This window comes from Myotis yumanensis, unplaced genomic scaffold (genome assembly GCF_028538775.1).
Source record: "Myotis yumanensis isolate MYYU_CA2020_CCGP unplaced genomic scaffold, mMyoYum1.0.hap1 SCAF_2, whole genome shotgun sequence".
Taxonomy (NCBI): domain Eukaryota; kingdom Metazoa; phylum Chordata; class Mammalia; order Chiroptera; family Vespertilionidae; genus Myotis; species Myotis yumanensis.
The window spans coordinates 2,908,987-3,028,147 of record NW_027223753.1 but is presented as its reverse complement, the minus strand read 5'-3'; the positions used below and the strand labels follow the sequence as shown (position 1 = coordinate 3,028,147).

Below are 119,161 nucleotides of genomic sequence, written 5' to 3'. Positions count from 1 at the left end.
ATAGATGCGGCTCAGTGAGGTGTCAGCCACAGCTCATCTTGGTAACAGTCCCTCCATAACGGGTGCAGTGACCTAACCACTGTCCCTTCTCTGCACTTTCCTACTGCCTTAGACAGCTGCCATCTCCCGCCGTTTTTGCTTCTGTAGAGACTTGTGAGGGTGGGCACACTCAGCATTGCAGCGCGGTGGGACCTGCTCCCCGGCCCCCCTCTGAGAGCTTGCCGGCCTGGGGCACTGGCCATCCCCGGCCCGGCCACTGGCAGCCGCACTGGGGAACCGGCAAAGTGAGGATAACTTAATGGAGTCATTATTCTACTCTTCTTTCTACAGGCAGAAATGTTTGTTTAAGTATTTTAAATTGGGTTTTCGTTCACAGATACTGATATTCTTTCCAAATCTGAAATAAAACTGTACTCGGTTTCACTACCAGGAGCGGTGTGATGGTGAGGGATGCGGCAGCTCCCAGGTCACCGCTCCGGCTGAGGAACGAGAGGACCTGCAGCGTCAGGCAGGTGTATTCGTGACTCAGTTCTGAACTCCCGCCTCTAAGCCGTTTGTGATGCCAGGCGCTCCCTCCCTGCAGGCTCCCGAGGTCTTGCCGCTCTGGCACGGACGTCAGGCCCTGAAACGGCGGGTCCAGGGGGGTTGGCAGTTCCCGTGTGACACCAACGTATTGATGTGCAAGCCCAGCTGGTGCAGAAAAGCCGCTGGCGGTTTGAACCCTTGACACAAGATGGACGTTTGCTTAAAATGTGACTCTCAGGGCATCATTTTGCCTCAAAACTTTAAATTTTAGGTCGTGTAGGTTAATGGTCCTTTTTTATGTATGTTAGTCCTCACACGAGGGTATTTTTCCCATTGGTTTTTTTTTTTTTTTTTTAGAGAATGGGAGGGTGAGAAAGAAACATCGATATAAAAGAGACACATTGATTGGTTGCTTCCCACACACACCCCGACCCCGGCTGGGGATCGAACCTGCAATTCAGGTATGTGCCCTTGACCAGGAATTGAACCCTGGACTCCGGTGCACAAGCCGATTCTCTAACCACTGAGCAGCACCAGCCAGGGCAATTTTCCGATTTAAAAACCATTAAGTTCCTCTTGCAGAAAGGGGGGCGCTGTGTAGGAATGGGAAGCTACCAGAGACAAGTTGCTGCCGAATCTGCTTTAATAATCAACAGAAGGCGAGCACAGGTGCAGGCAGCAGCCTGGGAGGGAGCCGAGGAGCTGTGGTGGGCCATCCTGCTCTGGAGCTCAGCCCTCGCCTGGGAGGGAGGAAGCTGGGCACAGGGTTTCCCTCTGCTGAGCAGCGCTCAGATTGCCGGGTGGAGCCTCCCACTGGCACCCGGTTAACAGTGGAGCTGTGACTCCGGAGAAACTGGCTTCCTGTGAGCATGGAGTCTCCTTATCTAAATTCAGAGCGGCACGCCCCTCCCGGCACGCAGGTAATCCTGGCACAGGGTAGCACAGGCACTGGGGAGGGGCTGGGCCAGGGAGTGGCTTGAGGCTGGGTGTTCCTTTATTTATTTAAAATATTGATTCAGAGAGGAAGGGAGAGAGAGAAACAGCAATGACGAGAGAGAATCATTGATCAGCTGCCTCCTGCACTCCCCCCACTGGGGATGGAGCCCACAACCTGGCCATGTGCCCTTGACCGGAATCAAACTGTGACCTGGTTCATAGGTTGACGCTCAACCACTGAGCCACACCAGCTGGGCTGGATGGTCCCTCACTGAACAACCATGTGGCCTAGGACTCGTCCCCTGTCGCCGTGATGACAACCCAGACTTTGTGCCACGTGAACGCAGGGAAAGCAAAGCTAAGCCCCAGCCAGAGCCTGAAATGAGGACCCGTGAGTGTGTCTGGGTTTTACTGCTGATAAGAAATCCCCCTTGCCCCTGTGCAACATCATGGTGGGAGCGCGCTTTTCTTATGGGCCTGGGCTTGCTCGTGACAGGCCCACACTCCTGGGCCAGCCCCATCTGCTAGGTGGGGCGCTCCCTCCGTGGGGGGACGTCACCCCCGCTTCTCGCTTTGGGTCCATGAGGATCTTTGCTCTGCAGGGGAGGCTCTTCCGTGAGGCTGTGCGGGGTCCGGCTGTTTCCTCTCGGCTCCGAGGTCTCCCTCTTGTCCGCCCCACACACTGGGTCGCTCCTACAGGATCATGAACATGAGCTCTAGCCTGTGGCGCCACCCGCCGCCCCGCTTCACCGGGCCCAGCACTGGCGTCCACCGGCCCAGGCTTTTGGAACAGGAGGCCTTTCTGAAAGGCACAGTGACCGCGTCATCAGAGCCAGAGCGGTGGCCTCCTTCAGGGCTATTTCGTTTCTGATGAGAGGCAGTAGCCCAGACATCAGCAGCTCGGCTCTCTCAGCAGGAGCTCGGTTCACTCGCCTGAAGCATCGGAGCTAAACGTGGAGCCTGGTGTGTGTGTGTGTGTGTATGTGAGTGTGAGTGTGTGTGTGTGTGAGTGTGTGTGTGTGTGAGTGTGTGTGTATGTGAGTGTGAGTGTGTGTGTATGTGAGTGTGTGTGTGTGAGTGTGTGTGTGTGTGTGTGTGAGTGTGTGTGTGTGTGAGTGTGTGTGTGTGTGTGTATGTGAGTGTGAGTGTGTGTGTATGTGAGTGTGTGTGTGAGTGTGTGTGTGTGTGTGTGTGAGTGTGTGTGTGTGTGTGTGAGTGTGTGTGTGTGAGTGTGTGTGTGTGTGTGTGTGTGTGTGTGTGTGTGTGCGCTTGTCTCCAGCCATAGCAGCAGACCTGCCAGGGCTTTGGGCTCTCACAGCTCTGACCCTGCACCTCCACTCTCCGCCCCGTCTCCCCGACTAGCTGGTCTCACCCAGAGGGAAGTGCGGAGAGCCCGCTGTGACAGTGGCTGTCTTACTGCGCTCTCTTCTCCCTCCGCCGTGTTTTACAAACACCGTGGCTCCAATGACAGCAGTGCTCCCACAGAGGGTCCTCACTCACTGCTCCTCGCCGAGTGGGCGTGAGCTGCGTGGCGTGAGTGCCCAGGAGCCAGTCCAAAGGGCTGGTGGCTCTCGGTGGTGTCAGGACCTGGCAGCCACCATGGTTAGAAAACGTGGGTCACGTCTCTCAAGGTCACATCTGTCATCCCCGAGTCCCTGTCAGATTACAAACCTCTCTGACCTGTATTTTACAAATTGAGGCCCCATTAAGGCTGTAGAGGGGACCGGAGGGGAAAGGAATCCGGGGTCTGTCTCCCCGTCACACTGTCTCTGGAATGAACTGTTCGCCCGCCCAGGACGGGAAGACGAGCTGTACCTGGCCTGGGCCTCGTCGTTCGTGCTGTCGTCACCCAGGTCTTGGAGCTGCTCTGACTCCTCGTCCATGGGCGCCTGGAACCTGCAGAGGAAGAGCCCGCCCACTGCGTGTCCTGAAGCTCACGCTGCACAAAAACCAAACTCAAGCAAACACTCAAGGGCCTGCCTAGGGCTTGGTCCTCAGCAGTTCCCGAGGGCAGGGCTGCTCTCAGGGAAGCTGCCTTCTGGTCAGGGAGACAGGCCTAGGTTGGTCAGGGCACAGCCGAGCCAGCGGCGGGAGGGACAGTGAGTGGAGACCGGCTTTCAGTCGGGGGGTCTGGGAAGGCCTCTGCTGACATTCAAACTGAGACCCGAGGATGAGGACGAGGCTCCCACCATCTGAAGCAACGACATTCCAGGCAGAGGGGGGAGCGGAGCTGGTCTAGGTGCTTCCGGAAACTGAAAGGCCACTGCAGCTGGGCGTGGTGGGGGCCGACGCGGTCAGAGGCCTCACTTAAACCTCATGGCGTGGCCCTCATGAAAGGGGCTCTTCCCAGTATGTGGCACCTTCCCCACACATTCTGAAGAGTCTGGGCTCCCCTGAGGACACCCGCCCACCGGTCTCACCTGGGCTCCAGTCGCTCCTTCACCTTGGCAATCGAGCGGACATAGGGCGTGATCTGCTTGGTGATGGTGGTCAGGCAGGCATTCTCCTGCTTCAGCTGGAGGAGGTCATGGAGCTGGGCTGAGGGGCCAAGGCCAGAGTGTTGGGTCTTATTGGCTTTAGCTTCTTACCCCCCAGCTTCACGCCATCGCCATATCCCAACTACTCCCCCCGTCACTTCTTTCTCTAAAGAGTGGAGTGAGACTCGAGAGGGCCTTCTACTCACTGAGTTCTGGCCCCAGATGCGTCGTGTTGGGGCCGGTTAGCGGCTGTGAGGCAAAGTCAAGGGCTAAGGGGCGAGCATGGGGCTTGGATCTGGTTAGTGGGTGACTGCCTTCCTGCCTCACTGGCACACGGGTTAGCTCCAGGACAGGGGTGCGCCCAGCAGGGCTGCCTGGGACCTTCATAGATCTCCTGCTCGTCAGCCACCCGCTGGTAGGACTCCTCCCACATCTGAAAGAGAAAGTAGGGTGGACACGCGTGTGGTGTGAGTTGGGATGTCCATTGGTGGCATTTCTGTCCTCTAGCTACTCAGAGCCGCAGGCACCGCCAGCCAGTCCATGTGGTTCCAGGCAGCAAAGACCCAGGTTCCAGAGCCTGCCACACCAGGCCTCCCGGGGCACCAGCCAATGCCCTCTTTCTCCCCCTTCCTGTCTGGGGGTGGCCCCTGTGCATGCTGAGGGCTGAGCTGCCGGGGAGCTAGGTCCTCCAAAGGGGGTACCTCCTGGAAGGCTGCTCTCATCCCCTCCACGGAGGCGTACTCCGAGCCGATCTGCGCGTCCACCTGCAGGGCCTTGCGGAGAATGTCTGCCATGATCTCCGCCTTGATGAGCGAGTGGTGCTTGGTGAGGTCCCGGTGCAACTCCTGGACCTGGTCCTTCAAGCTCTGCATCTCTGCCTGCAGGTGCTGCCGGGAGATCCCATGAGCGCCTGGGGCTCTGCAGGCTTGTCTCCTCGGGGTCTCAGAGGAGAGCTGGCTTCCAGGGTGGCTGGGCCTCGATGTGGGCCCTGCGCCTCCTCGAGGAAGGGGTGGGCCTTTCCCGCCCACAGGTCCCCCAGGCCCGCTCACCCGGTAGGAGTCCTCGTAGTGGCGGCAGTGCTCCGCGAAGGGCGTGTCCTCGCCCTCCGCCAGCAGCACCTTGGTGCCGATGGACCGGTGCAGCGTGGGCTTCTGGACCGGTGACCCCAACATCTTCCCCACCGGGGAAGGGCAGCTGGGCCCCAGCACCTTGGGGCCTGAGACTCCTGCCAACCTGGGAGAGAACCAGTGCGGATGCAGATGGGGGGTGGGAGAGTGGGAGGGTGGGAAGGCAGGCCCTCCCCTCCCTTCCCCTCCCTTCCCCCAGCCTCCCAGTGCTTCCCAGCCCCCTCACCCCAGACTGCACCCCAGAACCACCGTGGGAGCTCCAGAAAAGCCTAATGCAAGTCCTCACCCGAGACCAATGACATCTGCAGGGCGTTTTAAAACCCTCCGGGTGACTCAATGTGGAGGAGCGTCCATACGAGGAGTCAGGCTGGTCCCCAATAAACGCTGTGAGCCCTCACCCGCTGGCCCCGGGGCCGGGGCACATGCATTTCCCTTAATTCCTTCCAGGTCTCCCGCCCTGGGGGCTCAGGCCCCACCCAAGCTGCCCCTCCCTTCAGCGCCTGGGCACCCAGCCCCGGGAGCCAGGCTGCAGGAGCCAGGCTGCGGATGGGGAGAGCCCGCGTCCTCCCGGTCGGGCCCTGACCGGGCTCCACGTTGGATAAAAGCGCTCAGCCAGTCCTGGCCTCTGGGGTGCTCCTCCCTGCCCTGGGGGGGCCTTGTCACTCACGTGCTGGGGCCGCCCCCGGTACCCGCAGCGCGGCGCGGCCCGGGTGGCAGCAGCAGCGGCTCCAGGCAGCGAGCGAACTCACCGCGGTGGTCGCTGACGATCTGGGCGGAGACACCGGGTCGTGAGCCCCAGGACCCACGGGCGGGGGCCGGCTCACCCGCTCACCCGGCGCCGCGCACCTTGCTGCTCTGCGCGGGCCGGAGGCGATGCGGCCGCGTGGCGATGCCCTGCAGCCTCTCCATCAGCTCCTGCGAGGTGGGGGGAGGGGAGGCGCTCAGGCTGTGTGTGTGTGTGTGTGTGTGTGCGCGCGTGCGCGCGGCGGGGTGAGGAAGGCCCCAACAGCACTTTACCTGGGTGTCTGTTGGAGGCTCCCACTCTTCCCTGGGACTGTCTGGGAACCCCCACACCACCCCGCCCGAAATCCACAGGAAAGGTTGGGTGGCTGGACTCCCCTAGACGCTGCACTTTGGGGGAGTAGAGGCTTATGCTGCCTTCCAGGCTGTGCTGTCCTTTTATTTATTTTTTATTTTAAATACTAGAGGCCCGGTGCACAAAATTCGTGCACTGGAGGGAGGGAGGTCCCTCAGCCTGGCCTGCACCCTCTCACAGCCCGGGACCCCTCGGGGGATGTCCACCTGCCAGCTTATGCCCGATTTCCCCTGGTCTTAAGCCAGCAGTCAGACATCCCTCTCACAGTCCGGGGCTCTCACAGTCCGGGACCCCTCGCTCCTTACTGCCTGCCTGCAGGGGAAGCAGGAGAGGCTCCTGCCACGGCAGCTGCACTCGCCTGCCCTGAGCCTGGCTTCTGGCTGAGCAGTGCTTCCCTTGAGGGAGCGCACTGACCATCAGGGGGCAGCTCCTGTGCTGCGCGCCTGCCCCCTGGTGGTCAGTGTGCATTATAGCGACCTGTTATTCCACAGGTAGTTCCCTTGGTTGTCGATTTGCATATTAGGATTTTATTATATAGGATATACTTTTTAGTTTAATTTTTGTTGTTAATCCTCACTGAGGATATTTTTCCATTGATTTTTTTTTTTTTTTTTTTAGAGAGAGAGTGGAAGAGAGGGAAAGACAGAGAGAAACATCCACGTGAGAGAAACACATCAATTGATTGCCTCCCACATGAACCTCCTACCAGGACCCAGGCTGGGGATAAGCCTGCAACCAAGGTCCATGCCCTTGACCAGAATTGAACCCGGGACCCTTTGGTCAGCAGGCCGACACTCTATCTACTGTGCCAAACCGGCTAGGGCTTATTTTAAATATATATTTTTATTGATTTCAGAGAGGAAGGGAGAAGAAGAGAGAGATAGAAACATCAATGGTGAGAGAGAATCATTGATTAGCTGCCTCCTGCATGCCCCCTACTGGGGATCAAGCCTGCAAAACAGACATGTGCCCTTGACTGGAATCGAACCCAAGACGCTTCAGTCCGCAGGCAGATGCTCTATCCACTGAACCAAACCAGAGCTGGTGGGGGTGATGGAACCACTAGATCCGGTCCCCTGGGGGGGGGGGAGCCCTTCCCCTAGAAATGGGCTCAGCTGTTCGCTAAACAGTTTGTAGATGATGGTGTGGAAGAGGGGAAGGTAAGCCCAGAGACCCCTGGTCCCGCCTCCAGGTGACAGGCTGCCAACCCTCGGTGGTGGACTGGGAGACCCCGTGTTGGAGGGGAAGACCCCGCAGGAGCTGGGGACTCACATAGCCCAGGTCCAGGAACTCGGCCTTGCTGGCCAGGCTGAGGAAGGAGGAGCAGATGACTAGGTGAACCTGTGGGAGGGACACTGCTTGGTGCCCGGCCTGTGAGGGGCCCTCTGTGCCAGAGTGCCCAGCCCCGCACCCCGGCTCCCTTACCTGCAGGGTGGGCAGCAGAGTGGCCAGGTGGGAGAGCTGCTCCTTGAAGGCCTTGTCCTTCTCCTCATACTGGCTGGGGGAGGGGCAGCAGCCTCAGCTTCTAGGGGGAGGGTTTCCCACCCCCAGGGGGCCGGACCCAGTGGTTCCAGCACCCACCAGCTGTGTGCATCCTTCCCTGCCACCCTCCCCTCCCTGTGCCCCGAATGCCCCTGCCCTCTTCACGGGTGGGCACCTGCTGTTTTGCTCCCTGGGATGGGCCCAGGCTGTGAGCCAGGGGTGTGGAGCCGAGGGGCAGGGGCGGAGGCCTGGGCACTCACCTCTGCACAGCCTGCAGCAGCAGCGCCTTCCTCTCCGCCAGTCTGTCCTGGAGGGACAGGCTGCTGCTGACCCCAGCCCCAGCCCCGCCCCTCCCTCCCATCGCTCCCACTCCCTGGGCCAGCCTCACCGGCCAGGCTGGTGCTCTCTCCAACGGCCCCGCTCCACCACCTGGGCCCTCCCGCAGCGTCCCCTGCCGGAGAGCCCGGCGCCCTCCCCATAATTGTCACTTCCTGGGGAAAGTCTCCCCTACCACTCCCCCCACCCCGCGCCGCAGCTGGGCAGGCCCTGGCTTCCCTCTGAACTCTCGTGCAACTGTGGCTAACGCCTGGCAGTTCAAGGCCGGCTGCCCTGCTGGTGCCAGAAACTCCGCAAGGGCTCTGGGGGGCGCCCTCTGTCATGGCACCGGGGTCACGGCTGAGGAGGATGCCCAGCCTGTGGCTGGCCGGTCCCGCTACCTCACCTGCAAGCTGCCGAACAGGGAGTGAATGGAGGCCTCCTCCTCCGCCGCGCTGCGCCGCACCTCCTCCAGCATGGCCTGCAGCAGCGCGATGGCCTCCCGCGTGGCCGTCTGCAGGGCCTTCACGGCCTGGGGACAAGGCGGCCTCAGCCTCGCGGGCGCGCGCACGCGTCCCCAACCCTGTTCCGGGGGGCGCGCAGGGCACCCCGCGCTCACCAGCACCGCCTGCTCCAGCCGCTCGCAGCCCTGCACGTAGGCCGACTCGAGGTCCACGCAGTGGGCTCGGCTCTCCCTGCGGGGACCCCCGGGTGAGCCCGGCTCAGAGCCTCGCTCCTCCGGTCCCCTCGCCTCCCGCGCCCTCTACCCACCCCTGCATGTCCCGGAAGCAGCGGATACACAGCAGCGACTTCTTGTCGGTGGAGAACATGATGTAGGGCTCCGCGTGCAGCGCTGCGGAGGGGGCGGCGGTGAGGGCTGGGGCGGTGCCCGACCCCTGCCCCGCCCCTCGCTCGCCCCCGCCCGGCAGCCCCACTCACTGCACTTCTGGAGCACGTCGCGGCGGCGCTGGCCCAGGGCCACGATGTCGTGGCGCGCGAACATGCGGGCCCGGTGCGTCTCGTCGCGGCAGCGCGCACACAGCGGCTGCCCGCACGTGTTGCAGAAGTACGTGGTCTCCGCGTCCTGCGGGCCCAGCGCAGGCTCAGCCCGCCCCCCGCCCCTGAGGACCGCAGTCCCCGCGGGTCCCGGAGCCGCCGGCCCCAGCCTGGGGCGGCGCGCAGCTCAGCTCGGGGCTTACATGTAATCGGACGCTCTAATATCCCCACTTTACAGAGGAGAACCCCGAGGCTCAGAGGGTCAGTACGAGGCTCCGTATGGGACAGGCGACAGGCACCCGGGATGGGCTAGGGGAGGCGCTTACATGGAGTTCGAGAGAGAGGGCAGAAATTGCATTTGCAAAACATTTCACCTACAACAAAAGTGTGTGTGTCTGTGTGTGCGCGCGCGTGCGCGGAGACCTCACAAGCCCCCCTTGTCACCCTCAATAGTAGCCAAATGGCGGTGCCCCCTGGCCAAGTGGAGGCGGATGTGGCTGGAGGGGAAAGGGAGTGAGGGCTCGCTGGTTCCCTTTCCCAGCCAGACCCAGGGCTGAGAGTCTGGGACACAGACAGCAGCCATGGCGTTCACCAAAACAGTGGCTGTAGCAGCACAAGTTCTTACTTTAGCATCAAGGGCGTTCCCCACCCCCGCTCTCCGTAACCCAGCTGGCCGTCATACTGTCCTAGCGCTGGCCCTGCACCCCCTCCCAGCTGTAGGGGGTCCTCCCGGAATTGGGGATACCCGTCCCCCCCACAGGCCAGAGTCCCGTGCCCTCAGCTCCTTGTGTGTTTTTTTCTTAGACTCAGGGGCAGGGTCACCCCTCCCCACAGCACAGTCCTCACCTCCCTGAGGGCTGTGGGTGGCTGCCCACAGCTGCCCAGGTAGCAGTGAGCTGGGGGGCTGGTCCAGCCCTCCCCCTGCCGGTTCTCAACTCCACTCTGACCAGTAAGCTCTCCCCAAAGTGAATGGCCTTAACCTCCGCCACTGTCTGCCCATCAGCTCAAGTCACTCGTTCTGCACCTTCAGTCTGCCCACCTGTAAAGTGGGGCCTACATTTGGGATCCAGGGTGACTTAAGGAGGTGTTGGAGGACCCCCTGATGGGTAATCCTCTGAGTACACTCAGCCAGCATCAGGACCCTGTGACCTGGCGCCCTTGCCCCTCATAGGGGCCCCTGCCTCCCCCCAGGCGCCCTGCCTCCCCCCCCCTCCCCACAGGAGTCCTGCCTTCCCTGCCTCCCCATCCCCCTGCTTCCCCCCAGACTCCCCAGCCCTTCCAGAGGCCCTGCCTCCCCTGAGGCCCTGCCTGCTTGCTGCACTCCAGGTCGCAGTTGGCACAGCGCACCACCTCCAGGCAGTCCCCGGAGCTGTCCACGAGGAACTGCAGCAGCCGGTCCACCGGGGGGAGCCCGCTGGGGCCTTTCACCACCGTCTGGTGTCTGCAGAGAAGTTGCAGCCAAAATCAGAGGCCCCTTCCCGGGGGCTCCCTACCCGCTCCCACCCCACCTTCCAGTCTGGAACTAAAAATAGGGTGGGAGGTGGGGTGCCCCGCAGCCTGGCATCTGCTATAAATATCTCGGTCACTGCCCACTCTGACCCAGTCCTGGGCGCATCCTGGGAGGTCAGGGGCTGGGACCTGGGATGACAAGGCAGCGCCTGCCCTCGGCCCCTCTCAGGGCCACTCCCATAACCTGAGCGGGCAGCACCTGCTGACACTGACCTAAGGTTTCAGGGACCCCTGAGTGATTCTGGGAGTGTCCTGACGCGGTGCTCAGTTGGGGTGCTCCAGTAGCACTAAGTCCGGAGGTGACGCGTGCCCTAGCTCCCCTTGCCCCTGACTTTCTGGGGGAGCCCTGGGCCAGGAACCCCAGGCCTCAGTGAGTCTGACTGCAAAGCGGGCGGCAGCCCGTGCATCCTCCCGCGGAGAGGTTGGGCTGGGAGCGGCCTTTCCCAGGGTCTCTGCGGGGAGTCAGAGCCTGGCCCTCCCGGCACCTGGGTCCCGCCCAGGCGGAGCCAGCCCCACCCCCGCCCCCCGGGAGTCTTTGGGGCTCCGGGCACTCACTGGCACAGCGGACAGGCCAGGCGGCCGTCGGCGGCGCGGCCGCGCAGGCAGCCGGCGCAGAAGTGGTGGAAGCAGTCCAGCAGGCACGGGCGCTCGTACTGCGCGTGGCACAGCGGGCACACAAGCGGGTGTCCGCCCGGACCCTCCAGGGGCGCGAAGAGAGCTCCCGACATCTGCCGGCCGGGGTCGTGCCGGGCCGCGGCGGTCACGGGGCGTCGGCGGTCACCGAGCGGGGAGCGGCGGGGCCGCGGCTCGGTCTCGGAGCGCAGGGCGCAGGGCGCAGGGCGCAGGGGTTGGGCAGGGAGGCGAGCGGAGGGTCCGTCCGGGGCCCGCGCTCCCGCCTCGCCCGCACCCCCGCGGTGGCCCTGGAAGGTCAGACCGCGGGACCCGCACCGCTTCCGACCCGACGCCCGCTTCCCCGGCCTCCGCCGCTCCCACCCTCACTCCCACCCCAGGAATGCCCCTCCCCGTCCTCTGAGCGACCTGCGGGCGACGCCCCTTCCCGGCGGTGCCCCGCCCACGTCCCCAGGCCGCCCGCGGGGTCCGGCCACGGCCAGGGCTGCGGCCACGCCCTCCCCAGTCTCGGTGGAGGAGAGGCGGGGACCCCGCGGCGTCGAAGGACGCACCCCGCGCGGGTCCGAGGCTCCCACTGGGGAGACAGGACCCTGAGGACGCCGCCGCGCGAGCACAGGGGTCCGTACCCACCGGACTGGAGCCGGGACCGGAGTGGGTCCGCGTGGCCCCATTTCCAACGCGGCCAATTGGGGTCGACAGCGAGCAGCGACGCCCCTGCACAGACATCGCAGCACCCGCGAGGGGGCGGAGCGGGCGGGGCCTCCTGGCCAAGGTACTGACCTCTCAGAACCTCGGAGTTTGGGTAAAACGGGGCGGGCCTCCCAGAGATGGGGTGAGATTTTCAGGAAGGGAAATTCAAATACTAGGCTTCCAAGTCAGCAGGCCCACCTTTCTGCCAGGTCCCCTCTGCCCCTCTAGGCCTGGGGAGCGCGTGTCCACCCCAGTGTGATTTTCTCCAGAATGCCCTCCATCCCTAGGTCATCACCTGCTTTCTCGGCACACTGAGCTCTGGGAAAACAGCCCCTGTCCTTCTTGAAACCAGAGTGAAGCCCAGAGCTTGTCCCACATAAGGTGCTCAATAAACTCTTACTAATCAGAAAAAACTAGGAGATAATATTCGAGCTGGGTTTTGAAGGATGTGTAGGAGTTTGCCGGGGGGAGGGGGGGAAGAAAGGAAGTGAATTCTAGGCAGAAACTACCTGCTCTTTTAAGGGTCATCCCTAGCTCTGGTTTCATTTGTGCCCCAAGTCATGATGATGATGATGATGATGATGATAATGGCTAGCCCAGCCGGTGTGGCTCAGTGGTTGAACATGACCTATGAACCAGGAGTTCATGGTTTGATTCCTGATCAGGGCACATGCCCAGGTTTGGGACTCAATCTTTCTAGTGGTGACGTGCAGGAGGCAGCCTATCCATGATTCTCTCTCATCACTGAAGTTCCTATCTCTCTCTCCCTCCCCCTTCCTCTCTGAAATCAATAAAAAATATATTTAAAAAATAATAACAATGGCTAATGCTTATGGGACAATGTACTAGTCAAAGTTCTTTTACTTGTTAATCCTGACAACAACCCCAGGGAGGTAGAAAATGTAACCCCCGTAAGTGGGAGAGCTGCTGTACAAAACCAGGCGAGTCCTTTCTCAATGAACGTGCGCTGGCTTCCCTCTGGAGGGGCAGCAGGAGGGGTGTCTGTCCCAACACAGGCTTGTTTAATCTGTCCATTCCTGTCTTCATCTGTTTGGACAGGATTTACTCAGCATCTGTCATGGGTCAGACACACAGGAGGGAACACACCAGCAAGGTCACCCAAGTACACAAATACAAGTACGTCAATGGCAGACTGTGTTACATGCTCCGAAGAAAATAATCAGGATGGTTTGATGGAGGGCGGCTGGGAGGGGGTGGGGCTGAGGCTACACTAGACATCCGTGAGCAGAGCGGGCGAGACCCTGGAGGATGAAGGGAAATCAGACACCAGACACGACAGGAAGAGTTCAAAGCAGAGGGAGCAGCAAGTCCAAGCTCCCAGGAGCTGGAATAAATTTACAGGAAAGAAGTGGGGCCAGTTCTGCAGAGCCCGCAAGGAAGGAGTGTCGGCTCCTGTGGGCAGCAGGTGGGAAAGTTCATGTGTAAATAAGCAGAGGATCCTAACGGTCTATAACCCCAGAAATAGCCACCTGGAAATTAGCCCTAAATTCTATCAGACAGAAGGGAATGTGAGCAGTCCGTTCTTTGTCAGAGCTGGCCCACAGCTGTTAGCAGGGTAACTGTTCTCGCTGTCACTTCCCAGCCGCTGTGATTTTAATTTAGAACATCCTGAATTGTTTTTCTTCCTGTCACAGTCAATCGACTGTAGGCCTGGGGAAGAAGACCCTTGCTATTCAACTTGTGGTCCATGAACCACCAGCAGCAGCAGCAGCAGCAGCAGCAGCAGCAGCAGCAGCTCTTGGGAGTTTGTGAGAAATGCACGGTCTCAGCACATGGGCCAATGACTAGGACTCTGCATTTTATTTTATTTTAAAAAGGTTTTTATACAGACACCTTATAACTAAGGCTATATGAAAAGATGGTCCCCCAAACATAAAGCTGGGAACTCTTTAAGGCAACTTTATTTAAAAAAATATTTTTATTGATTTCAGAGAGGAAGGGAGAAGGGGAGAGAGACAGAAACATCAATAACGAGAGAGAATCATTGGTTGGCTGCCTCCTGCACGCCCCCTACTGGGGATGGAGCCTGCAACCCCAGCATGTGCCCTGACCCGGACCGGGTTCGTGGTTGGAGGCTCAACCACTGAACCACACCGGCTGGGCTAGGACTCTGCACTTTAGCTGAGCCCCAGGAGATTCCTGGCGCCAGGCCAGTTTGAGAAGCACTGGCAGAGCTGGAAACCAGGAGGAGATCAGTGGGCGGGCGGCTGGCATTTGAGATTGTGAAGGGGTCGCACAGGAGAGTGTACCTGACCATGGCCAGCGCTGGGGGATACAGCCCCAGCTTCCAACTGAGTGCCAGGCAGCAAGAAGCCAAAGGGTCCTCGCTATTGGGACTCCAGGGCCACAGGGCCTGGCCTCTGCGCCCCAAGTTGATGGGGTCCACTCCCATCCTATTAGCTGGTAATTCATGCTCTAGTGAATTTCTTTTTCGTTCCACGCCTCTGAAACGTAGAGCGTACCCCTTTATTTCTCTGTGGACTCGATCCGCTCGGGCTCCCCCACTCCAACCCTTCGCAGTGAGACAGCCCACCCAGCCCGTGCCCATCCTCCAGGCCTTCCAATGGACCGGCTTTGCAAACAGGCGAAAGCAATCGAGCCCCGATGGTACAGAACAGGGTGCAGCGATGACTCGGGGGCGGGGCGGAGCGATTGGTACGGCCTGGGCCCTACGTGCTCTGCGCGCTGCGGCTCTTCGCGTCTGCGCAGTGCGCTCCGCTCCCTTTCTGGCTCCGCCGCCGCCATGGCGCCCGCTGTGAGTATGGCTCCGCGTGAGGCCTCGGCTCCGGGACTGGCACGTGGGCCTCGCGGGCCCGGCTCCCTCGCGGCTCGAGTGGGACGGCGTTCGGCAGTGTCGGCCCGGGGCTGGGCTGGCAGGCGGGCGGGCTGGGGTCAGGGTCGCCGCCCGGCTCCGCACGCTGTGGGCGGAGGAGGCTGCGGCCTGGGGCCCGGGAGGCAGGTCCGCGGCGCCCGGAGGCCGCGGCTCGGGCCCTCGTTGGCGGCCAGCGGGGAGCTGGGGTGCTGAGCCCGCGGCCTGGGCCGGCCAGCGGCGCCTGGAGCCCGGCCGGCGTTCGGCAGCCGGGGTCTGGGCCTCGTTCCCTGGGCGGAGGGCGGGAAGGAGAAGGGGACCCGCCGTCCCTGGGAGCCGCGCATCCGGGAAGCCGATGGCCCGGGCTCAGGGGCGGGTGGCAATGTTCGCGGAAGGTGGTCTGGTTTCGGGGAGAAGCCCGGGTTGGAGGGCCGGGAGCGTCCCCAGAGGAAGTTGGTTCAGGGCGCAGCCGGCCAGACCCGTCGGTCGGGGCTGGGCTCCCGGAGCCGGGCAGGGGCCTGGGCCGGGCGGCGTGCACGTGTCGCCGCCCGCGGGTCGCCCGCTAGGCCGGTCGCTGGGAGAGAGTTGGCTTCCTCCCTCCCCTTACACTGGGGCGCCCCTGCCAACATTTTCGGTCCATTTATTCTTCTCGGGGGGGGGGGGGGCTTTGGGTGCGTCTGTGCATTGGCGTGTTTTTGGTTTAAAACTGATGGCAGGGTTTGTTTTTTGTGGGTTTTTTTTTTTTTTTTTTTTTTACTTGCTGGTTGTATATTTCTGGGGTAGATATGAAAGCAGCCCACTGGATTGTAACTAGGAGGAGAGGCCTTAAAAAAAAAAAAAAAAGGCAGTGACTTTTGCAGCAGCTGAATGTTGGAAAAGTTGGCCCAGTGATTGCAAGTTTTAGATGAAGTTCTTCGAAGCGTAAAGGGGGCTTTAGGGTGTGTTCTGGCCAAGGTATTTTTAGGTTCTGCAGGAGCTTTGTAGAGTGGTTACTTACAGGTGAGTAGATTGTACAGGTGCTTTTTTAATGGTGGCGTTTGTACAGGGAGGAGGCTGATGGGAGGGAAAAGGAGCTAGAACCTGTCGGATACATGCCGGCGGGTGGTTGGAAAGGCCCAGAAGTTGCTGACGGTGGAGTTGGAGCTAGAAGCCACGTTCGCCCTACCCTCTGCTCGCTGGGTGTGTGGGGTTCTAGGATGTACAGCTCCCTGCTGCTGCCGGGCGAGGGGAGGCAGGCTTAGGGAGAACCGGCTGAGCTGGGCCAGGACCCTGGTCTGGAGCCTCAGGACAAGTATTGATTTTGGATGAGCGTTGTTTTGGGAATGCAGAGCGTTTGTACGCCTGTGCCTGGGTCCCGGAATGAAGTAAGTCCTTATGGAAATTCCATGACACAGGCGGGGGGGGGGGGGGGGGGGGTACTTTATTGTGGTTCATGAGCCAACAGACCTTCAGGCCCTTGGAGGCGGGGGAGGCTGGAAGGTGTGGACGGGTCCAGAGTTGAAAGATTTCCCGTGGAAAAGGCCTGAGCTGGCATGGTGTCCCTCCTCCATTCTTGGGCAGAGGGTGGCTCCTGGCGCCCTTGGAAGGGAACGGGACTCTGTGGGTTTTGCATTTGAATGGGCTTTTACACCTTTGGTGTTTTTGGTTCTTTTAATTTTTTGTGTGTGTGGATCGAAGCTTGTGCCATCATCTCTGTTTGTGTACTTTTCTTAGAAAAAGCTCCTGGCGAAGGGGGGCAAAAAAAAGAAGCAGGTTCTGAAGTTTACGCTCGACTGCACCCACCCCGTAGAAGATGGAATCATGGACGCTGCCAACTTTGTAAGTTGTGCCCTTGATGCCAAGTCATGGACTTTGGAGATGGTACTGAGAAGACCCCCCAGAGCCGCTCCAGGCTCTGGCTCTGCTTGAACTGGAGCTGGTCTGGGTGTTTCTCAGCCTGGACGGCGTGTGTGTAACAGTTGTGATGAATAGACAGGTGGGACCTTAGCACATCTGTGCTGGAGAACTGCCTCCTTTTCTTGTTTTCCTCCTTTAGTGTCCAACATGATTTTACTTAAAAGTTACCAGGAAGCAGGCAGACTTCCTCATGTCCACATCCCCCTTGCCCTCTGGTGTGACTGAGCTTAAAGTGATAGGCCCTGATCCTCAGGGACAGGGGCTGCCTGGGTCCTGGCCTGGCCCTGCCTGCTGGGCTGTGGGGCGTGGGCTGGGGGCAGCATCTCCTCAGGCTGCCCTGTCATCCAGCGTCAGCTTCGTGCCTGTGGGGAAATGTCCTGTGTGCTGACTTGTAGTAGGAGCTTGGGTGTTTTAGACCTGCCTCTGTATTTGTCCTATTCCCCAGTAGTCCTCTATTTTTAAATACAGAAAAGTCAACCTTGCCCTGCCAGTGTTGCTCAGTGGTTGAGTGTTGACCCAGGAATCAAGAGGTCACAGGATGATTCAGTCAGGGCATATGCCCAAGTTTGGGACTTGATCCCCAGTAGGGGGCATGCAGGAGGCAGCAGATTCACGATGTTTCTCCCTTCTCTAAAAATCAATAAAAACATTTAAAAAACAAACATTACTTTAAAACTAGATAAGTGTGCATAGGAAATGAGTTCTAATTCAGATTTCCTATAAGGAACCAGATAGCAAAATGGAAGAAAGTGAAGGCATATCTCGAAAACGAGGAGACTGTTGAAACCCATGTGTATGAGTTTTCTTGAGTGGAGACTATAAGAAGGAAAATGAAGAAATCAACCTTGCTGCACCGACTCCGCAGCGCGGGGTTGGCATTTTACTCTTCTTCTCCGGTAACTGTGCTTGAGGATCAGGCTTCTTATTTTCTCCCTTCCCTACACTCACCTGTGTCTGGTTGTCTTTCCTTCTAGAAGTCTCCCCAGGATAGAAAACTTGAGTCACCTATGAGTCTAAGGTGCAGAAGTCAAGCGTCTGACCTAATCACTTTCCTCATCAGTTTCTTGTGTACTGGAGGTTTACATAGAAGGTTGTAGGAATTGCAGCTGAAAGGGACTTCATGTCATTGCAATAGAGAGAAAACCAAAAAACAAGCAAGGGGGGGAAAAGAGAACCAGAAAGAATCCTTTTTGGACAAAGACCCCTGAAGCCCACAGAGGTCCACGGGGCTTGCTGAGAGCCCGTCTCCGGGCTCCTGGGCCGCTGCCCCTCCTGTACCAGGCATGGGGCCCCGGAGCAGATCTGGGATTGTTCTGGTCACTATTTTTTGGGTTAATCCTCATGATATTTTTTCTGTTGATTTTAGAGAGAGTGGAAGGGGGAGAGGAGAAAGAAATATCCATGGGAGAGAGCCACATCAATTGGTTGCCTCCCCAGTAGGTCTCACCTGGGCAGGGAACCTGCAACCAAGTAGTGTGCCCTTGACCGGAATCGAACCTGGACCCTTTGGTTTTGGGCAGACGCTCTAACCACTGAGCACACTGGCCACGGTGTCACTCTGTGTTTGCTCCTTGTACTCGGTTGCTGAGGACAGTGCTTCTTGCTCCTTAGGTTCAGAAGTTGCGTGTAGCTTTGGTTGCCTACACCAACCTTGCAGCAGTTTGGCCCTGGCTTTCCTGTCTACTCAATCTTTGACCCATGAGTCAATGTCTTCCATGTAGACACATTTGATCTTGTGTGGAACCAGTCAAGTATGTTCATGCTAGGGTTTTGATTTCATATTAGACTTGTAAATAAAGTTGAATAGTGCTATTTTAAAAAAGATTTGAGAGAGAGAGAGAGAGAGAGAGAGAGAGAAACATCATTTGGTTGCCTCCACACACGCCCTGTCAGGTAATGGAATCCACCACCTTTTAGTGTACAGGACAGTGCTTCAGCCAAGTGGGCCCCACTGACCAGGGCCACAGTGCTGTTTTCTCGTTGCCGTTAGATTTGAGGTCCTGTGTTAACAGCTGAAGATGTGCTGCCATTTTTACAGAAGCGTGAGCATTGACAAACTACCCAGTGTAAGTGCAGCAGCCTGGTGAGAGGGTGACGTTGCCACTTTGCTAACCGGTCATTGGGATGATTTTACAGGAGCAGTTTCTTCAGGAGAGAATCAAAGTGAACGGAAAAGCTGGGAATCTCGGCGGAGGGGTTGTGACCATTGAAAGAAGCAAGAGTAAGATCACTGTCACGTCTGAGGTGCCTTTTTCCAAAAGGTAGGGGGGCTGAGTGCTACTTGCCTGCGCCCAGCAGGAAGACTCCTGCCCCGGGACTGGAGGGGGTGGTCTCATTATTCTGTGAACTGGAGCAGTGCCAGTGCAGGGAGCAGTGAATGAATGAATGCTGCTATGATAGGTAAAAGTATTCAACTTTTTGGTAGCATTTCAGGCACTAAAGAGAGGCAGACTTGCGTAGATTGCATTCTCCAAGATGGTATTGCTCCGCTGCCTCTAGGCCTCAGTGAAGAGCTTTCCATTTTAATTCCATGTTTTTCTACCTGTAAATGTTATAATTGTACGAGGAATCTGAAATTTCAGGGTTTTTTTAGACAGGAAGTGAGAGAGAGACAGACAAACATCATTGTGCGAAACATCGATCTGTTGCCTTCTGTAGGCATCCTGGCTGGGCATGGCACCCCCAACCTGGGCCTGTCCCCTGACCAGGAAACAAACCCTCGACTTTTTGGTGCGCACGGCAATGCTCCAACAGCCATCCGGCCAGGGCTATCTGGTTATTGCTTTGAGGATGAAGTTAAAACACTACAAGTTGCTAAAATTGAACATGTTTATACGCAGCTCCTAGCCCAGAGCTGGGCATATTCTTAGGAGTTTTTTATCAAACTGTCAATTAGTGGGAAATTCAAAGGTGTGTTAGGACAAATTGGTTATAGTGAAGCCTTTTATTTTTAACGAGATCAGTTGAGAGAGGACTTAAAAGTGTAAGTGAAGGACTCATATTCCGCCTGGCTGACGGGTTGGATGAAGGGATCGCTGCAGCTTAGGGAGGGACTCCAGGGTGTACACAACCAACTCGCTGGCTTTCCGGAGCCTGAGGAAGACGCTCTGATCTTCCTGTGGCCTGTTTCATTCACCCACCTAGTGAGAAGGTCTCCCAGCACAGCTTCCTGAGTCCTCACACGTTTCCTGTTCTTCATCCAGTGGTGAGAGAACGGAGCCTCACTCTCCTATGGACGCCTCCCTTCTGTGAAAGGTTTCTTTGCTTTGGCCGTCCAAGGTGCTCCCACCCTGAACTTTCTCCTGCTTGTCTCCCAGCCTCTGCCGCACTCCACTCAGCTCCTCCGCGTCGCTCTGGCCTGGAACATTTCCAACACCTGGGTACACGCGGTAGAAATAATAAAGGAACAGAGTACTTGTTAGATGGCACAACCAGAGTGGTTTATTTTTATGTAGGAAACGTGGGTAGAATTCAGCTGAGGTCTTCACATCCTTGTGAAGATGACTTTGTTGGCGTAACACTGCTGAACCGGATTCATTTCCTGGAGATGACTGTTTCCGTTCACATGTGGGTCCTTGTTAACACGCCAGTTTGCCTGTGCGTCTCGTTCAGTCCTCTGGACAGTCTGAGCTGTCAGATATCATGGCTCCTGTTTTATGGGGAGAAACTGGGGTGAGAGGTTACTTTGCTCAGCAGTGGGTTTGCTTGGTGTCTAGCCCCCCTTCTCTCTGGTTCTGGGAAGGTCTGGAGTAGATAGAACCCAGGGTCTCCTAAGCAGACAAGTGAGTGAGGGGGATGCTCTCCCTGCAGCGCTGGGGCCAGGGTGGCGGGTGGCAGCCTGTCCCGGCGTTGGGTAGCGAGTGTCACAGAGCAGAAGAGAGCGTCTAGTACAGCCCTAAGAAGCAGTCCCCATAGCCTGAGCCACTCCCAGGGAGGTCTGACTCCAGGAGGTGTGATGAGCTCATGGGACCTCGTGCTTTCTCAGAAACGGGCACCAAGGTTATGTGTCAACCATGAAATCTTCTCCAGTGGTCACGCAAAATCATTTTATAGGCGCTTGCTGTTGTTTCATGCACAACTCTTACATCTTATCTGTTCTCATTTTTATTGCCAGTTTAGGTGAAATGTGGCTCTTTATTCTTGTTAGAACATTGGCCTGGTATGTTTGCCTTATCTTTGCCATTTGTTTAAAGGTGGGAAACACCTTGAATTGTAATGACTTTGAATGCAAGCGTTTCATAAAAGTTACAGTGTTTGAGAGTAAAGAAGGCCTAGTGTTTAGAGGAGTTCTCAAATGTTCTCTCTCTGCAGGTATTTGAAATATCTCACCAAAAAATATTTGAAGAAGAATAACCTACGTGACTGGTTGCGCGTAGTTGCTAACAGCAAAGAGAGTTACGAATTACGTTACTTCCAGATAAACCAGGATGAAGAAGAGGAGGAAGATGAGGATTAAAGCTCATTTATCTGGAATATTTTGTATGAGTTCTTGAATAAAACTTGGGAACCAAATCGGTGGTATTCCTTGTATCTCTACAGTATGGATTGAACAGAAAATTGAGATCATAGTAAAAGGGCTTCACTTGGGACGCCACTCACTTTGTAATTAGACTTTTTTCTGCTTGAAAATGTCAGTTCTCGTGGTAGTCATACCACATAGAAGAGTAAGGCTCCCAAGGGAACTGACAGGATTTGACATCGATCGGGTAGAAGGGTGTGGAGATGTGAGCTCTTAGTCACTGTTTTGCTTTAAGAAGTGACAGCTTCGTCTGGCGCTCTCCTGGGATTCAGGAGAACAGCAGACGGGCTCCTTACTCAGTGAAAGCAAACCAGTGACTTCCGTCTGAGCTCCTCCTGGTGGGAACACGGCAGTGTCTATAGACGCAGGGGGTTGGGGCATTTGTCTTTTTAGTTTTTAACTACAGTTACTATGTATGTTAATCTGTTTTCTTCCTCTAGAAATAAACTGGTCCTTTGGTGATGCTGCGCGCTCCACTGCCCCCAGGAAAGGGTTTGGGGACGACTCTAAAAGTCCCAGGTTTTAAATTGAAAGTGCACAAAGTGAATTTGTGAATAGTCCTGGCTTCTCCAAGTCTTTGCAACACACTGTCACTTTGGCCTCCAGCAGGGGGAGCTGCAGATGAGGAAGAATAGAGCTTCCAGATGTCAGCATCTGTGCAGGTCCTGGGGGGGAATTCCCTGCTGCTCAGACCCGAGTCTCTTCACAGGTGGAGGGGGGTAGCGGGATGGTGGTGGGGGCGAATGGGCACGAGGAACAAGTGATTGGGAGACAGACAGTTGAGGCTAAAGAAATGTTGAGATGCCAGGGCATGGTCATTCCCAGCATGTAGGCCATGGCTGGGTGTCATGCAGAAGCCATTCTGCAAACTGGCACTAAGCAGGACCACAGTCTGCTCCTGCATGACATGGGGTAGCAAAGGAACACGGTGGGTGTCTCATCTCGTGATCTTGTTGCCGTTGCAGAGGCCAAGGTCTGCAGGGGACGACCTCCGGCTGCACAGATGTGATTGTTGCTGACAAAACCAGGTTTTTCAAGTGACTTTGGAAAGAGACCCGGATGCCTTACGGTGCCCTTCTAAAACCTAAACAATTCTGCAGAAATGTCTGGTGTATAAAATTCATGTTTTACAGAGCTTGCCTACAGCTAATTTCCACACCTGAGATTCTTGTGCTCTGTAGCTGCGCAGCCGGAAATTAGATGTTGGAGTCCTACCTGGGCTCCAATTTAGCATTTGCTGCTCCTTGGATTGCCTTGAACATGTTGAGGCTTTGCAATTTCATTTGCCGTGAAGGCTCTAGCATTTTCTATTTCTATGCAAATTTCCCAAAGCAGAATTGTGTGCATGTTCCCTTCACAGAAGGAAGGCGGGGTTTCTTCCACACGTAACTGAGGCTTCGTGCTCTGGCGCTCCCCTGTCAGGATGAGATCTGTGTAGTAAGGTTATGACTTGGGTTTGCACGTTTTACTTGTTTGTTGCATTGATGTTGCCCTGTAGTAATTCTTTGGTTGTAAAATATTACCACTGGGCTGAAATTAGCAAATACTTAAAAAACTGCTCCCAGATTTTAAAACTTGTAATTAAATTGAAACATTGGTTTTTCTATGCCTTTTGGAACTCTTGTAATTGAGTTTTGATCACATTTTATATTAAAGTGGCTAATGTGGCTACTGTTACTGTGCAAGGTTTTTTTTTCTTTTAAGGGATTGTCATGTTGATCTATTTAGAAGCAAAAATTTTGTTTGTCCTCACTGATTAATTGCTGTTGATAGTGATCTTGGTCTTCATTAGTGTGAGAAGGAAATGTTCCTTAGCCCGTTTTCTTCACTTTCGTTGTGCCACTGCCTCAGTGAGGCCTGCAGTGACCAGGGCTGAGCTCTCCAGTGGGGCGTTTCTCCGTCTCGGAGGGGGGCGGTGCAGTGTGAATCTGGGTTATAACCACCATTCACCAGCTGTGCCGGGAACACTTGAGCCCCGTTTCCTTTGTATCTTGCCTCCTGAGTCACCTGCCTGATCTGAAATACTCAAGGCGCAGGAGCAGATTGGGTCATGGGAAGCTTCAAGCTGAGATTTAAGATCATAAAAGCAGGGAAATAGGAAGTTGGAACAGCCTTGTTCTCAGCTGACTGGTCACCACCAGCACGTCTACCTTGGCACGTCTCTCGCTTGGAGGTTTAATATTTGTTGTTTTCCTTTCAAGAGCCTCCTTGACCCCCTCCCTGCTTTTCCCTGAGTGGTGTCCTCGGCCCAGAGACCCAGGGCCTGAGCTTCCCCTGTGTCAGAAGCCTGGGGGCAGGCAGAGGGGTGGATCCTATCAAACACATTTAGAGACGGTTGGTCAGAGTCGCAGAGTGTGCTGGGGTATTTGGAGCTTAGCCTTTTTAGGGGCCACTGATTTCTCGGAAGGTGAGCAGGACCCCTGTGAGGCTGGAGAGCCTGAAGTTGGCTTTGGGGGCCACTTCCATTCCTTCTCGCTGCTGTGGTCCTTCCTGTGACCCCCCCTCCCCCCAAGCTTATCAAGTGGGAGGAGCAGACACACCTAGGATGTGGGTCCCTGATGGGCCAGCTACAGACTTGGCAGTGCCAAGGGACCCTGGACAGCAAGGCTGGCTGGGCCAGAAGCTACCCTCGGGGGAGCCTGGCTGGGTTCCCACTCGGGGTGCAGCTGAGTTGTGAGCAGCCTCTGCTTTGGCGCCTCTTTCTGGAAGGTAAGAGGCCTGTCCTGGGGCTTTGCCATCCCAGCCAGGAGGCCTTGGGGAGGGCGCGGGAGGGCTGCCTAAATGATGCCCAGCGGGGGCTCATCTCGGAAAGTGCCCTAAGGCTTTGTCATCTCGACCTTTTTCTACCGTTGGGATTTGCGGATCCACTCTCTCTTTTCTAGGCTACTCAGGCCAAGCGGAAGCAGGTAGGGCTGTGTCCAGGGGCTGCTTTAAGGTTTATACAAGCACTTCCTCAGGTTCATGGCCACGGGCTCGGAGCCTGCCTTTCTGAGAGGCCCCCCCCACCCCCCCGCCCGCCCCCAAGTGATCGGATTCTGGCGGGAGGAGGCTCCCCCAGAGAAGGGGCTTCAAGTGCAAATGAAAGGCCTTGTACACGGGGGCGCTCACCCCTCATTTCAAGGGAGACTGTCATCCTGCCAGTGTCGGTGCACCTGCTCTTGAGGCCCAGTCAGAGCTGGGATCTGCTGACGGGCGGGGGATATGGGAAATTGCACTTCACTGCCCTAAAGCGGCCCATAGTCACGTGGGGCCATCAGATGGCCATGAGGGGACATGCTGCTAAGGGAACTGTCCTCACAGGATGAGGGGTACCTGCCTTTAGGAGGAGCTCGGAGACAGGAGGGCATGTGCCCGAGTTATCAGCTGGCAGCTCCGGCCTCGGGGACCATCTTTTCCTTGGAGCTTATGTATATGTTTAATCCTCACCTGAGGCTACTTTCTCCATTGATTTCCAGAGAGAGTGGAAGGGAGAGAAACACGGACGTGAGAGAGAGACGTGGATTAGCTGCCTCCCACCCACGCCCCTGCCAGAGCGGAGGGATTTGCCACTGAGGTGCATGCCCTTGACCAGATTTGCACCTGAAACCCTTCACCCGAGGGCCGACACTAACCACTGAGCCAGTCTGGCCAGGGCTAACCACTACATTAAAATTTATTTCGATTTTTCGCTGAAGTGTAATTACAAGCTCTGAGCAGCAAACAGGAGAATCTTGTCTCCTGAAACTGTAACCCTTAATGGCTAATTCCTTGTTCTCAGAATTGGTTGAATTTTCACTTTTGGGGGCAAGGACAGGATGGAGAGAGGCTCATGAGTGACGAGCATAAACTCCAGTTTTGCCCAGTGAAGCAGCTGGAACGGTTCTCCCCGTCTTCCCTTTCTTAGCTGGTCTTGGGAATCAGCCAAGGCTGTGTGTGTGTGTGTGTGTGTGTGTGCGCGCGCGTGCGTGCGTGCGTGCGTGCAGGGGGTGGCTGTGGTGATGGGAACTATGGTCAGTTTCTCTGACGTGGGACAAGGCACCTGTGGAAGTGTCCTGACCTCATCCTGCAAGCTGGGAGGGTGGGGGGCTGGTAAAGGGGGTGGCATGTTTGGTGGCGCTTAGGGTATTTTCCTGGGTGCTTAGCAGGCCTGGGAAGAGCAAGGTAGCTTTGTCAGGGAAAAGGCAGGCCTGCCGGAGGGCGGGTGGTTCCGGGCCCTCTGCGAGATGCCCGGTGATGGGAAATACAGCCTTAGGCCACCAGCAGCCCTAAGCTCTCAGCCGCCTCCCTGCCACCTGTGCCTTTGCCCTGCCGCTGCCTGCTTGGGCTCCTCCTTCTCTAGTGGGTTTAATAGTGATCCTGGGGAAGGGCTTCCCAGCACCTTGCCCTCATGCTGGCTACCAATTTGGATGGGAAGGGGAGGGAGAAGTGGCTGCACGTCTTTCCAGGCCGTCCATTGCCCCTGGTCACAGCTTGGACACAGCTTAGACTGTGGCTTGCTTTGTGGCCACCTCTCCGAAAGGCCTTGCCCAGGACAGGCACACTCTCCTGGCTCCCCAAAGGCCCCAGCAAAGGCGAGCCCTCCTGGTGATGCCAGTGTGGCATGGGAGGGGCCAGGTGTCAGCCAGGACCGGAGGGGCTGGTGCTCCAGAGAAGAGCCCCTCCCCTCTGCTGTTGTCTACCAAGTCAGGCAGGTCCCTGGCAGCCACATGGGCTCCAGTGGGTTCCCCCAAACGTTTCTGGCCCCAGGAGTGAGCTGAGGGTGCCCTCCCTTTACCGCCCCTCTAGGTGAGAGAGCTGGCCATCCTGCGGGCCACGGAGACTGGCCCCTTAGAGCAGCTCGAAGACAGGCAGCGGGACTGGCCTGGCTGTGCTCAGTTAAAATTCCGGCCCCATCTTCACCTTTAACAACCGGGGGGCTGAGGGCTTCTTTCCCGCTCGGAGCCCCGTCGCCTCTGAGGGAGTTTCAGGCACAGAGAAGGCTGATCCGCACCCCCTCACCCCCCGCCTCCCCCCGTCCCAGGTCTGGGTCCAGCTGGAGGGCTTTTGGGAAGAGGGCATGTGGGCGGCGGGAGCGGGGTGCGATGGGGGAGGGAGGAGCTAGCCTGCACGGATCCCCAGCCAACCGAGCGCCCCGTCCCCACGTGCGGGACACATTTTCCTTCTAATCCTCTTTCGAAAGGGGGTTAGAACGGGGTTAGAACCGAGTCGGGGCCGCGCCGGGCGCCGAGAGGCGACAGTCCCCGTGCTTGTGAGCGGAATGCGTGCCGCCCCAGGGACCCTGCCCCCCACCCTTCGGAACCCGGGGCCCAGCGCATCCCCGGCGGGCGGGGCGGCGGCGGCCGGTGCGCGGGCAGCGTTTCCCAGCCTCCCACCCGGCCGCTCGCCCTAGGCCAGCTGCCTGCTCGGCCGGCCGTCGGGTCCCCTGGCGCGCGGGGACCTCGACGGCTCCTCCTTCCGGGGCGCTCGGCCCCCTCCTGCACTAGAGGCTCCGGACTAGTCCCCAACTTGTTCTCTGCTGTTAACTAGTCGTGCTGCCGGAACGATGGGATGGGGTTGCCACAGCAACCAGACTGGACGTCACAATCCGGGCATGTGTGCGCCCCCCCGCCGTGCCGCCGTGCCGCCCGCGCTGCCACCGCCACCCTCGCCGGCTGCGGACTCGGCTGCGGGGCGCGGTGGGCGGAGCGGCCCGGGCTTTGCGGGCGCAGAGCGAAGGCGGCCTAGAGGAGGGGGGTCGAGACGGGAGGGTGGAGGTTTGGGGGGGTGGGGGGGCTGGCGGCCGCCATCTTCTCGCCGAGGCCGCCTCGCCCGCCGCGCTCACTAGTCCGGCAGCGTACGGGTTAAGGCTGGCACCGCGCCCGGCGGGAGGGGGGGCGCCCACCTCCCCTCCCCCCCGCGCCGGGCATGCGGGGCCCGCTGGGCACCGAGGAGGCGCTGCCGCGGCTGTTCGCGGACCAGATGGAGAACGAGGACGAGATGTCAGGTGAGCGGGGCGCCGGCTGGGGCGGGGGCCGTGGGGCTCGAGGGCCGCCGGGCGGCGCGGGCGGCGCGGGTGGGGGTGCCCGGCTCCAGGCTGCGCTCCCGCCCCGCTGGCTCCGCACACGGCCAAGGGCGCGGGGCTGGGTGAGCGCAGGGGCGCGGCGCCGGCGGTGGCCGAGGGCGGATGCAATCGGGGCCACTGGCCGCCACTCGGGCCGGGCGCAGGCGGAGGACGCGCGGGGGGCGGGGGCTGCGCGGGGCGCCCGGGTGGGGAGGGGCGCGGTGCCCCGGGGTCAGCCCGCGTGCCCTTGAAGGGGCGGAATCTCGCTCGGCTCCTGGAGCTGCTCACCCCTCGCGCTAGCCCTGCCCGCCTCTGGCCTCCCGGGGGCTGGGCCATCGCGGCTCCAGGGCGGGCTGGGTGGGGCCGCGCCTGGGGACCCTGTGAGAGCTCTGGCTGGAACCGCTTCCTTCAGGGCCCACGAGGGTCACGGCCAGGCTGTGGGCTCCAACTCCTCCTCCCGGTGCCCAGCCGCTGGTGCTGTGAGCGCCGCTCCCAAGCACTTCGCCGGGCGCCAGCCTCGGTGACCAGCGGCCTCCCAGCCCACCTGCCTGGCTGTGGGCCTGCCGCCCAGGCCTCCGCCCAGGCCTCCGCCCTGCCCTCGCCATCCCTCTCAGATCAGCGTAAACATGGTAACCTGGCGTGGGGAGTCTTTAGTTGACCACTCACCATTTCTTTGGGACAGTTCCCTCCTGGCACAGCTGGGCAGGGCCTCCCTCCCTCCCTGCCGGGGCCTCCGCCCCAAGTCTCTGGTCTCCTTTGCCCGGAGAGACCTGTGGGCGGCCTAGTGTGTGCCTCCCCCAGGGGAAAGGACAGGCCACAAGTTGATACCCCAACTCCTGTGCAGGAGGTGAGGAGAGGGGCCCAGCAGGCAGCAGCTGCCCGGGCTGCACTGTCACCCAGTGAGGGGGTCCCTTGGGGGGCCATGTCCACAGGGCCCCCCCCTCCCTGCGTGTGTGCTGGCTTTGACAGTAACTGGGCCCCTGCTGGAGCCCAGCCTCACCCCACCTTTCAGACAGTCTGGCCAACTTTGCAAAGCGCCTGCTGGGGCCAGAAGAATGGGGGTGAGGTGGCCCACACGGGTGGGGCCTGGAGCCAGGGAATTGGCCGCATTTCCTGGGAGGAACACAGAGGCCCGGGGGCTGGCTCCTCGGTGAGCCGCTCTCCGTGGTGCTCCGTGGCGCTCTGGGCGTGGCCCCATGTGGCACTTAGGGGGACAGTGGACAACTGAACATGCATTAACAGCCTTATTCCAGGGACTTCACCGACCCCCAAGTGGGGTCCCCTGTCCCCTTCTCCTGAAGACTCTGCCTCTCCCTGGTCATGTCATGGTGCCCACTGTGGGCAGGGGCGGGGCCCAGAAGTGCCCTCAGGCTGCTGGACACCCAACTCACTGTCCCTGGGCCAGAGCCCCTGGGGCTCGGTCAGCGTCACCTGCCCACCACCTGGTCTCCCTCTCCCGCTGCTTGTGCCCACGGCTCCAGGGTGGGGGCGGCTGGCCCCGAGGCCCTAGGAACCCCCAGGCCCTGCAGAGGAGAGGCCCTGCTTCCACCCCTGTGGCCTGAGGGCTGCAGTCCCTCCACCAGCAAGACCTCAGAGCTTGTCCCGAGCCTCCCAAGCCCCCGCTTCTCTCCATGTCCTTGGTTCCAGCCACCGTCCCCTCCTGCTGGCCCACTCCGGAGCCTCCTAACAAGTCCTCACCGACCACCCTCCTCCCAGCAGCCGGGTCACCTGTGTCCTACAATCAGGCCCCTGGCCCCGCGGCTTGGCTTCTCCCCTGCCCTGTGCACTCTGCAGGCACATGGCCTCCTGGCTGCTGCTGGCCCCCAATCCCATCTGCCCTTGAGCACCGGGTGACCTCCACCTGCTCGCCTCGGCCTCCTCCAGGTCATCAGGCCCAGCTCAAGGTCACCACCTGGAGGCTTGACCTCCAGCTCAAGTGCAGCCCACCCCGTTGCCCCTGACCCTTTCTCCTGCGTTCTTTACTTGGCTGCACCGCCTCCTCCCTGGACTACTGCTTGAGGTGGGCTCCCTTGGAGGGTGACTCCCTCGGCCACCAGCTGCATCCGGCACCTGGCACCGCGGATGCTCAAGAGATGGCTGTGGGCCGAGAGTCCCTAGGTCACCCCTGGCCCCTGGACACTGTGACACTGTGACAGCCCCAGCCCAGGCCCCGTCTTTCCTGAGGTGCCACCAGCTGCCCCCTCGCCCTGCGTTACAGCGGCTCCGCAGCCCTGGCCGTGCCCGTGTGGACCTGGAGCCGTGGGTTCCAGCGCGTTTGCAGCAGGAGGAGCTGGCGAGTTGGAGCTGTCACGCCAAGTCTGAATCGGCAACAGTTGGACTTGTTACTTGTCAAATCCACTTTCTTTTCGCTTGCCCGTCTCCCACCTCCCCCTCGTTTCCCACGCAGTGCTCTGCCCCAGCACCCCTGGCAGAGGGGCAGGTGGGCGAGCCTGCTCAGGGCGTGCCCGGGTGGGTGCCGGCCTCTCCGGCTCCGGACCAGATTCTCGTGGTGGTGTGGGTGGTGGTGGTGGTGGTGGTGGTGGTGGTGTGGGTGGTGGTGGTGGTGGTGGTGGTGGTGGTGTGGGGGTGGGTGGTGGTGATGGAAGCAGGCAAAGCCAGCGCCCCAGAGGCAGCTGGGTCCTGGCTCTGCTTGTCAGCTGCCTGACTTGGGGCGAGTTCCCCAGCCCCTCTGCCTCAGTGTCCCCACTTGTGGAATGGGGATCCGGACCGGCTACCTCACAGAGGGTGATTGTGAGGCCGGTGAGCCGGAGCCGGTGGAACATTTAGGTCAGTGCCCGGCCCGTCATAGGTGCCCAATCAACTGGCCGCTAAGTGAGCACCATCCAGGGGGCAGCCGACCTGCCTCCCCCAGGAGATGCTTCCGAGACTTGCACCCTCACCCAGTGAGCTGGGGGGGGAGGGCGGTGGGAGACCCACGGCAGGGCTGGCGGGAGGGAGGCACTGAATGGCCTCTGTGCCCGGTGCCCGCAGGACTGGCCCCAGTCACCTGGGCGCCTTAGGCTTCCTTGAGCCAAGGGGCCAGGAGGGAGTGATGACAGCAGCTCCCAGGGCCCTGCCGGCCCAGCTTGCCCGCCCCCTGCTGGGGAGGTGGGGGGGTCCCGGGGAGCCCCATAGTATCTAACGCTCCTTACTGGGAGGGGAGGGCAGAGTGGCTGCACAGAGTGCACAGGGGCTTGGCCTGTGGGGTATGTGCCTCCCTCTATTACTCAGGCTAAGAGCCACCTGTCCCTTCATCAGTTCACTCACCCACCCATGTATCCACCCTCCCAGCCAAACATCTATCCATCTAACCACAAGCCCCACCACCTAACCATCCACTCACCAGCCATCTCCCACGGCACCTACTGTCTAGCCATCCCCCATCCATCCACCCCTGCACCCTCCCCTCTCTCCATCCATCCACCCCTGCACCCTCCCCATCCATCCATCCATCCATCCACCCCTGCACCCTCCCCACTCCATCCATCCACCCCTGCATCCTCCCCTCTCTCCATCCATCCACCCCTGCACCCTCCCACTCTCCATCCATCCATCCATCCACCCCTGCACCCTCCCCACTCCATCCATCCACCCCTGCATCCTCCCCACTCTCCATCCATCCATCCATCCATCCACCCCTGCACCCTCCCACTCTCCATCCATCCATCGACCCAGCATACATTTATTTCCCGACTGTCTTCTCTGGTGAGGTCCTGGATACAGTGTGGAGTGTCTAATGCTCTGGGGCTTTAGCAGGTAAAACTTTGAGACTTTCCACCTTATCTCTTTGGCTCTGTTCTCATTTCTCTCTCTCTCTCTCCCCCCTCCCCCCCCCCTTCTTCCCATCACATCTAGCCCTGTCTGTCTCGGGATCTGCTGGTCTCTCTCCCTGAGTCAGGGCTGTCCCTCTCGCTGCCCCCCCTTTCCTTTCCCTGCTGCCATGTTACCCCCTCTCCTCCCTCCTCCTCCCACCAGTGCTCTGGGTTTGCATGGGGGCCTCTCTGCCCGCTCTGGGCCGCCAGCCTCCCCCACCTCGTCCCCTCTCCCCAGTCCCTTCGGGTAAAAGCCTCACCTACTCCCCCTCCCCACCCCCACCTGCCTGCCCTGCGTGCTCAGGTCTGATGCTTTCTTTGATGAGACACCAGTGAGGTGATGCCTGCGTTTTGTTAAATGTCATCAATAAATTATTAATCCTCTCTTGGGCGGGAGACCCCCCCCATCAGCAGAGGGCCTGTGAAGCGGAGGGGGCGCCCCAAGGACTGATGGGAGCCTGGTCTAGGCCAGCCCTCGGGTAGCCCTGAGAACCCCCGGCCCAGCAGTGCCTGAACCGGAGGCACTCCCTGCCCCCCTCTTTACTGCCCCCCCCCCCCCATGCTGGGGCCTCCCTGGACACTGTCTGCCACTGCCGCCGCCGCCGGGCACCCGCTGGGCATTGCACTGGTACCTTCATTCCAGTTTCAAATGTTCATCACCTGCGGGGTCGGCAGTAACAAGCTCATTTCAGGATGAAAAGATGGGCGCAGTGGGTGACCCCAGGGAAGGGCTGGGGTGGAAGCCTGTGCTCCCCTGTCCCTCCCTCCTGGTTGCCAGGTGGTCGTGTGCCCGGCTTGGTGCCAGGTCGGGGTGGGGAATGGAAGGAGCCCTCTGCCCGGGCCCGGAGAGGTGGGCGCTGAGCTGGGGCTCCAGCGCCGGCAGGTTTGCTGGCCTTTCTGGCTCCCGGTGATGGAGCCCTTGTCCGGGCTCCCGGCTTGGGAAGCCCAGTCCTTTGAGCGCCTCAGACCAGACCTGCCTTCTCCAGTCATGTTTGTCTTTTGCTCTGACCTGTGTTTGCGAAGCTCCCTGGGGCTGGGCGCTTGTCTCTGGGCCGGGCTGCTGGGCCGGGGCCTGTGGACGAGCCCTGCTGCCCCGAGGGACCCCCCCCCCCCCCATGAACCTCAGAGTCCCCAGGGCGCGGCCTCAAGCTTGGCGCAGACCATGCTGGTTAAGCTTAAATGCTGCTTAGTAAGGTCCGAGCCTGGGAGGGCCCTGTGCCTGGAGGGAGGGGCAGGGGCGGGACCACGCTGGCTCCATCACCTGCCAGCTGGGAAACAGATGCGGGCAAGTGCGCAGACCCTGTGAGACTCGGTTTCCCCATGGCGCACGGGTGACAGTGCCTCTCCCAGGCCGCCGTCGGAGGAACATAAGCTCACGTGTGCCGCCGGTGGGCCTGGCACCGGTGGGTGTGGGAGCCTTCACTGTTCGCGTGTTGCCCTGAGGAGGGTGGCCCAGCTCACTGGCCGCGGCCCACAGGGCGTCGGGGCCTCGGGCTGGGCCTGAGCCTGTGCAGGGTGTTGGCGAGGGGCTGGGGCGACCTTAAGAGAAAGCAGGACCTTCTTTTGCGCTGGTGTCTCTGTCCCCACTGGGCCCCCAGCCCCTCCCCTGGCCGCTCCGACCTGGGAGCCAGGCAGGTGGGAGAGAGAACAGGCTAATGGGTCCTAATTATAGTCTCTCTTGGATCGATGGAGCCTTGGCTGGAGGGCAGGCTGGTGCCAAGGGCACTGCCAGGCTGCCGAGGGCTGTGAGCTGCCGGGAACTGGCAGGACAGGGAGTCCCGAGGCCTCTTCTCCCCGGACCCTCACCCCTCACCCTGGGTGAGCGGGTCTCACCTTCCCACGGCTGTGCTCCCGGAGGAGGGCCAGGGCCAGGGCGGGGAGGGGTGATGGCGGGGAGGCGCTGCTGGGATGACTTCCAGGTCTGGTCTGAGAAAGCTGGGGCCCCTGAAGGAGAGGAGGCGGGGCTGGAGCTGAATGGTGAGGTGGGGGCAGGGTCACAGGTCAGCCTGGTGTCCTCAGGGCCACAGAGGCGGTGAGGGAGAAGAAGCGTCCGTCAGAAAGAGGGGGGGGGTGGGGGGGTCCCCTCCCCATGCCAGCCTGGAACGTTCGGAGGAGGGGTTCCGTCAGCAGGTGGTCCTGGGCCCTGGGCTTCAGGAACGGAGAAGGGCTGCCCTGGGCAGAGGGTGCGGCCTTACCCTCGGAGGCGTGTTCTGGGCGAGGGTGAGGGCTGGGATGTGCCCCCTCCGCCCCAGGCTTCCTTCTAGAACCCCCTGCAGCCACCTGTGCGTCTCCTTGTCTGTGCGGCTGGTCACTCAGTGGCCTTTCCCGTCTGGGGACTGCCCTGCGGAGGGGACAGGGACGCGGGAGGTGGCAGGAGGCGGAGGGAGAGGCCCCCTCCCGATGACATCAGCCAAGCCTGTTACATAAGGCGCGGGGCATTGTCTGGGCGCGGGCGGCTCTGCCCGGGGGGCTCTGCCCAGGCGGCTCCCTGCGGCGTGGACAGGCCTCCGATCCCCAGCCTGGCTCCCAGCCAGCCCGTCACTGCCCCCTGGGGTGACTCTGGGGGGCCCCATGCACCTTTTCAACTGGCCCAAACAAGTCTGCCCCTCCCCCATCAGGGCTCAGGGACAGATCCCTGGTCCAGCCTCAGCCTGCCCGTCCTGGAGTAAGGCCTGCCCACATCAACCCAAGTGGTCCCTGCCGTGCCCGGCCCTGTGCCCGCAGCCCAGGCCTAGGCCACAGCAGCTGTGCCTTCCACGTGGTCCTGTGCTCAGCAGTGCCCCTCGCTGCTGGTCAGGCCCACTGAGCTGGCCCCTGGGGGTGGCTGGCACTTGGGCCACGCTCAGGCCCCCTCCTCTGCCCTGCAGGATTGGGGGGGCGTACAAGGCAGGGGGGGCCCTTGTGCCCTGGGTGAGGAGGTCCCAGGTCCCTGGCCACCTGGAGGAGGGCCCCAGAGCAGAGGGGTGCCCAGGCTGGGGCAGTCCCACCTCTCCCGGGTCGGGGTGGGATGTGTGGGAACCAGGCCGTGGGCCGTGGGTGTGGAAGGGCCACCCACTGGGCCCCCAGAGTCCCCAGCGCCTCTAGCTGCTCCCAGAGGGTGGCAACGGGAGCCATGAGACCAGGGTGGGGGCCTTTCCCCTCCGCCCTGGGGACGGGCGGGGCGGGCAGGGGCGTCCCAGGCGGGCGTGGGGTGCCCCATGTGGAGGACGGGGGCCTGGGTGCTGGCGTGTCCTGGGTGTGCACTGTGTCTGTGGTGTGCAGGTCTGACTTGGCCACAGTCACCAGCATTGAAGGTTCCTGGGGGGGTCTTGTCCCTTTGACTTGTTCCCCTAACGCTCGCCCCTTTCCCAGCGAAAGTCTCTGGTGGACCTGGGACTCCCCCCCTCAGGGTCCCCCGGGGAGCAGTCCTCAGGCACAGACCACCGGGCTGGCTCTCGCCCCCCCAACCGGCGCCTGTGGGGCAGCACGGGGCAAGCTGGCTTTGGCACATGGGGCCCCCGGCTGGCATGGAGCTCTCACTCTATCATGGGCCTCTTTTCTGGACCCTTGGGGGGTTCTTTCTGGAAGCTCCCTTGGTCTGGGTGGGCAGATGTGTCTCTGGTTTGGGTGGTTTGTTGTTGCAGTGTCTTCTTGCTGCGTTCGCCCCAAGAGGACCCTCCCCTGCCCTCCCCTCCGTGACCCAGGTTTGGTTCCCAGAAGCTCAGGGCTCCCTGCCTGTGTGGGCGTGACGGGTGTGTACTGTGTGGGTGTGTGTACCTGTGTGGGTGTGACAGGGGTGTGTACTGTGTGGGTGTGTGTACCTGTGTGGGTGTGACAGGGGTGTGTACTGTGTGGGTGTGTGTACCTGTGTGGGTGTGACAGGGGTGTGCACCTGTGTGGGTGTGTGCACCTGTGTGGGTGTGTGTACCTGTGTGGGTGTGTGCACCTGTGTGGGTGTGTGCACCTGTGTGGATATGTGCACCTGTGTGGGTGTGTGTACCTGTGTGGGTGTGTGTACCTGTGTGGGTGTGACAGGGGTGTGTACCTGTGTGGGTGTGTGCACCCATGTGGGTGTGTGTACTTTGTAGGTGTGTTGGGGATGTGCCTGAATGGGTGTGTGCACCTGTGTGGGTGTGTTGGGGATGTGCCTGAATGGGTGTGTGCACCTGTGTGGGTGTGTTGGGGATGTCCCTGTGTGGGTGTGTGCACCTGTGTGGATATGTGCACCTGTGTGGGTGTGTGTACCTGTGTGGGTGTGTGTACCTGTGTGGGTGTGTGTCCCTGTGTGGATATGTGCACCTGTGTGGGTGTGTGCACCTGTGTGGGTGTGTGTACCTGTGTGGGTGTGTGCACCTGTGTGGGTGTGTGCACCTGTGTGGGTGTGTGCACCTGTGTGGGTGTGTTGGGGATGTCCCTGTGTGGGTGTGTGCACCTGTGTGGGTGTGTGCACCTGTGTGGATGGGTGGACCTGTGTGGTTGCATGTGAGGGGAAGGCAGTGTGGTTGATTCCCCATTAAGGGGGTCCCAGTACCCTCCTCCAAACCCCAGATACTTGCTGTTCAGCTCCCTGGTCCTGGTGATGCGCCCCCTCTCCCCAGCCTTCTCCCAGCCACACCTGGGCCTTGAGGGCGGAGACGGCCTGGCCCCGGGAGCTGGCTTGGTGGTGGTGGGGCTGCGTTCTCCCCGGGAGCCATGTCACCGAGGCCTCTCATAGTTGCTCACGGGCTCTGCACGTGTTTCCCGAGCGCCGTCCTACAGGGCGGGGCAGGTGGGGAGCGTGTTAGTAACACCCCGGGTTCCTGTGCGGAGCGGAGGGCCCAGGCGAAGTGAGACGGCCCACAGAGCTGGGCTCCTCACCGGGTCTGGGCGGGACTGTGGGGCAGGAGGGTGTGGGTGCGGCTGGGGGGCCGGAGGCTGTGGGAGGAGCTGCTGTCCCAGTGGGGTCTCCCAGAGGGGCATGCGGGGTAACCCCTCCTGTTCCCCCAGAAGACGACGACGGCGGCCTGGAAGGCTTCGACGACTTCTTCCCTGAGGAGCCTCTGAGCCTCCCCAAGAAGAAGAAAGCCAAGAAGCTCAAGGAGAACAGGTCCAAAGGGAAGCGGAAGAAGAAGGAGGTGCGTGCGGCTGGGGCCGGTGTGGCGGCTTTGGGGGGCCCCTGGGCCTGCAGGGGGAGACTGGGCTGGGCCTGCAGGGGGAGACCTGGGCTGGGCTGGGCCTGCAGGGGGAGACCTGGGCTGGGCTGGGCCCTGCAGGGGAGACTGGGCTAGGCCTGCAGGGGGAGACTGGGCTGGGCTGGGCCTGCAGGGGAGACTGGGCTGGACCTGCAGGGGGAGACTGGGCTGGACCTGCAGGGGGAGACTGGGCTGGGCCTGCAGGGGGAGACTGGGCTGGGCCTGCAGGTTGAGACTGGGCTGGGCCTGCAGGTTGAGACTGGGCTGGGCCTGCAGGGGGAGACTGGGCTGGGCCTGCAGGGGAGACTGGGCTGGGCCAGGCTCTGCAGGGGGGCTGTGAGATTTGACTGAGCCATAAGCACAGCACTGAGCTGTGTGGACAGACACATTTCCGGGACGCACCGGCGATGTCCTGTCCTGAGCAGGATGTTCAGGGGGCACCCTATCCTCCCCAGGGCCGTCCTGGGGAGCCCCGGGCCGGGGCCAGGGCCAGGGGGACCGTGCTGACAGCCCCCAGGCCGGATCTCAGCTGTGTCACTGTGTGGTCTGGGCAGTTCATCTCCGAGCCTCCACACTCCACTTCCTCGTTTGTAGAACGGGGTGCATACCGCCACCTCTCCTCAGGGCCACCTGGAGGACCAGGGAGGATGCTCCAGAGGCGGCCGCAGGTGGTGGGATGGGAGCGTCCCGCTGTCCTGTCGTCCCACCCGCCCAGCTCCTCCTGAGCGTTCCCTCCCGGCGGCTGCTTATGGGCCTGGGCAGAGGCTGGGTCCGCACAGAGGCCGCCTGCTGCTCCTCAGGCTCAGGCCTTCAGGCAGCGTCCCCCCCAATTCCCAAACGCAAACGAGGGGCCACGAGGGCTGCCACGGGCCTGTGGGCACCCCCTTCCTCCTCTCCCCGCCCCAGGCAGGGCCCAGGGTACGGCAGGAGGAGGGTGGAGGTGGGCAGTGTCTGGACACGAGGACTGGTGGCTGGGGTGAGGGATGCAGCGGGGGGAGTGGGGCTGGTGCTTGCCTCCCATGTCCAGCACCCCATCACGCAGGCCTCCCTCCCTTCTTCTGGACCCATATAAGCACGTGTCTGTCTCTCTGGCTCTGGTTTGTCTGTCTGTCTGTGTCTTCAGTCCGTCTCTGCTGGGCCTCTGCTATATCCATCTCTTGCTATCTCCTGTCTCCCTTGCTGTCTTCTCTCTACTTTCCACCCCTCCCCCATTTCCCTCCCCTCCCCCTTCCTGTCCCTTTCTTCTGCTCTCTCCTCCTCTTTCCTTCCCTCCCTCTCTCCTCCTCTCTCCCTCAGTCCCTCCCTCTCTTCTCCTCTCCCTCCCTCCCTCTCTCCTCCTCTCTCCCTCCATCCCTCTCTCCTCCTCTCTCCCTCAGTCCCTCCCTCTCTCCTCCTCTCTCCCTCCCTCTCTCCCTCCTCCTCTCTCCCTCCATCCCTCTCTCCTCCTCTCTCCACTGAGATGCAGCTCAGGTTCTCAGAAGGGGTGCAGCAGGGGGGCTGGAGGTCTGCAGATGACCGGGCAGTGCCCGACAGGCCCCCACAGCGACCCCTGGGCCGATGCTGCCCCCTCCCCTGCATTCCTGAGCACCTGGCTTGACCAGCTGGCCCCTCGTAGGGGGTCTGGAGCATGCTGTGTTCAGAGGACAGGATCCCCGTGGCCATGTGCCCCCCTCCCCACCCCCCCTCCCCCCTCCCACCCACCCACAGACCTGGGTCCTCAGGGCATGGGGAAGGGAATTGCAACCTTTGCTCCCCTCCACCTCCAACCAGGTGGCCCCATGACCGGCAGGCGGTGGTGGCAGGAGGGGTGGTGGGTGGGGGCGGCAGTCTTGTTTTCCTGTGAGTGGGGGGGAGGAGGCGGGCAGCCAGTCCGGGACTCTGATTTACATAAAGGAACCGGACTGGGGCCAGGGCCTGAGCACATGGAGATGAAGCTCCTTGTCAGACCCAGCGCAGGAGGGAGAGATGATTTCCACCTGTACTGCGGCGTTGCCATAGCAACCAATTATTCAGCGCTAAATTATAACTGTTTATAACAGTCGTGAATGGGAAGGCTCATATCTGATTCTTTTTCCCTCTCGATCTTGAAGGACCCTGAATTGAGAATGACCAACTCTCCGGTCCTTCCTTTTGGGTTTAAACGCCTCGTTTTTCGGGGTGTGCTGTGTGCTGAGCACTGGGCAGGGAGGGAAGGGAGAGGGAGGAGACGGGAGGCCTGGATCCAGAAACATCTGCAGAGCTGGGAGGAGGAAGGGACTGCTCACTCGGGGTCCCCAGGCCTGCTCTGGGGGGCACGCCCTGTCCGCTGTGGGCCTGGGCTCAGGGCAGAGACCCCTCCTGCCCGCCCCCCGCTGCTGGCACCCACACCCTGGGCGCGGTGGCCAAGGCAGCTTTGCAGATGGATTCTGTGGGGGCGCCTAGTCCACTGAGGTTCTACGCCAAGCGCACTCCCATCGTCACGCCCACGGCTGCCACAGCCAAAGGGTAGCCTCAAGGTCAAAGCCCCTGCTGACGCTGACTTTGAGAGCCTGTGGCTCAGGCTGAGGTTGTCAGGGCTTCAGTGCTCTGCGCTGCTGCTTCTCCCCTGACCTTGCTTGACCTGCAGCTCCGCCTTCGTCAGTTTCAAGATTCAGAGCCCATTCGGGTTCTCCATCCTCCCTTCCCCTCTGGCCAACAGAGTGGCCTCAGAGCGCTGACCCCTGCTAGCCTGGGAACCGGCATGTCGATGCAGCACCTGACCTCAGCTTCCTCACGGTGGATGGGATACCACCGGGTGGCGAGGGGAGCAAAGACGCCATCCTCCCTTCCCCGGCTGAGGCACCCCCCTCCAGGTCCCGCCGATGGGACGCTGCCCTCCCCCTCCCCCTTCTCTGCCAGGACAGGGGTTGGGAAGAGAAAGGAGGCTCAGCTCTAGGAGTGTCCACACCGCTGGGCGCAGCGATGTGTGTGGCAAACCAGGCTCCAAGGCCCTCTCCTGCCCCTCACCCTCCACCAGCCGGGGGTGGGCCCGGGAGGTGCAGCTTCGTTAGTCGAGGGAGCAGGCAGGGCACAGAGAGGGCGAGGGCACAGGCAGGGGTGCGGGCGACGCAGAGGGAGCTGTCTTCCCCTCCCTGAGATGAGGTCCTGCCAGAGCCCCAGCTCCTTCCCCAGGGGGTCTGCCCTCCTCTCCCAGGGAGCCCTAGGGTAGACGCTGGGCCAGCCCTCCTGGCAGTGCCTGGCTTGGGGCCTTCTGCCAGGCCTGCTGCCCTTCCCCCTCCCTTCCTCTCCCATCCATCCCTTCTGCCCTCCCTCCCTCCCTCCCTCCCTCTCCCTCTCCCTCTGGGCTCTGCATTCGGAGCTGTGCTGGCCACTCCTTGCCTCTCCTGCGCTTGGGCTATGGCAGTGCCTGCTTCCCACCGATGCTCAGGGCCACGCCCCTCAGGTGTGGCCACCGCAGCCCCTGTCGGCACCACACCTCGTGTACGGTAGTTGTTGTCATCCTGATTTGCAGAAACCAGTACCCGAGGCTGGGGAGTCCTCCAGTATGCCACCCCCTCCCCAATTATTGCCTTACAATGAGTGGTCCTCCAGTGAGCCATCCTGGCTGCATCTTTGGCTTCCAAGCAGAGTGGGGGTTGTCGTTGGGACACTGCCATTTCAGAATGTTCCAGGCCTTCTCTCACATGGCGTCTTTGCTCCCCTCGCCACCTGGTGGCATCCCATCCACCGTGAGGAAGCTGAGGTCAGGTGCTGCAGTGACAGGCCGGTTCCCAGGCTAGCAGGGGTCAGCGCTCTGAGGCCATTCTGTTGTATGGCCTCCCCAGGGAGCCCCAGGACCCACCACGAGTCCTCCCGTTCCATCCCTGGTCTGTATTGTGGGGTCTGTCCCCTGGCAGCCGAGGGCCAGCCTCAGCCCCAACCTCTGCGGGCCCACAGCCGCTGTCCGTGGTGCTGAAGTGTGTGGCATCCTCCTCCCGCCCTTACCTTTGCTGGGCGAGGGCTGGGGTAGAGCCTGTCTCTCAGGTCTCTCCAAGGGTGAGCTCTCTAAGCTGGCCGAGCGCTGCACCCTAGGGATAAATGGGTGCCCCTGTCTGATCCCCCCACCTCCCCAGAGGACTGAGGCCCAGCTGGCAATTGTGGCCACCAGGCCTGGGCGGCTGTCCTGCCAGGCGGGCTCCAGTGCAGGACCTGCACTGGACCTGCACTGTCCCAGGGCCCAGCGTGGCCAGGCAGTATTCCGGAAGCACCAGGACACGGGAGAGGCGTGGAGGTCACCAGCCCGCACACTGACTCTGTTCTGAACGGGCACTGAAGGTTTGGGAGCGGGAGCAGGGAGCAGGGAGACTGAGCTGAGCGCCCAGGAGAGCGGGAAGTGTGGGAGCCTGTGGGCGGCCCCTTTCCCAGCCGAATCTCAGGGAGAGCTCCCTCCTGGGAAAAGACTCTCAACTCCTTACAGTGTGGCCCAAATGGGCAGAGACCGCGCTGGGGGCCTCCCAGGATTCCCCAGATGACCCCACTCTCCTTGGCACCCTCCTCTCCTCCCTTCTCTTCCCCCTCCCTCCTCCCGCCCCTCCCTCCTCCCTCTCTCCCCCTTCCCTCCTCACCTTCTCTTAGGCCTCTCTCCCCATCTCATTTCCCGCCTGGTTCTTCTCTGTCCCTCCCACGCCTCTTGCTCACCCTGACCACAGTAAACAGCCAGCAGGAGGGTGTCAGGTCCGAGCTGGTCCCAGAGCAGCAGCCCAGCCTCTCTCCTTGCAGGCCCGGCCGGGAGGGGCTGGGAGGGCTTTGCCGTCCACTTGCATCTGCCTGGGAAGGCTGAGAGTGAGCAGCTCGCTCAGAGGGCAGTGCCTTCCTGGGGGGGGGGGGGGGGGAGGGGTGCTCTGGCTGTAAACACCGCATCTCCATAGAAATGGGCCATTTTAGGCCTGAGAGGGGGAAACTAAATCAAAGAAGCCAAGCTAAGAGCTGCCTCAATTACCTTGTCTCATATTGGACGCAGTGGCCAGGGAGCAGGTGTGGGTGCGGGAAGCTGGGCTCCTGCACAGCAGCTTCTGGGGCCACAGGAGGCAAAGCATGTGTTCAACGTCAGTCACGGCTGCACCCGCCACACGCAGATCCACGGGCTGCACCCGCCACATGCTGTTCCACGGGCTGAACCCGCCACACGCAGGTCCACGGGCTGCACCCGCCACACGCAGGTCCACGGGCTGCACCCGCCACACGCTGTTCCACGGGCTGCACCCGCCACACACAGTTCTACGGCTGCACTCACCACCGCTGTTCCACGGGCTGCACCCACCACCGCTGTTCCACAGGCTGCACCCACCACCGCTGTTCCACGGGCTGTACCCACCACCGCTGTTCCACGGGCTGCACTCATCACACGCAGTTCCACGGGCTGCACCCGCCACACGCAGTTCCACGGCTACATCTGCCACACGCAGTTCCACGGCTACATCTGCCACACGCAGTTCCACGGGCTGCACCCGCCACACGCAGGTCCACGGGCTGCACCCGCCACATGCTGTTCCACGGGCTGAACCCGCCACACGCTGTTCCACGGGCTGCACCCGCCACACACAGTTCTACGGCTGCACTCACCACCGCTGTTCCACGGGCTGCACCCACCACCGCTGTTCCACGGGCTGCACCCACCACCGCTGTTCCACGGGCTGCACTCATCACACGCAGTTCCACGGGCTGCACTCACCACACGCAGTTCCACGGGCTGCACCCGCCACACGCAGTTCCACGGGCTGCACCCGCCACACGCAGTTCCACGGCTACATCTGCCACACGCAGTTCCACGGCTACATCTGCCACACGCAGTTCCACGGGCTGCACCCGCCACCGCAGGTCCACGGGCTCCTGCGGCTTTCCTGCTGCACTTTGCTCTTTGGCTCCCACATCAGCCTCTGCTTTGAGTTCTTGGGTCCCGGCACCGTCACACAAGACTCGTTAAAATCCCAAAGTCCTTAGACGCCCGTTCTGATTGGAGCTGAGCCCAAGCCTCAGCCCAGGCGGCCGGCAGAGCCGGCCCAGTGGGGAAGCCTGACCCGGCGCATCCTCCATGGCTCCACCCCAGGGTGAGAGCCTGACTGCCAGCTCGGCAGCCCCTCCGGCTGGGCTCCGGGCTGAGCTGTGAGCAGCAGATGCCGAGCGATCCAGAAAGCGGGGCTGACTGTGCCAGGAGGCTGCTCTCGGGGCGGGCCTGCCGCCCAGGCTCCAGGCCTCCTCTGGGCCCCCGTGGCCTCACGGTCCCCCTTGCCTTGCAGGGGAGCCAGGATGAGCTGTCGGATAATGAAGAGGACCTGGAAGAGAAGTCGGAGAGTGAGGGGAGCGACTACTCCCCTAACAAAAAGAAGAAGAAGAAACTCAAGGACAAGAAGGAGAAAAAAGCCAAACGAAAAAGGAAGGGTGACGATGAGGATGCCAACGACGAGGGATGCCTAAAGGTAACCCCTGAGGCCGGCGGGCGGACCCCGGCTTCCGCAGGCAGGCCCGCTCAGAGGGCGGGAGGAGCCTCCTGCTCTCACCTCTGGGCCTCCCTGCCGGGGAGCCCCCGGGGGGGAGGGGGGGGTCTGGCTGACGGGTCTGTGTGCGCATGTGCACAAATGTGGAGGTTGGATTCCTGCCTGTGAGGAATGCTGCAGCCACAGGTCAGACACACATTTGAAGTAACGACCGGTGAGGTTTAGGGGTCGGAAGGCCATTCAGCCTCCAGGTCTTGTAGTGATCCTGCCTGATGCAGCGCGGAGCGCTCTCTGGAGAGAGGGATGGTTTGAGCTCAAGTGTCCTGTCAGGAGCCTCTTGCTTGGAGCAGTTTGGGAAAATAAATCCGCAAATAGAGTCTTTGCCAGCAAGAAGCGGCTGGACAGCTCCGCTTAGAGTAGAAGGGGAACTTGTTAGGGAGCCCAGGTCTGGGATCCTGCCCCGGGCCCTGCAGGACTGAGCCAGTCCCGGAGCTGGAGGAGGGGCCTAGAGCCCCCCTGGGCCAAGCTCTGAGAAGTGTGGGAGCCTCCGAGGCCACATCCTGGGGTTCCTCCGGCGGGGAGGGGCTGAGCGTGAGGCCAGAGGACCTCAAGTCACCCAGAACCCCCAGGACCACCAGGACCAGGCTCCCGGGCTCCGTTTGGGCTTAAAGAGAAGTGCTCTGTAAATATTAGTGCAGTGGCTGCTGGGTGAGGCGGAAATGGTGTCTGTCATTGCCTGACGTCAGGAAGCCCGGCCCCCAGGGAACGGCACGCGTGGGCAGGTGGGCGGGTGTGCGGGGAGTCGTCTGTGACAGATAATAGCTGAGGGGCTGACGGCTGCAGACGGGGAACTCATGGGAGCAACTCGGGTTATCCTGTAACAGAGTCGTTGGCTCGCTCTGTGTCCTGGTGGGAACCAAGGGCTGTGTGCCTCCAGGAAGGGCTGAGTGGGTGGGTGGGGTGGGGTGGGGTGGGGTGGGGGGTCAGGTTGGGCATGGGAGGGGGTTCCACTGTGAAGTGTCACAGAGAACAGGGGGCCGGAAGCTCTGGGCACAGAGGAGAATGGAAGCAGTGACAGCTCAGGGCTTCTTGGCCACTGGCTGGTTGGGGAGGCCGAGGGTGGCCTGACTGCCTTGGCACCTGGGGTGGCAGTCCCATGAGCTTGCTGTGTGCCCTTGGGAGGCCACACCCCTGCCTGGGCCTCAGTGCCACCTGGAAAGTGAGCAGTACCAGAGGGTCCCTCTGGAGCTGTCCTGGCACGCCACCCCCCCCCCCCCCCCCGGCCCGGGCACACCTTGCTGGCTCTGGAACCGGCAGCAGCCTGTCCTTTTGTGGGGTCCATGCATGACTGTAGGGGGGCATCCTGGGGTGGCCTCATTTCTCCCAACGTGCCTTAGGCAGCCCCAAGCCGGCTGCCTCCCCAGGCCATCTGCCTCCCCACACCCATCCTCAGGCCCAGACGCCCGCATAGATTTCTCCAGAGAGTGGGCCCCATCACTCCTGCCCTGGGCACACACACGGTCTCACCCCAAGCCCCACGTCAACCCCCAGGCACTTCGCCCTGCACCCCCTCATGAACTGCTGTCTGAACCGGACCCGATCCAGGGCTTGGGGCTAGAAGTTCTAGGGTGTTCAGTGCTGACCGAGAACTGCTCCTGTTGGTGCGGGCACGGCCCTCCCCTCCCGCCTGCCCCAGGCCTCCTGGGTGGGGCCCTGGGATGGGGGTGCGGGTTAGAAGGACCGGCCTCTGATTCCATCTCCGGCCCCGTGTCCGCAGGAGCCCAAGTCCTCGGGGCAGCTCATGGCCGAGTGGGGCCTGGACGACGTGGACTATCTGTTCTCGGAGGCCGACTACCACACGCTGACCAACTACAAGGCCTTCAGCCAGTTCCTCAGGTGTGGTGGGGGGGGGGGGAGGGTGTGTGGCAGGGGGGGCGGGGGCGGCAGTCACGGTGGCAGAGCCCGGCTCCTGGGGGGTGGCTGTCAGGCCGACACTGACCTGGGCAGAGCTGGCGGGCCCCTTCCATTTTGGCAGGTGGCCCTGCCTCCGTCGCTTGCCCTGCACCTGGGGTGGGGGCCCCCGTCAGTCCCAGCCGCAGGCCTCGCGGGTTCTAGAAACCCAATTCACGAGGAGATTGCCAATCGCATAAACAGGGACGCGAGCATTTTGGGGAGCACTGCTGCCTCAAGCTTTGTCTTCTTCCTGCCCCGCTTTCTGCCCCGTTTCCCAACCGGGAGCCTGGGGCTGGGGCTGCCTGTCCCAGGTGTGGGATGTGGGGGCCCTGCCCTCACCTTCCTGCCTCCGCCCTCACACAGGCCTCTCATTGCCAAGAAGAACCCAAAGATCCCCATGTCCAAAATGATGACCGTCCTGGGCGCCAAGTGGCGGGAGTTCAGTGCCAACAACCCCTTCAAGGGCAGCTCGGCGGCGGCGGCCGCGGCGGCCGTGGCTGCGGCCGTGGAGACGGTCACCATCGCCCCTCCACTGGCCGTCAGCCCCCAGCAGGCGCCCCAGCCTGTGCCCATCCGCAAGGCCAAGACCAAAGAGGGCAAGGGTAAGGCTGCGGGGGGTGGGCACCCAGCCTGTCTGTCAAGGACACACATGGCCCTTCTCGGCTGTACTGCAGGGGCACTGGCGCTCCCTTAGGGGCTGGGGAGAAGCGGGAGGCAGTGCTCAAAGCTTGGGGAGTTTTGCCCTGGCCCTTCCGACTTGGGCGTCAGGAAGGGCTGGGGAGGCCCAGGCTGCTGAGAGTCAGGGGGTCTCACGCGTGAGGCGGTGCCATTCCCAGGGAGAAGGGGCCAAGGTGAGCCCGTGACCCTCTTGCCCGAGCACCGGTGTGGTCAGGGCCAGCTTCCGGGGAACCCTGGCAGGAGGTCCAGATACAAGTTGGCCTCAGTGGGGTGTCCGGTGGGGTTAGCAGGGACGGCAGAGGCTCTCTGCGACTTGCCTTCCCCAGGGGCCTGCCTGGCTGGGGGTGTCTGGCCCGTGGCAGGTGGACGTGCTGATCTCCCAGGGCTCCCAGCGGTGGGGGTCACGGCAGCTCAGCCTGTGGGTGCCCTGACTGGGCTCTGAGGGGGGACTCGGGGGGCTTTGCCTTCTGGTACGATGTGCCCCATGGCCAGGTCCCTGCAGGGCCCGGTGGGCAGTGACATGGGTCCGAGCCGGCTCCTGCTTGCCCCTTGCTGGCCTCTGGCCTGCACACGGCCCGCTTCCTCATTTCCTCTCGGGCCCCCGCGCTGAGCTATCGATTCCCTGGGCCGTGTATTCAGAGCCTGAGAAATTGAAATAGATTTTCCACGGCGGCGCTGAGGTTGCGCCAGGCCCCCAGCCCCATCTCCCTGCACGTGATGCGGCGGGAGGTCGCTGTGCCCCGACCCATCTCCCCTGGTCAGCCCCGGGAGAGGGACGCTCGGGTCCTCACTCCCCAGGCGGCTGATGGCTCTGTGGCCAACCCCACAAAACCGCCTCCACGCTGCTGGCCCCCAGGGGGGATGGCAGAGGTCAGGGTGGTCTTGAGGTGCCAGCGTCGCCCAGGCGTGGGGATAACCGAGGCTGGCAGCTTCCTGCCCCAGAACAGCCCTCCAGGCCCAGGGGTGGCCCAGAGGTGGGGGCCTCAGGGGTCCTGCTGGCCGTGGCTCCACTGGGGACAGCTCCTTTCTGCAGGGAGGGGACAGGACAGGGCTCTTCCTGAGATGGCGGGGTTTCTGCTGTCCGAGAAGAGGGGCGTCTTGGTTCCCGGGGCAGAGCCTGGGCCGGGTTATTCTCTGCCTCCCCCCCCCCCCCCCCCCCCCCCCGCCATGCTGTGCAACTGCAGGCAGGGCATGACCTCTCTGAGCCCCAGGCTGCTCACGTGGAAAGGCCCACAACAAACACGACCCTCCCCTGTCGCGTCGCTGTGAGGGCGGAGTGAACCGCGCTTCCTCCTCGTGACTCCGCAGGGCCTGGCGTGCGGAAGAAGGTCAAAGGCTCCAAGGACGCCAAGAGGAAGGGCAAGGGCAAGAAGGCGGCGGGGCTCAAGTTCCGCTTCGGAGGGCTGGGCGGCAAGAGGAAAAAAGGCTCCTCGGTGAGCGTGGCCGTGTGTGAGGGTGTGAGCGAGCATGCGTGTATGAGGGTGTGAGTGTGTGTGTGAGCGAACGTGTGTGAGCGTGTGTGTGAATGAGCATGCGTGTATGAGGGTGTGTGTGAGGGTGTGAGCGAGCATGTGTGTGAGCGTGTGTGTGAGGGTGTGAACGAGCCTGCGTGTGAGCATGTGTGTGAGCGTGTGTGTGAGGGTGTGAGCGAGCGTGTGTGTGAGCGCGAGTGAGCATGTGTGTGAGCACGTGTGTGATGTGTGAGAGTGAGCATGAGCGTGTGTGTGACCGTGTGAGAGTGAGTGTGTGTGTGTGTGTGTGAGAGAGAACACGTGTGTGTGATTCTGAGAGAGTGTGAGCAAGCATGTATTTGAGGATGTGAGTGACCATGCGTGTGTGAGCGTGTGTGTGCGAGTGAGCATGCATGTGTGTGTGTGAGCACGTGTGTGTGACCGTGTGAGAGAGTGTGAGCAAGCATGCGTGTGTGAGGGTGTGTGAGAGACCCGGTGGACGGGAAGGTGTCCGTGTGGGTGAGACAGCAAGCCCATGTGCACTCGGGTGTCTGTGGTGTGTGCATGTGAGCAGCCCTGAGGTGCGTTGGCGTGTGCGTGCCAAGGTTGGGTGCTGTGGAGAGCAGGGCTGGGCGGTGGGCTCATTTTCCCGAAGCAGCCTGGGGGCAGGTCCTCCTCTCTCCCACTCCCCTCCCCTTCTACCCACAGGCCTGCTGGGCCTCAGTTCCCAACCTGCTGGTCAGGGGCTCAGACTAGCTCCTTCCCCAGGCCTGCAGCTTGGACTGGGTGTGGGGCCCACCCGCTGAACTGGGCTCAGTCCTGGCTCTCGCTGCCCTGGGCTGCCACCCCATCTGGGCAGCAGGGGTGAGGGTCAGCTGGCCCCTGAGAGTCCTGGTGGGGCCTGGTGCCCAGGTCTGTGAGGCTGGGCCCCAGGAAGGTGGCCTGGAGGCAGGGCCAGGCTGGCTCCTGTGTCCTTCCCAGGCCAGCTCTGCACCAGGTCAGCCTGACCCCGAGGGAACCCACCGGGAGCACTTGGTCACATCTCTGCCCTCCCTTCACCCCCCTCCTGCACGGGCACTTGTTTCCCTCGCCTCGCCCCAGCCCTGCGGAGGCGCAGACATGGAAGGCATTGCTCTGTCCCTGGGCAGAGGCAGCGGACAGGGCTTGGGTTGAGCTGCTCTGGAGGGAGCGTGAGCGGCAGGCGTGGCCTCGCGTGGAGCTGGGCAGCCGCTCGGCTCAGCAGATACTGGTGAGCACGTGCTGACGTGCTGGTCTCTGCTGAGCCGCGTGGCCCTGCTCCAGAGGCTCCATCTGGAAGGGGTTTGGGCCTCACACTGGGAGACGGCCAGCGACAGGCAGATGGCACGGGCAGACCTGGCACCCAGGCAGTGCAACAGGTTCCGTTAAGGGGAGGCCTGGGGGAGGTGTCCTAGAGGGACCTGTAGGAGCTGGCAAGGCGGAGGGCATGGCCTGGGGAAGGCACTGAGCTCTCTGCGGGCTCAGAGCACGGCTTCGGGGCCGGGTAGGGCATTGGGCTGGGCCCCTGGGTTTCCAGCTGGAGGCAGAGACTAGATGAACCACAGAGAGCCCTGTGCCCCCAGAGCCGCCACAGTGCCCTGCCCCACGCCCCTCTGCCCAGGCCAGGGAGGCCCTCGGGATGAGCCCCCAGGGCAGGTTCTGGGCTCACAGGGTCCTCCCGGCCCTGTAGAGCGAGGAGGATGAGCGGGAGGAGTCGGACTTCGACAGCGCCAGCATCCACAGCGCCTCCGTGCGCTCCGAGTGCTCCGCAGCCCTGGGGAAGAAGAGCAAGAGGAGGCGCAAGAAGAGGAGGAGTAAGCCTTTCCGTCGGCGGGGTCCCTGGCTGCCTGTGGATGTGGGGGTGCAGAGGTCCCTCGGGGAAGCTGGGGAGGTGTCCTCATGCCCAGCCTCCTCTGGCCTCAGCTAGGAAGTTCCCCTGTGCTCCCTCAGCCACCCTGGGGCCCACGGTCAGGAGAGGGGGCCTGTCCCAGTGAGGCAGGGCAGGGGGTAGGAGGGCCAGGGCATTTGCACTAGCAGAGAGGGCACTGGAGAAGTGCCCATCCATCAGCCATCACCCACCATTCAGTCATCCACTCCTCTACCACCTGTCCCCTCACCCCTTCCCCTGCCTGTCCCACCTGTCATCCCTCCTTCCCTCCCTCCCTCCCTTCTATCCATTTTTATTTCAGTTTTTCTTCCCTCCCTCCCTCCCTCCTCCCACCCTTCCTTCCTTTCCCTCTATCCACCTTCTCTCCATCTCTTTACCCCTTTATTTCCTCAACCATCACCCCCAACATTCATTCACCCTGTCTGTCCACCCACCACCCATTCCTCCAACATCTGTTAAGTACCTATGTGCTGGGGCGGCCTCAGGGGGAGACTGGTGGGGCCTTGGGAAGGGGGACGCAGCCCGCATGGCCGCCTCTGCCCCTTCCCAGTCGACGATGGTGACGGCTACGAGACAGACCACCAGGACTACTGCGAGGTGTGCCAGCAGGGCGGGGAGATCATCCTGTGCGACACCTGCCCGCGGGCCTACCACCTGGTCTGCCTGGACCCCGAGCTGGAGAAGGCCCCCGAGGGCAAGTGGAGCTGTCCGCACTGTGTAAGCAGCCCCGCGGGTCGGTCCGTGCCTGGCGCCCAGACCCTGCGTGGTCATCGGGGGACAGAACGTGGGGGTGCCGAGTGGGAGGGGGGGTCCCACGCAGGTGGAGGGTGTCTGGGCCCAGGGCGCCTCCACCTGCACTTGTCCCTCCAGGAGAAGGAGGGCATCCAGTGGGAGCCGAAGGACGACGACGACGAGGAGGAGGGCGGCGAGGAGGAGGACGACCACATGGAGTTCTGCCGAGTGTGCAAGGACGGCGGCGAGCTGCTCTGCTGCGACGCCTGCCCCTCCTCCTACCACCTGCACTGCCTCAACCCGCCGCTGCCCGAGATCCCAAACGGTGAATGGCTCTGCCCGCGCTGTACTGTGAGTGTTAACGCCCGCCCCGCGCGAACGCCCCGCCCCGCCGGCCAGGCCCCGCCCACCGCGCCCGGCCTTGCCTTCGCCCGCAAGACCCTGCGCTTAGAGGCCTGCGCAGGCCACGCCCCATAAAAGCCACGCCCACACCGGACTAAGCCACGCCCCCAGCAGTACCACTCCACCCGCTGAGGCCCCACCCACGACGTTCCAAGCCCCACCCACCAAGGCCCCGCCTTTCTAGCCCCGCCCCCAAGGCCTCTAGGTTAAGCCCGAGCCCCGCCCACCGCGCGGAGTCCTGCCCCCCGCCCCGCCCCGCCCAGAGCCGCTCAGTGCCCTTCAGACTCAGCTGCAGTTTTCGCACCGGAGCCTGCAAACAGCCGTTATGAAAAGAGACAGGTGGTGGTGATAATCCCGGCCTCCCACCGCAGCCAATGTACAGTGGGGCCTTGACTTACGAGTTTAATTCGCTCCGAGACCGAGCTCGTTAAGGAGCTCGTTAACTCAAAAATTACTCTATCAACTCAATGCAAAAAATCAGCGGAGAGACAGCTGGTATCTCAAAAAACTCGTTAGTCGGGACACTCGTAAGTCAAGGCCCCACTGTAGGGGGCGTCCCTTTAAGGCTCACGGCGTTTCCAAGTGCGGGGCCTTTTGTTTCAACCAGTGAGCCACGCCAGCCGGGCTCATCCCCGTTTTTAGATGAGCAAACGGGGCTCAGGGAGGTGGAGTGACCTGCCTAAGGCCACACGGCCACCGAACTGTCCACTCAGACGCACCCGGGGCCTGGCTCCTGTCCCAGAGCTGGGGGTGTGAAAGGGTAGGAGGCCCCTGGGGCTGGCGCCTCAGTTTCTGCGGACACTCCCCACCGGTGCCCCCCAGTCACCAAATGCCCCCCTGCTCTGAGCTGTCCCCTGGGCCTCCCCTGGGTCCTGGGCGGTGCTGTGGCCAGCCCTCCTGTGTGCACCTGGGCTCCTGTTTGTCTGTGTGTGGGATGCATGCAGACCCGCATTGCCTGTCTGTGCACAGCACACGTGGGCCCCTGAGGACAGGTCCGTGCTGTGGGGTCACGGGGGTGCTTTCTGACTCGGGGAGCAGTGTAGCTCCCCTGACTGCTGTCACAGGAGCCTCCGGGCGGGGCCCTGCAGCTAAACCCTGATCTGGATGACCTTCCTCTCTCCACAGTGTCCGCCACTGAAGGGCAAAGTTCAGCGGATCCTACACTGGAGGTGGACGGAGCCCCCCACCCCCTTCATGGGGGGGCTGTCAGGGCCCGACATGGAGCCCAGCGTCCCCCCACCCAAGCCTCTGGAGGGCCTCCCGGAGAGGGAATTCTTTGTCAAGTGGGCCGGGCTCTCCTACTGGCACTGCTCCTGGGTGAAGGAGCTGCAGGTGAGCCACCTGGACAGGTGGGTAAGGCTCAGCTTCCTGTGCTGGGGAGGGCGACGCTGAGGGCTGGGGCGCTGGGCCAGGGGGACAAGGGGACCACAGCCCATCTCCCTGGTAACCTCTGCCCCTCGGGGAGCAGCTGGAGCTGTACCACACGGTGATGTACCGCAACTACCAAAGAAAGAACGACATGGACGAGCCCCCGCCCTTCGACTACGGCTCTGGCGACGAGGACGGCAAGAGCGAGAAGAGGAAGAGCAAGGACCCGCTCCACGCCAAGATGGAGGAGCGCTTCTACCGCTACGGCATCAAGCCCGAGTGGATGATGATCCACCGCATCCTGAACCACAGGTGCGCGTGGGCGGGGTGCGGGCGGGCCTCGCGGAGGCGGGCGCCCCTGGGGGGCCATGCCGCCTATCGGCTCTGAAGACTGAGCACAGGGCCCAGATGTGTGCAGGGGGCGGCGGCGGGAGGAAGAGGCCGCGGCTCCGCCGTCGGGGATCTGACTGGCCAGCGGGGGGGTTGTCACATGCACGCGGGCACACGTCACACTTGCTGTGGGAGAACAGTTCCCAAGTCAGACATACAAAGGGGCAACGTGACCCGGAAGGAGCAGCCGGTGACAGGGGCACCCAGCCCAGCTGGGCTCCTGCTGCTGGCTTGGTCCGCAGGCCCCTGTGTCCTGGGGTCTCCAGAAGAGGGCGCTGCACCTGCAGGAATCGCGTCCTGTGGGCACCGCTCTAGGTCTTCCACTTTAAGTTAGAAAAGAAACGCCTCTGGTCAGTGGGGAGAAGGGTCGCACTCAGAGCCTCAGGTTTCTGTGTCCAGACCCGTGACCGCCGCGATTCTCGCTGCTGGCGGCCTCTCTGCCCCTCCCTCCCCCCTCCCTCCCCCCTCCCTCCCTCTCACTGGCCTGGTGGCTGGGGAAGGGGCGTCCTGGGCCACGGCCGCTGCAGTGCCCCGCCCTCCACCGTCCGCCCACTGTGTCGCAGCTTCGACAAGAAGGGGGACGTGCACTACCTGATCAAGTGGAAGGACCTGTCCTACGACCAGTGCACCTGGGAGATCGATGACATCGACATCCCCTGCTACGACAGCTTGAAGCAAGCCTACTGGGGCCACAGGTGGGCCGCGGCCGGGCCCCGCCCCGGGCTCCCGCTCCTGCGGCCTGAGCTTGGCTCACCGGCACCCCGCCCTCTTCCCAGGGAGCTGATGCTGGGGGAGGACGCCCGGCTGCCCAAAAGGCTGGTCAAGAAGGGCAAGAAGCTGAAGGACGACAAGCAGGAGAGGCCGCCGGACACGCCCATCGTGGATGTGAGCGGGGACGGCAGCCGGGGGGTCGCCCGGGCCTCGCCCACGCAGTAGGGGAATGCCACGGCCTGTGGTTCAGACCACTCACGCCAGGCATCCCCCGGGGAGAGCTCACACCCTGTGTTCTAGGGCCCCACCTCACGCAGAGGGGCAGCTGTGGGGGGACTGGGGCCTTGGCTTCCTGTGCAAGTTGCAATGTGGGTTCCCTGTGCACGAACTGGGGGCCAGTGGCTCCACTTAGCTCATGGGCTTCCATTACTTTAGATAGGCTAATTGCAAGCGTTTAAATAAAAAAGCACGTCTAACTTCAGGGGCGTCACAGCCAATTACACACCAGCCTCACCTGTTCACGGGGAGAACCCCCTTTCCCCGGGGGATTGTGCTCACCAGGAAGGGGCGGCGGTCTTGTGTTCATTTGGCAAACCTCTCTGGGGTGTCTGCCAGCACCTGGCCCTGGGGGGACAGGGCCCTGACCTGTTTCAAGAACTGCCCACCCCCCACGGGCCACTGGCGTGTACACCTGGGACTGGGGTGCCAGGGAAGGTGACGGGGTCTGGCACATCAGGAGGACCCCATGGGGAGGAGGCCTTGAACTGCAGGGTAAAGGAAGCCGGGAGGGTGGAGTCTGGATCCTGGAGGGTCTGGGCGTGCATCAAGCAGGACTGAACGCCCACCGTGCCCCAGGCCCCGTATGGGGCGGGGAGGACGCAGTATTGGGCAGGACAATGTAGTGGCCACACCGGTGCTCAGTGTCAGATGACCTAACAATGGGGAAACTGAACCGAGGGGAGGTAGGGGCGGCCACGGTGGGACACAGGTGGGAGTGAGAGAGGGCTCCCGGAGGAGGAGGCGTTTCGGCTGAGACCTGAGGGCGGACGGAGTTAGCAGCAGTGAGAGGAGTGGGAACTGTGTGCCAATGGGAGGGGGGCTCTGGTGGCCCAGGATGCAGGGTGTCTGACCCTCTGCCTCCCGCAGCCCACGGTCAAGTTCGACAAGCAGCCGTGGTACATCGACTCGACGGGGGGCACGCTGCACCCATACCAGCTGGAGGGCCTCAACTGGCTGCGCTTCTCCTGGGCCCAGGGCACCGACACCATCCTGGCCGATGAGATGGGTCTGGGCAAGACGGTGCAGACCATCGTCTTCCTCTACTCCCTGTACAAGGAGGTGGGGCCGCGGGGGCCGTGGGTGGGAGGGGGTGGGGGGAGGCGGCGCCCGCTGTGGGCCGGCAGCCTCACCGCGCTCGTCTCTGCAGGGCCACTCCAAGGGCCCGTACCTGGTCAGTGCGCCCCTGTCCACCATCATCAACTGGGAACGCGAATTTGAGATGTGGGCCCCCGACTTCTATGTGGTCACCTACACGGGGGACAAGGAGAGCCGCTCCGTCATCCGGGAGAACGAGTTCTGCTTTGAGGACAACGCCATTCGGAGTGGGAAGAAGGTGTTCCGCATGAAGGTGAGCGCCCCTCGTCTCTGGGAGGCCGCTGTCTGCCTTGAGGCCACGAGGGCTCTGCGGTCCGTCGGGGTCCCTCCACTCAGGGTCTCCGCACGTGGAGGCTTCTCTCGAGGCAGAGTTACCCCTGTACCGTGTCCTGGGGGGTGGGGGGTCACAGAGCAGAAACTCGGTCTCCCCAGTGTGTCAGCTGGACACACCCTTCCCGCTGGGAGACCCTCTTGGGCGGACCCTCCCTGCCTCATCCAGCTTCGGGGCTGCAGGCGGTCTCTGGCCGCAGATGCCTCACTGAAGTCGCTGCCCTGACTCTCACACGCTGTCCCCTTTGCGTCTGTGTCTCATAAAGGCACATTCATTGGATTTAGGGCCCAACCTACTCCTCTTTTTTACTTTTTTCAGGCGGCGACTAATTCTTTTTTTAAAATGTCTTTATTGCTTTTTAAAGAGAGGAAGGGAGAGGAATAGAGAGGTAGAAAAACTGATGGGAAACATTGTCGATTGGTTGCTTCCTGCTCACCCGCTACTGGGGATGGAGCCCGCAACCCGGGCATGTACCTTGAGTGGGAACTGAACTGTGACCTCCTGGTTCATAGGTTGATGCTCAATCACTGACCAACACTGGTCGGGTTGTGGGCTTGACCTCATCTTAACTAATTACACCTGCAAAGGCCCTAGCTCCAAAAAAAAGGGCCCCATTCTGAGGTTCTGAGTGAATTTTGCGGTGACACAGCTCACCCCTGTGTGACCTCTGGCAAGTCACCTTGCCTGGGCGTCGTCTCGTGAACTGGAGGTGACAGTAGAGGGTGGCGGAGGGCGGGCGAGTGAGCAAGCACTGGGCAGGGGTCACCAGGTCTGGGCCAGCAGCTCTGGGGCGGGGCCTGAGCTGCATTTCTGACTGGGTCCCAGGTGATGCAGACGCTGTGGTCCCCGGACCACACTTTGAGAAGCGCCCCGGACAGCGCCTGGCCCTCGGCAGGTCATGCTCACAGGAGCTGCAGTGCCGGGGGGTATGGGGGGTGTGGGGGGGGGGTGGGGGGGTGGGGCGTGCTGGGCAGGGAAGGGAGCAGGGGGCTGAGACCTGTCTGGGGCTCTAGGACCTCGCGTGAGCTTGGGCTCCATCGTCCCACTGGCCTTGTCTTAGGAAACAGATTCAGCAATAAAGTTATTAAGAATTTTAAATCGGCAGCTGCACTGCACTGAGCCCCAAGTGCCGGGTCCCGCTCACTGTCCTGGCTCTGCCGTTTGTTGGCCGCGGGGAACGCTGTCCATCCTGGGACCCCAGAGCTGCAAATGGGACGGTGACAACGCAGCTGAATGGCGTGTGGGGACGAGACGAGGCCAGCGAGGACCAGGCCCCCCACGCAGCCGGTTCTGAAGGGTGATCGAGCTGGTTCCTTTCTCAGCACCAGGTCTCGGTGCGGTTGGTGCTCTGGGCCTCGGCCTGGTGGCCGGTGTCTTCCGCTCAGTCCTGGGGCCCCCCTGGGAGCTCCGGCTCCCCCTCCTCACCTCTGTCTCTGGAGACCTTGTTTCGTTTGCGCCCAAATGCTGCTCTTCCCTCCAGAAAGAAGTGCAGATCAAGTTCCACGTCCTGCTCACCTCCTACGAGCTCATCACCATCGACCAGGCCATCCTGGGCTCCATCGAGTGGGCCTGCCTCGTGGTGGACGAGGCCCACCGGCTCAAGAACAACCAGTCCAAGGTAGCGGCGCCGACCTCCCCCCGAGCCACGCTGGCCAGGCGGCTGCCGTGCCCCTGACCCCCCTCTCCCCTCAGTTCTTCAGGGTCCTGAACAGCTACAAGATTGACTACAAGCTGCTGCTGACGGGGACCCCCCTTCAGAACAACCTGGAGGAACTGTTCCACCTGCTCAACTTCCTGACTCCAGAGCGGTTCAAGTGAGCGGGGCGGGCGGGGCAGCAGGTGGGCGGGGCGGGGCAGCAGGTGGGCGGGGCGGGGCAGCAGGTGGGCGGGGCGGGGCAGCAGGTGGGCGGGGCGGGGCAGCAGGTGGGCGGGGCATCAGGCGGGCGGGGCAGCGGGTGGGCGGGGCAGCAGGTGGGCGGGGCAGCGGGAAGAAGTGTCCATGTCCTGCTCCAGGCCACTCACTGGGCTGGGGTCTCATCACTAAATGGGAGCGTTAGCCGTGCCCACCTCAGATGACCTGCGTGGAGGGGCCACTGGCTGGGCACTTGGGAAAAATCCTGTTTTTCCTCGAATCTTCCCCAGATGGCCCCCGAGTCCTCTAGGGGTCCTGTCCCTGCCCCCACACCCCAGGCTCATTGCTTTCCCTCCACAAAGACCGGAAGTGACCACACGGGTGACAGAGAGGGGAGGGAGGAGGCCGGGGTGGTGATGGAGAGGAGGAGGAAGGCTGAGTACCAGTCAGTGGAACCTCCTTCCCCGCCTCCTTGTCTTCACCTGGCCCCCATTTTCTTGCCCAGACTCGGGGTTCAGGGTGGAGGAGGGTATCCTATGTGGTGAGAGCTGTGATGTGCGGGTGACACAGGCATAGACGGACACTGAAAGGACCTTTGGGCAGGGCCAGGGCTGCCCGGCCCACCTGGCCCGCCAGCCAGCCGGCCTCCCTGTGACCGTCTGGCAGGTGGCAGGGCCTGGCTGGCCCACTCCCTCCCCCATCCTGACTCCCTCTGCAGAGGGGCTTTGGCCTGCTCTGGTCCCTGCTTCTGGCTCTCATCCCAGCTCTTTGTTGCAGCAACCTGGAGGGCTTCCTGGAGGAGTTTGCAGACATCTCCAAAGAAGACCAGATCAAGAAGCTGCACGACCTGCTGGGGCCGCACATGCTGAGGCGGCTCAAGGCTGACGTGTTCAAGAACATGCCGGCCAAGACCGAGCTGATCGTCCGCGTGGAGCTGAGTCAGATGCAGAAGTGAGTGGGGGCTCGGCCTGCGGGGGGCCTGCCTTGGAGCCCCCGCCCCGTTTCCTGGGCCCCACTGGCCTTCCTGGGCCGCTTCCCGGGCCGCTTCCCGGGCCGCTTCCCGGGTGGCTGGGAGGGCTCTTCAGCTTCCCGAGGCCTGGACTCACCCCCACACTCTTCCATCTGAGGCTGCTTCTCCGATTTCAGCGACCAGGGTCCGGGGCTGCCTGAGTCCTGTGTCCCCAGCAGCTTGCTGGGTGACTCTAGGCCTGTGGCTTTACCTCTCGGGGCTCCCCTTGCCTCTGTAAGTGGGTGCTGGGCCCCCGGTCCCCGGCCCCCCGCAGAGAGCCCTCTGGGAGGCTGGCGTGGCCGGTGTCAGCCCGCCTCTCCTCCGTGCTGTGCTCTGCTGCAGGAAGTACTACAAGTTCATCCTCACGCGGAACTTCGAGGCGCTGAACTCCAAGGGGGGCGGGAACCAGGTGTCGCTGCTCAACATCATGATGGACCTGAAGAAATGTTGCAACCATCCCTACCTCTTCCCTGTGGCCGCCGTGGTAGGTGCCCGTGGCTGCCGTGGTAGGTGCCAGTGGCCGCCGTGGTAGTTGCCTGTGGCTGCTGTGGGAGGAGCCCAGGGCCGCATGGTAGGTGCCTGTGGCTGCCATGGTAGGTGCCCGTGGCTGCTGTGGTAGGTGCCTGTGGCTGCTGTGGGAGGAGTCCGTGGCTGCTGTGGTACGTGTCCATGGCTGCCGTGGTGCTTCTTGACCTTGAGGACCTGGAGATGATGCGGGTCTTCATTGTGCCAGAAGTTTCTGAAAAGCTGCCTCCGTCTGCTGCTCGGGCAGGCCCTCTCCTTCCCTGGGCCCCTCCTGTGACCCATAAAGCCGTGGGGAGCATTGGGTCCCCCCGAGGTGCCCCAGGCCATGGTTCTGAGGGCTGACCTGGATGCACTCAGTCACCAAGGGCGTCGGGAAGGTCGGGGAGGGGCCCCTGTTGACTCTGATGTGCAACCCTGCGGGGCAGACTGGACCCTGGCTCCAGCCCTGTGGTCTCAGCACACTTGCTGGTCCTCCAGGAGCCTCAGCTTTTCCGCTATAAAATGGGATAATAGCAGCATCTACCTGAAGGTGAGGACAAGACGAGACGGTGCCCATAAAGTGCCCTCACGGAGAGCCTGGCACGTCCGTTCTCAGAAGCATTAGCCTTTGTCACCCCTGGTGCTGCCATTCTGTTTGACTTTAAACCCTCACTGGTCACCCCCGCCCCCAAGGAAGAGGCCAGCGCAGAGCTGGGGTGGCAGGCCATGCTGTGGGTGACCCCAGGCTGCTCTCATCACTCTGGCCTGGCAGAGGCCTTCTGACCGACGTTCCGCCCGCTGGGGCTCAGGGCTGGCCTTGCTGGCATCCGCCCTACAGTGACCCCGGTGCCCAGGCCACTCCTGCAGGTCCTGGAGGAGTGTCAACAGCAGGGAGATGGAGGGCGGGCCAGCAGGTCTGAGCCCTCCTGGGCCATGGTGCCGGGCACAAGTGACCCAGGCGCACTGCTCCTGCTGAGCCCGGCCTGACCCAGGCTTGGGCTCAGCGCTCAGCCCATTGCCAGGCCCTTTGGTGCAGAGCCAGAGGGGAGGGGGCGCCCCAGGCCCACCTTCCGCTGTGTCCGCAGGAGGCCCCCGTCTTGCCCAATGGCTCCTATGACGGCAGCTCCCTGGTCAAGTCCTCGGGGAAGCTCATGCTGCTGCAGAAGATGCTCCGGAAGCTGCGGGACGAAGGGCACCGCGTGCTCATCTTCTCCCAGGTGAGCGCCCAGGTGTCTGCCTGGCTCCCCGCACCCCCCTGCCATCCCCCCCCCCCCCCCGAGGGCACGACCTGCTGGCAGCCCATCAGGGTCAGGGTCAGGGGCGCTGCTGCTCCCGTGTGGCTGCGTGCCCGGTGGCTCCTCTGGGCCCTGCATGCCGCGGCCAGGGAGAGCCGGCTGGGGCCCAGCTCAAGGCGCGGGGCACCCTGGCGGTCAGAACTGCCTGCCCCTCCTGGCGAGCTCCTGAAGCAGGCGGCCTGCCTTCCTGTCCAGGCTGGTGCCACAGCCCTGGCCCTCATCCCTGCGGCCTGGCTTCTCAGGAACACGGGGCCCTGGGGGGTGGGGGTTCGGGCGGCGCCGCTCCAGGCCCTCTCTCCAGCTCCATCCTGAAGTTACACCGGTGGAGGCACCGTGGGTGGTGAGGCAGGGCTACCCAGCCTCGGGCTTGTGCGTCTCTGCACTCAGGGCTCCTTCGTCCCTCCTGGCACCTGTCATCCTAGGCATGGGGGGGGATAGGGGGGCCCTGTCCTCAGACAATCAGGATCCTTGTGGGAACCAGCGGTAGAGGTTTGCCCCAAACCTGTTCCCCGCAGATGACCAAGATGCTGGACCTCCTGGAGGACTTCCTGGAGTACGAGGGCTACAAGTACGAGCGCATCGACGGCGGCATCACCGGGGGCCTCCGGCAGGAGGCGATCGACAGATTCAACGGTACCCACCCCACCCAGGGCTCCTGATGGGGACCGGAAGCAGACCCTTCCTTACCCGAGTCCTCACAGCTGCCCCTTAGTTTCATGCTAAAAGGAATTCATCCCATGGACCCTCCGGGGGGCCTGCCAGGTGTTGGGGTGCCCGGTAGGGAACAGGAGGAAGGCAGAGGGGTGGGAAGTAGCACCTTTGTGACGAGTGGAGCTGGTGCCCAGGGGCTGGTCGGCCCTGCGGGCTCTAACCTCGCACTAGGTCGCCCGCCAGCGACAAGCCGTGCAGGGCAGGCCGAGCGCGCTGCCTCTGGGCTGCTGCCCAGGGGATTGGGGCGGCCACGTGCCCACACCCGCCTGCCCTGCTCCTGGCCTGGGGAGGAGAGGTGAGGGCGGGAGGCGGGAGTGAGCTGGGAGTGAAGGGGCTGTGGAGTGGGCAGTGCCAACTGAACCAGGGCGCCCAGTGGCCGGTCTGCAGCAGGTCGCCGCGGCCTCCGTTTCCCCGGGCCCGTGGCCCTTTCCCGGCATCCACGCTCACAACAGGGCTGGGGCCCCGCTGCCTGAGCACCCCAAGCAGCCACGCCTGTGCCCATCATGTCAGACGGGGGGCGAACACAGAACATGGAGACGTGGCCACGCGTGGTGGGGGTGGCTGAGGCATCGGGCAGTTCGGGGACCTGTTTGCAGCTCTGTGGGTGCCCTGGTCAGTCCTGGGTCACTTAACGAAGGGCCCGGTGGGCCTGAGAGCCTGTGGGGTTGCTGTGGGGCAGCCCAGGCCCCGGGCTGTGACCCTGAGCGGCTCTGGGGCCCTCACAGCATCATGGGCCGGGGAGCCCCGAGGGCACAGGAGCCGAGCTCTCCCGGCCTCGGCCTCATCAGGGGCTCTGCCTGCACTTGCTGGCTGCCTGCTGCTTGGCTTTGCTCGTCTGGGCTTAGAAAGCCGACTCCCTCCTCTTTCTGGCTCCTCCTGTCGGGTCAGGGCTCAGCTCGGGTGGCTCAGGTGGGCTGCTCTGTCCCCACCTTGTCCCCACCCGCACTCACCTGCCCGGCACCCACCTCTCCTCAGCCCCGGGGGCCCAGCAGTTCTGCTTCCTCCTCTCCACCCGGGCGGGCGGCCTGGGCATCAACCTGGCCACAGCGGACACGGTCATCATCTACGACTCGGACTGGAACCCGCACAATGACATCCAGGTCTGTGGCCCTGACGCCCAACCGCTGCCGTCTGTGGGCCCCCTCACCCCTAGTTTTGTGGACCTTCCCCCCCCGCCCCCGCCCCCAGTGTCTCAGGCCCTCCCTTCCTCCCGGGCCGGCCCTGGGGATCTCAGCCCCAAGAGGGGTCTGGAGAGGCGAGTGGAGGCTCTGGCCACCCCTCCAGCTCCTCACTGCACAAAGAAAGAAACAGGCCCAGAGAGGGCAGGGGACGTGTCCAAGGACACACAGCAGTTTGTCATCACCCCAGGACCAAGGCCATGGAGGAGGCAGGATGGGGGAGTCAGTCCTGAGACCCAAAGGGGCCAGGTTGGGATGGGACAGGAGCACAGAGTGGGGGCAAGGCCTGCTGGAGGCGGGGGATGAAGAGAGGGAGAAGGGGCAGTGAAGCAGGTGGGAAAGAATGGGGAGGCTGGGAGGGAGGAGCCCTGGCCACTCCCTGCGGGGCAGGGACACGCACATACACACACACACTCACGCACACACATGCATGCACACACATTGGACACTATGCTCTAGGGCAGTGATGGCGAACCTATGACACGCGTGTCAGAGGTGACATGCGAACTCATTTTTTTGGTTGATTTTTCTTTGTTAAATGGCATTTAAACATATAAAATAAATATCAAAAATATAAGTCTTTGTTTTACTATGGTTGCAAATATCAAAAATTTTCTATATGTGACACGGCACCAGAGTTAAGTTAGGGTTTTTCAAAATGCTGACACGCCGAGCTCAAAAGGTTCGCCATCACTGCTCTAGGGGCACACACAGGCCGGTGTCTCACGCACAGGTGTGTGCACCTATGCAGTCGCCCACGAAGATGCAATCACACTGGGTGCCTGACGCCGGCCGGGTGCACAGAGCCTTGGCTCCGATCCTGCTGGGCAGCTTCCGGCCTCGCTGCCCTCACGGGGTGGCCGTGCGTCTCCGGCAGTCCCCATTGGCTCCCTCCCGGAGAGGGGCAGTCCCCCCCTCCCCTGAGCCCCATCAGAGCCCCTGTGGCTTCTTTGCAGCCAGCACCCTGGCCACGCCGCCCCTCGCACCCACCCCTGCACACCCACACCCGCGCCAGTTCACCTGCACAGGCCCCCAGGCCCCTGCGAGGCTGCATGCGGGAAGTGCGCACAGCGACCCTGGCGCATGCACGTCTCCACGCAAAGCCCCACGGCCCGTCCCACGCAGGGCACGCTCACGAGCACACCTGCATGCCCCCCCCCCCCCGTGGTGCCGGCCGTGGCCCTCGGCGGAGCCCCGGGCGCTGAGCCGCAGGTCACCCCCAGGCCTTCAGCCGCGCCCACCGCATCGGGCAGAACAAGAAGGTGATGATCTACCGCTTCGTGACGCGGGCCTCGGTGGAGGAGCGCATCACGCAGGTGGCCAAGCGCAAGATGATGCTCACCCACCTGGTGGTGCGGCCCGGCCTGGGCTCCAAGTCGGGCTCCATGACCAAGCAGGAGCTGGACGACATCCTCAAGTTCGGCACCGAGGAGCTCTTCAAGGACGACGTGGAGGGTGGGTGTCGGTCCTGGGGGTGCCCAGCCCCAGCCTCTCTCTCCTCTGCCGCCCCTCCTGTCTCCTGGCCAGCGGCAGGGCCAGGGCGGGTCTCTGGGCACTGTCCCCGGCCTGCAGCCCCCCCGCCTCTGCCCCCCGCTCCTGTCTCCTGGCCAGCGGCAGGGCCAGGGCGGGTCTCTGGGCACTGTCCCCGGCCTGCAGCCCCCCCGCCTCTGCCCACAGGCATGATGTCTCAGGGCCAGAGGCCCATCACACCCATCCCCGATGTCCAGTCCTCCAAGGGGGGCGCCCTGGCTGCCAGCGCCAAGAAGAAGCATGGCAGCACCCCGCCAGGTACCCCCCCCTGCCCCAGCCCCTCCTGCGCCTGCAGAAGGCCTTCCCGGCACCAGGCTTCTCGTGGCGTTTGCCGTGTCCCCTGCTCCCCCTCCCCCTTGCATGCCCGTGACTGCCCGTGACTGCCAGTGGCGGGCAGTGGGGCAGTGGGGCCGTGGCAGTGAGAGTTCGCTCTCTGGTCCCCATTTTCGCTGCAGCCCCTGCGGGGACTGGGAAGAACCGTGGTGGGGACTCGAGGGGGCCCCGCGGCTCCTGGGCACCCCGCCTGCGCCCCGACTCTGCACCCTGCCTCTCCCAGGTGACAACAAGGACGTGGAGGACAGCAGCGTGATCCACTATGACGATGCGGCCATCTCCAAGCTGCTGGACCGCAACCAGGACGCCACGGACGACACGGAGCTGCAGAACATGAACGAGTACCTGAGCTCCTTCAAGGTGGCGCAGTACGTGGTGCGCGAGGAGGACGGCGTGGTAGGTCCTGGCCCGGCCCACTCCTGCATGCAGCCCCGGGGCCTGGTGTCCAAGGCCTTCCCAGCCCTGTCCGCTGCCCCGCCCCCCCGCCCCCCTGCCCTCTCCCCCTCAGGGCCAGCATCAGGCCCCCCTGGACCACTCCTTCAGGGCACGCCGGCCACACCTGTCCTCTCCGCAAACCCGTTTCCCCCAAAGGCCAGCTCCTGGGACTCCCCTCAGCCCAGCACCCGCCACGCAGCCGTGGTGCTGCTTGTCCCCCACAGCGTTTCCCTTAGAACCTGGGAGCCCCTGAGGGCAGGCAGGGCTCATTCCACTCTGCACATGGCCTGGGAATCCTTGGGGAGTGAATGGAGGGATGAACGGAAGGATGGTGGTGACTGATGGGGCAGGAAGCTGGGCTGATCAGGGAAGGCTTCCTGGAGGAGGCAGGCTTTTCAATTCATCCTTGAGCCCTAAATGGGAGGTGTAGGGAGGCCTCCTCCCTGGGCCCCCTGGCGGCTGTGTTTGCTGGCTCTGCCCTCCCTGGAGCCCGCCCCCCTCCCCTGTGGCTGTGTCTGCTGGCCCTGCCTCAGCTGTCCGCCCCCCCACCCCGCCTCATCCCCCCCCCCGCCCCCCCCCCCGTATCTCAGGAGGAGGTGGAGCGGGAGATCATCAAGCAGGAGGAGAATGTGGACCCCGACTACTGGGAGAAGCTGCTCCGGCACCACTACGAGCAGCAGCAGGAGGACCTGGCCCGCAACCTGGGCAAGGGCAAGCGCATCCGCAAGCAGGTCAACTACAACGACACGTCCCAGGAGGACCAGGGTGTGTGTCCGGCTCGGAGGGTGCGCGGTGCCTCGGGGCAGAGGGCCTCGGGGCAGGGTTCTGGCAGGTCAGAGAGGGATCCTGTGGCAGGAGCCCCTGGGGCCGGGGAGCAGGAGCTGTGTGCGACCGGCCTGAGTGGGAGGCTGTGGGGAATTGGGGGCCAGTGTGGGCTGCTGGGTGATTGGGGAACAAGATGTGTGGTGACCCAGTGACTTCTCTGCCAGCGGTGTGACCCGGGCAGGCCTCAGCTTCCCCATCTGTAAAATGGGTGGAGAATGGTCTAGCCCTTGGGAAGCAGCGTTGCTGTTGATATTAGGCAGCGAGCTCCCAGGAAGGCGGTTTTCACAGCCACTTACTGGGCTGGGGTTTAGGGCCTCGGCGTGGCCCAGAGGGTAGGGACCCGGGGGGCTGCTGGCACCTCACCCCGTGCCCCCTGCTGCCCCCAGAGTGGCAGGACGAGCTCTCGGACAACCAGTCCGAGTACTCCATCGGCTCCGAGGACGAGGACGAGGACTTTGAGGAAAGGCCAGAAGGGCAGAGTGAGTCTCGCTGCTGCGGCCGGGGCTGGGGCGAGGCTGCGCGGGGAGCCGGCGGCCAGCCTGGGGGGCTCTGGGGCGCGGTGACAGGCTCGAGAGCAGCTTCGGGTCGTCCCGAGGGATCCCCGTTCTGGGCGAGTTGGAGAGGGTGGTGTCCGATTGCTCTGGGCCCGCTGACAGGTGGGGGGGCTGCTCCCCAGGTGGCCGGCGTCAGTCCCGGAGGCAGCTGAAGAGTGACCGGGACAAGCCCCTGCCGCCTCTCCTCGCCCGCGTAGGAGGCAACATTGAGGTGGGGCCCGGCACACCCCCATGTCCAGCTCCCCCCATGCCCAGCTCCCCCCATGCCTAGCTCCCCCCATGCCCAGCTCCCCCCATGTCCAGCTCCCCCCATGCCCAGCTCCCCCCATGTCCAGCTCCCCCCATGCCCAGCTCCCCCCATGTCCAGCTCCCCCCATGCCCAGCTCCTCCCCATGTCCAGCTCCCCCCATGTCCAGCTCCTCCCCATGTCCAGTCCTCCACCCCATGCCTAGCTCCCCCCCATGCCCAGCTCCCCCCATGTCCAGCTCCCCCCCATGCCCAGCTCCCCCCCATGCCCAGCTCCCCCCCATGTCCAGCTCCCCCCATGCCCAGCTCCCCGCCATGTCCAGTCCTCCACCCCATGCCCAGCTCCCCCCCATGCCCAGCTCCCCTTTGCCAGATTTATCTTGTCCCTCTTGGAGCAAAAAGCTCACCCCTGCTGCCCGCCCCCCCGGGGGGTGGAGGCCAGGCGGGAGGTGGGGGGCCTGGGGGTCTGTGCAGGGTCCCAGCAAGTGGAGGTGGGGCTAGGATGGACCCTGGGTCTAGGCCTGCCCTCTCTGTGCCCTCCTTCTCTCCCTGCCCCCTCCCTGCCCCCTCCCTGCCCCCATCCCGAGTTCTCGGCTCCCGCCCTCCAGGTGCTGGGCTTCAATGCCCGCCAGCGGAAGGCCTTTCTGAACGCCATCATGCGCTGGGGCATGCCGCCCCAGGACGCCTTCAACTCCCACTGGCTGGTGCGGGACCTGCGGGGAAAGAGCGAGAAGGAGTTTAGGTAAAGGGGCTGGGGGGGCCCAGGCTCCAGCGGGGCGGCCCGCACACCGGCAGGTTCTGCTCCTGCCAGGCTCAGGCCTGGGGAATTCACTGCTCTCTGGTCTGTGGGGGGCTGGCTCCAGGCCTGGGCTGGGCCGGGCTGTCCTAGAGGTTCCCCCTGAGGGGGGCCGGGTTGGGAGGTGGGGGAGGGTGGGCTCCCCGGGGTCCTGCCAGCCCTCGCAGAGGGTCCTTGCCGGCCCCCCACTCCCTGAGCCCCAGTCCCCCCACCCCAGAGCCTATGTGTCCCTCTTCATGCGGCACCTGTGTGAGCCGGGGGCTGATGGCGCCGAGACCTTTGCGGACGGCGTGCCCCGCGAGGGCCTCTCGAGGCAGCACGTGCTCACGCGCATCGGCGTCATGTCGCTGGTGAGGAAGAAGGTGGGTGAGTCAGCTCAGGGCCCTTCTGGGGCTGCCCGTGGCCCTGGCATGCTCCGGGGGGGGGGGGGGGGTAGGGGTCAGTGGGCAGAGGCAGGCTCAGAATGCCTCTCTGGGGGGTGGTTTGGGGGTGCTGGAGGCCAGGGTGGCAGGTCAAAGGGCAGAGGACCAGGGAGATTGGGGTTGGCGTGGGGCTTGGTCAACCTGGGGCAGAGGTGACATCTTCCCTGAGCCTGGGGCACCCCCAGTCGCACTGGCAGCTCTGCGGCCCTTACGTCTGAGCTGTGACCACTGCCCGCCTCCGCCCTCCCCGGCCCAGGTCCAGGAGTTCGAGCTCGTCAACGGGAGGTACAGCACCCCGGACCTGGTCCCCGAGGGCTCCGAGGGCAAGAAGCTGGGCGAGGCTGTCTCCTCAGATCCCAACACGCCCGTGCCCGCCAGCCCCGCTCACCTCCTGCCCACCCCGCTGGGCCTGCCAGGTCTGACTGGGACGAAGGGGGGAGGGCACCTGGGTCCCGGGAGGGGCAAGGCCCCAGGAGACCCCGAGTCCTCTGCTCACCCACAAAGGGCGCCTCCCTCCCCTGAAGCTTCTGTCTGCGGAATTGCTCCCCTGAGACTTTTCTTGTTAATGACAGCGTGGAGGTGTGACTCACACATCACAACATTGATCCTTTCAAAGTGTGCTATTCGGTAGTTTCTGGTATGTTCACCATCACCTCTATCCGATGTGCTGCCATCACCTCTGTCCGATTCTTGAACATTTTTCACCCCCAGAACACACACGTGCCCATGAGCAGTCACCCCCATTTCTCCCCAGTGCCCCAGCCCCTGCAGCCACCAATCTACTTACTGTGCTGAGGGGTCTGTCTGTTCTGGACGTTGCTTGTATGTGAATCATGCATTTGTGGCCTTCATGCCTGGCTTCCCTCATGTTGCCAAGGCCCATCCATGTGGGGGCGTGTCAGTACTTCATTTCCTTTTTTTTAAAAAAAATATTTTTTTATTGATTTCAGAGAGGAAGGGAGAGGGAGAGAGAGATAGAAACCTCAGTGATGAGAGAGAATCATGGATTGGCTGCCTCCTGCACGCCCCCTACTGGGGATCGAGCCCACAACCTGGGCATGTGCCCTGGCCGGGAATGGAACCGTGACCTCCTGGTTCATAGATGGATGTTCAACCCCTGAGCCACACCGGCCGGCAGTCCTTCATCCCTTCTTATGGCCGGATCACATCCCCGCACGGCTGCCCAGCTGTGTGTCCCTTCGCCCGCGGGTGGATTGGGCTGTTGCTTCTCTGGCTGCCGTGGATAATGCCACCGTGAGCCTCTGTGCTCCAGTGGTGATGTGGGCGGGTTTCCATTTCTCTCGGGTGCAGCTGGGCCTCGGAGCGTGGGTCCTGGGGTGTGACTTTTGAGGAACTGCCCCCCCAACTTCTCACGGTGCCACTCCGCCGGCTCAGCAGCGTTTGCTGCCGGACGGTTTGCTTCAGGCCGTGCTGGTGGTGGGCAGTGGGTGGATCTGCCTTCCCCTGAGGACAGCCTCTTGGTGCCGTGGGCTTGGTGCAGCCTCTTTAGAAAAGGTCTTTTCAGGCGCGCTGCCCATCTCCGTGGGTTCTTTCTCTCTTCGTGTCTTTTTGGTGATCCCGATTTATTTGGGCAAAACGCCTTCTCTCACGTGGAAGCCTTCCCTCTCAGGCCTGGGCAGCCCTCAGCTACCTCCCCAGGTGGCAGGGGAGGCCCTGAGAGGGTGGGTGCCTCGGAGGACACCCTGCTTCTGGGCACAGTGTGTCCTGGAGGTGGCCACTCCTGGGTGTGCTTCCTGCCCGGGGTGACCTCAGGAAGTCACTTACTCACCTGAGCTGTGGACATGCCACTTCCCACGAGTCCCTCCACTCAGCAGTGTGTTGGGAACTGACTCCGCCTCCCTGCTCCCCGCCCGAGCCCACCTGCCTCACCCCTTCCCCTTCACCTTGCAGACAAAATGGAAGCCCCGCTGGGCTACCTGGATGAGAAGGAGCTGGGGGTGCAGAAGCCGAAGAAGCCTCCGGAAGTCCAGGTGTGGGCGACGTGGGTGTCTGGGCCCCGGGCAGGGGTGGGCGGGGTCCAGGGGCCTCTCAGGCCTGGCCCAGAACTCCTCAGGGCTCCCGTTCGGGCCTCTGGGTTTGGAGGAGCAGGTCGGGAGCCAAGAGCGTGGGTCCCAGCCCAGAGCCCGTTCCTGGCCTTGCCCTCCTGCCGAGGCCTCACCTGCCTCCCTAGGCCCTGCCGACGGCCCTGGACAGAGCGGAGGGTGAGGACAGGCAGGAGAGCTCAGACGGCAAGGAGAGGGCCCGAGAGGAGCGGCCGGAGGAGGCGGAGAAGGCCCAGCCCTCCCCGGAGCAGCTGTCAAAAGGTGAGGTGTGGGCTTCCCCAGGCACCCAGCCAACCAGGCACCCAGCCAACCAGGCACCCACCCAGCCAGGCACCCACCCAGCGCCGTCTCCCACCTCACCCACCCGGGTTAGAGAGGGCGGCCGCTGGCTCCCCTCCCCCCGTCCCCTGGCCGCGAGGTGGGCTGTGCTCGCTCCGCCCCAGCACCTAGACCCCAGCGGGAGCCAGGACTCAGTCTCTCCTCTGGGCTTGCTCTCCTCAGAGTTTGGGGTTCGTGGGCTTGCTTTTCAGGAGTGATTTCAAGCTCAGTTTGCATTGCGGCGTGAAAACACGCGTGGGCGTGGCGTTGCTTCTGTGTGATATTGTCGAAACCTGCTTTCTGCCTAATGCGGTCAGATTTGGTCAGCGCTCACGTGTGCTTGGAAGGAACATCTGTCCTACAGACGCGTGATTGCGGGGTGTGAGGCTCTAAGGCAGCGGTTCTCAATCTGTGGGTCGCGACCCGTTTGGGGGTCGAACGACCCTTTCACAGGGGTCGCCTAAGACCATCGGAAAACACATATATAATTACATATTGTTTTTGTGATGAATCACTATGCTTTAATTATTTTCAATTGTAACAATGAAATTGGGGGTCACCACAGCATGAGGAACTGTATTAAAGGGTCCCAGCATTAGGAAGGTTGAGAACCACTGCTCTAAGGCTTGTCATGTTGTTCAGCGTGTTCCTGTCCTTACTCATTGTCGGTTTGCTTCGATCAGAGCTTTGGGCGCTGTGGTTATGGTTGTGGTAGGCGGATTTCCAGGCTGTGTCTTTAGGAGTTTGGGGGGGTGCTGCTGGGATGGGTGCGAGTTGCTGATGGGGGTGTCCATGCCCCGCCCACCTCCCTGGAGGAGTTTTCCTTGAGGCACAGGGCTCCGTGCGTGGCTAACGCAGAGCTACCCTCCCGGCCCCCCACCCATGAGCACCGTTTGTCTTGCAGAAGTGCTTCCCGAGAAAGAGAAAGTTCTGGACAAGCTGGAGCTGAGCCTGGCTCACAGCAGAGGGGACGGCAGCGACTTGAGGCCAGGTGCGGGCTCCTGCACACGCGTGCTGCCCTGTGTCCTGTGGTCTCTTGAGGACGCCGTCTGGACCCTGTGGGGACTTCGCAGCCTCCTGGGCTTGGCGCTAGGCCCTGGTGGGAGTTGATGGGTGGGAACTGACCTGCTGCCCCACAGGGGACAGGTCCCCCGCTCTCTCCTGACCCCTCCTGTGGCCCCAGCCGCCATCAGGAGGAAGGAGAGCTGGTCATGAGCTGGGCCTGGAGCATTTGGGGCTCAGCCAGAGGCCTGTGTACCTCTGGGTGCTGGGATGTTCTAGAACAGGTGTCCCCTGCTCAGACCCCTAAGGCCACACTGCCTTCCTTGAACATATACTGCACTTCTCATGGTGCCCTACCCCGTTTCCTGACTCGGTGGGGGAGGGGCGCCTGGACAGGAGCCAGCCCTGTGTGCTTGTGTGTTTAAAACCCCTCTCTGAGCCCCTGGAGGACAGGAGATGTGTCCCCACTAGCCTTTGGGTCCCCAGCACCTGGCAGAGAGACCCCTGAGCAGTGCCTTCGGGGATAAACGAACATGGTCTGTCCTCCCATAGATGACACCAAAGTTGAGGAGAAGGAGCCCATGGAAACCCAGCAAAATGGTGACAAAGAGGAGGATGAAGAGGGGAAGAAGGAAGACAAGAACGGGAAGTTCAAATTCATGTTCAACATTGCAGATGGGGGCTTCACAGGTATTAGGTGGGGTGGTGGGCAGAGCTGGGGTGGTCGATGTCCCGCCTTCCTGACGCATGGGTCCTGGGAGTCTGGGCAGATGGGTATTTTATACTAAAGTGTGAATGGCTGATGAAAGTGCATTGTCACCTTTCCTAGTGACACTGAGTCTCTCGGGGTGGGAAGATGGTAGGCAGTGAGGAGAGGCTTTCCTGGGCCACCTCTGTGAGGGACGGGGTGCCTCATTCTGTCCCCCTTCACTGGCGTCCTAGAGCTCCACACACTGTGGCAGAACGAAGAGCGCGCCGCCGTGTCCTCGGCTGCTGTGTCCTCGGGGAACGTCTATGACATCTGGCACCGACGCCATGACTACTGGCTGTTGGCAGGCATCGTGACGTATCCTTGCCACGCCAGGCTGCGCAGGACTTGGGCCTGCTCCATTGTGGACCTCGGGGAGGGACACGAGGTGTGTGGGCCAGGGCCCCTTTCCTGATGATGGTGGTGGTGATGATGATGGTGATGATGGTGATGATAGTGGTGATGGTGATGGTGATGGTGATGGTGATGATGGTGATGATGGTGATGATGATGGTGATGGTGATGGTGATGATGGTGATGATGGTGATGATGATGGTGATGGTGATGGTGATGATGGTGATGATGGTGATGATGGTAATGATGATGATGGTGATGATGATGATGGTGATGATAGCAGTGATGATGATGATGGTGATGATGGTGATGATGATGATGATGGTGATGGTGATGATGGTGATGATGATGGTGATGGTGATGGTGATGATGATGGTGATGGTGATGATGGTGATGGTGATGGTGATGATGATGGTGATGATGGTGATGATGGTGATGGTGATGATGATGGTGATGATGGTGATAATGGTGATGGTGATGATGGTAATGATGATGATGGTGATGATGGTAATGATGGTGATGATGGTGATGGTGATGATGGTAATGATGGTGATGATGAAGATGGTGATGATGGTAATGATGGTGATGATGAAGATGGTGATGATGATGGGGATGATGGTGATGATTATGATGGTGATGATAGCGGTGATGATGATGATGATGTGATGGTAATGATGGTGATGATGATGATGATGGTGATGATGGTGATAATGATGGTGATGATGATGATGGTGATGGTGGTGGTGATGGTGATGGTTATGGTGATGATGGTGATATGATGGTGATGATGATGGTGGTGGTGATGGTGATGATAATGGCAATGATGATGATGGTGATGATGGTGATGATGTTGATGGTGATGATGATGATGGTGATGATGGTGGTGATGGTGATGATGGTGATGGTGATAGTGATGATGATGGTGGTGATGATGATGGTGATGGCGATGATGATGATGGTGATGGTGATGGTGATGGTGATGGTGATGATGGTGATGGTGATGGTGATGATGGTGGTAGTGATGGTGATAATGATGGCAATGATGATGATGGTGATGATGGTGATGATGTTGATGGTGATGATGATGATGGTGATGATCGTGGTGATGGTGATGATGGTGATGGTGATAGTGATGATGATGATGATGGCGGTGATGATGATGGTGATGATGATGATGGTGATGATCGTGGTGATGGTGATGATGGTGATGGTGATAGTGATGATGATGATGATGGTGGTGATGGTGGTGATGATGGCAATGATGATAGTGATGATGGTGATGATGGTGATGGTGATGTTGATGGTGATGATGGTGATGGTTATGGTGATGATGGTGATGATGGCGGTGATGATGATGATGGTGATGTGGTGGTGGTGATGGTGATGGTGTTGATGGTGATGATGATGATGATGATGGTGGTGGTGATGATGGTGATGTTGATGTTGGTGATGATGGTGATAGTGATGATAATGATGGCGATGATGATGGGGATGGTGATGATGATTATGATGATGGTAATGGTGATGATGGTGATGGTGATGGTTATAGTGATGATGGTGATGATGGTGATGGTGATGATGGTGACCCTAATAGCAGTAGCTCATCCTTTTACCCTCAATGCTCACTCTATCCTCACAGCAACTTTCCATGAGGGGCACTACATGATCCCCCTTATACAGAGGAAGGAACAGATGCTCAGAGGCCAAGTGACTTCCCCAGAGATACACAGCTAAGAAGTCACAGCCCATCCATCTGACTCCATAGCAAATGGTCCTAATTCCTATGTTCACAGACGTCACCTCCTCCCAGTAATGACCCCTGAGGGCTGCTTCACTCTTCCTCCCAACTCTGTCGCTCACCGACCATGTGCCAGGCATGGAGGATGCCGCCCCCAGTCCCCGCCCACCTGGAACTGGCATCCTACTGAGGGGAGATGGTGAACACATGAGCTAGCAGCGTGCGGGGGAACCGGATAGAGCAGGGAGGGGCACAGGGGGCTTTGGGGTGGGGCTGCATTTCCATTGGGTGATTAGAGAAGGTGGCATTTGAGCACAGACCTCCCGGAGGCAAGAGGAGCCCCAGCAAGCTGGCCTTCGTGACAGCCTCGCGCGGGGCTGGTTGCCATGACGAGAGGAAAGTGCTGTGGACAGGAGCCGGCAGACGGGTCCTGCAAGGGGTGGAGAGTGAACACTGCAGGCTTTGCTGGGTGACCACTCTACTCTGCCCTGGTAGCGAAAATAGCCACAGACAGCACGTAACCAGTGAGCGTGGCCATGTTCCGATAAAACTTTATTTACAAAACGAGGCTGTAGGCCATGGCCTATTGATCCCTGCCATGGAGGCTAAGGTGTTGGAGCCAGGCTGCCTGAGTTCAGATCCTGACTCTGCCTCTCACAGCTGGACCTTGGGCATGAAACTGTCCCCTGTTCCCGCAGGACACCTCAGGGGCGGCGCCTCCTCGCTTCTCCCCAGCTCTGGGGCGGCCACCATCCCCGCCCCCCTCCACCCCCCGGTTTGAAACTACATCACCCCAATCTTCCTGTCTGCGTGTCTGTGTCTGTGTTCAAATCTCCTTTTATAAGGACACGTGCTCACCCTAACTCAGTATGACCCTTCCTTCTTCTTCTTTTTAAAAAAATATTTTTATTGATTTCAGAGAGGAAGGGAGAGGGAGAGAGATAGAAACATCAATGATGAGAGAGCGTCATTGATCGGTTTCCTCCTGCATGCCCCCTGCTGGGGATCAAACTGCAACCTGGACATGTTCTGGGTTGCATGTACCCTGACCGGGAATCGAACCATGACCTCCCGGTTCATAGATTGGTATTCCACCAATGAGCCATGCCAGTCGGGCAGTATGAACCCCTTAACTTGAGTTCATCTGCAAAGACCCTGTTTCCAAACGAGGGCAGTCCCAGGTGCTGGGTTAGAACCTGAACGTGTCTCCCCCGCCCCCGCCCCGGCCTGGTTGTTGGGATGCAGCCCTCAGAGCCTCAGCGCCGTGTCTGTGCCCAGTGGGTCCCTGTCAGCGTCTGCTGACTGTCATGTCATCAACATGCTCATCCTGCAGCCGAGGTCATGACTTGCCCGAGAATGCAGCCAGGACTCTGACCCCGCCCCACCCCCGCCCCGCCCCGCCCCGGTCCCATGGCCAGGTTTGTCCTTAACAGTACCACCCAGGCACGGCTACGCCCGCTGGCAGGACATCCAGAACGACCCGAGATACATGATCCTCAACGAGCCTTTCAAGTCTGAGATCCACAAGGGCAACTACCTGGAGATGAAGAACAAGTTTCTGGCCCGCAGGTTCAAGGTCAGAGGTCATGGGGGGCGGGGCTGCAAGAGGGGCGGGCTAAGGGGTTAGCAAGCAGCAGCCCCCTTCCCCATATGCCCGATGCGGACCAGGCTGTCCACAGAGGGGAGTCATTTCATCATCGACTCACGGGTGCTGGGCCCCTGCCCTGGGTCAGGCCCCGCTGGGCGCGTGGCCCCGCTCTGGGTGACGGTGCAGCTGGTGGGTGCTCCGCGGTGACCGTGATAAGATGAGGATGGACGGCTGAGTGGGAGGGTGTCCTTCCTCCCTCCTTTCTGCTCAGGGTCCCGGACAGGGGTGGTGCTGGTGGAGAAGGGGCCAGGCCCACGCTCATTGGCCCCCCCCCCCCCGTGCCTCCCCCCCCCGCCCCCCCCCAGCTGCTGGAGCAGGCGCTGGTCATCGAGGAGCAGCTCCGGAGGGCCGCGTACCTCAACATGACCCAGGACCCCAACCACCCAGCCATGGCCCTGAACGCCCGCTTGGCCGAGGTGGAGTGCCTTGCCGAGAGCCACCAGCACCTGTCCAAGGAGTCCCTCGCTGGGAACAAGCCTGCCAACGCCGTCCTGCACAAGGGTGAGCGCCCACGCCCCGCCCCGTGGGCTGAGCCCACCGTCCTCCTGCCCAGTGCATCGCTGGCCAGAGATGCGGGCGCTGATGGGGACCTGGGCCCGGGTCAGAACGTCAGCCAAGGGCGGAGCCTCTTGGCCAGGACGGGACAGCCCATCGCCCAGTCCCTCAGGCCCTGACGATGAGCCTGAAATACGATTTGTGATCCTCATAACGTCCTAGGTGGTGAGGGTTGTCACCCATTTTAAAGATGGGGACACGGACACTCAGGTCATGGCCCGAGTTCCCGCGTTCAGACCTTGGACCCTCCTTCTCCAAATCGTCAGGAGGCTCCAGACTGGTTGGCGGAGGGGCTCCCTGGTGGAGGGGCGCCCCTGCTGTCTGGGAGGGAGGCGTTGCCTGAGGCCTCTCTGCCTGTGGCCCTCCACCCTGTCCCCAGCGTGGTGGGAGCCAGGAGGCGGGCTGCGGGCCTGGGGGAAACCCGTGTTGGCTCCCTCTCTACAACGGGGGGCCCCTGGGAGACGCTCTTTGGGGAACCCCTGTCTTCTCCCTGGTGGTGTGTCCCTGCTTTGCGGGCCTGGGAGGGCGGGGCGGGGAGCTGCTCGGGGGGCGCAGTGACAGGCTGTGAACGAGCACCGCCCAGCGGCCCCCAGCCCGCACCTCCCCTTCCTCCCAGTCCTGAACCAGCTGGAGGAGCTGCTGAGTGACATGAAGGCGGACGTGACCCGCCTGCCCTCCATGCTGTCCCGCATCCCCCCGGTGGCCGCCCGCCTGCAGATGTCGGAGCGCAGCATCCTGAGCCGCCTGACCAACCGAGCCGGCGACCCCACCACCCCGCAGGTCAGGGTCCGGGCGAGCCCCTCACGCAGGCCCCCAGCGCGCCTGGCGTGGGTGTGGGCGTGGGTCTGCGGGGCAGGACCCTGAGCTCTAAACCCGAGTCCTTGCCTCCAGGGCACTTTCGGCTCCTCCCAGATGTACAACAGCAGCTTCGGGCCCAACTTCCGGGGCCCCGGACCGGGAGGGATCGTCAACTACAACCAGATGCCCCTGGGGCCCTATGTGACCGGTAGGTGCCCGTCTGCTCCGGGCAGCATGCACCGGGTGCCCGCGGGCCAACCCGCCCTGGGCGAGCAGAGGTTTTCTCTTCCCACAGATATCTAGCCGGCCCCGCGGCTTCCCTCTCTCGCAACGCTCGTTCCCCGCTGAGGTAAGGCTGCTTCTGGCTCCAGGGTCCCCTCCGTCCCCAGCTCAGCCGGCAGCTCAGGCCTGGCCAGAATCAGCCCTGTCCACACGCTGATTCTCACCCCTGAGCCATGCGGGCCTCACGGCCTCTGGGGCTCCTGGGGTCTCGCCCACGTGCCTGGAGCCCCCTGCCCCAGCCCCCTCTGCCCTGGGGTCCATCTCGGGGCCAGTGCGTCTGCCCAGGCTTCCTTCCGGACACTTCCCGGGAGGCTGGGAAGTCAGGGCGCAAAGGGGCGTGCTCCTATGTGCACATGTCTGTCCCTGCGTGAGTCAGGGACCACCGCCTGCCCGGCCTGCGCCGCCTCCTCCCTCCACTGCCCAGCTGAGCAGTGGGCGCCCCAGACTCACCTCTCATCTCGCTCTGCTCCCTGCCCGGGGCTAGGAGAGTGGCGGGGGGTGGGGGGGGCTGGAGAGGGAGCTTATCCAGTGCACCCTGCCTCCCAAGCCCGTCGGTCCTGTAAGAACTTGGCTTTAGGGTGGGGGTGAGGGGGGTGGAGGTAGGGTTCCAGCCTGGCTGCCTCGGGGGCTGCTGATCGCTGGGGCGCTCTCTGGCACTTGGGAGGTCTTGGCTGGGGACCCCCCTCTGATTACAGCTGCTTGTGATGGGCAGTGGGTGGGGCAGTGACAGAGTGTGGGGTGCTGCACCCAATGCCGACCCGACCCCCCACCTCTGTAACCCGTGACCTGCCTCTTGCAGCCACGCCGGCCGGGCCGCCTGCCCGACCCCCACAGGAGAGGACAGCTCCTGCCTTTATCGGCGCCACCGGGGCCAGAAGGGAACCCGAGTGATGCCATCACGTGGGGGCAGGGCCAGAAGTGCCACCTCATCACCCCGCGTGTTCCACACAGCGTCCCCCTACACGGCCGTGCCCGGCCGCCTGCCGGCGACGTCTTAGCGCAGACTTCATTTATTTGTACATCGTTTGCACTTTCCTATTGAAGACTTGAACAGGTTTGTCTTGATAAAAGTTGAGTGGCGTCGGGAGGAGACTGACCCGCATACGTCTGTCTGTCTGTCAGTCAACGGGCTCCAGACGGACGGACGGAAGCTCCCGGAACCCTGCTGCTGCCCCGGCCCTGCAGCGTCTGCCCGGAGCACTCGTGTGCCCCACCCACTGTCCCGTCTGCACTGCCTTCCACTCTGCCCCCAGTGCCAGGCTGCTGCCCGGTTAGGGCCTGCCTTTATTCTCCCCTCCTGCCAGGGCCGGGGACCAGCAGGGAGGGGCGGCCTCCTAGGGGGTGGGGCTGTCAGCATCCTCCGAGCCCGTGGCCGCTGCCCTGCGGAGCAGGTCCAGTGCGTGCTCCTGGGCGGGGGGAGGCCGTGCGGCTGTGAGCCTGCGTCTCGGCCACCTGCCCGGTGTGGCTGTGGACAGGTGTGCGAGCATTTACAGGGAGGTCACAGCAGCTCTGAAGGTGGCCAGGGAGCCCTTGGCCCCGCCCTGGGCCCTGGGAGGCTGTCACAGCACCTTGAGCCCGCCCCCCACCCCCCGCCGCCCCCGTAGCTCATGGTCTGCAGATGCAGAGAAACCAGGAAACCAGCCCCCCCAGAGCATGGGCTTGTCCCTGGTTGTGTCTATGGAGAGGCCTCGATCCAGGCACTTGTCACCGGGCAGGGCCCTACGTGCCCAAGATGTGCTCCCAGAGGCTTGGGAAGCAGGAGGCGGGGGACCCAACCTAATGCTCTCCAGCGCCCCCTCCTCTCCCCCCGGTCGGAGCTTCCCAGGCGTCCCGCCTCATTCCTGCCAGGAACACGGTCCTGGCCCCTCCGCCAGCTGGTGGTGCCTGTAAGGCCCAGGTCTGGGGCAGGTGGGCCACGTCCAGGCCGTCGGTCTGACGCTCAGCCCGGAGGCATTTCCCAGCCTTGGGCGTCCTGGGGAGACGCTCTGGGTAAGAATCCGTTTGAGTGGCAGGCAGGCTGGGCCTGGGGTGGGGTGCCCCGAGGGGCTTGGGCTCTCCCGGGGCCAGGATCTGGAGGCTCACCTTGTAAATGGCTGGCTCTGAGCCCTGGAGGGCTGGGCCCCAGCCCCTTCCATCCTGGCAGCCCCAGTCTCCATCCTCATCAAACCCTCCGGGGCAGGCCAGCCTGGCATTGGGGTGGGGTGGTGGGAGGGTCTGGTTTCCAGCACATGCGCACAGCCGCGGCCGACCCGCTCTGGGGGTGGGGGCGGGGGGGCATCCCAGCTCACTGCGGCTCACCTGCACGCGTGTCCCCCGGCCAGTGCTCCCTGCAAGGGCCCTGGCTCAGCCACAGGCAAGTGACTGCCACGGCCCCCTCCACCCAGGCCCTGAGGTGCCCCCTTCCTGTGGGCGGCCTCGAGGGGCACAGCGCCAGCCTTCCCCGGCCACGTGGACAGTGCGAGCGTCCGGCCGGGAGGCACCTGGCAGCGGGAGAGGGTCTGCGTCCATTGCCCCCAGGCCTGTGGCCCCTCCCTTCCGCCCTTCCTCCCCGGGGAGCCTCCCTCTGCCCCCTCTGTCTCCATGCCCTTCCCAGGCCTCGCCAGTGCCCCCTGGGTCCTTCTCACCGGGGACCCACAGTCGGCCCGGCCCCTGGCACTGCTGGCTGGGAAAGGCTGTGGCTCCCACGCCCGGCGCCCGGAGGCCCAGGACGAGGGCCATGGGCACTTGGGGAGGGTGTGTCTGCCAACTGCTTTGGGAGAGAGAAGGGATCGTAAGAATGTTTTCTTCTTGGTTTATCAGTTATCCCCCGCCAGGGCGGTGGGCGGAGGCCCCTGCTTTGGCATCTTCGGGCGGCTTTGGTTTTGCTGCCGGCAGAACAGGGGTCGTCGTGGGCCAGCGGAACCCCAGGTGCCAGGCTGCGGTTTTGTTATTATTTGAACCCGTGCCGAGTAGGCTTCTGTTGGGCCACAGTGCCCGAAAGCACCTCCCGCCGGGCTCCCAGCCGACGAGGGGGGTTAGGGTCGGACTGTGTTGGGGGGCCCCGTCAGGAGGCCCGCCCTGCCAGCGCCTTCAGAAGCTCCTTTGTTTTCTGCCAATTGTGACCAAGGTCCTGCTGATGCCCACAGCTGGCCTGGGTGCCACCCCCACCAGGGGTCCCCTTCCAAGGGTTCTCGGGGGTCCCCTGCCCAGGCTGGGAGCAGAGACTGGTGACATCTGTACCCTTGTTCCCAGGGCCCGGGTACCAGGGCTCTGGAGGGTCTGGGGGCTCGTGTGGAGGGAGGGCTTGGGGACCGTGGAGCGTGGTTTTGGCCTGGCCGCTGCCTGGGGTCTCCCCACTGCCCCTGTGGCTGTCTCCATGGAGGGAGCCGGCTCCAGCCCCACGTTCAGTCCCCGCAAGTTTACAGGTTGTGGTTTACCAGCCCAAAGTCACTGGCGTTGTGTTTTACATTTTTTTCTTAGTTTCCAGATTTTTTTTAAACAAAGTATTTTTTTAAGTACAAGAACCCAGAAAGGGCCCGTCAGGTGTGTGTGTGTGTCCTGAACCCCTGGCATCGAGGCGGGAGCCTGAGCCCCGGCCTGGAGATGAGGGGACTCCCACCCGGCAGTCCCCGGCCCAGCGGAGGGGCCAGGCCCCTGCCCGCCAGCCCCGGGTCCCAGCAGGAGGGTCCCAGCTCGGTGGGGGCTGGGGCGTTGGGAGCGGAGCCCCTGTAAGTGGTGACCTGTCCCGCCCTTGGAGGACGTGAGGGATGCTGGACAGAGACCGTTGCCGACTGCCCCCTTCACTTTGTACTCTGTGTGTGTCTTGGTTTTCTGCGTTTTAATAAATCCTTTGGCAAAGGACCGAATCAGCGTTTTCCCTCGATTCTCATGATCTAGGAGCGGGTGGGGCTGGGGAGCAGAGGGTGTGGGGGGATGGGGATGCTGCCTGAGAAGACCCTGCCCCACAGGGCTGAAGGGCTCCCTGGGAGAGAGGGGCACCCCAAGAAGGGTATGCATGGGTGGTGCCTAGCCCTCCCACCTGCACCCCTAAACACAGCCCCCACTGCATCAAACAGATGCCCCTGGACCCAATCTGTGTCCCCAGAGGGCACAGAGCCCCCCAGCAACCAGAGAGCATGTGATGGGGGCGGTGGGGGCACCCCCATTCCTGAATCACTCGGGAGATGGGGGGTCTTGGTCCCCAATCTCTGCCTCTTCTCCAGGGCCCATTTCTCCCAACCTGCCCTTGGCCGCAGGCTTCGGGGCCCCCGTCTGCTGAATGGTGGCAGCCCCCCCCCCCCACTGCCCAGCCCTGAGCCCCCCAAGCCCGGAATGAGGGGAGCAGCAGGCGGGACCGCGGACCCACGGGCTTGGGTTTTATTGGTCATTCCATAAATACGTGTCATTGGGAAGCGAGGCGGATGGCGGTCTCGCCTACGGAGGGAGCGCATTAGCGGGGGAACCACAGTCATTAAAAAAAACCGGAGAAAAAGCGCGTTATTTACAAGACAAGCAAGACCAGTGAGCCCGCCTCCTCGGCTCTGACCAGATGCGGGTGAAGAGGAGGCAGGACTCTGTGTGGCATCAACAAGCAAAACCGATCCCAGCCTGTCCCGGGCCCAGGTCCCATGTAGGGCACGCCCGGGGGCAGGGCCAAGGCTGGGGGGCAGCGCCCCACCCCGTGCAGGGGCCGGGCCACCCATTGGGGCCACCTTGGCCAGCTCGTCCCTTCCCCGGCTCTGACCTCCTCTCCCCACTCCAGTTCCCTCCTGAGTCGGGGGCCGGTCCCCCAGGAAGCAGAGGCCACTCAGAACCGGGCTGGGCCCAGGGCCGGGGCTGCTGGGTCCTGTGCCGGCCATTCCAGCCTCTGCAGAGCTCGGCCCGGGCCCTGCCCGCCGCTGCCCAACACGCGGCCAATGGGCCGGCCTCCCAGGTGTGGCTTGTGGGGCAGCCTGGTCCCTGTTGGTGGGTGGTCAGCAGGTGGTCTGGGGCAGCGTGTGGAGGCCCAGCCACTCGCCCAGGGAGGGGGCGTGGCACAGGCTGGGCGCTCGGCAGGACTGGCACTGCCCACTCCCCACACCCACCGTGAAGCTTGTAGGGGACGAGCTGGAAAAGACCCCAAGGGCCAGGCCTACGAGGAGGGGAAGGTTCTAGACTCCAGGCTCAGCACAGACGTCAGGAGTGGAGAGAGCTGTCCCCACCCCCTTTGCCTTTGTGGCTTTTCTCAAAGCCCTTTCCCAGCCTCAGCCCAGCCAGGACGGTGCAGGCCTCTGAGAATGGCAGGGGGGAGGCGGGAGGAGGACTTGGGGAGCAGCTCTGCACACAGGACCCCTGTGCCTGCCTCCTGGTGATGGGAGGGTGTGGGGTGCCTGGGGGGCCGGCACACGGGGCCCCCACAGAGCGGCTGGCACATCTGTAGAGCCTGGCTCCTGCCCCCCACAAGCTGGCAAAGGCTGGGGCACTTCTCAGGACCATGGGGCGGGGGCTCCTGGCTGCAGGCCCCCTCTGCTCCCCGGCCCCTCCGGCCCCAGGCTGGGGTTGCAAGGGGCTGACAGCCTGTGTGTCCTCCCTTCGTCCCTGTCCCCAACCTGCTCAGGCTGGGGAGTGGTGTGAAGTGACACCCTCACTTGTCACAGAGTGTGGGGGCCCAGGGGTGACACTGCTGCCCAGGTCGCAAGCTCTGAGCACAGAGACACTTAGCACCCCAAGACGGAGCACCTCAACCCCGCCTGAACCGAGGCCTCGCGGGGCACCTCTCCAGGGAGAGCCTCCAGGGGTCGCTCCTCCACGGTGGGGGCTGCTGCTCGGGGTACAAGACCCCCATCCTGGGCACAGAAGACCCGGGGCCCCCGGGAAGGGCTCAAGCCTGTCCTCCCTGCAGTCCCCGAGGCCGACCCCCAGCAGAGCAGGGCGTCCTCTCCCACGAGTGGTCAGCAGCCACAGTCCAGCTCAGCACGCACGGCCCTGGGGCCTGCCTTCTGGGGCAAGGACAGAGGGCAGGGGGAGACCTGGGTACCTGGCAGGGAGCGTAGGTGGGGCCCCTGCCAAGGGCAATGAACTTGAAATCAGACCCCAAACTTCTTGTGGGCCCCCAATTGCAGAGCCAACCTCCCTGGGTCCCGACCCCTACCAGCCAGGGAGGAGGTGGGGTCAAGGGACAGCACAGAAGGCGCCTCAGAGACCCCCTGGCGCAGGGATGGGGAAGCAGCTGAGGTCGGGCCCTTGGTCAGAGGGAGACCCCCTGGGGAGGCCCAGGCCAGCGCCCAGGGCCCTGCGGAGGGAGCCCAGGAGGACCAGGCCCGGGGTCCTCCTCCCCGCCGCCAACACCAGGGGTTCCCGGCAGAGGAGAGCCCGGCCCTGCCTGCCCCGCCCCGGTCCAGCCTGGCCTGGGCTTGCGGAGGCTCCGGGGTGCCCGGTGGGAAGGTGCAGCCTGTGGGGGGACACCTGACCGGCCGTCCCGGCAGGACGAGGGTCCCCGGAGCAGCGGGTGGCGTGTCGCAGCGGCTTCTTTGTCCCCCGGGACATCTTGGAGGGTTTTGTGATGCGAACCACATTCGTGACTTGGCTTCAAAAAAGCGGAAGCGAGGGGCAGCGCACAGACTGGGCGGGGAGGGAGTGCCGGCCGGCGGGCCCCTAGGACCGGTAGTCCTTCTTGCTGTAGGGCTTGTTGCCCAAGATGCTGTCGATCTCGTGGACGATGGAGGACGACAGCTTGGGGAGGACCTGTGGGCCGGGACAAGAGCAGGTCGGGATCCCGCCACGTGCCTGTGGGGGGAGGCGGCCGCGGGGCCCTCAGGGCGTCCAGCTCCAGCGGAGGCAGATGGGCCACACTGCTGTCTATTCCGGAAGGTTCGGGGCAGAGAGGAAGTCCGCCCTGGGGCATACATTGCCCCTCAAAGGCCAGCGTCCTCCAGAACCTTCTGGGAGGCATACAGTGCAGCCTCCGGGGCCAGACCCCTGATCGCCACACCCCAAACCGCCTTCCCAGCCTTCCCCACCTCACCCTTCCCTGTGCCAAACCCAGGGGCGTCTCTGACTCGCTCCCCCTCACATCCGGTTTGTGGGCCAGTTCTGCCGCCCCACCTTCCAAACATCCAGGCGCACCCGCCTCCCCCATCTCCTCCACCACTGTCACCCGACCCCCGTTGTCACCTCCCAGCACATCTCCTTGCTCCCCAGTTTTCCCTGCACTCAGCAGCCAGAGAGAGAGGGGGTCACTTTTAAGACCAAAGTCAGACCGTGCCCCTACTCTCCTGGGACCACAGGGCTCCCACGGCAGCTTAATCACCCCTAACTGCTGTCTCCGCCCCCCCACTCCTGCCCTGCTCCTGGGCCCTCGCCAGCCCTGGCCACCAGCAGCTGTCCTGCTGCCTGGCCCCTTCTTTCCTGAGTATTTGCACGGCCCACGCCTCACCTGCGGGCTCTGCTCACAGGTCACTGTCTCCCCGAGCCCACGCTCACAGCCCCTTCACCCTGGGCCCACGGCTCTGCCTCGCCCAGACACCCGCCCCCACACTAGCTTATTCCCCCTCATAGCGCTCATCTGACACCCGCTCTCATCCCCTTACTTCTCCACTGCAGTGCTTACGGTCTCTCTGGCGAGAACACCGGCTCTTCCAGAGCAGGGTTCTTCGGAGGTTCGCTGACGGAGCCCACGTGCCTGGCACAGTGCCTGGCACGCAGTAGGGGCTCCACGAATACCTGCTGGGCAGATGACCGATGGGGCCCCGCTCACCTGTATGGCTCCGATGTTCTCCATCAGCTGGTCCGCACTGGACGCGCCCAGGAGCACGGAGCTGACGCCCTCATTCCGCAGGCACCAGGCTGGGGGCAGAGACAGAGGTGAGGAGGCACCCACGGCAGGTCCCTTTCCGGTTCTGCCCTCCCCTCCCTGGGCAGGAGGCACCAGCCTCTGAGTCTGCGGGCTTGGAGGGACCTAGCCAGTCCAGCGCTCGGCAGTGCTGGTGGGTGCTGGGGGAGCCCTGGCACAGACTGCCCCAGGCGGAGAGGTGGCCCAGTGCTCAGGGACCCACCTTCTCCCCACGAATGTGGGGCCCCCATTATCCATGGCTGGCTCATAAAGGGCTGGCCCAGGCGTAAGGTACTCCTGACACCTTCCAATTGGCCCCCAAGCCCCAGCCTATTACCTATGGCCACGCCTGCCCCAGCTGTTACCTATGGCCACGCCTGCCCCAGCTGTTACCTATGGGCACGCCTGCCCCAGCTGTTACCTATGGCCACACCTCTCCCAGCTGTTACCTATGGCCACGCCTGCCCCAGCTGTTACCTATGGCCACACCTCTCCCAGCTGTTACCTATGGCCACGCCTGCCCCAGCTGTTACCTATGGCCACGCCTGCCCCCGCTGTTACCTATGGCCACACCTGCCCCAGCTGTTACCTATGGCCACACCTGCCCCAGCTGTTACCTATGGCCAGCTGCGGGAGGGTGCAGCCCAGGCGCTCGGCGATGGCCTGCAGCTCCTTCAGCTTGGCCTGCTGGCGCCGGCCCTCCTCACTCAGGATCTTGTCCTTCAGCCACTGGTAGCCCTGGTTGCGGGAGGGGAAGAACAGATCACAGGTGAGGGCAGGTCACCGGGACCTGTGTGTGCAGAGGGCTGAGGACTGAAGCCAGGTTAGGGCCCCTCCTGGCCTTTGGGAGCGTGGGACCACTGCACTCGGAAGCCCGTTGTCTCTGGGGGGCTGAGGGGGGCCCGTGAGCCAGGACAGGAGGGGACCCGCTGACCTCCCTTCTCCCAGGAGGCCGGCATCCGGGAGGTGCTGTGGTCTTTGGTCCGGCACTGAGGGGTGCGGTCTCCCTGCCCCCACTCCCGGGGGCGCAGTGCCTTGCAGGGCCCTCTGGCCTTGCAGTGGGTTGGGGAGGAGTGAGTAGGGCAGGCCATCTGCCTTTGAACCTGGGGCTCGGGGCTCCGGGGCTGGACCTGCCCTGGCCTGGGCAGGCCTTTCTCTGCACTCTGGACACCCTCCTGGAGTCCCCTGTCTGGAGGTGTGTGTGTGGGACTCACCTCTGAGTGACAACTGAAGAAGCTGTGCAGCCGGGCTCTGAGCTCAGCCCAGATCAGATGTGTGCATGTGTGTGCATGTGTGAGCATGCGTGTGCATGGGGGGGGCAGGAGCATTCCAAAGGCACATGTGGACCCAGCCCAGGTTGTGTATGTGGAACCAAGGAGGGTGTTGAGGGGGTGCAGGGGAGTGAAGGCACCTCTTCACCTGGGCATGCCCATGGGGTGGGCAGCTCTTCTGGCCCCGCTCTGGCCAGCCAGGGCCCCAAGTTCCCACGGCCTGAACCACCTGTGGGCAGGGGCCCAGGGAAGGGTGCCCAGCACCGAGGCTGTCGGCCCGAGGCCTCACCTCTACTAAATACACATCCCTGGCCCTCCCCTCCCCGTCCCAACCCCTCCTGACCTTCAAGGAGGCTCTGGAGTAGGGCGGGATGCCGCTGTCATACTTTCCAGAAACGATGCCGCAGGCCAGAGGGGACCAGGTCATGGCACCCACCCCTGCAGAAGAAAAGCCAGGAGAGGTCATGCCCTGGGCCCCCATGTGGGGTGGGGAAGGCGGGGGGAGATGGTGGTGCAGGGGCGGGGACTGGGGGAGGGCGGTGCAGGACTGGGCGCCCACCGATCTTGTGGAAGAGCTCGGGCAGCTGCACCTCCACCTTCTCGCGCTGGAACATGTGGTACTCCGCCTGCTCGCAGATGGGCGGGATCAGGTTGAACTGCCGGGCCACCGAGTAGGCTTCCTGCGGGTGCAGAGGGCACGTTGGGCCCTGCCCGGTACCGGGCAGCAGGGAGGACACACGGGCCTCCCGCGGGCTGCAGGCCTCTGCCAAGGGCTTCGCACCTGCTCTCTCTCAGGTCACCCCCAGAACAGCCTCCCGGGGCCCTCCTCGCAGTCCTGCCCCACAGGGGAGTGAGCCCATCTTAACCCAGGTCAGCCCCACCCCCACCCCGAGCTGAGACCAAGACCCCCTGCAAGGCCGGCGCCATGGCCGCCGCACGTCACAGCACCTGTGCCATTGGACCCACAGCCCGGAACCTGCCGGAGCCCAGGACCGGGACCTCCCTCCGCAGAGCGGGCAGGAGCCCACGCGTGCACGCACCCCGGAGGCCCCGTACCATGATCTCCATGGAGCTCCAGCGCGACGTGCCCCAGTACATGGCCATCCCCTGGTTGATGACGTGGGTCATGGCGCGCACGGTCTCTGTCGGGAGAGAAGGGGAAGCTGCAGGTTGGGGGGTGGTGGGGGCCCGGGGCCCAGCGGGGGACATTCTGCAAACACAGGCGCGCCGGGAGCAGGGCAGGGTGCTGCAAAGACGTCTTGCAAGCTCTGTACTTCCTGGCTCCCAGGTCGGGGTGCGGGGACCTGGGGCGACAGACAAAAGTGGACCTGCTCCAAGCAATTGGTCTTTTTTTTTTTTTTAAATCCTCACCCGGGGATATTTTTCCATTGATTTTTAGAGAGAATGGAAGAGAGAGGAAAAGACAGAGAGAAATATTGATGTGAGAGAAACACATCGATTGGTTGCCTCCTGCAGGCGCCCTCACCAGGGCCTGGGCCAGGGAGGAGCCTGCCACCGAGGTATGTGCCCTTGACCGGAATCCAACCCGGGACCCTTCTGTCCATAGGTGGACACTCTATCCACTGAGCAACACCGGCCAGGGCCAAGCAATTGGTCTTGAAAGTGACTTCCCCCGGTAGGTACAGGCCTTATGGGGTCTTTGAGAGATGGGTGGTGGGTGGCCTGGGTGCTTCTGTGTCAGGTTAGAAGGGTTGTGGGGGGAGATAGGAGGATTTGCTGCCAGTCTCGAGAGGCTCTCTAGTCCCAGGAGGGACCAGGGACCGACCCCCAGGCAGAGCCAAGTAGGGATGAAGGTCACAGCCAGCCTGGCAGGAGGCAGCAGAGGGAAACGCAGTGTTGGCCTGTTTCTGGGCGGCTGCTCTGGGCTCTTCCCACTCCCCCTGGGAGCTGCAGAATTGGAGGGCGCAGTGACCGTGGCATCTGCAGGGACAGGGGGCGCAGGGACAGAGGGCGCAGGGCCCTGGGGGGCCCAGAAGAGCTAGAGGAGACAGGGGCAGCCCGTCTGGGCCAGGCCCCCGCTTCGCACGCCAGCCCCGTCCCAGGCTGGAGCGTGTCCCCGGCACAGGGTGGCTTCTGCTCCCAGCGCCGTGGGGGTCTGGGGGACCCTCCTGGGGAGGCCCGAGGCTGCAGCGGGACGTCAAGGTCTCCACCGAAGACCCGGCAGCGAGAATCCCGTGTCCTCGGACCTCAGCCGCGGAGACCCGCCTTGCTTTTAAATGGGGAGCCCCCCCCGCCCCCCCCCCCGCCCCCCCCCCCCCCCCCCCCGCCTCCTCGGGAGAGGCTCTGGGAGGTGAAACCTGCCGGCTTCCCTTCCTGGGCTGCCTCAGCTCGTGGGGATGCTGTTGTTTTTGAAACAGAACCTGGCCTCACATTTCTCAGTTCTAATGCCTCAGCGTCGCGGGGGGAGGCCGCTCCCCCAGATGCCTCCCGGGCCCCATACAGTGCTTGCAAGTCCGGCAGCGTGGGAAGTGGAGCCGACAAACAGTGTTTCTAAAACCGAGCGAGACCCGGGCCCCTGGCCGAGGGCCCCTTTCAGGAGAAGGCGGCGGTGGCTGGGCTTCTGGGGTGGCGGTCTCCGTGGGTGCGGAGACCCCCTCAAAACTCACACCTGGGCGTCCACACCTGCAGGCCGAGCCCCATCCTCCCTCCTGTCCCAGGGAGGGGAGCTGGCTGGCGGGGAGCCCGGACCTCCGGACCCCCCAGAGCCCCCGGGGCCGCCCTTTTGCTGACACCGGTCGACGTGGAGGACAAGTGTCGGTTGGAGGGGCTTGAGGGTCCCACACCCGTGCCCTGAGCCCTGTGCCGGCCTGGCGCCCCGTCGGGCTCTTTAGAAACACTCTCGGGGGACCTGCAGCCATGCAGCGCGAGCGCCCCTTCCTCTCAGCCACGGCGCAGGCCCACATGCTGGAGAGGAAGCCCAGGCGTCCCGTCCCCAGCCTGGCTCGCGGCCGCTCCCTCCTGACGAGGGGCCGCGCGATGCAGGGCCCTTCCATGCAGAGGGCAGGCCGCCCGAACCTGCGGTCACGGCCACGCGGTAGCCCCAGAGCCCGTGGTGGCCCTGACGGCGGGTGCCCTGGGCCCAGGCTGCTGGGTTCCCGGAGGGTCCCAGGTGATGGCAGGTGGGCATGGAGCCCACACCCGGGACCATGGAGCCCTCACACGGACCGTGGCGCTCTGCCCTCTGCCCACGTGTGATGTCAGAGCCCCAGACACAGGGGCAGCGAGGGGCCTGTCCTTCGCCTCAATATTTAATGCTGTCGAACAAATCCTTGCAGCTGCTGCCAAGACCCCTGGCATCTCCTGCTGTGTCACAAATAATACATGGGCGGGGTCAGGTGGCAGTGCCAGTTGGCAGGCAGGAGCCCTGCCACTGTGAAACTCAGCCCAGGCCCCCGGGAGACCGTGGCCTGCCGTGGTGTGGGGTCCTAGGGCCCTGAGCGTGGGGCGGGCAGGGGCCACCCAGGGCCAGAGGCTGCCCGGGTCTCGAGTTTCCCGGCTCCTGAGGGGGTCCTTCCAGGGGGACAATGTCCCATTCCAGTGGGGGGGTCAGGCCACACAGGAAGGGGTGAGTGGCAGGTGGCCAGCCCTCCCAGGGATACGGGCGCCATGCCCGCCAGGACGCTCACGGAGGAGCCAGGCGCTGTGGGCGCAGCTCGCATGGGGCTCATGGCTTCTGGTTGGGGCAGGAGCTTAGCAAACATGAATTACGGAGAAGACTTGTGGGAGCCGCATGCTCTGGGATCCCCGATGTGTTTGCTCCGGGGGGACCCTGGCCTCCCCCATCCCTGCCCCGGCCCACCCAGCGCCAAGGTTTTAGGCCCTGATCGCAGCATCCCCTGCTCAGGAGGGGCCCGCGGCCCGCGGCTGCCCCAGGACCTCAGCAGCGCCAGGCGGGGGGCGGGGCATGCACAGAGGGCGGAGAATGAAGGACAGCGGCCGGCGGGGCGGGGCACTGAGTTTCCCTTTTGCATTTTATGGAGGAGTTTGTCCTGGGGAAAGAGTCTGTAAATAAAACCACTGCCTCATAAAATGCAGCTCAGACACAGGTCAATGGCCGGGAGGGTACTGGGTACCTTCTATGATGAATGTCCTGGACTTGGAGGAACTAAATGGGTCCCCTGGTGATAAAAGAAAGATTTAGAGACCAGAGTCGACAGCTGTGGGAACGCGGGGAGGCGCGGAATGACAGAGGGCGCGGGAGGGAGGCACAAATCACTTCCGCAGAATTCGCGTTAAAAGCCCACGCACATATATATATATACACACGCGTGCACACACGGTGTACATATATACACACATATGTCAACAAATGAAGGAAAAATAACTGAACACCTCACGTTCCAAGTCCCCGAAGCAGGAGAGCACATGAGAAAGGTCTGAAGCAGGAGGCCGAGGGAGATGGGAGGGGGTGGCCGCGGGAGTCGAAAGAATAATTAAGCGCCTAAGAAACTAAAACCGCTCTGCGAAGCCCTGCATGTCATTTCTCCTCGAAGGAGCCAAGTGCAAGAGGGAGGCCTCGGGAAGGTGATGGAAAGGAGGAGCAGTTGCAAGGAGCCATCATCTTGTGACCCCACTGAGCTGCAAACTCTTAACAGCCGGGAGGAGAGAGCATGCCACAGCCCCGAACCCCGGATGGACGGGGACCCAGGTGTGCCAGGTGCCCCCGGCTGGGGGAGGGGAGTCTGGGGCCGAACTCAGGCCTCCCTGCCCGCTCTCTCCACCCCAAAGGCCTGGCCTCCCCTCCCCGCTGGCCTGGGTGCCCAGCGGGGCCTGTGCCGAGGCCCTCAAGCCTCAGGTAGGACCTCCGGGCCAGCCGACAGAGAACCCACCTTCCATGGGCGTGTTGGGGTCCGGGCGGTTGGCAAACACCACGTCCACGTACTCGAGCTGCAGCCGCTCCAGGGAGGCCTTCAGACCTGGGAGGAGTGGGAGGGAGGGTCACCGTCATCACAGATTGCCGGGACTGCCGCCCGAGCCAGAGGTGGAAGGGATGAGGCGGGCAGTTGGGGGCCGTGGAGGCCAGGGGAGGAAGCCAATGTCCTGCGCTGGGATGTGGGGGGACCGTCCCGGGTCTCCCGTGGCCCGTGGGGTGACAGGGAGGGAGGGGCAGGACGTGTGGCGCCCACCGCACCCAAGGCCGAGGGCGTCTGACCCTGCACCCGGCGGGGTCAGAGCAGAGCTGGAATGGGTGCTGGGCTGGGGTAGGGGTGGCAAAGCCCCCAATCATCTGTTAGTGGATGAACATGAGGAGGACAGAAAAGGCAGGAGACATGGAAATACGGTGGAAGAGGGTCGCGCTGGCTGACCCGGCCCTGTGCTCCGGGCGCTGAGCCCCTCGGGCCGTGTCTGACATCCACCCTCGCCTGGGTGCTCCCCATTCCGGGGGCCCCACGGGCGGTGCTCTCCCTGAGCCGCGTCAGAGGCCTGGGGAAGTGACAGCGCTCACTCCCCATCAGCACTGAATGGAAAGCCAGGCCTGTCTGTGTCCTGCCCGGAGGCCACACTGTCCCTCCCCGGGCGACACCGGCCCCACCCTGCCCACACCCCTGCCCTCCCTCGGACACGAGGAGCGGGTGTCCCCAGGCCTGGGGCTGTGCTCGTCGGGCGGGGTGGGTGTGCACCCTCCGTTTGCACCCAGGGACCCTGGGGCTCAGGGCCCCTCACCTTCTATGATGTGCTTCCGGGAGAGGCCTCTCTCGGTCTCCGCTCTGAAAAACAGGCCACAGCGTGTGAGGGCGGGCGGTTTGGGGTGTTGATGATGCAAATGTTAGGCAGAAAGGTAGGTCAGCAGGCGTCACTTTGGGGTGGAAACCAGGAGGCTACAGGGGCGCTCCCACAGGCGTGGTGGGGGGGTGGAGGGTGGGGCGGGGGGAGGGGGGGCCCAGGCTGCTCCCGGCCGTCCTGGGTGGGGCGGCTGTGGGGGGGGGGGTTTCCTGTTTTTTAATCTGCTCTTCTGCTTGGCGTGGATTTTTTTAAAGATTAAGAATGAACCACATCCCGGTCCGGGCACATGTCCGGGTTGCGGGCTCGATCCCCAGTGGGGAGCGTGCAGGAGGCAGCCGATCCATGATTCTCTCCCATCACTGATGTTTCTCTCTCTCTCCCTCTCCCTTCCTCTCTGAAATCAATAAACATATACTTTAAAGAATGAACCATATTTGTAATTCCCAGCCCCTGAGAGAGAATATGGGAGACCCCCGGAGGCTGGGAGGGGTGCTGAGGCCCAGGGAAGGTCGGGGGTTTGGACAGTTCACCAATTGTCTGTGTTTCCCAGGATTTTTAGAACGCTACCTTGGTGATCAGAAAAAAAGAACAAATCCACGAGTGTGAACATAAAAACTAAACAAGGTTTGAATAAAAGACAGACTCAGCCGAAGCTGCTTTTCGGGAACTTGACCTCCCTTCGTAGGGACGGGCGCCAGGGCAGACGGCGGGACCAAAGCCAGGCCTCCTGTGTCGGCACAGGAGACAGGGAGCGGCAAGGGCCTGGCTTCTGCCCTCCCCCCCGCCCCCCCCCCCCCTCTGCCGCCAGGAGCCTCCTCAGCCAGGGGAGTGGGCTGGGCTCTGGGCTGCGGCCACTGGACCTGCCGCGGGAGCATCACCTACTTTCCTCCCCAGAAGATCTTGGTGGTGATGACCAGGCTGGACCGTCTGTGGACAGAGCAGGACGAGGGGTGTTACTGCACGTGGTCCCGTGGGGGTCCTCCCACCCTTCTCACCGGGGAGCGCTGGGTGGAATAGGTGCCCGTCATTCAGTCCTCGCTGCATTGAGCCTGGACCCTGGGCTCCGCGTGGCGTCAGGAGACAACCGTGGGTGTAACTAACTAACCACGTGGGTGCAGCTCCCCAACCCATGGGTGTAACTAACTAACAATGTGGGTGCAGCTCCCCAAACTGTGGGTGTAACTAACCATGTGGGTGCAGCTCCCCAACCCATGGGTGTAACTAACTAACCACGTGGGTGCAGCTCCCCAACCCGTGGGTGTAACTAACTAACCACGTGGGTGCAGCTCCCCAACCCGTGGGTGTAACTAACTAACCACGTGGGTGCAGCTCCCCAACCCGTGGGTGTAACTAACTAACCACGTGGGTGCAGCTCCCCAACCCGTGGGTGTAACTAACTAACCACGTGGGTGCAGCTCCCCAACCCGTGGGTGTAACTAACTAACCACGTGGGTGCAGCTCCCCAACCCGTGGGTGTAACTAACTAACCACGTGGGTGCAGCTCCCCAACCCGTGGGTATAACTAACTAACCACGTGGGTGTAACTAACCAACATGGGCCCACAGGGCGGGTATGGGGCCCAGGGGAGATGGCCCAGAGGAGGGGCACGTCTGGTAGAGGGGTCTCGGGAGAATGCAGGGGGGACACAGCTCTGGGGATGGGAGCAGGTCGAGGGAGGGGTGGGGACGGAGACTCGAGGTCCCGTGTGGGGCTGGAGCCATGGGAGGCTCAGGGGCCACGGGTGGCAGGAGCCGAGGACGAAGGACACAGGGCCAAGCTTCCCGCTGACACTATCAGAAGAGCTGTGGGGACGGTGGCGGGGGGTAGGGGGGGCATTGAGGGAGGGGAGGCTGGGGTGTGAGGGGGGCTCGGGGATGCCGGCTGGGGTGCTGAGAGCCCAGGGGTGGGGCGTAGGAAGAGACGCTGTTTTCCTGCTTTAAGTCTACGTGAGCCAAACGGGGACCCGGGCCTGTTCCGAGGGGCAGGTGAGGGTGAGTGACCCTGAGGCTGTGCCCTCGCCCACGGCCGCTCGGGACACAGGTCCTCAAAGCCACGAGCGCGGGCACAGCTTCCCCCGCGGGCGGGCGGTGACCCGATGCTCCTGTCTCCACCGAGACATCATCGGGGACCTGCGACCGAGAGCGACCTCCGTTCACTAGGGATCCAGGAGGGACTTGGGGATCAATTAGAGCCACAAGGACACACTTTGGGGGGGAAGAGGAGGCGTGTCAGCCGTGTGTGTCGGGCCGGGAGGGAGGCCCGGCTTTACAGCAGCTTCTGGAATTCCCGGAAACAAAGCCGCTGGGGCCACCGGCTGTGTCTACCCCGATGAAGCTGGGGCTGTGGCTCCTGACCTGCTCCCGGGGCCCAGCTCAGAAGGGGTGCGGGTCCTGAGGTGAAGGCGGTCTTAGGAGCCACCATTTCCCGGGGGAGTGGGGTGTCTGAGCCTCGGGACAGCCCGACCAGGAGGTGGGACATGGTCCCTGTCCAGGGGGACTGACCCCTCTCCTCTCGGCACCACCCCTGCGGCACCCAGGGCGGCCACAAGTTCCCACGGCAGCTCTGCTTGGCCTCACCCAGTCAGCCTTGCCCCCGGGACCCTGGCCCTCTGAACCGCGGGTCAGGGGGAGGGGCAGATGGAGGGTGCGGGCCCCCCTGGCTCCCTCTCCAGCAGAGACGCCGACCTGGGAGAACGGAATTGGGCACCCCCCCCCTCGCCACAGCCCCTGGCTCCTTGGGGGCGGCCACCCCCAGTGAACCTCGCTCCCTGGAGAAAGCTCATCCTTCCGGGACAGCCTTCCCTTCCCCATGAGAGAGATTCTGGGGCTTGCAGGTCTTAGAGAGACGGCGAGGAGACCACCCAGGCACTCCCCTGGTGACAGGATGGGACAGCGGGGACCAAGCCACGCTCCTCTCCCTGGGAGGCCCGCCCACCCAATCCCAGCCCAGAGCACGCCTGCCTCTCACGGAGCCCCCTCCCCTCCCCCGCCCCCCGTGTGGGCCCTGGACACAGACCACAGAGAGAGCAGGCACTACCTCCATCCCTTCTTCTTAATGATGTTCCCGAGAACCACCTCAGCCCTGCAAGAAAGGCCAGACACGGAGATGTCATTACAGCCACAGAAGCGCCCACCGCCCACGGACAGCGGCCGCCTGGTCCCCGAGGGAGAGGTCATGGGGCCAGGAGCCAGCCGGCCCCCCAGGCTCGGGCAGCTCATCCAGGGACAGGTGTGGCTGCTGCGCCCCCACAAAGGGGCGTGGCACGTGTCCCTACGCCTGGTCGGGGCCGCAGGGCTCTGGCCCTCACGGGAAGGAGCCAAAGCCCCATAGGCAAGGCCGGCAGCACCCGGTGCCGGGCCACGGGAAATTCACCGGGAAGACACCCGCCACGCGATGTGGGTGAAGTTTCCAGACAGAAAGGTTTTTATGTTTGTTAATCCTCATTCGAGGGCATTTTTCCCGTTGATTTTGAGAGTGGAAGGGAGGGAAAGAGGGAGGGAAAGGGGAGAAAGGAAGAGAAACATTGATGTGAGAGAGACACATCCACTAGCTGCCCCAACTGGGCCGGGGATGGACCTGCAACCCAGGTACGTGCCCTAAACTGGGACTTGAACCCAAGACCCTTCGGGGTGTGGGCTGACGCTCTAACCACTGAGACACAGCAGCCAGGGCCAGACAAGCATGTTTTTAAAAGTTAAATTATTCATCTTGTTTTCAGAGACAACCGACAGGGACTCAGGGCCAGGGCAGGGTTCTGACAGAGTGCTTGCAGGCGTGCGTGTGTGCGTGTGTGTGTTCATGTGTGTGTATGCGTGTGCTCCTCTGGTCTCCTGCGTTTGGATGAGAGACAGTGGCCTTGCTGGCCCCTGTCCGCTGTTGGGCGTCCCTCGGGGCCCTGCACCAAACTCGGGCGGCGGCCTCATGGGCACTGTTCCGGCCCGCGTGGCGCTGCAGCGATGGACGCCTGACTTTAGTTTTTGACTTTTAAGGACGTTCTGCTTGCAGCAAAGTGTTCCTGAGAGAAAGCCGCCAGGGGAGGCTGAGCCGTGCGCAGCGCTCCCTTCAATAGAAGCGCTGAGTCACGCACTCAGGAGTAATGGCTCTCGCTGGCAAGCTGCTGGGCAGAGCTGAGAGCTCTCCGCTCGCGGTCAGGACGCTCAGAAAGGCACTCAGCCCGGCCTCCTCCTCAGCCCTGGGTCCCGCACTTGTGGGACAAAGGTCAGGAAAGGACGGAGAGAGAAAAGCAGCCGTGGGCCTGGCTCACAGGCCCTGTAGACAGAGTTAGCCACAGCCTGTTGCCGGTGGCCATGAACTTGGTAAGGTTGGCGCCATCCCGTCAGGCAGGGCCCAGAAGCCCTGCAGCTCTGGGAAGCGCCCAAATTAGCATCGGCATGAGATGGGGGGACTCGGCAAGCTACACGACTGGCACTTGGTTAGCGAGAGGGACAGCGCCGGGCCCCTGCCCGCTGGAGCCGCCTGGCAGCCCCGGGCAGCTCCTCCCTGCCTGTCCTTTGGCGCAGCGCCCCTTCCCCGTGTGGGTGGCTGTGGGCACCGAGGCCCTGATGGGGGGAGTGGGCAGGTTCAGAGGCCGGGGGAGTGGAGGGCAGGACGGGGGCGGTGGCTCCGGGGGCAGCGAGTCCTCGGCTTCTACATGGGCTTCCAGGAGGCCCCGCGGCGGCCGGGACCCAGTGTGTTTGTCCGGAGCTGCCCAGCCTGGGTGCCCCCTAACCGGGGAAGTGAGACTGATGCGTGTGGCTGCCGTGAAGTGTGTGCACCGGGGCTGGGCCGTCTGCAGGAGGCGGCACAGAGCTGCCCCACGAGCCCTTGTGCAGGGCCGGGTGCAGGCCGGGTGTCAGAGCCCGGTGGGGCTGTGGGGTGGCTTCCGCATTGGGCCTCCTGCCTCTGACCTTCAGGGAGCTCATGGGTCTGGAAAGCGTTTCACTGTGATGGGCAGCGGCTGCCCGTTTGGAGGGGCTGGGAGGGGCAGTGAGCTGCTGACGGGGGTTGGGGGAGGTTGGGGGTCCCAGTGGAGGCCCCCAGGGCTGTGAGATCCTCAGACCCTGGGCCGGGACTTGAGTCGAGGCCCCACGGCTTCGGCCCCAGGACAGACTGTGGAGACACCCCGAGCCCCGCTGCAGGTGCAGGTCCGGAGGTGCCCCCGGCCCGGCTGAGGGCACGTGGCTCGTGCAGGCGGGAGGGGCAGAGGGACGGGATAGAGCCAGCAGATGACTTCACAAGCAAAGCTGCCTTTGGAGCCCGAGGCAGGAGAGCGGATGATTTGATTACAGCCGGTCCTAAGCCCAGGCCAGCGGCCTTGGCCGAGCAGCGCTTTTACATAATTGAGTAGCAAGTCCACTGCCAGGGCGGAAGGGCCTCCTGCGGTGCAGGGCTGGCCAGCTCCAGACCTGCCTCCGCGGCCCTAGCTGCGCCATTAGGAGGTGAAGATGTCAGGAGTGTGGGGGGCCGCGGGCACGGCGGGAGAGCCGGTGACAGCTTCATCCCAGCCCTCGCCGGGCATCGCGGCTTTGGCACCAGAGGGCTGAGGCGGCCGTGGTGTGAGCACATGGGGAGTTTAGCAAGTGACCAGTGTCCAAGCCCCAGGAGAACGACAAGCCCTTGAGCCATTTAGAGCTTAGAAAGCAGGCAGAGGGTGAGGCGCATGCAGGGCCCCTAGGGACGAGGGTCACGGGAAAAGGCACTCCCGGGGGACCTGTGGCCACACCCCTCTTTCCCACGAGGAGAGACACATACTTGCCCGCTGCGTAGACCTCCGCCGTGTCGAAGAGGTTGATGCCGTTGTCGTAGGCCAAGGTCATGAGCTGCTCCGCCATCTGAAACGAGAAGCGGGGGCTGCTGGTAGGTGCTCTGTCCTGCCAGCCGGGGGTGCCCCCAGGCCCGGGGGTGCCCAGAGGCCCAGGCCCCACACTGGGTGACCCTAACGACAGGACTCTGCATCCCTGGGCACGTGCCTGCCTTCAGACACGGGCTTAGCGAGGAACACGGAGTTGCAGGCGGGCCGCTCAGCAGGAACGCCCAGAGGCCTGGCCGCCCCGGCAGTGCCCGCCTCCCTCCACAGCCCAGGCGGGTCCCTGCTTCCTGGTGGCACCAGCCCCGCCGGCTCAGACCCAGCAGACGGCCGGCTGGAGACTAAACCCCCGGCATTTTCATCGGAACGCAGGGAGGGGGGGCCCTCGGATTCGACGTGTTGGTTTTTGGACGCGAACGGGAAGATTTAGCACGAAAGTGCTGCTCGCTCCTGCGCGCAGTCGTGTCGTCTGCCAGGACCTCTTGGGGCCCTGAATCTGTCACCTGTTGTGTCCGCTGTCCTCCCAGCTTCCCGTCACCTGGAAACGACTCCCAGTGTCGTCGAACGTCACTATGTCCTCGATGAAGATGTGGCGGGGGCAGCGGGCTGCCACCGGGACGTTAATGGAGACCTATTGGCTGGTCACCACCCGCCAGGTCTCTCTCTTTCCCACGGGGACATCGCGGGCAGCGCAGCGAGTGCCGTGGGAATGAAGTCGCCCCGCCTGCGAGTTTCGTGCCACAGCGACAGGGAAAGAGGCGAGGCAGGCGCGACCTGTTCCCGTGAACCACGTGGGCTCGGGGCTCCCGCTTCTAGTCTAAGTGCTCAGGCCAGGTTGGTGGCGGAGAAAAGAGTTCCTCCTGCCTTAAAAACTCCCACCTTCGCCCAGCCCCCACCCCCCGCGACCGCCCAGACCCTATAAGCAAGTGCAAAGAATGATCAAACCTGCTGCTGTCGCAACAAGAAAAAGGAACAAAAACACCAATGAAGCCCGGCCGGCGTGGCTCAGTGGCTGAGCGTCAATCTATGAACCAGGAGGTCTCAGTTCGATTCCTGGTCAGGGCACAGGCCTGGGTTTCGGGCTCGATCCCCAGCAGGGGGTGCGCAGGAGGCAGCTGATCCATGATTCTCTCTCATCATTGATGCTTCTATCTCTCTCTCCCTTCCTTTCTAAATCAATAAAAGCACATTTAAAAAACACACACCAAGCACACGCATCAGGATTTTGATGGAAGCAAAGCCTTTCCTACGAAGACGAAGCCAGCGATCACAGCAACAAGGTCATTTTTAAATGCGACCTTTCCCACGGTGGGTAAGGCAAATGGGAAGGTGACTCTCCCGCAGCGGCCGGAGCTCCGAGCAAAGGCCACTGTCCTCACTTCCCAGACACCCCCTCACTGCCTCGGTGGGGGGGGGGGTGCATGGTGACCTGGGGACGCACTGTCCCCTCCGCACGGACCCGGAGACACTGCTCAGCCCTCATCTTGCAGCAGAACTCTGGGGACCTGCGGCTCAGTGGCCTCAGCAGGCTGTGCTGAGGTTTCACACTCACGCAGGCTCTGCAGGGGCAGCTGGGAGCTGCACTGGCCCGAGCTGGGAAAGCCTGCTCCTGGTTTTCCTGGCGCGCTGCGGGGAGGACACTGCGGGGAGGACGCTGCGGGGAGGACACTGCGGGGAGGACGCTGCAGGGAGGACGCTGCGGGGAGGACACTGCGGGGAGGACACTGCAGAGAGGACGCTTCGGGGAGGACACTGCAGGGAGGACACTGCGGGGAGGACGCGGGATTTCGGGGATGCTACGGGACGGGCTGAGCCCCCGGGCACCCGGCTGCTGTGTGGTGCCACTGCTGTGGTTCACCCTCCCGCCGGGCGCAGGAGAAACCGAGGGAAGCTGTGGCGGCTGCTGGGGGCGCGGCCGCACTGGGCGTTTAGCAGGCGTCACTGCCTGCCTCGGGGGTGCCCTCGCTGGGGCCTGGCGGGACGAGGGGCCCGTCTTACCTCGTCGGTGATCTGGCCTCCGAAGGTCACCCATGTTCCTGGAAGGAGACACAGAGGGGTGGGTCAGGGAGCCTCCGGGGACGTCGGTTCTCCCTCCCGGGTGCTGGGGCCTCAGGCTGCAGGGCCCAGGGGGCGAACACAGGCCGCCGGGCCACCCTGCTCTGTGGTGAGCGTGTCCTTGGTGTGTGTGGACACCTGAGCTTCAACTGAGAGGACGGTAAGTGCCCGGAGCAGACAGAGGCTGTGGGGCTCTGACACGCTCCTGGGGCTCAAGCTGAAGTGGCTGCTGTTCCAGGGACGGGGTGCAGGGGGCAGGCCAGGGAGCAGGTCCTCACTCCTGCTGGCCGGGGTATGTGCACGTGCACGTGCACGTGTGTGTGTGTGTGTGTGCGCGCGCGTGTGTATGTGTGTGCGTGTATGTGTGTGTGTGTGTATGTGTGTGTATGTGTGTGTGTGTATGTGTGTGTGTGTGTGGGGGGGCATCGTGTGTGCACCATGGAGGTGGAGGGACAGCGTGACCCGGGAACGGAGCTCACAGCTTGGGAAAGGAAAAGGCTGTCTCTCCATCCCCTGTCCTCTCCTAGGCACCCCCGTTACCATGGTAACAGGCACACACCCATCCTGGCTCTGGGGGCAGCTCCCACCCCTGGGGGTGGTCCCCTTCAGCCCTCCCACAGTCCCTGCTTCCCTGGTGGCTCTGGACCAAGGGGCCCCGCACTCACCCAGCCCCAGGCAGGAGACCCGCAGGCCCGACTTGCCCAGGTTCCTGAAAAACAAACGCTGGTCAGTTCTCAGCAGATCCTGCTGCTGGCCAGGCTCGGCTCCACCATTCCCAGGGGCTCCCCTAGCCCCCACTGTTCCCAGTGCAGCTCCCCCAGCTCCTGCTGTTCCCACTGCAGCTCCCCCAGCCCCCACTGTTCCCACTGCAGCTCCCCCAGCCCCCACCGTTCCCAGTGCAGCTCCCCCAGCCCCCACTGTTCCCAGTGCAGCTCCCCCACCCCCCGCTGTTCCCAGTGCAGCTCCCCAGCCTCCACCTTTCCCAGTGCAGCTCCCCCAGCCCCCACCGTTCCCAGTGCAGCTCCCCCAGCCCCCACCGTTCCCAGTGCAGCTCCCCCAGCACCCACCGTTCCCAGTGCAGCTCCCCCAGCACCCACCGTTCCCACTGCAGCTCCCCCAGCCCCCACCTTTCCCAGTGCAGCTCCCCGACCCCCCACTGTTCCCAGTGCAGCTCCCCAGCCTCCACCTTTCCCAGTGCAGCTCCCCCAGCCCCCACCTTTCCCAGTGCAGCTCCCCCACCCCCCACTGTTCCCAGTGCAGCTCCCCCAGCCCCCACCTTTCCCAGTGCAGCTCCCCGAGTCCTCACTGTTCCCACTGCAGCTCCCCCAGCCCCCACCTTTCCCAGTGCAGCTCCCCCAGCCCCCACCTTTCCGTGGAGAGCGGCCACAGCGTTTGGACGGGTTCAAGCCTCGGACTAATGAGAGGGCAGGTCCTCTCGTGGCAAAGCCACGTGCAAGTCCCAGCTTGGAGGGCAAAGCCTCCCAGCACCATTACAGCCAAAGGCTGTGGCTGTGAGCTTGACCTTATGGTCCGAACCTGTGGTCCCACGTGGCTGAGTGATATGGGCTGCGGGAGGTGCAGCCAGTGCTGCCAAAACAAAGCTTGATCAGGTGCATGCAATTGAGTAGATTCGAAACCCGAGAGAACATTGTAAACATCTTGACCCGCCCTGACTTTGCCTCGTGGAATCTGCTATAAAATAAAGACTCGGCTTGCAGGCCGTGGCGCTGTCTCTCCCTCTGAGAGCAGTGTCCCACCCAGCCCCAGCTTTTTTTTTTTTTATTAAATATATTTTATTCAGAGAGGAAGGGAGAGGGATAGAGAGTTAGAAACATCGATGAGAGAGAAACATCCATCAGCTGCCTCCTGCACACCTCCTACTGGGGATGTGCCGGCAACCAAGGTACATGCCCTTGACCGGAATTGAACCTGGGACCTTTCAGTCCCCAGGCCGATGCTCTGTCCACTGAGCCAGACCGGTTAGGGCCCAGCCCCAGCTTTACCCTCTTGTCTGTCCTCTTTAATCCAATGCATCTCCCCCAGCCCCCACCGTTCCTAGTGCAGCTCCCCCAGCTCCTGCTGTTCCAAAAGCCGGCTCCCTGACTGCCCCCTGTCCCCCCCGCCCCCCCCGCCAACACTGTTGGAGGCTCTGAAGCCAAGGGGACCTTCAGAGAGAGGCCAGCTGCTGGCTGCCCCGGGGCAAAGGGCCACTGTCACCGCCCCACGTGCACACTGGGCTCAGCACGGGGCTGGGACAGGCCATGCTGGTGGCCACATTGGTGACCAGGCAGGGCCACCTCAGAGAGAAAATGGAACTGTCGTGACTGGTTTCCCGGATGAAACGAGATGGACTCGGCCTGCGGTACTGGCCGCGGGTCCGCCCCGGAACGCCCTCCTTCCCCTTCGTTAGTGTCATGCCCACGTCCTGGGCCACGTCCCTCAGCAGCAGGAGTGGGGGCTCCACGGTGGGTGCCGGTTCCTGCTGGGCTGAGCCCCAGCCTCTGTGTGAGCCCCTAGGCAGCCGGCTCCAGAATACGACGCCCCCCCCCCCCCCATTTACTGGGGACACAGGGTGTGAGCGCCCAGATGGTGAGTTGAGAAGCGGCAGGGTGGTGATCCCACCGCTGGGCCCTGACCCTCCGGTGTTGACTCCACTTCCTGGTGGGATCCCGATGCCAGGAGCCTGGTCCTGGGACCAGCCCGGGTGCGACCCCCTCCAGGCGGCGGAAGTCGGAGAAATGCCGGAGGCGCCGGCTGCGAGCCCCAGCCTCCTTCCCCGAGGGCTACCCCACTTCTAACTTCAGTGGGTGCTGTGTCCTCAGCTTCTCTCCAGGTCTGAGCCTGCCCTGCCCATCTCTGACAGGGTCCACCGACCCTCCGCAGCCTCGGTTTCCCTGGTTACAAGGCCTGGGCCCCACCCCCTTCGCAGGCAGCCAGTGGTGAGGTATGGATCCCATGAACTTGTAAGCAGTTTGCAAACAGTTTAAGGTGCCACCAAACGTAAGGCACTCCAAAATACCCAGCTTTCTTGTCAAGTTCCCCGCTAAACCGGCTCTGCTGCCGCGGCTGCTCCCACGGCGCTGGGACGTGCCCTGCGTCAGGACGCACTGGCGCTGGTTTCTCTGTGGGGAGGCGGGCACGTCGGGCAGAGGCTCCGCAGCCGGAGCTCAAATCCTGGCCCCAACTTCATGGATGAGCGGCCTGGGCCCAACGCCGCTGCCTGTGCATCTGCAGGCTGGGCTCACCACGCCGCCTCCCACGGGGCGGCCAGGAGGCCCCGAGCTGGCACATGTGCCGGGCACAGCGCACAGACGCAGGCTGGGCTCACCACGCCGCCTCCCATGGGGCGGCCAGGAGGAGGCCCCGAGCTGGCACATGTGCCGGGCACAGCGCACAGGACACTGACTCTGCATGTGCTGTTTCATGACAGACAGCACGGAGCTCGGACGGCGGCCTCCTTCCTCACACGGACAAATCAGATGGGCTTCTCGTTGCAGGTGCTCAAAGGGGACGGAAGCCGCCCTTGTTTTCTCCTGTGAATCGTGACGTAACCCAACGGCGCCTCAGCATCGCTCGTACGTGCCAACCCAGAGCAACCTGCCCTGTGGCTGCTGCACAGCGGCTCGCCCGCCCCCGGCACTCGGCCCGGCCTGGTGCGCTCCGAGTTGCGGTCATGTTCCCTGTGGCGAGAAGTTAGACCCTGGCTCGGAAGCCGTCTGGTAACGAAACAAAAAGAACCAAAGGCTCCGATCAGCGGTTCTTACCAGTTTTGGGGGGCACAGACCCCTTGAGAAAGCCCTTCCCGGACACGGGCACGTACATGGGCACCTCAGAACCCCGCCTGCGATGCCCAGGCACCTGGTCTAGGTAAGTCAGGTGCTGGAGGGGGACCCAGACCGTGCTCCGTCTTCAGGGGAGGACGCAGAACACGGGCCGCGCCCACCTGTGCCTGTGGCTGCGACGGCGCGGCCTCTCGCCCACCAGATGGGCTAAGTTTCCTCCAGCGCCAGGGCAGCGTCCTGGGCGCACGGCTCTCCAGCCGCTCTCCGCCCCCCGCCCCCCGCCCACAGGAATAATTTAGCAAAAGTAGGACGCCACGTGATGCCACGGTTACCCCGCTCACGGCGTTTCCCAGTTCAAATGACGGTATTAGCTCTGCCATCGGCTGCCAGGCCTCGGAGAAGAAATGAGAAGGGACAGGGCGTCTCCAGGCTAAAAGCTGCTTAAATCCGCTGCCCCGTCGGGGTGGGGCTCTCGACAAACCACACCGTCGTCCGGACCACGGCTGGTGACACGCTGCCGCTCGGAACTTTCAAGACGCAAAAGCCATTTCCTACAGACCCTCCCCCTCCAATAACTTGACCCAACGATAAAACACTTGGCTAAGCCCGGCCTGTGCAGCTCAGTGGTTGAGCATCGACCTGTGAACCAGGAGGTCAGGATTGGATTCCCGGGCAGGGCACGTGCTCCGGTTTTGGATTTGATTCCCAGCAGGGGGTGTGCAGGAGACAGCCAATCGATGTTGATGTTTCTCTCATCGATGTTTCTATCTACTCCCTTCCTCTCTTTTTGAAATCAATAAAAACATGTTTTAAATAGTTGGCTAAATCTCTAAGCCCAAATAACGTCAGTCTCCGTTAATTTGGCTCATTCTCTCCTGTGGTCTGGGAAAAACGCTGCTGAGGACTCCCGGATTTAACCTTCGCCAAGAAAGGCCAGCGCCGAGGTCACGTGGCCATCAGATGCCGGGAACCACTGAACGCTGCGCCCAGGTTCTGGGCAATTACAGACGCTTTAAAAATAGTCCAGGCCCTTCCCTTCGGCCATCTGGGCGGAGGACCAACGCGTGGTCAGTGGAAGCAGCATGGCTTTAATGAGCTGCTCTGATGGAGAAGGGACCAGGATGTTTTCCGGTCAATGTGGGTGACTGCCTGTCAGCAGGTCTGCCTGCTCGCAGACTCCCGGCTCCCTAAGGTGGGCCTGGCAGGGGCGGGGCCCCCAGTGGGCGAGATCCAAGGCCCTGTGAAGACTCAGGACCTAGCTGGCTGCTCCCCTTACGCCCGGGCTTGACTGCTGCTTTGCACTGAGCGCTGGGCCCTCTGGCAGGCCCGTGGCCCCTGTGCTGCCACACACCTTTCGTCCCTCACAGCGACAGGGGTGGCTGGAGGCCTGGCCCTGATCACGCCCCTGGCGAGGGCCAGCTTCCTGAGGATGGTCAGGGGGCGGCAGAGTGGGATCCAGCATCCTGCAGCCCCCCGTCCCCTGGCTGTGGCCCTCGGACAGTCATTATGGAGCAACCGCACGCAGGGGGCAGGTGGTCGTGAGGCAGGAACCCTGTGGGGCAGGCACTCTGTGGGGCAGGAACCCCATGGGGCAGGTTCCCTGTGAAGCAGGAACCCTGTGGGGCAGGAACCCCATGGGGCAGGTTCCCTGTGAAGCAGGAACCCCGTGGGGCAGGTTCCCCATGGGGCAGGTTCCCTGTGAAGCAGGAACCCTGTGGGGCAGGAACCCCGTGGGGCAGGTTCCCCATGGGGCAGGTTCCCTGTGAAGCAGGAACTCCGTGGGGCAGGTTCCCCATGGGGCAGGTTCCCTGTGAAGCAGGAACCCAGTGGGGCAGGTTCCCCATGGGGCAGGTTCCCTGTGAAGCAGGAACCCCGTGGGGCAGGTTCCCCATGGGGCAGGTTCCCTGTGAAGCAGGAACCCTGTGGGGCAGGAACCCCATGGGGCAGGTTCCCTGTGAAGCAGGAACCCTGTGGGGCAGGTTCCCCATGAGGCAGGAACCCCATGCTCAGCAAGGGCGCCCGTGGTTTGAGTTCTGACTTCCATTTCGGCGGCTATGAAACACCCCACAGAGGAGGAACCCACCTCCCCCTCCTGCACCCCAAGTGCAGCTCTCCCGCCGGCCACACGTAAGGACAGGTGGGGTCCTGGGTTAGGAAGTAGTGGAGCTGGGATCTGAGACTGGTCCTCAGACTGCAATGGCCCAGCCCAATGAGCATCTCTCTCCCTTTCCTGCCTCGCCGCTCTGCCCCCACAGGTGTCGCACATGCACACGTGCCCACAGATGCACACACAGGTGCACCCAGGTGCACACGTGCACACACAGGAGCCCAAAGGTGCACACACAGAAGCACACACAGGAGCACACATGTACACACACAAGTGCACACAAAGGAGGACATAGCATACAGGTGCACATACAGGAGCACACACAGGTGCACACACAGGTGCATACACAAGTGCACACAGTTGCACACACAGGTGGGCACACAGGTGCACACACAGGAGCACACAAGTGCACACAGTTGCACACACAGGTGCACACACAGGTGCACACACAGGTGGGCACACAGTTGCACACACAGAGGTGCACACACAGGTACACACAGAGGTGCACACACAGGTGCACACACAGGTACAGAGGTGCACACACAGGTGCACACACAGGAGCACACACCTGCACACACAGAAGCACAAAGGTGCACACAGGTACACATAGAGGTGCACACACAGGTGGGCACACAGTTGCACACACAGGAGCACACAGGTGCACACACAGGTGCACACAGTCATCTTGAGCACTTAGGGCAGTGATGGTGAACCTTTTGAGCTTGGCGTGTCAGCATTTTGAAAAACCCTAACTTAATGCTGGTGCCGTGTCACATATAGAAACTTTTTGATATTTGCAACCATAGTAAAACAAAGACTTATATTTTTGATATTTATTTTATATATTTCAATGCCGTTTAACAAAGAAAAATCAACCAAAAAAAATGAGTTCGCGTGTCACCTCTGACACGCGTGTCCTAGGTTCGCCATCACTGCCTTAGGCTCTGAGATCTGGTCCTCAGTGATTGAGGCTCTCAGGAGGGAAGTCGCGTTGATGGCCACTCACTCCTTTCACTTGCACAGCGCTTTGTATTTTTAGAGCTGGCCCTTCGAGGATACCAGATGGACTCAAAGATCACAGGGGTAACAGGTATCAAAGTGAAAGGTGTCTCCTGCTTACTCTTAGCTTTTGATCCCTACTTAGCAGGAGATTGGAGCCCCCAGAGCTTCCAGAACGGAGAGTCCATCCCGGTGGTCCTCCCTGAGCTCAGAGGGTGGAGCCAACGCCTGCTTCCTGGAGGCTCATCACAGAGCGCCAGGCCTCCCCCAGGACCGGGGAGGAGGGACACGGGCTCAGATGCCTCCCCCAGGACCCGGGGAGGAGGGACACGGGCTCAGATGCGGAAGGACTCAGTGATTCCAGCACTCGCCTCCAGGGGGCGTAGGTCCCGCTTGGGGGCCCTGGTTGGGGGGGGGGGCGGTTAATCTCTACACCTCAGTTGTCAGGACTGACCCCTCACTATTGAGTTGCCACCAGCACCGGCCATCAGCCCAGACACCCCCTGAAACGCAGCAGGAGCCTCTGGTCTTTCTGGGCCGCGGGAGCGTCTAATCAGAGAGGACTGGCAGCACTTCCCCGCGGAACCGGGAACCAGCGACCTGCCAGCCTTCCTGGAACTGCAGGTGGGTTGTGTGGGCTCCCCTCTCCCAGGAACGCTGTTCTTGACCAATAGGGGCTCCGGCAGAGAGGCGCACGGGGAGTTAGGAAGGCCAGGCCCGCAGCAGGGTGCCCATGACCCTCCCCCGGGGCCCTTTGCACAAAGCTGGGCCCCCCTTCCCACCGGGCCGAGCCCACCGAGCATCTGGGCAAGAGCCTGGGTGGAGCAGTGGGGTGCGATGCAAGGGGTAGCAGGAGGGTCCCTGCCCCCCAACTGTCTCCAGGAACAGGACACAGTGCGAGCCGCAGCCCTGGGGGCCGGCGCCCGAGCAGAGGGACACGTGACAGCTGGTGTCCTCACCGTGGGGCTGAGCATCCACGGGAGACCCCAGCAGCGGCTCCGAGCCATGGAGCGTCAATCCTGCCGGGGTCTGGCTCAGGCCGGGGAGGGAACATTAATTCCATCCCAGGGTCACCGGGTGGTCCCGGACCATCACACGACGCTTGTCACCGTGGCCCGGCTGCAAAGACCTCGGACCACCCTCGGGCCCTGTGCCCAGGGGGAGGGCAGGGGCCTGTGGCCGGGGCCCGGGGTTCCCGGGAAGAGGAAGCATCACAGAATCAGAGTCTGACATTGAGGGCTTGGCTATGGCAACCCCTGACCCCAAGCAGAAACAGACCGGCCGCCACGCACCCCCTCCCCTCTCCCTGCGCCGTGAAGAAACATGTTACTTCTCACCCGCCCGCCACGGCTACCAGAGCCCCTCCTGGCCTCTGAGCTCACAAACCGGCCAAGTCTGATGGGATCTGCAGATTTACCAGCGCTCCCAGTGGGGTGGGGGAGGGCACCCCGTCCGCAAAGCCATCTCCGCCTCCTACCTGTACTTCATCCCCGGCTGCTTCCCGCCGGCGTCACTGACGCTCGGGTGGCTCTGCACCGACAGCTGTCCCAGGCTCCGGGCCACCATGGCCACAGCGCGGAAGCGGCCGCGGGTCCCCAGGCTGGGGCTGCTGGTGGCCGGCCGGCCCAGCCGCTCCTCGGGGCCCCGGCCCTTGAGGCCATGCTCGGAGCACACGAAAGACACCTGCATGCTGAGGGGTGCTGGCCCTCAGCTCCGGGGCGCCTCCCAGCTCCTTCCGGGCTCCGAAGTCATCTGCCCCTTCTCCGACGATGAGACTTTATCCCCGAAGGCGGAGGAGCGGCGAGGCCTTCCTTCAGGAGCGAGGGTTTCCCAAGACAAGGACGGAGAGGACGGACTCCCGTGCACCTTCCGGCCAGGGGATCGGACTCCCAGCGGGGGTGGGGAGACCTCTCACCTCTTCCCCGGGTCCCTGCTCTGCCCTCACCCTCTGGCTCTGGCTGCCCGGCCCCCCCAGTGTCCAGCAGGGCTGGGCTGCCAGTTACTCCTGACCAATGAGCGACATTGTAGCCTCTGACGGGAGGAGGGAGGGCCCCTTGTGGGCAGTGGGCGGAGGCCTGGGGCTCCGGGAGCAGCTGCCACGCAGGCTTCCCCGAGTCTCCGGGAGGGCGCCTGGCGCTCAGCTCCCGGGGCCGCACACCGAGGGGCCGGGACGCCCACCAGGTCCATCAGGGGGCCGGCGGGGGGCTCAGGAGGCACCCGGCGATTCATTATTAACGAGGCGACTGCACAAGCCTCTGCTCTGGCCATCCCGGCGGCGGCAGCGGCGGCACCGGCTGCTCCAGGCTGACGGCCGCCCGGCCAGGACGGGGAGAGGCAGGCAGCGCAGCCAGTGGGCGGCCGAGCTCGTGCGGCTCCGGCGGCACCATCTGCTCGTGGACCTTGCCCCGGCCAGTGGGGCCTCCCCCGGGCTTGGCGCGAGGAGAAGCCAGATCCCCAGACGTGAAGGAGAAAGCCGCTCTGCCTGGTGATGATGCCATGGGCTCAGGGACGGAGACCCGAGAAGTGCCAGCACTGCCATGGCCTCAGGTCTCAGCAGGTGCCAACACACACTCCCCATGCCACCCTCCTTCCCACACTCACCCTCATGGGGTCCTGAAACCCAGAGAGCTGTCCCCGTTGGCGGGAAGGCTTTGCCCGCTGACCCCCTGCAGGGTGGGCCTTGCCAAAGCCGATGTCTGTGTGCTTTCTGCCCTTGGGAGGGCCCGAGAAAGGTCACTGACAGGAGGCAGGCGGGGGCAGCCCAGGCTCTGCTGCTAACTGACCCTGGGACCCCAGGTGGGTGTCCTACCCTCTCTGGGGCTTGACTTCCAATGACAAAGTGAGGGGCGTGGCCGAGGAGCCCTGTGTCCCTCCCAGCTCGGCCCCCAGACGCCTCTGCCCCTGCGGGCTGCACCCTCGGCTCTGACAGGGCCCAGGGAAGACCCACCCAGGGGTGTCTGCAGGAGGGTGGCTGAGCTTGCTCCCAGCTCCGGCCCTGCCTTTTGACACAGGAGTGAAGACTGACTGTGTTGGGTCCTGGGCTCCCTGCGTGTGAGCTGGGCGGCTCGGGGCGGCGACTTCCCTCCCAGCCTCAGTGGTCTCGGGTCCAGCGCGGATCGCTAAGGTGTGGTCAGATGGCGCCCGCAAAGCGCTCACACGGGGCCTGGCCCTCCGGAAGGGCTCACAGGTGGTGTGCACCCCCCTGGGCCTCCAGCGTAGAGGGGCTTTCTGGAGGCGGGAGCTTCTCCCATCACTCCCCACGGGTGAGTGTACCCCTTCATCCCCCCCGGGACACGGGCCTGACGTGGCAGCAGGAGCCGCCTTCTGAGGGTGGGACCCCGACCCACCTGGGAGACAGAGGGGCTGGGAGGGCAGAGCTGGTGCCTTTGCCAAGAAGGCCCTGGCAGGTCTCAGATGCCACCTACTGAGGCCAGGGAGGGGCACCCCAGGACCCACCTGTCCATGTGGCCCTGGGGGTGGGGGGAGAGGTGGATGGCAGCCTGCGGTGCTGACCCTTCACCAGCTCAGCCCTCCACGGGCTGGACCCTGCAGGCAGGACCACACGCCCTGTCTGCCGGGAGCCCACAGGCCTGGAAAGCTGCAGATGGCCAAGGCCCTGCCCCTGGCCCTGCCCCTGGCTCGGGGTGCTCCTCGGCCCTGGCAGGGCTGCTTAGCACCTGACCAGCCACCAGGGGAGCTTGTCCCACATGCAGACCCCTGGGCCCCACCCAGGCCTCCTGAATCGGTGGTCTGGGGCTGGGCCTGGGAAGCTGCATTTTCACCAAGAGCTTCGAGAGGTGCTGTTTTCCTGTGCTCTGGCCAGGTACTAGGTCCCACAGGCTGCCAGCTGATGCAGTGCTGTTTCTTTAAACCACAAGCACATGTTCAAACAAAGAGCCGGAGGCCCAAACCCATCGGCTGCAGGAGAAAACGCTAACGCAACGGGGCTGGCCTCTGCTCGCTCTCGGGAGACCAGCCAGGTAACCCCGGGCCTGAGTGAGGCGGGGCAGAGGTCAAATACAGGACACCCGGTGGAATCCGAACGCCCACAAGCAACGGCTGACTTTTTAGAATAAGTGTGTCCCAAATATCTCGTGGGACATACTTACACTAAAAAAAAAAAATCAGTTTGTTGCTTATTTGAAATTCAAGTGTAAATGGGCATCTTGTGCTTTAATTTGCTAAATCTGACAACGGTACCCAGACTGGGTGCCGGGGGTGGGGGGCGGGGGGAGGTCCCTTCTGGCCGACTGGCTCTGGCGAGGGCTTATCCCCGGGAAGCACAGGAATAAAGCCGCAAAGATGCAATTTAGAAATGAACACACAAGTGCCCGCCTGGCCCGAGTGCTGTCCCTGGTGCTGATTTCAAAGACGGGCGAGCTAACCAGGATGTCCTCCCGAGGTCCCGAGAGCCCTACACGCCCGTCACCCGGAGACCACAGGGACCGTGAAGCCCCAGCCTTTGCTACGAGAGTTACAGGTGTAGCTGCAGCCACCACCCAGAGGCCGCCTGCGGGGGGCGCAAAGGAGGGGCGCACAGCCTTGCCCCCGGGGCCCCCTGGGTTTCGGCGCCGGGATGGTTTGTCGTTGGAGAGGACGATTAAGCCTTTCCACTGACCTGTGCTGTCACCCCCGGTGGCTACTCTGCCCAGCGACGCTGCAGAAGACAAATGGAAGAGCGAGCACGTCTACCCCTTTTTTCTAGAAACCCAGTGGTTCTCAACCTTCTGGCCCTTTAAATACAGTTCCTCCTGTTGTGACCCAACCATAAAATTATTTTCGTTGCTACTTCATAACTGTCATGTTGCCGCTGTTATGAATCGTCATGTAAATATCTGATGTGCAGGATGGTCTTAGGCAACCCCTGTGAAAGGGTTGTTCGACCGCCAAAGGGGTCGCGACCCACAGGTTGAGAACCGCTGTAGAAACCACACCCTCTTTTCACCCACAATGTCCCAAACTCAGTGCTTGTCTCTGGAGGACAGGGCTGCACAGTCCTCCACTTGCCTCTGCCTTGTTTCCACGTGGTTGGAAGTTTTAAAAAAATCCTCACCGAGGATATTTTCTCCACTGATTTTTAGAGAGAGTGGAAGGGAGGGAGGAGGGGGAGGGGGAGAGAAACATCGATGTGAGAGAGACACATCGACAGGTTGCCTTCTGCTCGCGCCCCTGGGCTGGAGATCGAACCTGCAACCGGGGCATGTGCCCTTGACCAGGTATCGAACCCGCAACCCTTTGGTCCGCAGATCGATGCTCTTACCACTGAGAAAACCGGCCAGGGCATGGTTGAAATTTTTAAACACAAGATATTTACTGCAACGCACAATAAAGCCGTTCCCCGGGTGGCCTGGGTGGCGGCCGTCGCTGCCCCTGCCGTGTCCCGGTGCCTCCGCCGCGCCGGCCCTTACCGGTACTTCATGCCTGTGCGCCGGGCGGTGCAGCCGTCCAGCGAGAGGCCGTGCATGCGGAGGAAGCTCTCCATGTTCCGGGCCTGGGCGGCCGCCCGCACCTCCCGCAGCCGCTGCAGCTCCAGGGCGTCGGTCTGGCGCACGGGGTGCAGGGCCCAGTCCGAGTGACACCTGCTGCTCACGCTCCGCAGGCTCTCGCTGTACGTCATGGACAACATGGTCCCGCCTGGGGGCCGCCACTGTCCGGACGGGAAAGGCCGAGCGGCGACCGGTCAGCGAGGGCCGCTGTCCCCACTGCCCTCGCCGGACGCTGGTGCCGGGGCAGGGCAGTGGCAGAGACACGTCCTCCAACGAGAACAGCCACCAGGGTGTTGGACGGCCTGGCCCCGCGGTAAACACCCCATGGGGTGAGTCTCTGTCCTCAAGGCTGCGTGGCCGAGGGCTCTGGCTCAGCACCAGCCCGCCCCCCGCACTGTGAGCCAAGCCCAGGGAAGCTGCAGTCCAGGCGGCACACTCGGGGGCTCCAAGGGAAATCGGGCACAGAGAGCATGCAGCCAGCCGGAGCCCCAAAGCCAGACACGATGGCAGAGCGGCCCCTGCAGGCGCTGCCGGGGAAGACCAGGGGAAGGGCCGTGCCTGGGTAGCAGCATAAGCGCACCTGTCGCGTCTCGGCCTGTGTGACCATGCCGGGCGAACCTGCCCATCGCGGGCGGGGGAAGGGAGAGCCGTCCACGCACACGCCCTGGACGCACCAGCAGCGCCCGCCAGGCTCCACGCTCTGTGGTCACCAGGATGTCACCATCCGAGGATTCTTGTAATAGAGAGACTGAGCGGGTGCGTTTGAGGAAGGTGACGGGGGGAGGTTATTAGGGACATTTCAAAGCTTAAGTGTTAAAAACCCTAAATGATGATGACGCTCCCTCAGAAAGGAAAACAACATGAGTGTCCACCAGCAGGGAAGCGGGAGTGAGTCCCCACATCACATGGGAACTCGTGGGCCTTCGAGGGCGAGGCGTCCCGCACGACGGATAAACAGTGACGCCTGAGAGCTCGGGCAACGGCAATGAGGGCGTGTGCCGAGTGCGACCGTCAGGGAGATTCACGGACGCAGCGAGGGAGGCAGCCCAGGGCCCCTCACGGCTCTGCCCCCTCCCTCCCAGCAGCATCTCTGACCGGGAACGAGGACACGGTCACAGGGGGCAGGGGTGGTCTGCAATCGGGAGTGCCCCCTGCACCTGCCCAGCCCTCTGCCCGGCCCGATGCCAGCCCAGCGGCCCCAGCAGCGTCACCATCACCACGGAGAGATGGGTCGGCTGCAGAGCGGGGCCCTGGAGCGCAGCCCTGGGAGTTGGAGGTGCCGGCACTGCCCCACCTCTGTCGTCCCCAAGGGAGACAAGTTCGGTCGTCCCTGGGAGGGCTGCGCGGGCTGCTGCTCGGTCCCCAAGGGCGGAGGTGCCATCGGAGCCAGCCCGGGCCTTGGGTGAGCCCACCCTTCCCGCTGGGATTTTCTCTGTGGCTTCTCTGAGCAGCTTGCTTGCTGCATCTGCTGACCTGAAGGTCAGGAGGGCGGGACTCTCCTGCCCACGTTCACCGCTGCCTGCTCGGTGCCCTGGCAGGGACTGGGCGTTTCCCTGGCAGTGCCCACAGCACCGGGCAGAGCTGGGAGGCTCCCTGACGCAGACCCAGGCAGGGGGGAGGGGTTGGGCAGGTCTTGCATTCACCGTGGCTCAGATCCATGGGGAGGGGGGCCTGCAGGGCCCATGGCCTCTGATACTCCCACGGGTTTGGACTGAGGTCACTGCTGGATGCTAAAACAGCAATGCCTCTGGAGCGAAAGGCCCCGCCTTCCAGGAGAATCACTCTGGGCAGGAGAGGGGCCTGGGGTTCCGGGTCAGGTTTGTCTTAGGAAAGGCAGCAGCACCAGCTCCCGCCCTTCCTCCCTGCCTCCAAGTGCACTCAGGACAGTGTCAGGCAGCTGCCTCAGAGGTGGCCGTGTGGCCCGCAGCCAGCCCCGTGTGGCGCAAGAGCAGGCCAGTCCTGGCTTCCCTGGGGTCCGTGTCCCCAGTGGGCAGGCTGCAGCTGCAGGGGCACTTCCCCAAAACAGGCCCGGCCAGGCCGAGATCAATAGCCATTAGCTTTCAAGACATTTCCCACCAAACAGCACCCCGAGCTGGTGCGGCTCCAGAAATCTCGCCAAGATCCCGAAGCTGGGCCGGCAGATGGCTACGTGCCCAGGTTCTGGACGGGGCAGCCCTGCCACCCGCTCCGTGCCATCCAGGCCGCACCTGACCGCTCCAGGCCTCAGTCTCCATGTCTGTGAAGTGGGACCATCAGGGCCTCGTGCACAGGCTGCCCCGGGCTGCACAGGGCCTGCCCGGATGCTGGGCAGGGGCTGGTGTTGCCGTGGGAACCCGCCTTGTACAGGGAGGTGGCTGCCAGCAACCTGGGCTATGACACCAGTTATAAGAGGCGTGGGGACAAAAATACACACAAAGGGTGGAGAGCACGGGGCTGCAGGCAGGGCAAGCCTCGCTAGAAGGCACACCCGAACACGGGCCTGAGTGATCCGAGGGCGCCGTGCAGGTACCAAACGTGACTAGGACATGTCTGCCTGGACCAAACGTGGACGCCGACAATCACCCGCCTGGCAGGGAACATCCCTTCCTCGTGAGATGCTTGCAGGGCGGGTGGGGCCAGCAAGGGCCGGGGGTGCTGGGAGCGGTGAGTGCGGGTGAGCATGGCAGCCCCCGGGCAAAGGTGCAGGGGTGAGGAGCTGGCACCCAGGAGGGGGTCTGTGGCCAGAGGGCCAAGCACAGCGGAGAACGTGGGCGGGGGTAGCTGAGAAACGCCCCCGTTTTGAAGGCCCTGGAGGGAGGTGTGGCCCGTGAAGTCTCTTCTGGCCCCGGTGCCGCTGGTTTGGGCGGACAGAGTGGCTCCTGCCCTCCTCACACAGGGCTTCCGAGCAGGGTTAGGTCCTTGGGTAAAGGGGGGCCCAGGAAGAATCCTTGGGGCTCCAGCCAGCCCTCTCGCGTCTCAGAACTCAAAAGCACTGACTTCCTCTCCCCTCCCCTCCTGTACCCCATCCCAGGAAAAATCAGCCCCCCCCAATAGCCATTACCCCACAGGCTCTCCCAGAGCTGGGCTGGCCTTTTGCAAATCTTTCCTTGTGGAGGGCCAGGGCCCGGAGGAACTTGTCAGGGAGCCTGGGACATGGGAAGAGGGGGAGGACCACATTGGCCTCGCTAAGCCGGCGGGATCATGCGGCCTCGGCCTCCACGAGCCTTCCCACGGGGTTTCTGAACTCCGGTCTGTTTACCGAAAGCCACCAAAGCAGGGGGTTTGGAAGGAGCCTGGTCTCTTTGAACGCGACATTCCTCTCCCTATCGGAGGAACCGGCCACAGTTCCTGAAAGCGGGGTGCGAGGGAGCGGCTGCGCGGCCGCGTCAGCGAGGCGTGGGGGCAGAAACAAAACCCCTTTTGCTCGCGAACCCGTCAGCAAGCCAAGGCACAGCCAGGCAGCGGCCTGCTCAGGCGCGGGCCCCAACAGCCACCAGCCGTCCTCTGCCCTTCCCGGGAAACGGAAAATGCTGACCCTCCCCGGTGAGCCCACGGTGAGACCGACACCCGGCCTCCCTGGAGGGCAGGTCTGGGAGCAAGCGGGCGCCAGCACCGAGCCCCCAACCCCCCCCCCCCCCAGCTCCCCCCACGGTCACCCAAGGCCGGCTTTGGGGAGGTTTTAGGCCTTGAAAAAAACATAGCAGGTCTAATTTCCAAAAAGCTCAGTGCACCCTGACCACCACCCTCCGTTATTCTGTCCCCGGATGCTCGTCTGTCCGCAGGCAGCACCCTGACCCTGAGGGAAGGGCCGCTCACCTGCTCTGGCGCCTGCTGGTTGGAAAGGACACCCCGCTGATGAGCAGCCGCTCTCTGGGTCTGCTCGCAGCTGCTCGTTAGGGAGTGTCGCTGCTGAGCGCCTGAGGCAGCTGGTGAACGGGCGCGGCCCCCAGGGGTCGGCTGGGAGGCAGCAAGTCCATTAGTCCTATTAGGGCGTCTTGTCTCGGGAAACAGGCTGAATTATTCAGGAGGCCGCAGCCCCTGAACGCCCGCCCGGGAAGTGCAGCTCGGCGGTGCTGCCGGCCAGGCCGACTCGGCGCTGGGGCTGGCGGGGGCACCAGCTGGGGTCCTGCCATTGCCTCGGGCCACCCCTGCCTCCACTGTCCCCGATGGAACCCTGGTGGGAAGGACCCAGGTGTACAGCCCCGTCCCCGTCACATCCCTAGCTGTCTGCAGTAGGGGAGCCCGGGTCCCTGTGGCCTGTGACCACCACCCATATTTAAGGGGCTGAGGTCTGGGGAGACCCCCCTCGGCACACGGGGACGGACGCCCCTCCCGCCTTCCACTGGGATGTGCCCAGATTGGTACCCAGTGCCCATAAAGGGCCGGAAGGTTCGGGAAGCGGGCTATTGGACAACACCTGGCCATGCCCGCAGGTAGGGGCTCGGGGACCCTTCCCCACAGCACGCGTCCTGCCCTGGGGTTTGGGAAATACTTCGAGGCTGAGCTCTGGGGGGAAGCTCTGCGGAGCCCCTGTTCCAGGGACATGACCCCAGGATGCCAAAAAGTCTCAGCGTGACATCACTTTCCAGCGAACAGGACTCCAGTGCATGTGGGATTCTGGACAGAGGCTGCACTGCTTACCCGTGACAAACCTGCAAACAGCATGGCGGCCACCAGCCTCCAGGTGGGGGGATGGGGGGTGGGGGGACGGTGGGAGGGAGTCACGGCCCCAGGCCTGAGGAGAAAGCACGTGGAATGTGCATGCATGGCCCTAGAGGACATGGGCGTGACTGGCGGTGTTATCGTCTGGAAAGGCCTGTTACGGAAGTGAGATGGTTTTTCTCAAAGGCCCGAGTCCACTACGTCCCTCACGTGTCCCCCTGGGCGGGAGGTGGCCCTGGGCCTCACTGATTGGCAGTCATCGGCCTGACATGCTTCGAACGAGGACTGTCTCCTTCCCCGGGCCACGGCTGCTCTGTCCTGGTTGACAAGCCCATGGACCAGCTCCAGACACCCGGTTCCTGTGCCCCTCCCTCTCCCTCCCTCTTCCCGCGGCTCCTGCGGTTCAGCCTTCTCCCTCTCTCCTGGTCGCCCACATCCAGCCAGGTCCCTGCCCTGCTCAAACACCGCCCATGGCTCCCCTGGACCCCATGATGCAGCCCAAGCTCCTCCCTCCTCAGGCCCCCGTCCACCTCTACAGTCCTGTCACATGTTGTCCCAGGTCTGTGAAGCCACCATTTCCTGTTCCCTGGGTGCACCTCTCCGAGTCGTGGCTCAGGCTGTCACCTCGACTGGAACGTTCTTCCTGGTTCTGTGCTGAATCCTGTCTAGACCTCAAGGTCCAGCTCAGAGCCCCGCGCTGCCTTCTCCGCGGAGCCTCCCTGACTCTTGGCGGGCTGTGGCCCCGTCCTCCTCGGGTCCCCGGCAGCTCCTGAGCCTTCTCCCAGACGCGGGCCACCTTGGACACTGGGGCATTTGGGCCCCGGGCAGGTGGCATCACTGTTGCCGCCCCTCCGCCCCTCTCTGTGTCACTGGTTCCTCCCGCGGGGTGACGGTGGGGAGTATCTTTCCTGCCCTGACATCGGGCTGGGTCATGGGACTCACTTTGGCCAAAAGAATGTGCCGAAGTGACAGTGCGTGGGTTCTAACCTTGGCCTTCAGATGCAGCGGTTCTCAACCTGTGGGTCGCGACCCCTTTGGAGGTCGAACGACCCTTTCACAGGGGTCGCCTAAGACCATCAGAAAACACATATATAATTACATATTGTTTTTGTGATTAATCACTATGCTTTCATTATGTTCAATTTGTAACCATGAAATTGGGGGTCACCACAACATGAGGAACTGTATTAAAGGGTCGCGGCATTAGGAAGGTTGAGAACCACTGCCCTACAGGTTTCTGCTTTCCCCCTGACGCTTCTGCCACGAGAAGAATGGGCCTGGGACAGGCCCTGGCTAGCAAGGATGGGAGGAGGAGCACTTGGAACCAACCTGCAGCTCAGTGCCGAGTCCAGCCTGGATGGACTGGCTCTATTCAACCCACGACACACAAACAAGAAATGAACGGCTCTCGTACAGCAATGACTTTGGGGGCTGTTTGTTATGCAGCATTCTGTTAACAGCTGACGGATACAGGGATGAGGGCAGGGCATGCCTTGAACACCTTTGCCCTGTTCCCGGAGAGGCTCCACAGAGCTGACTGACTTAAAGCCACCGGGAGCCACGTCAGTGCCCGGGTGACGAGGACGCCCACGGGGCCTTTCCCGCCTGCCTGTCTCATGCTTCTTTCCTCCCGGGAGTGAGGCGGCCGGGTGTCGGAGGGTGCAGTGCCCACGCACGTTGGGATTCACTGGTCAGGTCCTGCTGGGACGGGTGCCCCCTGCCCCCCCCACCGTTCACTCTGACCGGCTGGGCCGTTGCATACGGATACCACAATGCACATTTCATCCAAGCACATTTGCAAGCCCAGGTTCACACCCAACTGGTTCAGGCAAAACCATGCCTAGCAAAACTGTGGGTGGAACCAAGGCAGGCGCATCTCTTTAGCGTGCTCTGTAAGGGGGGCCGCATGGGAGGCCCTGAAGCAGCAGCAAAATTAGCCCCAGGACCCAGGCCAGGGTCACGGACAGGGGTGCCAGGGCTTTGGGAGGGAAAGAGCCATGCGGGGGCCCAGCGCGGCCCTGCACCCACTGCCCGAGATGCCTGGTGCGTCGCAGGAACCCCCACATCCCGTCACAGGTGGGTGTGGGGAGCTGGTTCTGGACCCAGCGGCTTCCCAGGCCCGAATGCGACACCAGGCCCTGCCCCCAAGAGCCGCACGGACTCCCCACACCGTCCCAGGGCGGCAGGGTGCCCCTCGGACCCCCATCCTGACATTTTCCCGAAAGGAGAAAAGTGGCAGAGTCAGTACCTAGAGGTACAGGCTTTCGGGAAGCACCGCCCTCCTGGGGCGCCTCCCTCCTGGGGCGCCTCCCTGCTGGGGCGCCTCCCTGCTGTGGGGGTTGGGCAGCGGCTGCCCAGGAGGCGGCGGGACAGCCCGAGCCAGCCCTGCTGACCGACCTGCCTGTGCCCTCGGCACCGCGTCCCTGGGGACAGAGCCTCTCGCCCTGCGACACGGGCGCTGATTCACCGACAAGGGACAAGGAAACGCATCAGAACGACGCCAGCGAGTCGGCCTCCCCCATCCAGGCCACTCGGACCCGGAGCCAGAGCCGCACACCCTGAGCGGGAGCTGGCCTGTGATCACAGGAGGCTGCCATCAGCTCATATCCAAGGACAGCGGACAGCGGACGGACCGGCTGGCCACAGCGTCTTTTACTCTGGGAACCCCGAAACCGTGACCCATGGCGGCAAGGAGAGCGCCTCCTCCGCGCCCGAGGGAGGCTTTAGGGGGCGCCCGCGAGCTGAGCAGGTGTCACCAGCCCCTTTGCCCAAATCAAAGCCGATTCCAGATCAGCCCGCGACCCGATCTCACGGTCTCGGCCAGGACAGAACAGAGGGCGCGGGAGGGGCGCGCGGGCGGGGACAGGCCGGACCTCATCGGGGAATTCTATCTCCGAGAAACCACCAGCGCACCTACCGGAGCGCTCGGCCCTTCCACCCGCACCCCTGCCCTGGGCGCCGGCTTAGGGAAGCGGAGCGCGTTACCTGTAAAACTGGAGCTGTCTTTTGGGGCTCCCATACCGAGTACTGCGGGCAGCAATGGGGGAGAGAAGGAGGGAGAGAAGAGAGAGTCCACAATCGGCATTAACCACAGGGAGCTGCCAGCCCGGAGCCCACCGCGACGCTGGCAGCCCCGGCCCCACCCCGCGCCCCTGGCTCCGCGCTGTCGGGAGGGCGCGCGCCGGTCCCAAGCGCTCGGCGGCAGCGCCACCCAGTGGCGCGCGGGGGCAGAGGCCCGTTCTGTTGGGACCCGGGTCCTGGGCCTGCCTCACACACACCAGAGAAGAGGAAACAAGAGAGGAGGTACCCCAGCCCCCATTCCCCCCACCACCCCGGGAAGGTCTGTCTGGGTGGAAAGACCTCCACCCGAGACCTGCTGTCACCCCACTGGCCGTGGGTTCTTAGGGTCTTGATGGAGGGACAGTCCTTTCCCCTGTGGCTTCCCGGACACTGGCTGGGGCTCAGGCCGATAACCATCTAGGCAGGTCCCAGCGCTCCAGGACTGAGGGGCCCCAGGACCCCACCTGGGCCCCGGTTTCGTGCAGTGATGCCGCCTGGGTTCCGAGCTCGGCCCAATGCCTCCTGCCCCCTCCCTGTGGTCAGCCTGGGATTTACCCAGAGGGACCCGAGCTGTGCTTGGAAGAGGCCGCCCCGACCCCACCCTCCCAGCATCTGAGCCTCGCCCCGGGCATGGGGGAGCTGGAGGGACCACGCCTGCTGCTGCACCTCACAGCCCATGGGCCTCACTCGGTCCTTCCCCAGGTCAAGAGGAAGACAGTGGCCTCGGGGGCTCCTCCTGGAGGCAGGACTGACGGGGGGGGGGGGGGGGGGCAGGAGTCACCTGTAGATCATGCCGGGGGAGCCCGTCTGCCGCAGGGAGAGCCGAGCCGGGGAGCCTGTGGTGGATTCTGGGTACATGGAGCCGGCCTCACTGGTCCCGCCTGGGGCTCTTCACGCGGGAAGGCTCTGGGGGGAAGCAAAGGGGGAGCAGGTTCAGAAAGGCCAGCTGGGTTTGGCCTGGAGGCTCTGCGAGGGTGAAGGTGATCGCCCGTCCGTCATCAGACAGACAGACAGACAGACAGACAGACCCACGGTGGTTCAGACGAGGCTGATAACCAGGCCCAAGGACGGGAAGAATTTCCGCCCCATCTCCCCACTTTCCCCCACAAGCGCTCCTGGGGGGTCCTTCACCCGCCCTGGCGGCTTTGCTGAGGCCCTGGGAGCGCATTTCTGTTGCCCAAAATGCCCCTGCATTTCTGTTCAGGGGCCTCTGTGGGCTCAGAACTCTGTCTTCCCCATCCCAGGGCCGTCCTTGCTGCCTCCCCTCCCCTGACCCCAACTCCAGCCCACTGCAGGCCACTGGCGGGGCTGCTCAGTGTGAAGGAAGCAGCTTGTGCCCGGCCAGTGTGGCTCAGTGGTTGAGCATCAACTTATGAACCAGGAGGTCACGGTTGGATTCCTGGTCAGGGCACACGCCCGGGTTGCAGGCTTGATCCCCAGTGGGGGGCGTGCAGGAGGCAGCTGATC

General features: G+C 62.8%; 4 protein-coding genes across 13 annotated transcripts in view; 2 read left to right on the top strand and 2 right to left on the bottom strand.

The window, feature by feature from the left end:
• Positions 1–1,150: 1,150 nt before the first annotated feature.
• Positions 1,151–11,442, bottom strand: RNF207 (ring finger protein 207). Of its 4 annotated transcripts, none has more exons than XM_070403962.1 (17): positions 11,019–11,442; positions 10,263–10,395; positions 8,898–9,042; positions 8,730–8,811; positions 8,578–8,653; positions 8,365–8,490; positions 7,904–7,950; positions 7,587–7,659; positions 7,434–7,502; positions 5,912–5,980; positions 5,733–5,833; positions 4,988–5,171; positions 4,640–4,825; positions 4,320–4,371; positions 3,882–3,999; positions 3,277–3,357; positions 1,151–2,154 (listed from the first exon to the last, which is right to left on the bottom strand). In XM_070403962.1, exons 1-17 carry the CDS (start codon positions 11,189–11,191, stop codon positions 1,986–1,988), a joined length of 1,884 nt encoding a protein of 627 aa, XP_070260063.1. In that variant the 5' UTR covers positions 11,192–11,442; the 3' UTR covers positions 1,151–1,985. The 4 variants fall into 4 exon arrangements, 3 of the variants coding, with proteins under 3 accessions (XP_070260063.1, XP_070260064.1, XP_070260065.1); XM_070403963.1 differs by having other exon boundaries at positions 4,640–4,816; XM_070403964.1 differs by having other exon boundaries at positions 7,587–7,655; positions 7,904–7,945.
• Positions 11,443–14,480: 3,038 nt separating this feature from the next.
• On the top strand, positions 14,481–21,021 carry RPL22 (ribosomal protein L22). The gene is made up of 4 exons (XM_070403961.1): positions 14,481–14,559; positions 16,327–16,431; positions 18,646–18,770; positions 20,821–21,021. Exons 1-4 carry the CDS (start codon positions 14,548–14,550, stop codon positions 20,963–20,965), a joined length of 387 nt encoding a protein of 128 aa, XP_070260062.1. The 5' UTR covers positions 14,481–14,547; the 3' UTR covers positions 20,966–21,021.
• A 5,778-nt stretch (positions 21,022–26,799) lies between these two features.
• CHD5 (chromodomain helicase DNA binding protein 5) lies at positions 26,800–77,137 on the top strand. Of its 3 annotated transcripts, none has more exons than XM_070403959.1 (42): positions 26,800–26,990; positions 35,828–35,952; positions 42,264–42,443; positions 44,239–44,357; positions 44,778–45,016; positions 46,401–46,525; positions 48,252–48,375; positions 49,000–49,166; positions 49,320–49,532; positions 50,709–50,915; positions 51,052–51,263; positions 51,905–52,036; positions 52,118–52,226; positions 53,199–53,390; positions 53,479–53,679; positions 55,238–55,375; positions 55,450–55,571; positions 56,387–56,560; positions 56,961–57,102; positions 58,208–58,339; positions 58,933–59,050; positions 60,104–60,228; positions 61,530–61,761; positions 61,984–62,094; positions 62,393–62,565; positions 63,195–63,369; positions 63,816–63,908; positions 64,106–64,194; positions 64,838–64,971; positions 65,243–65,387; positions 65,704–65,863; positions 67,359–67,438; positions 67,639–67,771; positions 68,733–68,819; positions 69,383–69,520; positions 69,773–69,896; positions 73,114–73,246; positions 73,624–73,819; positions 74,490–74,653; positions 74,765–74,879; positions 74,967–75,020; positions 75,753–77,137. In XM_070403959.1, the coding sequence occupies exons 1-41, from the start codon at positions 26,912–26,914 to the stop codon at positions 74,972–74,974; spliced, it is 5,865 nt and encodes a 1,954-aa protein (XP_070260060.1). In that variant the 5' UTR covers positions 26,800–26,911; the 3' UTR covers positions 74,975–75,020; positions 75,753–77,137. The 3 variants fall into 3 exon arrangements, with proteins under 3 accessions (XP_070260060.1, XP_070260061.1, XP_070260059.1); XM_070403960.1 differs by having other exon boundaries at positions 35,825–35,952; positions 65,243–65,375; XM_070403958.1 differs by having other exon boundaries at positions 35,825–35,952.
• Positions 77,138–79,287: 2,150 nt separating this feature from the next.
• Positions 79,288–119,161, bottom strand: part of KCNAB2 (potassium voltage-gated channel subfamily A regulatory beta subunit 2) — a 65,807-nt gene continuing 25,933 nt past the window's right edge. For 2 of the 5 annotated variants that reach the window (XM_070403954.1, XM_070403955.1), the window contains exons 2-16: positions 118,476–118,600; positions 117,620–117,661; positions 98,285–98,328; positions 97,563–97,600; positions 95,510–95,589; positions 92,795–92,839; positions 90,641–90,685; positions 89,699–89,742; positions 88,864–88,950; positions 85,070–85,155; positions 84,573–84,693; positions 84,357–84,451; positions 83,360–83,480; positions 82,668–82,756; positions 79,288–81,655 (exon numbers count right to left, since the gene is read on the bottom strand). In XM_070403954.1, the coding sequence (XP_070260055.1) occupies positions 81,566–81,655; positions 82,668–82,756; positions 83,360–83,480; positions 84,357–84,451; positions 84,573–84,693; positions 85,070–85,155; positions 88,864–88,950; positions 89,699–89,742; positions 90,641–90,685; positions 92,795–92,839; positions 95,510–95,589; positions 97,563–97,600; positions 98,285–98,328; positions 117,620–117,661; positions 118,476–118,552 (1,104 nt within the window). In that variant the 5' untranslated portion in view covers positions 118,553–118,600 and the 3' untranslated portion in view covers positions 79,288–81,565. Of the gene's footprint in view, positions 81,656–82,667; positions 82,757–83,359; positions 83,481–84,356; positions 84,452–84,572; positions 84,694–85,069; positions 85,156–88,107; positions 88,153–88,863; positions 88,951–89,698; positions 89,743–90,640; positions 90,686–92,794; positions 92,840–95,509; positions 95,590–97,562; positions 97,601–98,284; positions 98,329–105,984; positions 106,197–117,619; positions 117,662–118,475; positions 118,601–119,161 lie in introns of those variants that run through there. The other 3 variants (XM_070403957.1, XM_070403956.1, XM_070403953.1) reach the window with 3 other exon arrangements.

Excerpts from the sequence above, each read along its gene's own strand:
- RNF207 (XM_070403962.1), bottom strand. The coding sequence starts at position 11,191 with ATGTCGGGAGCTCTCTTCGCGCCCCTGGAGGGTCCGGGCGGACACCCG. Across the intron at positions 7,951-8,364 it reads CCCTGTTCGGCAGCTTGCAG|GACAGACTGGCGGAGAGGAA; the intron begins GTGAGGTAGCGG and ends CTGTCCCTCCAG. Across the intron at positions 7,503-7,586 it reads CTCTGCTGCCCACCCTGCAG|GTTCACCTAGTCATCTGCTC; the intron begins GTAAGGGAGCCG and ends TCCCTCCCACAG.
- CHD5 (XM_070403958.1), top strand. The coding sequence starts at position 26,912 with ATGCGGGGCCCGCTGGGCACCGAGGAGGCGCTGCCGCGGCTGTTCGCG. Across the intron at positions 48,376-48,999 it reads GAGGCGCAAGAAGAGGAGGA|TCGACGATGGTGACGGCTAC; the intron begins GTAAGCCTTTCC and ends GCCCCTTCCCAG. Across the intron at positions 69,521-69,772 it reads TGCAGATGGGGGCTTCACAG|AGCTCCACACACTGTGGCAG; the intron begins GTATTAGGTGGG and ends CTGGCGTCCTAG.
- RPL22 (XM_070403961.1), top strand. Across the intron at positions 16,432-18,645 it reads TCATGGACGCTGCCAACTTT|GAGCAGTTTCTTCAGGAGAG; the intron begins GTAAGTTGTGCC and ends ATGATTTTACAG. Across the intron at positions 18,771-20,820 it reads GAGGTGCCTTTTTCCAAAAG|GTATTTGAAATATCTCACCA; the intron begins GTAGGGGGGCTG and ends CTCTCTCTGCAG.